The 144,179-nt window shown below is 35.2% G+C and overlaps 3 protein-coding genes across 4 annotated transcripts; 1 reads left to right on the top strand and 2 right to left on the bottom strand.

Moving 5' to 3' along the window:
* Positions 1 to 31,072: 31,072 nt before the first annotated feature.
* Positions 31,073 to 83,147, bottom strand: LOC120782525. The gene is given in 6 exon segments (XM_040114835.1): positions 31,073 to 32,264; positions 32,266 to 32,292; positions 32,294 to 32,347; positions 32,349 to 32,434; positions 48,236 to 48,466; positions 82,292 to 83,147. Coding segments are annotated over 5 exon segments (996 nt in total). The 5' UTR covers positions 48,402 to 48,466; positions 82,292 to 83,147; the 3' UTR covers positions 31,073 to 31,601.
* A 23,202-nt stretch (positions 83,148 to 106,349) lies between these two features.
* Positions 106,350 to 113,683, top strand: LOC120773508. The gene is made up of 8 exons (XM_040102463.1): positions 106,350 to 106,531; positions 106,776 to 107,658; positions 108,176 to 110,440; positions 111,209 to 111,749; positions 111,846 to 112,934; positions 113,008 to 113,150; positions 113,232 to 113,322; positions 113,391 to 113,683. Coding segments are annotated over exons 1-8 (5,079 nt in total). The 5' UTR covers positions 106,350 to 106,529; the 3' UTR covers positions 113,456 to 113,683.
* A 1,709-nt stretch (positions 113,684 to 115,392) lies between these two features.
* Positions 115,393 to 118,415, bottom strand: LOC120781542 (nicalin-1). Of its 2 annotated transcripts, XM_040113776.1 has the most exons (8): positions 117,965 to 118,415; positions 117,529 to 117,607; positions 117,364 to 117,472; positions 116,920 to 117,291; positions 116,676 to 116,855; positions 116,525 to 116,590; positions 115,897 to 116,319; positions 115,393 to 115,835 (listed from the first exon to the last, which is right to left on the bottom strand). In XM_040113776.1, exons 1-8 carry the CDS (start codon positions 118,128 to 118,130, stop codon positions 115,479 to 115,481), a joined length of 1,752 nt encoding a protein of 583 aa, XP_039969710.1. In that variant the 5' UTR covers positions 118,131 to 118,415; the 3' UTR covers positions 115,393 to 115,478. The 2 variants fall into 2 exon arrangements, with proteins under 2 accessions (XP_039969710.1, XP_039969715.1); XM_040113781.1 differs by lacking the exon at positions 116,525 to 116,590 and having other exon boundaries at positions 117,965 to 118,413.
* Between the last annotated feature and the right edge of the window lie 25,764 nt (positions 118,416 to 144,179).

Here is a 144,179-nt window from a genome sequence, read left to right on the forward strand (position 1 = left end):
TGTAGGTTATTTCAAAGACCTTTCAAAGATGTATAGTATTACCAGATACGAGCTCTGTAGCGTTTTATACATAGCCACGAAATTCAAAAGACAAAAAGGCGGAAGGGAGATATTTGACAACCTAATATTAACAATGTTAATTTATAGAAATAATATTTCTAATAGTATGTAGGAAATAACCCCGTAAGCCATGATCAGGGAGGATGCGCCCACGCCCCCCTGGAAGAGAAGAACAATGTGATCAAAAATGCCTTCTATGAGCACTTGAAGCGCAGCTATAAAAGCTGCCTGGCCATGATATCAAAATCGTGCTTGGCAAATTTAACGCCAGGTTGAGAAAAGAAGATTTCTTTGACACCACAGTCGATAAATTCCTCCATGGTGAAACCTCCCCAAATGGGGGAAGGCTGATTGCATTCACCGGCGCCCGAAATATGCTTATCTATAGTAAGTACTATATTCAAGCTTAAGAAAATTCATCAAGCTACCTGCCTGTCTCCGGATCGAAAAGCCACCAACCAGATAGATCATGTTGTGATAGACGGAAGACACGTCTCCAATATATTAGGCGTGCGAACGCTCCGAGGTCCTAGCATTAACTTATAAAGGAAGACCTCCACTCTGTTCGAAAGACCAGGTGGAGAAGGATTCGGCTGCACTTGGAATCTACAATTGGCCCCAAACAGCGAAAAGAAACAACAACAGGCGCGTTGTTATAAGCTCGGACAACTACTTTCTTTGTGTGCCTTTCTTAGTTTAGTATGTCTTTCACTTGAAACGCCGAAAATAATATTTTTTCATACAATTATGTCGAATTTTATGACTGAAAAAGTATTTCTGAGGCCTGTTCGTCTCCATTACTTTACGCGAAAGTTTGAAGCTAAGAAACAGAAAGCATTACGCGAAGAAAATTGTTGCCAAACACAAGAAAAGTGCGCAGAAACTTTGGGAGCCACACCGGCAGACAGTTTAAAACGTTTAAAAGCAGCCGCATACATTCGAAAGTAAGGAAATTGGAACCATATGAATTTAGAGCCTAAGACCCGCTATAAAAAGAAGTTGTTTTTGCATCGGATTGTGATTGGTGATGAAAAATGGTGTCTTGCCGACAATCCTAAGTTCAAACAGCATATGTGAAACTTGTACAACCAGACAAATCAACGACAAAGCCGAATATCCACGACACCAAGATAATACTCTGTATTGGTGGGATCATTATGTTACGAGCTTCTAAAACCGCTGAAACCATTACTGGGGTACGCTATATAGAACAACTCATCAAATTAAAGCGAGCGATTGCCAAAAAACGACCGGACTTAGAAACTTTACACGAGGAAATAATTTACCATCATGACAACGGTTTGTCTCATGTTGCAAGATCGGTTAAATACTATTTGGTAAAAAGCGATTGAGAAGCTTTGCATCCCCTACTTCATAGTCGAGACCTTTTACCTACCATTTGTTCTGGTCGATGCAACATGCGCTCGCTGGAATACGGTTCAAATCAGTACAGGGTATCAAAAATTTGCTTAATTCAGAATGATCGGAAAGTGTTACAGCTTCAGTTGAGTAAAGCTTTGAATATATAATTATTTGCTTTTGCAACACGCTGTATAATTGGAATGCATTTGACGTCATTGTTTACAGTAAATGCAATTAAATTGAGGATACATCAGTAAACAAATGTGTGCAGGCGTGCTAATGGTGCGCACGCGCGTCACACTTCAAATGTTTGTAATTCTAATGAGAATTGCCGAGCATAAAAGACCTTCACTGCTGCAAATATACATACAAATTGACAGAAGTAGAACTACAAAGTGCTACAATGTATTGAGTATATAGAAATTTTTTTTTTCGAAAACGGAATCTATTTATACTTTCATTCAATATTCTGGCGTACTTCACAGCGATCGCTTAGAAGGTAGGCTAGGTTGACATAGTTTGAATTATTGGTGCTTCACGAAATATGAATTTAATTTTAAAAAGTTTTCTTACCTTTAATTAATTTTTAAAAGTTGCATAATAAAACAAAAATCTGTTGGCACCAATTTTTTCACAAATAAATATAAAATAAACAAATATATAGTTTTCTCCAAGTGTTTGGTACCTGTTGAATCTTTAGAACACTACCATGACATAGTATGTATTACTAGATTATATGACAAAATTATTAGAAAATCTTTATCAAAATTAAAAAGTATTATTTTCACCACTAACTTAGTATTAAAGTATAAACAGTATTAATAAACTATCTAAGCAAAGGTCTAACAAAATAGAATATAAAATATTCACTACGTGGTGGAATACTAAGAAAATGTCTATACATATAATCAAAAATATTATTCACCATATGGTGAGTATTAATGTATCAAAAATTAAAAAGTATTATTATCACCACCAGATGAGTATTAAGATATTAACAAGATTATTACAAATCTTCATGAAAATTAAAGAGTAATATTCTCACCACTAGCTGAGTATTGAAATGTAAGCACTACTGTTATAAAAAGTAATGGTAACATATTTATAAAATATTTAAGAAAAAGTCTAAAAAATTAAAATATATCATATTCACCACGTGGTGAAATACCAAGAAAATATCGATAATAAAGAATGTTATTCACCTCGTGGTGAGTATTAAGATACCAATAAACTAAAAGGTATTTTTCTCACCACTAGCTGAGTATTAAGATAAAAAAAAATGTTGTAAAGCAATAATACTCACATTTATAAACTCCTTAAACATACAGTTATCAAATGAAAATATATATAATATATAAATATATATTTTTTGCCCCTGTGAAATACTAAGAAAATATCTATTAAACAAAAAATCTTATTCACCACATGGTGAGTATTAAGTTATTAACAGAAAACTGCTACAAAGTTAAAAGTTATCATTTTATCAAGTGGTCCAACAAAAAAATACTCCATACAAGGACTTCAGTTTGAGTCTTGTAGCTAGCTTAATATATACAGTTTATATCCATATAATAGCTAATTTCTATTGGCACTCGATAGAAGAGACTGTGGTAACATGATGGGAATACTAACTGGTCACTACCTGGTGGCGACACACGCCCGCATGATGGGGCTGACCGAACAAGAAGATTGCACGAAATGTCTAGATCAGGGCACTAGAGAAACAATAAGCATCCTTGTGCAATGGCAAGACTACACTGTAAGCATCTCGGGTCTCCTGCCAGCAGAGTCTGTTAAGGTTCGTGTCAAGCTCAGATATCCTAAACGATGAATACTCCTCTCGGACTTAGGGACTCTACTCCATCTGGTAACGCAAAGGACCAAACTGGTCTATGTGTGGCTTATGTGCCTACAAGAATTACCTAACTTAACCGATATAATAGCTATATGTGCGCAAAATTTAGTAAGACTGAAAAGTCCAATTTTAGGTTTAGTGTTTACTATACCCTTGTCTTTCTGAAGTACATGAAGTGCATTCAGCGATTTTTACGATGAGTTAAATTTTCCCAGAAAATTTCCATAAAATTTTGTGTGTTGAATCAAATTTTCTGCTGCCGAAACGTTCAGAATGTTGGAAAAAGCCTTCGATGATAATTGTTTGTTTGACAAAGAGGGTTGAGAACGTCTTGACGACGGACCACCTCCAGAGCGGCTATCAACAACAACTGATAATCAACACGTCAATAAAATAAAGTGCTTGAGCTTCGACGATTAACAGTCAGATATCGTACTGATGCCAATATGATGCCGAACGTTGGAATATCAGATGGTTCAGTGAAATCTATTTTGAAAGATCATTTTGGCCTAAGAAAAAAAAAGCATTCCAAAATCACTCAATTTTTTCGAAAAACAACATCACCAATATATCAAGAAACATATTACCTACTTATTACTAGCGATGAGTTTTGGATCTAAGCTTACGACCCGGAAACAGACGATCACTGGTCCGAATAGTGTGGCAGAGGTGAGCCATAGCCGAAAAAACTACGTAAAGCCGGTCAAAAATCATGGTTATATTGATAGTTTTCGTCGATTATCGGTGTGTGGTGCACTGCGAAATCTTTCCGACGGACCAAACTGTCAACAAAGAATACTATTTGAGTATTACGCGTACAGGTATTCGTAAAAAGAGGCCGGTATTATGGACCGAAAACTCTAGGTTTTCGCACCACGATAATATCCCGGAAATTGTCTTTAAGAACTGTTTCGAGGATTCGAAAAAACGTTGGTGCAAGTGCATTAGAACAAAGGGGGATTAATTTGAGAAGGACGGCATATATTTTGTAGAATAAATTATGAATTTCAAAATTAAGAACAAAGTCTTACTAATTTTTGCTCATAGTAATAATAGGGTATCTAGGGTAATAATAGGGTATCTGGGTATTGAGGGTGTACAATTTATAACAATAAATTATAGCGGTATATATAGTGCAAATACCTATGCTTGAAAAATAATAGCTTTCAACATTCTAAATGTGTCAATTAAGATTTAAATTCAATATCCACATGTACGGCAGCACTGCTATATTAGATTTATGCACTTGTTTGGAATATTAATGCCGTTAAATTGGTTTGTTGGATCGATTTTCGAATTTTTTTATTTTCACTGACACATTTTACAAAGGCAAAACCAATCGTTATAGACAATGTAAACATTTGCACATATGCACATATGTACATACATATATATTAGGGTGGATAAAAAAAACTTACTTTTTTTCGTTTGGTACGCTGAAAAATAGGTTCCTAGACACCTCTAAGAAAGCCTCTCCAAAAACCTATGAGTTTCATCATTCATAATAATTTCTTTCATTTAGTTATAAAATTCATGAGAAATAAAAAATTTTCCCAAAAAATAATCAAACTTCAATCGTTAATATCTTTTAAACGTTCGGGCTTACGAAAAAATCAAAATAGACCTATTTTATAGAGCATTCAATTTCCTACAAAATCTAAGGAACAAGATATTTTTTCAAGTAGTTGGAAGCGAGATATAAATTTTTCTATCTGATAATAAGAAAAAAATAGAAAACTGTAAGAAGGAGGACCTTCCCGTTACAATTAAGAACTCATGCTCGGAGAGGCTTTCTTAGCGGTGTCTAGAAACCTATTTTTCAGAGTACCAAACAAAAAATTTTTTTTTTGTTTTGATCCACCCTAATATACATATGTGTATATGTGTATATATATATCAACAGATACATAAGTTTGTGTATTATTTTTTTTTTTTGTATTGAAGTTCTAATTTCTTTCGATTTTATTTCTAGTTCACTTTCCCGCGCATAAACCTCAGCAGAGCGCCAGAACACTTTCATTTAATTAGCATTCTAGGCACATTATACAGGGTGCGGCAGTCAATCCCGCATTTTTGAAGTAGGTGTAAAAAAAACACGGACATAGATATCAAAATTATATTCATAAAATATTTTTCTACATTAAAAAGCATTTAAGAAACATTGAAAATAATCACTGCATTCGCGCAGGCGATTTGCGAAGCTGTTCATAACATCACGAAGCATAGGCTGAGGAATTCTCTCAATTTCTAGCCGGATTCTTGCCTTCAGTTCACCAACAGTATGAGGTCTTTCTTCGTACACTTTACTTTTAGATAACCCCACAAGAAGAAAAATCACACGCAGTGAGGTCTGGTGAACAGGGCGGCCACTGGGAATCGGGCCATTGCGGGAAATCACTCGGTTTGGAAAAACTCCGTTAACTCCGATCTCGCACTGCACACTCTCTTTTTCTTGTCGTTTCACCAATATTTTCAAAGTTTTCGACCCACAACTTTATTGCGTTTACCGAAGGCACTGGTCTATTGCGATTAATTTGAAAATGCGTTCCGGAAACGACGCCGAGCGGCTACATAGCTACCACTTTGATAAAAAGCTTTCACGGCAAACGAACGTTGTTGCTTAGTCCACGGCTCCATGTCTACTGAAATGCTATGAATAGGACAACACAATGGTGACCTTGGCTGCTCGCCCCCCACCACTCCTACGCTCCTGCGCGCTATTTATAATTGCAGTATTGACTGCCGCACCCTGTAGCTATTTCAACAAAAAAACGTTGGTGATTTGATTCGCTCTTCACTTAGAGTGCATGAATTCACATTTGCTATCTTCATATGCCATATACAACAACAATAAATACTTCTATTAGTAGTGAGGTGCTAAAAGTATTTATGACAACAATTTTATCTATGAATTGCTGCCGCCAATGTGAACTCCATTATTGTGTGTATTTAAAAATTATTTTATTTTAATTAAATTAACACTTAATAAAACTATTTTCTGATATCCATTATCTGGTGTTTTTATTGCCTTGTTATTATAATTTAATAGGCATAAACTCTAAATTCCAATATATTTGGTTTTGCATTTTTTTGTTTATAAATATTAACTATACATATACATTATAATAAACGTTTTATACTCTTGCAACTTGCAGGATTCAAAACCAGTGAAATACGTTAAGGAGGATCGGAATTCAAGCAATTTTATATATACATACATATTTTATATATGTATAACTCATAAACTGGCCGACATATTCGGCACAAGGTTTGTTAGAAGAACGATAGTCATTATGTGTAGTATATGGGAGTTGGGTTAGTACCATCATCGTGTCATATACTAAATAAATGTTCCCTGGGTTCTATTGAAGTACCTCACACACCAACACAAATCCTATGGAGTAAAGTTAGCAGGATGTTCGAAAATCATGATATTAGTTCTATTGGGACTAGATCAAGTTTTCTCGCTATTTTAACAACTTTCGGCACAAATATACACTGTTATGAATAAAGCACGTTCTCTCATTTTCATTGCCATAACCAAAAAAAAATGCCCGATATATACAGCATAACGTAACCCGGAAGTTCGAAAATATTTACAGCTGTTGCCAGCTAATTAGAAACGACACATATTTTGAAGTAAATGATGTTACTTTCCAATAAATCACGTATATTTATTGTATTTTCACTTATTTTATTGAAACCAATGTTAAACTTAAACTCTAATAGTAAAAATTTTGTTTAAAATTCGTTATTGTTTTGAAGATTTTAACAACAACATGTGGAACCAACGATTTGAGTGCGACAGCTAATTAGAAACGAAAATATTTTATCAACAAAATATAATGATATTACAAAAAGTTGTTTACTTTCAGTTACTATTTTGTTGGTTATCTCTTTTACAAGGTATGACAATTAAGTAATGAGACTGATTCCATAAAAACCGTATATTTGAAAATTATACTACAACTCTGCCATTCCCTTCAAAGTAGTCCCCTTGGGCAGCTATACAGCGATTCCAGCGCGTTTTCCATGCTTCGTAACATTTGTGGAACGTTTCGACTGGGATGTGAGCGAGTACCCTCGTCACGGCCGCCTGGCTGTCCGTAATCGACTCAAAATGGGTTCCTTTGACCACCGATTTTGTTTTAGGAAATAAAAGCAGTCACAGGCTGACATGTCGGGCGAATAAGGCGGCTGTTGCAACACGGCGATCCCTTTAGAGGCCAAATACTGGGACACGCTGAGGGCGGTGTGTTACGACGCGTTGTCGTGATGAAGGATCCAGTTACGAGCGACGTCTGGGCGCACCCTGTTGGCTCGTTTTCGCAATCTTTTGAGTACTTGGCAATGGAAGACTTGATTCACAGTTTTCCCCGCTGGAACGAATTCTTTGTGGACGATTCCACGGCTATCAAAAAAGACAATAATCATCGTTTTCACCTTCGACTTGCTCATGCGAGCTTTTTTCGGGCGGGGGTCGCTCGGAGAAAACCATTGTGAGCCTGGGCACGACCAAGAGCACTATCACCATACACTCTTACAATTTTAGCGTACGTTTCCGAAGCTGTTTCGCCCAATCTGGCGCAAAATTTTATCGCGACGCGTTGCTCTTGATTTCGTTTTTCCATTTTCGTGACGAACACTACAAACACACGTCTACTCAATTTGACGCAGCAGGCGAACTAAACAAGCTAGAGCGATGGTACATATATCAATGGAGAGGGGAGGGATGCGGGAAAAAGAGAAAGAGAATTTCAAGGTCACGGTTTGCCACAAGCGCGGCAATAAAGTCAGTCTCATTACTTAATTGTCAAACCTCGTACTTCAATATTGCTTCACATGGATTCCGAATTTACGTTATAAGACTCTGACAGCGCACCAATGATGTAGCTTGCGATGCCGTTCTAATTTCATCACAAAGAACAACCATATTTGGGATATTTTTGGTACATACGGCTCTTTTAACATCATCCAGAGATGTTCTATAGGGTTTAAGTCTGAGCTGGACGATTTCCACTCCACAACTTTGATTCGTTAAAAAACGTTTGTGTTAACTTAGACGTATGTTTTGAGTTGTTATCTTCCCTATAACATGCAAATTTTCCTCAGCTCATGACAACATGACATTTTTTAGGAATGTTGACGTATTTCTCTTTGTTTAAAATTCCATCAATCTTATGGAGTGGACAAACACCATTCCAGATAAAACATCCCCACACCATGATTGATCCTCCACCATACTCAACTACGCGTGGAACATAGCGAGGATCAAATTCTCGAACCATTGGACGGCGAGCATACTCTCGACCATCAGGTTCTAAGCAATTAATTTTTGTTACATCGTTCCAAACGACATACCTCCGTTGCTTTGTTGTCTTAGACCAATAAGAGTTGGCAAAGTCTGCGCGCCATTTCTACGAATTTTAGTCAGAAGTGGATTCCTGCGTGCTTCTCTGCCGTGAAGTCCAGATACGACCAAACGCCGGGCAATTGTTCTCTTGGATATTTGGACTTTGTATTCACCTTGAATTTCATGTAGAATGTCAGTAGAACTCTTTTTTTAGGTCTCTTCGCGAGATATTATTAATTCTGCGGTAGATTACTGTTGCAGTTTTTCGTGTTTTTTCTTTGCGTGCAATATTGAAAATAGTTTTAAAATACTGTATATGCTTAAGAACATTCAAATATTTTTTTTTTTTTTGAGAGTTTGACCTTTATCGAAATTTCTTGGCACATCTTTCCAGACCAACAAAGGTCACAAATGTAGCTGCGAAGGCTAGGTGTACAGCTGCAGCGTTTCCTCATTAAAAAACTTGAATAATACATTTTAATTTATTTTAAACCACCACTTTGAAACACACCCTTACCAGAAATCACAAATATTATTAATAAAAATTAACACCTCGAGGAATTTTAATTCTTTATAAAACTGTTTCCAATTAGCTGTCGCACTTAATTCACCTTCTACATCGTAACGCATTTACTATTTGGGAAAAAATTAAAAGAACTTTCACCTTACAACTACAAAACAGAGTGAATTTAGTAATGAATAGGGTAACACAAACAATGCAAGACTTTTAAGAATATAAATAACGGTATATCAAAAATTTGTATCATTATACTCATCAGCCACCTACAAAAAAGGAGCGTTTCTAATTAGCTGTCAACAGCTGTATATTAGGGCAGAGTTGATGCGATTCAACCCATTTTTCATACACAGGTAAACTATTATCAGTTATAGATTCTCTCTGAATTTGAATAGTAGTATATCCGTACATTGGCTGATATTTTCGGGCAAAAGTCAACTATAGACGCTGGGGTTCATATATACGGTACCTAGCGACTTGAATAGTTGTGGTTGGACTTGGGAAATTTTTGGTCATAAGTTGGTATACTTTAAAGCCAATATTCGTACAAATTTGTATCCCGTTATATTAATTACTGCTTGATTTGTGTACAGGAAAATTAAAAAATCAAGTAGAATTGAAAATTCTGCTAAATGTGAAATAGACGTGGTTATTGGCCGATTTCGCTCATTTTCGCACTGTGACATGAGAATATGAGAACAATGTTACGTATCGAGATGTGTGATTTAACCTAGAAATGTGCGGTGCCACACCCATCGTCCAATTTTTGCCCGACTTTCATAAAGCCCTTTTTTATCATTTCGGATGCAAAATTGTATGTCTCTGTCGTAGGATGATGAAAATAATTGATCGAATAAAGAAAGTTACGATACTCGCATGGCAACGAAGATGGAAGAATAAGAGTCGACCTCTACACAACACAGCTGCTATCCAGTCACAGATATTTCAGAAACTACCTCCATAAAATGGCAAGAACCGAAGAGCCGTTTTGTCTATACAAACACGCGATAGAAAACGATGAGGAATACACAATTTTTAAATGTGTGCGCCGCCGTAGAAGACCTGGTTGGCTCAATAAACGTGAACAATTTAATTAGCGTTTTGCTGGAGAGCGAAAAAATTGGGGATTATCCAGAAATACACAGCAGTTTTGCTACGCTGAAAAATGGCCTGGACGTAGGTGCACAGATGTTAATCTCTCAGTCAGAAAAATGGAACGCTACCTCGAAGTTTCAAAAAATCCCATTTTTTTATTGTCTTATTAAATTCTAGAGGTGTTAGAATAGTAACCAATTAAGTTGATCCAAGTAATAGTTTCGGAGATACAGCTTAGAGAACTTGCGGATAACTAGGCTAAGTGTGCCGTCTTTAAACGCGTTTTCTCGCAACTGCGTTTTTGAAGTCGGTTGGCAAAATTTCTCGAGAGCTACTCAACCGATCTTGATGAAATTTTACACAGGTTTTTGTGATACAATTCGTAAAGACTTGGACGAAAGATTTTTTTCACGTATTTTTTTCACTTTTGATCCTGTAAGGAGTGATCCTTCCAACGTGGGCGAGTCTTTCTTCCGAGGGGTTATCGAAAATGTGTCGCAATGGCAGAGTTTTCCTCAGAGACTTCTATCATTTTTCTCAGCAAAAACTGCTCATTTGCGCGAACCGACGATATCGGAAAATCATAGCAAGCAAACTTACTGATAAAAACCTAATTTTTGATTTGAAGGGTATGATTCGATGCAGCCGAAGTTAACGTTTCTTACAATATTTTTTACAATTTGTTATATTTTGTTCGATTTTTTTAAATCAAGGATATTAATACACAAAACTTTTTGATTCTACATTTTTTTCGCAAAATTTTTATCATTAATTTCGAGCATTTTTTTGTATGTTTTATATATGTTGTATTATATATATATTGTTTTTAATTTCACTATTTTAAAATTATTGTAAAATATTTTATAAAAATTTATTTTTGTTTTTTAAGAAATTTTTATAAAAGTAACTTAATTTTTTTTTTTTAATTTCAACGACATAAAACTAAATCAATATTTATTTTCATTGCCTTTTTAAAGTTTTTTTATTTATTTAATTTTTATATAAATTATTTTTACCGTATTATTTATTTATTATTTTATTTTATTATTTAGTTATTTATACTTAATGTTTTTGAAAATAGAATATTTTTAAGCCGTTTTTATATCTATTTTCAAATCACTTTTCTTTAGTTAAACTCTGCATAAAAATCACTTTTAGTTCTTATTTTATATTGCTATAAATAATTCACATTTTTGTAAGTAAATTTTAGCCCCGCAATTAATAAAATTTTCATTTTAGCCATGAATTTATCCTTTTGAAAAATCTTACACTTACTTTTTATAATTTTTTTCTTTTTTTGTTGGTATTTCTCACTTGTATGCTTTTTTATTAATATATTCTTACTAATAAACAGCACATGCACTCATTCAAACTGTTTTATCAACACCAAAATTTTCCACAGATTTTCAAATACAGTTAATCTTTGTCGCATTCGCGTTTCGTTGTTAGTTGTTAGTGGCAAATCAGTTCGCTGCACAGCGCAAGCGCAAACGTTACACCTTCGACCGTTCGATTGCTATTGATCGCTGTGGTCAGCGGCATCTGCACTCGTCAGCTCGGTTGCGCCAAAGCGGTCAGTAGCTGGCGGCAGCGCGGCGAACGTAATCATCATCATTTAAATTATACATTTAACTGTCAGTGTATGTGTGTGTGTGTGTGTAACCAAGTGGAGTAATGTTGGCAACCTTTCCTAATTCGGTGTATATCACCTAAGTGTGTTGTTATTGTTGCTGCTCTTTGCAAATTATGACAGTGCATGATTTTCAAGTTCAAATCCCAGCATTATTGCACACAATCATTCGATTTCGTTGCCGGGCACAATGTGCGCCAGCGCACGCAGCACACCTTCGCACTCGAAAGAGCTTTTGTGCTGTTGAACTAAATGCGCTAAATTAAATATAATAGCACTCTACAAACACATGTACATATATGTACTTATATAGAAATGTTTAATAATGTAATAATGAGTTTGCTAATTCTATAATAATTTTTTTCACTAATCGTATTTTGTACAATACTACTTAAATTTAATTTTAAAAAATAATAAAACCTGGTTCTTAATTTTAAAATTCCTAATTTATTCTTAAAAATCTGTGTCGTCCTCCTCAAATCAATCCCCCTTGGCTACAATAGACTTGTGTCAAAGTTTTTTCCAATCCTCGAAACATCAATTTCCGGAACAGTCTTCCGTGCTCGTAGCGACTCAAGTTTAATGTCTGCAATTGAATCAAAACAGTTTCCCTGAAGCAGTCGTTTGAGGTTGCTGAAGAGCCAGAAGTCGCAAGGAGCTAAATCAGGTGAATAGGGTGGTTGCGGCACGATATCGGTTGAAAATATGGCGAAAACCGCACAAAGAATCAACAGCATGCGCCGGTGCATTATGGTGGTACAAAAAGCCAGAGTTGTCGGCTCATAATTCCGCATAACACTCAAATAGCATTTTTTGTTGACAGTTTTGGCGATCGGACGGAATTCGTGTACTGCGAACACACTTCAATAATCGAAGAAAACTGTCAATATAATAATAATTTTTGACCTGGCTTAGCGTAGTTTTTCGACTTCGGCTAACCTTTGCCGACATATGCGGCCGATTGATCGTCTGTTTCTAGGTCGTAAGTATAGATTCAAGATTCATCGCCTGTAATAATACGTTTCATGACATCCTGGTAATCGGGAAGCATTTTTTCACAGACATTAACGCGACGTTGTTTATCGAAAAAATTTAGTGATTTTTTTTCTTTAAATTTTCATAGGCTAAATAATCTTTCAAAATGGTTTTCACTACTCCTTCCGATAATCCAACCATGCCAGCAAGATCTCTGACGGTTAACTGTCGATTCTCAAGCAACAGTCCCTTTATGGTTCGTCGTCAACTCGTTCTTGACCCTTTTTGACAAACAAACAATTATCACTTAAGACCTTTTCCAATATTCTGAATGTTTCGGCAAAAATCCAAAGCATCAAAATCTGGCTCGACATAAGCACAAGGAGTCCATGAAAACTCTCTGCTGATCAAGCAAAAAGTAAAAAGAGCTTTCAGACGAAACATATTCATAATATTACACACATACATAATAGACATCTAAGCTGGACATAAGATCAAACCTGGACTAATATGGAGCTGTATAGGATAGGGGAAAACTTGATTGAGTTTAAAGGACCACTCCTTCTTCTCTTTTATTGGCGTAAACACCACCTTCACCTGCTCTTTCCAACGGAGTGGAGCTCTTCCTTTCCTCTGCTTCCCCCGGCGGTTACTGCGTCGAATACTTTCACAGCTGGAGTGTTTTCTTCCATTCATACGACTTGACCTAGCCAGAGTAGCCGCTGTCTCTTAATTCGAGGAACTACTATATGTCTCGGTAACTCGGAACGTCGACCCATCAGATGTTGGCAGCGTCCATGCCTTTACACCACGTAGTAGGACGGAATTGATGAGTGACTTGTAGATCTTGGTCTTTGTTCGTCAAGAGAGGGCTTTACTTCTCATTTGCCTACTCAGTCTGAAGTAACACCTGTTAGCCAGAGAGATCTGCGTTGGATCACAGGAGATATTTCGTCTTACCCTAGTTACCTACCAGACCCATTTGCTTCACTTCCTTATCCAGTCTGGAAGAGGATGGAGCCGTTTTCCTCACATGGGTCACCAAAAACATCCGTCATGTCGAGAGATATTTTGCAATAAAATTTTTTAATTAATTTTTTTTTTTTTCATTTCATTTCGTTGCTGTTGTTGTTGTGACGCATAGGCAAAACATAAGTGAGTGCTACTATTAACACTTTGTAAAAGGCAAAACCCAAAAATTAGACAAAAAATTAGAAAAAAATAATCAAAAGTAAAAAAGATAAATTTTAAATGCGAAACAATAACAAAGCAACCGGTGACAAAGACACAATCGAGCTGCGCGCCAACTCTTTAATGATCAGTGACTTTGCATAAATATTTTAGTTCGAAAGCTTGTTTTCTTTTCGTGATTTTCGTCGATTATTTGGCAAAAGCGGAGATCAATTTTACAAGACGCTCAACTTTTTTTACTATTTTTCATACCACAATAAAGACTTCATGGTCAATTGTTGGGTTGATTATGAAAGCGCCGAGCGCCAAGCTGCTCTGGCCCACTTTTCGCCAAAAAACACACGCACACTTGGTTTAAGGCGCAGCGTGGGCAGCGCAAAATGCAACAAAACTATAAAACAAAAAATACATAATTACAAATTTATGTTAATCTTTTAGTCGCCGCTTCTGCTGCTGCTGCCGTTGGGAATCGGTAGGGCGCCAAGAGCTGTTTGGGCGAGCACGTCATTCGGCGCCGCTTATTGTGACCATTAAGATGATTAACTTTCTTCATTTCGAACACACGTTTGTTTGTATATGCCATGTTTTAGTATGCGACCTTGCCGTTAGCGCCAACGAGCTAACAACAAATGATGAGAGTACAACAATTACAAAAACGCTTAAGCCGCCAGCAAAGCCACGGCTATTAACCATGACCGTGAAATTTACGCTTGCACTGCATGCGTGTATGAGTGTTGCTCAGTCTGCGCTTAAATCTCAATTTGATTAGCCGGAAGTGAGTACTCAAACGTGGCTCTGCTACTTGTTACCCAAAATAAACACAAAAGACCACAAATAATATAATAAATAATATGACTAAATGGAGCCACTTAGTGGGATTTTCTCGTCTAGGCGCTAATCAAATTCAACCAATAACGTTTATTGACACCACCGAGCGTATTCGTTGGCAAATAACAACTAACAAAACTCATTCATAACAAATCTAGACTCCACATAAAAGGTATATTTACCTAAAGTTCGGTATTTTAGATCACTTAGTGTGTGACTACCACTCGACGTCTTGTGCGTTCGAAACCCAGAAGGCTTAAATACTCAAAGTTATATGAAAAAGTGTTTGAAGGAACGCTGAGATTGCAACCAGTATTGGTATCCTCATATTCGTTCACTCTAGAAGCCTTTAATTGACCGAAGTCGCCTTGAAGCCCACTGGATCACTAGCAAAAGTTCGGCCCAGAGTCTATCATAGTGTCTTTATTATAATTTTCTTGGCAGACAATGTGTGGAAGCAAACAATGTAATCCAGCAGCGACTGAGAATTGAAATATAATTTTTGTAATCTTCTTTAAAAGCACCTACTTTAAATAGCGAAGAAGAATATAATTACCCAATAAGACTTTCATATCCGCAACAGTTAAGTTTGCCAAGAAGTTCGTAACACTCCGAAGAAAACAACGGAAACTCTATAAAGTAAAGGGTGTTCCATTTCGAGGTTTCCTGCTATTTTTAAGAAAAACACAGAAATTTCAAATGTAGTGGGGAATGTTTCTTATCATTTGAAAGAACATTCTTTGGCATTTATTTTTTGAAAGTTATCTTTTTCAAATGTTGGCCTTCGTCTCAGTTGGTCCATCCGTTGTGTCCAATTTTCGATGACTTGTTCGAGCATTTCGACTGGTAATTGGCGAATGACAAGCGTGATTTTTTGCTTCAAGACCTGAATCGAAGCGGGATTGTTTGCATAGACTTTATACTTTACACATCTCCACGAGAAAAGGTCTAACGGTGTGATAGCACACGATCTTGGTGGTCATTCGACCGACCCAAAACGTAAAATTATCTGCTCTTCGAAATATTCTTCAAATAAATCCATCTATTGATGCGATGTGTTAGAAGTGGCACTGCCTTGTTGAGACTAAATGTCGTTGAGAACGCGAACTTCAATTGCAGGCATCAAATAGACGGTTATGATAACGGTCGCCATTGAGAACAACACCGGCTTTATTTTTAAAGAAATATGGACTGATAATTCCACCGCCCCACAGACCACACCGAACCGTTTTTTTCTCTAAAACTCTTCAGGTTGCTCTTCGTCCCAAATGTGACCATTTTCTTTATAGAACGTTAACGTAATAAAGTTGAACGATTTAAAAACATTGTTCAGGCATAAGTCTTTCCATGATGAAACGCCAAACAATACTAAACAAAAACAACATGACACCTTGCCTCGACTCACGTGTGATCTGTCAGAAAAAGGCTATTGAAAAAAGTACCTCTACTTGGATCACCCTTTATATATGTATGTAACGTGCTGAGTCGTTTTAGCTGTTACATCTGTCTGTCCGCCAATATAGATGCAAACTAGTCCTTTAGTTTGGTTACGGGTTTTCAAGAGAAAAGTTCTGCGGAAGTGGTCCCTTGCGTATTGACAACGGCGCATACCGTAGTCGATGGAACGATGAGCTGGACGAGATATACGACGACATTGACATAGTTCAGCGAATTAAGAGACAGCGGCTACGCTGGCTAGGTAATGCTGTCCGAATGGATGAAAACACTGCAGCTCTGAGAATGGTTGGCGCAGTACCCGCCGGGGGAAGCAGAGGAAAAGGAAGACGTACACTGCCTTGGAAAGACTAGTTGGAGAAGAATTGGGCTACATTTGAAATCACCAATTGGAGCCAAACAGCGAAAAGATCGGAACCACCGATATCGCGTTATCAGAGTACAATGGTATGCGATATAATTTTCATACAAGCTGGTTAATGAAATTCAAGATTAAGATCTTCTTAAACACACTGGAACACTGAAGAGAGTGTAGATAAAATCCGAATGTTATAATGTACCAAATATTTTTGTATATCGGACTAACAAAAAAAATTACATCTTCAACTACTTTAATACAAAACTTTAGTAAATTCAATTTTCAATGAGAGTCCATTAGAAGACAAAATTTTCTCGCCGCAAACAAAAAACTGCCGTTATTCTAACTGGATGTCTAAAAGTATGAGTCCGAGCTGATTTTGGCCTTGATCTAGCATAACCGAGACATTTGAGGATGAAATGTTGAGATGATTATTCTTCTAAACAGATGTTAGTTCAATCTCCCGATCGGACAGTGTCCCCATAGACTCCGATAACAACGAAGAGCTCTTTAGACCTCTTACGGTTTACCACGGGCTAGAACGACGTTGCGACTTTACAGCAGCTGATAGTTGACCAACGCTTGCTGTGCTGGTCTGTGGACCAACAGTTCAGTAGTGAACCACAAGAAGCCAACAATACCGCAACCCTTCTCATTCCACAGATATTGAGACTGAAGTATCTGGCCTAGTGAGCTCATCAGGCTTACGGTTTCCCACAATACCGCTGTTGTCAGGCTTCCAAGCCAATCTACTCACAAAATAACTCGATGCTAGAGATAAAGAGTCTAGTCAACCCTCATAAGTGTTGAGCGCATTGTCAGCGAACTCTAGCCTAATAACACTGCCATACTATCGGAGTGCATAGTAACCACACTGAAGGTGGCTGCGCTCCGGTGCATTAGATCTACTGCTATATTTATGGTAGCCACCTCCACTTGGACAACGCTGCAATGGTCATCCTCCCTCGAAAGTATGTGAGCAGAGAAAATATAACTATTATAGATAGTTATATTGGAATGAAATTAAAGTGTGCGAGGACTTCAGAAAACGCAGGCTCGCAGTCATCAAAGTAGCCATATTATATCAGTCCAACTGCAGTTTTAGCGGCTATAGACATTACGGCTATATTCGCCGCCGCATTCACCGCCATAGTTGTAGTTAACCACATGTTCGGCGTGGAAATAAACCATTTTCCTGACTCATATCGTGTAAGCCTGGCCTGTCTAGGTTGAATTTGGTATTTGTATGTTGCCTTTCCGAAATTTTGCTTCAATATGTAATGTGAGTTAACTTCATGGAAGAGTCCAAAGGAAAATAATTACTTATTACAGAAAATTATTATTCTGTATGAGAAAGAAAGGAGTATTTCATCAGTGACTGCGTCACAAGCTAATCAAAACGTTGACAAAATTGCATGAACTCAGCTTCAAATATTCAGATCTGATCCCTGGTTAAATTACCTTAGTCTCTGGTTTAAAGTGAACGTTCGTTAAAAAAACTTTAGCGAGGATGAAAAGGTATGGGCCGAGATATATGCCTATTTTAATGTAAAAGATAAGTGCTGGTACAAAAATTGTGAATGAATGTTGAGGGAAATAATTATTGTCTCACCCTCGGTGGCAATCGAATTTTACCAAAAAATTTGTTTTATTTGAGCAAATGCAACTCTTCACACTTCGTTCACCATCGCTTTCTCTATGGTCGATTATGTCAAAAAGCAAAAGTATAATACAAGTATATTTATTCAGGCCGGGATTCTCAACTATTTGATGAATGTTTAGTGCAACTACAACAAAAATAAGAATTATAAAAATGGTTTACAGACAAACCACATTTCAGTTTAAGTATTCAGCGATATTCAAAGAAATATTATAAAAATGATGTTGTATTTCAGGTCCTTTTTAATTATTACGCTGTATATCCACAGAAGGTCAATATTATGTGTTATGAGAGTTGAATTTTTATTGCTCCATTGCTTATCGCCTAATTTTGTAGCCATTTGTTGTTGTTTTTTCTATGTAAAAGCGTATTCCATATTTCTCATAGCCAAACAAATAATTTGCAGTAATTTTTTGCTTATTAAACCATTAAATCACTTAAGTTCCACCGGTTTATGGACTCAATGATTTCATTCACAAACGCAGCAACTATCACGAACATGAATTAACAACAACATGTGTAATTATGTACATATTTAAACGACATTCCACGCAGGTACTTTTAAATTAGAGGCACCAACATGCCACCGACAACAAAAACACGCAACTGACATACGGTGAATTATGCGCAATTTGTACGCTGATGGTCAATGCCAGGTGGGTGGTCGATTTGTTTGTTTCTGCGCCAAAGAGTCAGACATTGTAAGCCATTTTAATGCGTTTTGTTGTTGTAATTTGCAGCAAATATTTACTTGTGTATAAATAAATGTAAATATGCTTTTCTGTTTTGTTTATGAATCGTCTCGTGTTAATGTTGTTGTCATGAGTTTGAACATTTTACTGTTACCTGCGTAAATTCCAAGCGATTGCGTAGCAAATACGCGAATTGGAGCAAAACAAATCGCATTAATTGTTTTTCTCTTCTTTTTTTTAATTTAATATATTCAGAAAAATGCTATGTCGTATGTATTTGTACATACTTAATAAGCGTTAAGTGAATGTACGTTAATATTTGAAAACTATAGATAGAGTATGTATACACAAATTTTGATAAATAAATTCCTTAAAGGAATACTTTTGTTTTAACGGCTTGTAAATAAGTGCTAAGGAGAAGAGTCTGTGTTTTGATTAAATGATTTACAGGCTTGTAAATTGAACCAATTCATTCGCTAAAAGTTACCGCACCGAAGTTATAATGTCCTTCACAAAAACAAAAAAACAAGAACGCTGATCGTTCAGTTTGTATGGCAGCTATATGACATAAGATCCGATCCGATCCGATCTGCACAATTTCTTCGGAGACTGCGCCATTGCTTTAGAAAATTATCCCTGCTAGATTTCGTGAATATAAAATAGCACTTGATTCCGATCGTTCAGTTTGTATGCCAACTGTATGCTATAGGGGTCTGATATTGGCGCTTCCAACAAATGAGCAGCTTCTTGGAGAGAAAAAAGCGTTTAAAAAATTTCAGATCGATACCTCAACAACTTTATACTATATAGGCTTTTCTTCTGGGTGTTGCAAACTTCGTGGAAAACTTAATATGCTCTGTACAAAGTGGAAAAAATTTGCTCAATTATTTACTGATGGACTGAAATTTAAAGAAAATTCTTCAAAGCAAGAATTTCGTCCTTATTTCATTTGTTACAATGATTTTTGGAGGATACTTTTTTCTATATAATTTTATTATATTGAAATAATTTACTTTTATTTCAGATTGAGTATTAACCCAATCACAGAAAAATTTAAAAAATTTAATTTAATAGATAATACAATCTTCGATACATAATTTCCATATAATAATAAATGTTTTGAAAGTGAGAAAAGCTCTATAAATTGATTACCTCTTATAATACGGCTAGATGAAATATTCGAATTAGTTATACATAAAGTCCTGATTTCAAAGGGTTCTCTATTGTTTGTACTTAAATGCCCCAAGAATTTTACAGCCCGTTTGGGTGCTATTATACAAGGTCTGCCGCAAAAGAAACAGAACTTTTTAAATATAACTGTTTTTGGTGGCGCCACCTATTGGTGGGTATACGATATAAAAAGTTTGATCTCTTGTTGACATTTCGTAAAAATTTTAAGACAATTGGGTAACTACAATCGATGTTATCGAACAAAAAGTGACAGGAGCTTTTGGTCATCGGTCGTAAAATACATTTTGAACAAAGAGCAAATATTAAATTTTGTTTTAAACTTGGGAAAACATTTACTGAAACATTTCAAACGATTAAAAAAGTTTAGGGTGATTAGTGCCTATCCCGTAGTAATGTTCATGAGTGGTTTAAGCGATTCCAAGAAGGTCGTGAGGACCTCTGTGACGATCAGAAGTCGGTCGTCTTCAGAAGTCAAAAATAAAGAAAATGCTGATTTGTTTTTACGATTCCGAGGGTATTGTACACCGAGAGTTCGTCCCACCTGGCCAAACGATTAATGCTGTGTCTTACCTTGGCGTTATGAAGCATCTTTTATCACGCATTCGTCGTGTTCGACCACAATACCGTGAGGCAGGGTCCTGGCGCCTGTTGCACGATAATGCGCCGTGTCATCGGTCGACGCTTGTCACTGATTTTTTGACAAAAAACTCCATATTAACCATTAATCACTCACCCTACTCACCTGATCTGGCATCTAGTTATTTTTACCGTTTTGGAAAACTTCATTTGCCCATGAAAGAACACTGGTTTCAGGACATTTCAGCTATCCAAAAGGCAACGACCGATATTCTCAAAAGCATTCCGAAAAATGACCTTAAACACTCATTTGAAATGCTGATTGACCGGGCTAAACGCTGTATCGAAGCACAAGGAAACTACTTTGAATAGAAAAATATAACTTTTGAAAAATATTAATTTTTTGTTGTTTTTTTTAACTGCCCTGTTTCTTTTGCGACAGACCTTTTATATATGAATAAGTATAAGCAAATTTCGATCTTCTCTCCCACTTAATATACTCTCAAAAACCCGCATTATTATCATCACTGGGGCTCTTCGACCCACACTTTATTGGTGCGCCCACTTTTAAAGCATTTGCAAGTATCTAAGTCTAAATATGCTAAGTTGTTATCAAGATAGAATTTAACATTAACATCACATATGACAATATTTTTTATTGTGAACTTTTTGTAGTTCTATTGTTCCAAAAAAACCTTTAATACGAGAACAGTGTTATTAATTTTCATAATCGCAAACCGTTCAGACTGGGGTATTAAGAATGATTCAAGGATTCTAGTGAAAAAAAATGTAGAACTATGTTCCCAAATGCCAAAGTGACTCAAAAAAGATTCAAAAATTATAAAATTGTTATGAGAATTATTATATGATAGTCCGACATTGAGTAAATGTAAAAATCAATATTTATAGAAATTCAGCTTAACGACGTTAAGTTAGAGTTTATAATCATCCTTACATCCAATAGCCATGTTCGGTATACCATACTCGTACAACTTATACGGCTGGTTCGTAGATAGGTAGGTAAGAGAGCAGCCCATTCGTGCTCAATGTACCATTTTGATACATTATTCGTAAGACCTTGCTGTCACATTTCATTATTGGGTTGAAACCATTTGATGCGCTCAGAAAAAACTATTTATCTCCATTGTGCTTTTTGAAAATAGTAATTCAAGTTTTGGTATTTGAAGGATTTCAAGAGATTTGCGTCGGAATTGTGATAAGAGTTGGGCACTCCTTACTCTCTTCGAGTTTGCATTTGTTTGACGTTTTATGGGGCATCCCAATTTTTAATGCATATTCTTCAAATGTCCAATGCCCCATTATGATAGTTGTAGGTCTATATTTACTTGTCCTGGATTTATTTAATTAGCCCCTAATGCTTGCCTTGTATTATTTTGTCCATATCTGTTTCGTCATCTTGCATTTGGTTTTAGATTTTCATGTAGCAAGTACGGTTTTGTCTCCGTCTCAGAATCGTGTAGAGAGGCTCCTGACTTGGCAACCTGCACTCCTTATTCGTTACCGAAAATGTTTCTGTAATCGGGAGCTCATATTATGTACAGGTGGAATTGACCTTCCAGTGAGCTTAAAGTTTCCAACATTTTTCATCGCGATTTTAAATTGAAAGCGTACAAAATATAACTTTTTCCAGAACTGAAGACGTTTGACCTTCCCAAGCTACATCGCTTCGCTGTAAAAAGTTCCAAGAAGATCCTATGTTATCGAGCCAAATTTTGTTTCAACGATAAGGCCCATTTCTGGCTTAATGGGTATGTAAACAAGCGAAATTGCCGTATTTGGGACGAAGATCAATCTGAAGACATTTCAGGGCTGCCATTTCATCCAAAAAAATAACGGGCCGGTGGAATCATCAGCCCATATTACTTCAAAAATGATGCTAATGAGAACGTCACCGTCAATGGCGAACGTTTTCGCATTATGATAGCCGACTATTAGATGCCTGAAATTGAAGCTAGTGATCTAAGCGACATTTGGTTTTAACAAGACGGTGCTACTTCCCAGACAATTTCACGTTTTGGACCAATCGATTGGCTACCAAGATCCTGTGATATCACACCGTTAGACCTTTTCCTGTGAAGATATGTAATGTCTAAATTCTATTGATAATCCCGCTTCGATTCAGGCCTTGGAGCAAAACATCGCGTAGGCGGATTCAATGCATGATGAGATAAGCTTAAAAAAATAAATACCAAAGACTGCTCTTTCGAATGATAATAAACATTCCCCATTAAATCTGAAGTTTTCACGTTCAATCGAAATGGGTCACCCATTAATATCTACCTTCCATAATACTAATTTTCGAATTATAGAGCATGTTTTTTTAATATACAGAATATCCTTAAGGATAACTGTCAATAAGCATCTGGGATATTTACAAGCATATTAATTAAACAGCAAGGTGTTCATAGAAATAATAAGAGCCAAAGCTGTCTTCGATTCACCAAGCATTACTCTCCAGCGAATCGAACAAACTGTACCAGATTTTCAAACAAAGGGGCAGCACTTGTGATGCATTGAAGATAACGGTTAGTTATAGTATCTTCTGATGATCTGCCTTAATCTCAAAAAAAATTGGAATGAAAACTCTACAGAAGACCTCCTTAGTTGATACCCCAACTTTTAAGTTATGAAAGCCTTTCTAAATTGTTTATTTTTTTCAAATATTTATTTATATTTCGAAACTTATTTCGTACAACTCCTACAATACGATATATATCTGTATAAGTATATAATATGTATATAGTAATTCAGAATATATTAACTTAATTAATTGGTATTTTATTCTTAGCGTTTTATTGTGAAATTGCTTTTCGTAAAAGTTGAAATGTATGGCGCAGATGTTTTAGCACACATACATACATATGTTTGTATGTATGCATTCGTATATTTTACATATGAACAAGTGTATATGTATTTCTCATATTTTTTTGTTAATAAAAAGTTCTGGCAAAGCATTTTCGGCGCACTCATTTCAAACATCGCTTGCTTGCCAACACTTGCAGCTATAAAAAAGACAATTACAAATACATTTTATTATAAGAAATATTTTATAAAAATTAGTTTATATTATACGATTATAAATAGTACATATATATGTATATATAAATATATATGAATATAGTTAATGTACATATGTTATTTTATCAAAAGATGTATACAAGAAAAACGAATTTAAAATATTACGTACAAATAGTTAATAGTTATGCCAATTACAATATAATTTATATATCTATGTAACTTTTTTGTTTTGCAATAACAAAATTAAACGACTGTTTTGCATGTTAACATACTTGTTTCAAAAATGTTACTGATAGCAGACGCCTAGCTTCGATCGAAGCATACATATGTATGTATATATTTTTGAAAAATACATGTTCTTTGGTCTTGTAAAACTTCATCTTGAGGAATTGCTTAATAATTTAGTTTATTTATCCTTTATTAAGAAATAAAAAAAACATTTAATTAAGAAAAGTAATAATTATAAGAAAAATTAAAAAAATTTATTAATAAAATTAAATTTAAAAAATTAATTAAAAACAATTAAATTAGAAAAAACTAAAAAACAAAAATATTATAAAAATATTTTTAAAAAATTAAATAATTTTTCTTTTAATTAAAATTAATTGAAAAAAATTTAATTAAACAAGTTAAATCAAAAGAAAATCTTCTTGCGAAATTTAATAATTTAGTTTATTACTTATTAAATAAAAAAATTAATCGAAAACCACTTAATTAAAAAAATACAATTATAACAAAATTTAAAAGAAAATTATTAATAAAATAAAAATAGGATTATAAAAAAAATTTAAAAAATGTGCCAATAAAATTAAATTAAACATTTAATTAAAAACAATTAAATTAGCGAAAACGAGTAAAAAAAATTATTATACAAAAAAAAATAATTTCTCTTTTGAATAAAATTAATTTGAAAAATGTAATTAAAAAATGTAATTAAAAAAGGAAATCTTCTTGAGAAATTTAATAATTTAGCTTAATTATCACTTATTAAATAAGAAAAATTAATTGAAAACCACTTAATTAAGAAAAGAAAGTATAAAAAAAATTAAAAAAAATCCACCAAAAAAATTCAATTAAAAACATTTAATTAAAAAAAACCGAATAAAAGCAATAATTATTATAAAAAATTAAATTTTAAAAATTAATTATGTATTAAGCAAATTTTCTTTTAAATAAATTATTTAAAAAATGTAATTAAAAAAAGTTAAATTAAAAGAAAAAGTAATAATTACTTAAAATTTATATGTGCTTAATTACTTATTAAGTTTATTTATTTCAAAATATTCCAAGCAAGAACTTGAATTTGATTGGTCAGGTTGTATGCTGGCTTTAGCCGAACTGAACAATTTGTTCGGAGGCAATATCGTTAATCGGCCAGTTTGTATAACAACTTTATCCTACAGAGGTCTAGTCTGAAAAATTTGTTCGGAGATTGTAGCTTTGCCTTGGATAATAATCCATACCAAATTCTGAGGAATTATCTTGCCAAAATAAAAAGTTGTCCATACAAGAATTTAATTTCGATCGTTAAGATTGTATGACAGTCATATACTGTGGTATCCGATCTGAGCAAGTGCTTTTAGGATTACATCGTTGCCTAAGGCAATAACTCATGCCAAATTGCGTGATGATTTCTCTTTAAAAGAAACGGTTTTTCTTACAAGTACTTGAATCCAACATCCAACTACAGTGATCCGATTTCGGCGATTAGTGGGAAGAAAAGGACATTTGGAAAACTTCAGACTGATATTCCAAAAACTGAGGGACCCAGTTAACGTACATACAGACAGACGGATAGACAGGCAGACATGGCTACATCGGCTCAGCTCGTCAAGCTGCTCTTCAACGTTTTATTCTGGATACTACAAAGTCGGTGGCAAAATTAGAATATTATTATAAAATAAAATCTAAAAAATTAGAAATAGTTTTTTTTTAGCGAATTGAAATTTTAAATTAAGCAAAATATTTTTTTTTAATTAAAAAAGATATAAAAAAATTAAATATTAAAATTTAAATTAATAAAATTAAATTAAAAAAACCAAATTAAAAACAATTGTATTGGAAAAACTAATTTAAAAAAACTAATAATAAACATTGTATTAAAAAATTTTAATAAAAAGTTAAATAAAGCAAAAATCATTTTGAAAAATAAAATAATTAAATTAAAAAAAGATTTATTATAAAAAAATCAATTTAAAACGAAGAGATATAAATATAATTAAAAAACATTAAACCCCAAAGAAAAAAATAATTACAAAGAAATAAAAAAATGCTTAATAAAATTCAATCAAAAGTAAATATGATAGAAAACACTTAATAAAAACCAAGAATTTTTTTAAAAAATTAAATAACAAAAATATTCAATTAAAACTGTTTTTTTAATAAATTGAGTAAAAAAGTATATGTTATGGTAAAGTAAATAAAAACAATTATTAAAAAACTTAAAAAAAAAGGATTATAAAAAAATTCTATTTAAAAAAACAAAAAAATTTTAGATAACAATGTAATAAAAACACGAAATTGAAAATTACTTATTTAAGAAATAAAATTAAAAAAATTTAATTAATAAAATAAGATTTAAAAATTTAAATTAAAAACAGTTAAATTAGAAAAATCTAATTAAAAAAATTATTTTAGAAAAAGTAAAACTTTAAGGAACAAAATTTATTAAAATAAATTTAAGGAAATTTATTTAAAAAAATTATAAATATATAAATTATAAAAAAAAGAATTAAAAAAATTAAATTGAAAAAATTTAAATTAGAAAAAATTCAATTTAAAAAAATTACCCAAAGTGCATGCTCGTCTTCAAAACATATTATTAATTGATTAAAATATATTAATAATTGAAAATTACTTAATTAAGAAATAAAATTTAAAAAAATTTAATTAATAAAATTAGATTTAAAAGTTTAAATTAAAACAATTAAATTTAAAAAAATTAATTATAAAAATTATTTAAAAAAAGAAAATAAAAAAATTAAGGAACAAAAATTTTATTAAAATAAATTTAAAGAAATTTACTTAAAAAAAATTATAAAAATATTTGTTATTAAAAAATTAAATAAAAATATATATTATAAAAAAACATAATTAAAAAATTAAATTAAAAAAGTTTAAATTAGAAAAATTCAATTTAAAAACGTTACCCAAAGAGCGTGCTAATTGCTCTTCAAAAAATTACATTAAATGCCAAGATAGTTTTATTTTTTCAAAATACAATTTTATTAAACAAAAGTAAATAATTTTCAAGCCTAAAAGTAATACTTAAAACAAATATTTCAGAACAAGAAAAAGTAATAATTTCTAAGAATTTATGTGTACTTAATTACTTATTAAACTTAGTGTTTATATAAGCTCAGTGAGGTTAATATTACAATAATTAATCAATTTCTTAATTTCCTCGAAAAACAGAACAAAAATATTTTTCTTTATATTTTATACTTATATTTAAGAAATTTTTTTTGAAACCATTCCATTTTAAAGAAAAATTAACTAAGACATGATTATTTTAAAAGTTTTACAAAAACTTCTTTTGTGGTTTGAAAAATCATGTCATAGCAAATTATTGTAGTGAATCATTTTCAATTTTAATTCGAAAAGTTGAATTTTAAATAAGTGTGCAACTCAGTTCTGAGTTATAATTATTTCTTAAATTTTGACAAACATTTTTTTGTTGTTTTTTTTTTTGGCTTTTTTTAATAAACTTATAATTACACGATGTAAATTATATGTAATTACTATAATGAGGTGTTTTATAAGTCGAAATCATTATTTTGTACAGTGCTTAGTTTTTTCTTCTAGCTTTAGCCTTAATACACAATCAATCTTAAATTTCTCATACAGTTTTTTTCAGAAAAATTAATTTATTTAAATGAATAAAACTTAGCACATACGTAAACATACATATGTATGTATATGTACTTAACTAAATAAGTCCAAAAAGCTGTGTATTTATTATGTAATATTTTTTTAAATATTTCTTTTCTTAATGAAATTAAATATATACTATTTATATTATTTTAATACGTTTATAATATTTAAAAAAATTGATTTTGTGTGTGTGTGTTTTTAACATATAAGTTTAACTTAAAATATTTTAAATACTCACATTTTGCACTAAACGGGTAATCAAAAAACTTATAAATAAATTTTAATATATTTTCAATTTTATTTTGTTTAAAAGTTAACTTATTCATTAAAAAATATAATAATGACGGTTTTTTTTTAATTTGAAGCATATTTTGTAGTTTTTAAATATTATTTTTATGAATGTAATTATTTTCTTTGAAATATTAATCATTTTAATTAATTAAATTAATCGAATAGTAAAATTCTATTGTCAAATTTATTTAATATTAAATGTTTAATCAAAATTTTAGTTCTATTTTCTTAATCTTTCATTTTCAAAAAAATTTAAAATAATTTAATATCAAAAAAATTAATTTAATTTGAATATTTAATTTAAATTTGAATTTTATTTCATTAATTTTTAGTTTTCAAAAAATTTTGAATGGAACAAAAAAAATAATTTATTATTAATTATTTAATTTTAATTTGAAATTTAATTTCGCTAATTTTCAAACAAATACAAATTTTGAATGACAAAAGAAAATAATAAAAATTTAAGAATAAATATTTGAAATTTACTTTATTACTATAACTTTTAATGTTAAGACAAATAAAAATTGCTAATTTAATTAAAATTTAAAGTTGAATATTACTTTATTAAATTTTAATTTTCTGGCAAATAAAAATTGCTAATTGCAAAAACGCTTTATAAGAATTTCAAAAATTAAATTATTTTTTTTCGTTTGCAAAAAAGTTAAATTTAGTCCGCTCAAAACAAAAACTAAGTTTATAACAATTTACAATATGATTAGTGATTTTATTATCTGCAAAATTGTAACTAAAAAAATTGTTTATTTTTAACTTCAAATTAAATGCCAACAATTTAATTCAATTCTTTATATAAATAATTTGAAGAAAACTAAAAAAAAAATTATATAAAATTATTAATAATTCCAAGAATATTGAAAAAAATTAGTAAAAATTATTAAAATATGTTCAAGAAAATTTAAATAATTAGTAAAAAATTATTAAATAATTCCAAGAAAACTAAAAAAAATATCTAAAATTACAAAACTAAAAAAAGATTATATAAAATTCTTAATAATTCCAAGAAAATTTAAATAATTAGTAAAAAATTATTAAATAATTCCAAGAAAATTGAAAAAAAATATCTAAAATTACAAAAAACTTCAAGAAAACTAAAATACTAATAGAGTAATGGTAAAAAATTATTAAATAATTTCCGAAAATTTAAATAAATTATATAAAATTACAAAAAAATTCAAGAAAATAAAATTATCAGTAAAAAATTATTTGCAGCAAATAACTAAAAATTAATATAAATTATTAAAATTTAATTTAGTGTTAATTAATTTTCGACAAAAATATATATTTTTAATAAATTATTAAAATTTATTTTATAATTATTTTTAATTAATTTTTTCCACAAAAATTTTATTAATGCTCAAATTATTAACTAATTATTTGTAATTTCAATGACAATTTGTTATCAAAAATAAAGTTTTTTATAACTTAAAAAAAAAATTTTAATTTTAATTAACAAATTTGTAGCATTAAATTTATATGCTAACAAATTGTAACAAAACAAATTTTTCTGATTTTTTAAAACAAAAACTAGTATTAATTTTTTATTAACTATTGGCGGCGAAAATATTAGAATTACTAAAATAATTATTTCTTTTATGTCCAGAAATCTAAAACTTTCCATATATTAATTTTGGCATAAGACATTTCAAGAACCACATTTTCTCATACATTTGGCTGATTTAGTAAATTTTTTTAGTTTCTCATACAAATAAAATTTAATTTATATTGTTTGATAGATACATATGTATATGTATATTTTATAAAATTTGCTGATATTAAATTTTTATTTTTATTTTGAAAAAATTTTCGATTTTTTGTTCTAATTTTTATACTTTTAGACAATATTAAAATAATATTTTTATTTTATTTTGATTTATTTATTTATTTTTTTTGAAAAATATTTTTAATTTTAGCTTTGAGCGTCGCCATAAATTTAATATAACAAATATAAAAATTTCAAAATAAATATTATTTATAAGATATTTTTATTGTTAAATTGTATTTTTTTCGCCGATCTGGTAAACATTACTTTTCTTACTTGCTGAGGCTATTATTTAGCATTTCCTATATTAAGTTCTCAACGTCTCACTATCATTTACGAACTATGCTCACATTTTATTCACTACGCTCAATAAAATGTTAAACTTTTAGTTATCAATCAGTACATTTTCTATATAGAAATTATAAATACGAATTTATTACGCGCTACATACATATACAATAACCAGTTAAAATACTATAGTTGTTCAGTGCTACAAAAGCCTGTTTGCATGAAAAGCAACAATAACAAAAAAAACGCAATTGATTTGGAACAAAGCTAGAAGCCAAGCTAGACGCTACGTTACTAAGCTTACGAATATTTGGCATATTTTTAGGAGCAGCAAAGGTTTCTCGTACAAAAAGCATTAATATTAAGGCGAAAATGCATTAAAATATACATACATATGTATGTTTATATAATGATGTAAGCAGAAAATGTGCTCTTTGTGTGAGCAGTGTTTGTTTTCAAAATTCACTAATATTTTTTAGATTTTTTAAATATTTAAAAACTTTGATATTTTTATTATTCAAAGTTTAATTTCAATGCGTAACGGGAGTAATGTGGCCAACTAATGTGTTATAGCGCTTTGACTGATTGTTAGAGAAACTTTTAATTTTTTTTTTGTGAGTTTTTTCAGTTTTTCATTTTTGCTTTAAAGGCGGAGAAAAACTTTCGTCTGAGATCACTACAATGCTAACAGTTTTGCTAAATATGTTTGTATGCTGAGTGTGCTGCCAACAATATTTGGTCGCCTGCAGCTCTACCGCAGCCTTTCGCGCACCCCTCCCTCTTCTTGTATGCTATGTATGTATGTTGTGACTAGTTACATACTTTAATGCTAGAAAATGAGTAGTTTTACTGTGTTTAAATATTTGTTGTAATATTTTTTTTGCTGTTGTTGTTGTTGGTTTTTCTTTAACTTTGCTTTGTTAATATTCCATCATATATACTTATGTATGTGTGTATACTATATAGCTGTAGCATATTTATAACTATTTTATATACATTAATTACTTTTTATATTATATATTAACATATTATGTATGTCTATGTGTATGTCTATGCGTGTATATGATTTGATTTCTTTATATAGAATTTATAAAATGCGGCTGCGCTGCGGTGTGCTTGCATTGTTTTTGCTGATTTATCACATTTTGAAATAGAATTGAGGTACGCCTGCAAGTATGCATTGCAAGCAGCTTGATTGGCTGCCAACAAAAGAAAACCCAAAAACAAAAACACGCCGCGCAAAAGCAAAGCACTCAAATGATGTACTTGTATACATATATGCGTATGTGTGTGTGCATACCTATGCATAAGTATATGTGTAAATGTTGGTTGAATTGTGCTTCGCAACATTTTAGTATGTGTGCAACATGTGGCCAAGCGTCAGCAACATGCTGCTCGCTACAATAAAACTACGCTTAGGCTATCTCCAGTCCAAGCAACATTTTAGTGTGTGTGCAACATGTGGCCAAGCGTCAGCAACATGCTGCTCGCTACAATAAAACTACGCTTAGGCTATCTCCAGTGCAGACAACATTTTAGGCCTCCGCCGCGTTTTGACTCTGCTGCATTGTTGTTGTTGTTGTTGTTGTTGGCGATTGTAACGGTGTTAGCGATGATTCGGTTGACGGCGAAGGCATTGAAGGTGATGACGGTGTTGACGATATTGTTGTTGCCGGCGAATTCATATTACTGCGAATGTGTCGGTTCTCCGGATTTGCCATTACCGATTGTATGAACTCCGATGTCTCGACCTGCAGCTGCGCCAGACGTCGTTGCAACAATTGATTTCGTTTCACCAATTTGATCGTCTTCAACGCTATCGATAGCAGACCTTCGGTTTTCTTGATCTCACACATGCTGGAATATGTGTCGGAGTCGGTGTCCTCTTCATCGCTGCCGTAAAGACGCTTGTGACTGTTGTTGTTGCAGTTGTTGGCGCTCAAATTCGTTGTGTGTGTTGCCAGCAATTGTTTGTCGCTCAGCGCTGGTGCTGGAAATACTGTTTTAACGGTGCAATGCAACATTTGTCGTGCTTGGCTGCCATGATTGTTGTTATTGCTGTTGCTGGTGGTGGCGGCAATGTCATTGTGATAGCGCGCCCCACTTGTTATGGAATGTACTTCGCAGTCTTCTTCATCGAGTGTGTCATTGTCCAGCTCCATATGTTCGTCGATTATTGCGCGCACCAATTCCGGTCCCCATCGTGGATGAAGAGACAAAGTTCTCCGGATAATTCGTGTTCATCCTCTTCGTCCTCCATAATATGCAACCGTTCACCGCGTAACGAGTTCTGTGTAGGATTTGTCGGCTGCACTGTCGTCGCTTGGGCCACGTATGCGCAGTGTGGATGAGGTGCGTCCGCCTGCCACTGGAAGTACAAGATAGTAAAGGGAGCTTATTAGTTGAAGAAGATGTAATGAGTTCTGAAAGCAGTTAATTGTTATAAAATTTTTATGATAATATTATCCACGAAAACATCAAAAAAGTCCACAAAATAATTTCGGATGACAACATAGAAAAGTTGTTCGAGATAGCAGGCACTCTAAAGATATCAACTGAACGTGTACATCATAACAATCACGACATTTGGGTATGAGAAAGCTCTGTGCAAAGTGTTTGCCGCACGAGCTCACTTTTGACCAAAAACAACGAGGAGTTGAAGATTCAGAGCAGTGTTTGTAGATGATCAAGCGAAATACACCCGAGTTTTTACGTCGATATGTAACAACGAATGGAACATGGCTCCATCATTTCGCGCCGAAGTCCAATCGACAGTCATCTGAGGGAACCGCTCCAAAGCGTGGAACAACGCAACAGTCTACTGGCAAGGTTATCGTGTCTGTATTTTGGAATGCGCATGGAATAATATGTATTGGCCTTGTAAAAGGAAGGACCATCAACAGCGACTATCACATAGCCATTATTGGACCGTTTGAAGTACGAAATCGGCCACTTTTGAAAAAATAATGAAAATGCCCAAACAATGCATCGTGTCATAAGTCAATGAAAATCATGGCAAAAATCCATGAATTGGACTTTGAAATTCTTTCGCATCCAACGTATTCTCCAGATGTGGCCCTCACCGACTATTTCCTGTTCTCAGATCACAAAAGAAAGCTCGCCTTATTTTCAAGCAAATAACAAATCCTGCTACAGAGAGGATACAAAAAGTTAGAGGATCGCTATAATAAGAACTATGTTGAATAAAAAACGAAAAAGAAAATGTGTTTTGCTATGGCAGGCCGGGTACTGTTCAAACGATCTGTTCCGTAGAACCTGTTTTCCGAGTCAGGCGCTATAACGAGACTGAATCTCTTTAAACCTAGTAATACAACGACGGATTCGACCGAACAGCAGACAAATAATACTGGTAGACACATAATTTGTGACATGAAAATTCTTAGTACTGTAATTTACCATCAGTGAACAACTTCCTATTCCAAAAGCACCAGAATCTTGAAGTCTCGATGAAGAATTAGAATCGACTAGCCCTTCCACGGATTTTACAGAAACCGCAAGGGAAGTGACAACCGACCCTTCATTAGATTTACCAGGATGTTCAACGGTGTCGTTTTAATTTCACACACAAATCGCAGTCCGAACTTTTATCATCCAGACTAAAAGGTAGGAACCTTCTCCAAAATGCTGTAAATATTACTTTTTGCAGAAAAATGCAGAAAGACCTCACAAATTGCTTTCGTCCAGAAGGGGATCTAGTATACTGTTCAGAAGTTAACCTTTTCTTTAACTCAATTGGACAGAAACATGATCCACGTGATTGGCGTCTATTCATTGATTCCTCTAAACTTAGTTTAAAGGTGGTATTGGTTCATAACGGTAATAAATAACCATCTGTGCCCTTAGCTCGTGCGGTTCATATGAAGGAAACATATAAGAATTCAGCAGACTTCTTTTAGAGTATGGTTGGGCAATATGTGGAGGCCTAAAAGTAATAGCCCTTCTTCTTGAAAGCAGTGGCCAGTACGTCAGGCATTCACTCCTCAACAAAAACGTCATCAGCGAACCTCTAGATGATCCCAAAAAGATATTACCTATTACCTTTGCATATTAAATTGGGTTTAATGAAGAATTTTGTTAAGGCAATCGACAGAAATGCAAGAGGGTTCTTGTAAATATTTGAAAAAAAAAAAAAATATTCCAAGAGTCAGTGAAGCAAAAATTAAGGAGGGCATATTTGTGAGTCCGCAAAGAAGAGAACTAACGAAAGATAAAACATTTGAGGAAATGCTCAATGAAACTGTAATACGAACCTGGAGTGCCTTTAAAAGCATTGTTAAACATTTTCTTGGAAATGAGAAAGCTGACCATTACAAAGATCTTGTGACTGAACTACCTACTTCCTTTAAAAAAAAATGGATTGCAAAATGTGCCTTAAAATTCGCTTTTTGGACTCCCATCTGGATTTTTTCCCCGAAAATTTAGGGGTTTACCAAGTCATTTCTGCTATGGAGAAACGATACCAAGGCAAGTGGAGTGCCAGTTTGCTTGCCGATTACTGCTGGACATTGTTAAGGGATACTCCAAAACAAATTATCGCTGAAAACATCGACAGTAACATTTTAAGGTACTCTTTGGTTAATAAAATAATATAACAATAATATATCTCGCTATTTTTTTTTTTTTAACAAAAATCCTGATAGCAAAAAAAATATAGGTAATAGAAGAAATCTGTAGCTATTTTTTGCATTTGTAGCAATCTATGTACATATATAAATAAAAATGAATCGCCAAAATGTATGTACGCTCATAACTCAATAACGCCTGGACCAATTTAGCCAATTCTTTTTCTTAAATGTTGTTGAAGTTCAAAGATGGTTTTAACGGGGAGAAAAATTCCAATAATTTCCGGAAAACCCTAAAAACAGCCTTTTTCTTTTTCTCATACAAACGTTACATACATACATACACAATGAATGTTTGTTTGTTAGTAACACTAAGAGAACGGTTGATGAAATTTTTAAAGGTTGTTTGTTGTGGATCGGGAAACGTTTAGAAACAAATACCTTATACTTTTCATGAGGAGAAGTCGGAAAATTGGACAATTCCGAAAACTAACATTTTCATACACATTTTTTTCAATATTTGTTTGTTTTGTTTTTCAATAAATGTAAATAATGTAAAATATTTGAATCGTTCAACTGCGGTCGCTTGCTTTTTTATTCCGGCTATCCAAAGGAAAAATTATTGAAAATTATTCAGTGAAAACTTTATGTGTGTTTCAGACGAAGTGATCAATTACTGATTGAAATTTGTCGCGCTAATATTTGTCGGCGTTCTTTTTGCCATCAACGTATGGCAGCCCAAAGAAAGGCAAGAAGTACTCCCAAAATGCGATGACATACGTGCGGAATTAGGGATCGCGGTCAATCAGCTAGCGATCGTAACGGTATCACAGCACGACTTTTTAAACAATAGCTGCGATGTTTGGCGGTCTTTATCTTGAAGCAACCTATGGTATATATGGTGCTGTTAGATGCTGAATGTATTCTGTTGCGTGTTGCCGCACGCACACATTCTTCTTTGGATGCAGATGGTGATTACACCAGATCAAATTGATGAAATCATTTCAGCGGAAATTCCTGATTCAGAGATATATCCAGAATTATACGAAGTGGTGAAAACCAATATGGTTCATGGACTTTGGGAACCTTACAATCCCACTTTGGTTTGTATGTCTGACAATAAATGCACGAAACACTACTCATGTGCTTTTCTTTCGGAAACGGAAATGGAAAATGATGGATATTCACTGTATCGGCGTCGCTCACCAGACGACAATGGCAGAACATTTAGCATTTAGAGGCGTGAATATCGACGTTAACAACACATCGAAGTTGAAAACATATGGATCGTACCACATTCGCCACTTTTGTCTAATTCACATTCAAAACTCATGTCAATGTTGAATATTGTAGATTGGTGAAATCGATCAAATACGTTTGCAATTACGTCACCAAAGAAAGCAACATAGCGGCTATTGGCCTTGAACAATATGAGATCAGCAGTATCAAATGGGTTTGCAATTCATGAAAGTTTTCCGACTGTTGTGCGTCTCGCGGTTCAACTTCATTTAAGTCATTGCGTATTGTGAATGGTACAGTGTGTGCAACTTTTTGAGAAGCATGCCAGCAGTTGCGTTTGCTGGAACATGCTAATCACTGGAAACAGACGAAGGACAATGCAATAGTTACTTCGCATGCCACTGACGTTCGCATAGTTTTCGCGAAGATCATTTCGACATGTCAGCCTTCAAATTCGCGTTAATTATGGGATACGAAAAAATGACATTGCCGATGACATTTTACATTGTATTCGCTAAGAATTGGAAATGTGCAAATTTCGGTTGATACTTCCAGTGGTTTGATATCAATTTCACATCCCTTTTGTCAATTCACTTCAACGGAAGATGAACTCATCACGAATGTTTATCCGCACATTGGCAAAATTATCGTAACTGCAATTGCTTGAGTGCACGCGCAATTTTAGTTGCCAAAAATACCGACGCTAATGACTTAAACTGGAAGATTCAAAGTCAAATTTCGGGAGGTTTGCGCTCATATAAATCGATCGATCGTCTTGACAAGAAAGACGAACTCGTAAATTATCCAGTGGAATTTCCAAATTCTTTGGAGAGCCTTGGTATGCCCCTAGCATCATTTGCGTCTCAAAGTTGGATCTGTCATTATTATGTTTCAAAATCTTCATGCGCCGACTGATTCTGACGCAGTTATCGAATACAAGGGACAACCATTTCATTTCACACGTATTCAATTTCCAGCGAAAATTGGCCAGATATATGTCGCGTGTTGACGAGTTGAAACCCATCTTCTTTGTATATTTACGCACCAGAACAGAAATCAAAAAAATTATGTTTATTAAACTGCACTGCGGCTGCGGGGTCAGCTAGTTTTTATATAATCAACACTTTGTTCTGTTCATGTCACAAAAAACAAGTGGATTTTTGTTTATTAGTAGTGATGAGTTCAGTTTTGCCATAGTAGGTAAGTATGTATATTCGACCGCTTATCACAAAGAAATTTGTTAGATAAATTGAATCATATCAAAATAAATATAAAAATCACAATATGTACATAAGTATGTACATAAAAGCCTAATAGAAAAATTACCATAAAATCACTAAACAAATAACTTCAATAATAAATTGAATTACGCAAATTTTAATCAAAACGCTCATAAAATTAATGGAAATTTTATTGCTAAAAAAAACCGAATTGTAATAAAAGCAATGGTAATTGGCATTGTGGATCACGTGTTGTCAACCAACGCCCAGCATTTCACGCAGCCACAATTAAAACACACAAACGCCTGTTGTATATACACATACATATGTATATGTTTATCTATATATAGTATACGTACATGCGCCACGGCACACGAGTTAATTCCGGAAAATGGGTCACAGCACAGCGTTAAATCTTACAGTTACGTGCGATGCTACGCAGCGTTGCATTTAATTAGCAATATTGCTGTTGATAATCGGAAGCAGACGGTGGCGCACTTCGGTATGCGCAACAACTTCAACGACAACAACAGCTCAGAATCTACACACACCCGTTCGCAAATAAGAAAAGCATCGTCAGTGTGAGTAAATAAGCAATAAAAATGTGTCAGTCTCATGCGCTTACCGGCTGAAGGCAGTAGTATACGCGTCGAAAACGTGACCACACCAGAAGCCACGGCAATGAATGCAGTACGGTCAGTTGAACAGCGTTAAATGCAATGAGGAAGCGCGCAGTGTGGCTTATGGGTTGGCCAGCCAGCAGTTGTATAAGTAAATATGTAGCATGTGTTTATATATAGCGCGTGAGTAGCGGTAAAAAGCGGTTGACCCACTCAAATGATTCATTGTTCTCGTTGCTGTCAAGTTTATACTCGTAGCGCAAATATAGATCTGGGTGCAGAGTTTATGTGCAGTCGCTGTGTTTGCATGTCAGTTAACGAGTTCGCCTTTGTGACTGGTGAATGAGGTCACTTAAACATGCGTCCGTTGAATTATAAACACGTTGACCGGACTGAAGTGGCCAGCAATTTGTGTTAAGTGAACGTCACTGGGTGAGCGACTAACTACCTTATGATCGTTTGAGACAAAACTTGATAGCTCTGAGTGAATTTTCCAAAACGCGGTCGAAGTTTTACAGAAACAGTACTGGATTTAAATGAATCTCATACCTACATAAATATGTATGATAGATAGTCGCAAAAACTGCGACCGATTAAGAATAAAACGCGAGTACAAAGAACTTGCAGGACCTACAGTCCAGCTGAGGAACAGAAATAGTTAACTGTGTTTCTTGAATGTACCAACGTCCTAAAATTAGCTCCAGATTACTTATAGCTGCTTGTGAGAGGAAAACAAAGGAAAAGGAGACAAGAACAGGAAAGATGACTGAAGGAAAGGAAATGGGAAAGGAAAAGAAAAGGAAAAGGAAAGGAAAAGGAAAGAAAAGAAAGAAAAAAAAGAAAAGAAAAGAAAAGAAAGAAAGAAAGAAAAGAAAAGAAAAGAAAAGAAAAGAAAGGAAGAAAAGAAAGAAAAGAAAAAGAAAAGAAAGAAAGGAAAGAAAAGAAAAAGAGAAGAAAAAAGAAAAATGAAAGGAAAGGAAAGGAAGGAAAGGAAAGGAAAGGAAAGGAAAAGGAAAGGAAAGGAAAGGAAAGGAAAGGAAAGGAAAGGAAAGGAAAGGAAAGGAAAGGAAAGGAAAGAAAATGAAATGTAAGGAAAGTAAAGGAAAGGAAATGGAACGAAAGGAAATGAAAGGAAAGGAAAGGAAACGAAAGGAAAGGAAAGGAAAGGAAAGGAAAGGAAAGGAAAGGAAAGGAAAGGAAAGGAAAGGAAAGGAAAGGAAAGGAAAGGAAAGGATAGGAAAGGAAAGGAAAGGAAAGGAAAGAAAAGAAGAGTAAAGGAAAAGAAAGTAAAGGAAAGGAACGAAAAATGTCCATCAAAATATGCAAGAAATACTCTCGAAAAGAGATAGCAAATTATAAGTGGGTTCAGCTGAGTAGCGAAAAAGTCTTAGACATCATAGTTTGAGCATTTTTTTTTGCTACTTTCCCGACTTTACGATAGATGAAAGCCACCAAAGTCAGTAACTTTATATAGACAAGATCTCGTGCTTTTCAAATTTTTTTGGTGGTGATTAATTTGTGAAAATTCTTGACATAATTCAGTACCTTAGTCGGTGATAATGATTCAAATCGGTTTGTGTGACTAAAGGAGACTTCGGAATGAGAATTCCTTATGTCACGAAGACCGAACTTTGAGGAAAACATTGACCAGACAGAACTCCTTTCGATACAGTTCTAGTAGTTCTTTGAGTTCATCAAACGTCGTATTTCACACTACTGAAACGACTCGAATATATAGTTAACTACTCAAAAAATGTCAAAAATCAAAACAAATAACCGTTTTGGGGCGAATAAATTCAAAGATAAGAAAGCTTGAGCCAAGATTTAACTTCAATTGGAACCATGAGTGAGAGAGATTTGGAATTAGACAACTCAGATTGACAGCAATATGAGCTATTCAGTTGTTTTTAGATTGTATTAGCTGAAGTCTATCAATCGGTTGATTGAGGAAAGTATATCAGCTCTGGCCAGCTGTTGGATTCCGTGTTACTGAGTGATCTACCTGTATAAGTTAAAGTATAACCTAACGTATGTATAACTTTAAGTATAAATAACTTAAAGTATAACCTAAGGTATAAATAACTTAAAGTATGTATAACTGAACGTTTTCCGAAAAATGTTCCTGTTTTTTTTTCTTGCTTTTCTGATATTTATTTTATTTTTCAAGTAGACAGCTGACCCAAATCGACGCAACAAATTGAGAGCGCAAACATTTCCATGCATTTACTTTTAAGCCAACACCACACAAGGTTTTGTAATTTATAAATATTTATATATGCATCATATATCTTATCTCATGTGTATGTAACTAACTGTGCACACTTATTTTCAGTTACATTTGCTGTTGCGGCATTTTCGTTTGCACATTGCCAAGCCGCACGACAGGTCAGCTCAAGTCAAGTGGCCTCGTTATGAAAGCCTACAATGAACTATATACAGACAGGGCAGGTGATTATCAGTAGACCTATGTTCGAGGCATGTGCAAGTGGTTTTTGCGCTTCCAGTTAGTGCTAGTTAGAATTACAAAAAAAAAAAAGTTAAAAGTAAGTGACGCATAGACTCTCTGACTAATTAATCGGTTAACGGAAATCTCTAAAATATTAAAAAGGGAACTAACTTTTAAGTTTGAAACTTTTTCTGATTTTTTTTCTTCCTAAGCCCTTCCTATTAAGCAGCTTGGGACCATGATACCGAAAAAATTAAAAGTTTGTGAATTTAATTTTAAGTCGAGAGTTTTTTTATTTAAAATTAGGTACAGAACCTTGTCTAACCTATCTTTTACATGCATACATTTATATATTAACGGAATTTCCAATTTAGACTCTTTTTGCACACTGTGCAATATCTGCTGACTGCTGTACAATGCTTGTCGCAGTTGCAGCGTCAGCTTTGTTGTTTTTGTTTTGGAATTATACTTGTTGATGTTGGCATGGAGCACAGCTGACCTTATGCAATTCCCCGTTGCAATGCACGAAGTTGAACACAGTTGATTTCATTGTTGCTTATTGACTTTGTGGCTTTTCCCTTTCTATCTAAATATACATATGTATACATACATACACATTTACCCTCGCTCATTTCAGAGACTTTGCTTTCCACGTTACTGCACATGTGTAAGTTACTTTTACAGCAATCTGTGTGTGTATGTATGTGCGGTGTTTATAATTGTTTTGCTTACTTTGCTGCTGCTCACGCAACAGACGGGAAAGCATGTATGTACATGTGCATATATGCATGTATGCATGTGTAAAAGTGTGCAAGCTTACGTTTTTTCAAAACATCATTTGTCATTCCTAATTATTGAAAATTAAGCTAAAATCGCTTTTATGCGGAGTAATTTGTGCGATTAATGCTAATGTTAATATTTTTGAAGTTATGATTTATGTTAGAGAAGAAGTTATTAAAATCAGTCTTATTTCAAAAAAAAAATATTTCGAAACAATTAAAAAAGATAAGAAAAAACTTAAAATTTAAAATAATGTATACTTAAAATTTACATATTTATTGCACGAATAAACTATTTTGGTAAAATTAATGAAATAAAATATTTTAAATAAAACATAGAAACTTAAGTATTGGAACACAAAATAAAAATAAATAATTAAAAAAAAAAGATTAAAAGCATATTACAAAAAAAAAACTAAATAAAATAAATTTTAAACAAATCTGAGTTTTAAAAACAATAACTTTAAATTTTTTTCTAATAAAAATAAACATTGAAGATTCAGTATTTGTACAAAATTTAAAAAAAAAATACTAAAAAGTTTCAAAATACATTAAAAAATGATGAATACAAGAATTTTTAATAATTAAGGATTCCGAAATCATTAAAAAATTATTTTTGCTAAAAAATGTTAAAAGTAAAAATAAAATTAATTCTAAACAAATTTGATTTTTAAAAACAATAATTTCAAGATTTTTTTATTATAAAATTAAGCAATGAAGATTCAGTATTTGCACATAAATTAAAAAAAAAATATTTTTTACTAAAAAGAGCTAAAATATACTAAAAAATTATTAAAAAAAAATTTGTTATTTTACTACAAAAAAAATATTTTTTTAACAAAATTTATAAAAAATGGAAGTGGCCATGGATTATATCAAAAAATATTTAAAAAATAATAATAAATAATGAATTCATAACTAAGAATAGTTATATATAATATTTTACATGAATTTAAATTATAATTAATTTTTTTGATAAAATTTTTAACACATTCTAATAGTCAATTTAGATAAACAGATAGCGGTCACGTCAGGAGCAGCACAAGGATCCATCCTCGGACCAGACTTATGGAACATTAGCTATGACGCTATATTAAAACTAGAAATGCCAGATGAATCGTATTTAAGATGGGACACCGAAAGTCGCGGCAGATGGACGGCCAGGCTTATAAAAGATCTAGACTCATGGACAGGCCGAAAATTCGGAGAGGTAGATTTCTACACAACCCAGCTGTTATCCGGTCACGGGTGCTTCAAAAAGTACCTCCACAGAATGGGAAAAGTCGAAGAGCCGTCATGCCTATATAACGACGCGACAGAAGACGACGCTGAACATACATTCTTCGAATGTGCGCGCTGGCAAGGAGAAGGCACCGCTGTAGAGGACCTGGTTGGCCCAATAAACGCGGACAATTTAGTCAGCGTTATGTTGGAAAGTGAAGAAAACTGGGGCATCATCAAGAAATTCGCTGCACTCTTGCTACGCAGCAAAATGCGGGACCTGGACGCAGGTGCGCAGATGTAAATCTCTCAATGAGAAAAATGGAACGCCACCCTGAAGTAATGCAAACGCGGTCGCGGTGGGCGACGGTTCCTTAGAGGGGGGTTTTTAGTGACCTGCAAGTGGCACATACCGCTGCTGTGACGATAGCACCGACGATGCGGAAGGCATTTTCCACCCCTTCGCCCGCAAAAAAAAAAAAAAAAAACAAAAAAAAAAATCAATTTAGATTTGTAATATTAATACACTTTTAATATTTTTTAAATTTAATTTTATAAAAATGGAAAATTTAAGTGACTATGTCTTACATAAAAAATTTAAAAAAAAGTTAAATAATGAATTGTTGATTATTATTTTTTTTTTTGTTAAAATGTATAACAACTTTAAAAAATATTATACATTTTTTTCCAAATTTTACCAAAAAAAAAAATTATTTAAAAAAATTTTTTGATTTGAATTAGATAAAATACAGTGTAAATTAAGAAATAATATGTTTGATATAAAATATAAATATTTAAAATTTTATTTGTAAGAGTTAATGACAAATTGAAATAATTAGTTCAGACTTAGTGAGATAATATATTATAAGAAAATTTTATTTTTTCATGATAAATTTAACATATAATAATTTTTAAATAAAAAAAAGTATATAAAAATTTGTAATAAAATTTAAAAAAATAAAAAATTTGTAAAAAAATATTAAAAATCATATAAATTTAAAAAAAAATATATGATAAGATAAAAAATTCACACATTTTTAAAATTTTTCATATCAAATTGAAAATTTAAAAAAATTTCAATCACATTAAAAATAAAAAAATTAATTTTTTTAAATATTTCTAAATTAACTCCTAACAAAAATTAAATAATGTATTAATAACAAAAAAAAAATATTTTTTTAAGAATAATTAATTTCTAAACTTTTGAAATTGTTATAAAATTATTTAATATACTACTTATGAAGTATTAAGATATGTTAATTAATAATCGTTTAAAATTTTAAAAATATAATAACGTAAAATTTTCATTAAATATAATCATATATGAATATTTTTAAAATTCAAAAATTTAATAAATTTTTAAAATGAAAATTTAAAAAAAAATTTAATATTTTTAAGACATTTTTGCAGGATTGCTAAAAATTAAATAACGTATTAATTAAAAATTGAATAGAAATAAAAATTAAAAGCAAAAATTTATTAAAAAATAAATAATCTATTAATTAAAATTTAAAAAATTAAAACTTATAGAGAGAAAAATTTAATTAAGTTAAAAAATCCAAATTTCAAACAAAATAAATAATTTTCGCTTAAAATTCTAAACTTATAATAACGTAACATTTTCATTAAATAATATTATATAATTACATATATTTGCACAAATCATTAGCAAATCACGCATTTTCGCGCATTTTCACTCACTTGAATTCACTTATTCAGCAAATGTGAGCACAGCTCACAATCACCTAACTGATTGACTAACTGACTCATCACACTCACTTAGCAATGTATGTATGTTTGTATTGCACGCAATCAACCAATAATACAGGCATTCAGCTTATTTCCATTTCTAACTCGTATAAACCGCACACTACCTGCCCTCGTGCACTGCCCCGTCCTGCCCTTCAAGCTGCCAATAAAGCGGCCTATTGATTGCGCCGCTCGTGTAGCTAAATGTGCCATGAGCAAACTCGTGTTGGCATAAATTAATCGTACAAAAGCTTTATGGCTTGATATTTATAAATTGCTCTTATTTGCTAACAGGTGAGCAATGTTTGCGAAACAAACGCACACACACACGCACACATAACGAGTATGTGATTTTGACAAACAGAAAAGCAGACTTGAGGGAAAACGCGTTAATTATGCTCGCTGTGGCTTAGAATAATTAATGGAACATGTGAATATATAAAGTGTTCATTTATGTAGCTAATGATGTGGCTGTGAGACGTTTAAATAGTGAGTAACGTGGAATTATGCATGTAGTAATGCATGTACATATGTATACCATATATGATGGAGCTGCCATATTGCAGTTTGCGGATGAGTTATTTTTAAATACAAATTATTACAATCAATTTCTGTAATACTTTGAAGAAAAATCTCGAAAAGTGCAGATATTAAAAAAATGCTGTTATAACGGTAAAAAGTTAATTTTTTTTTTTTAATATAAAATTCAAGTGGAATTTCAAAAAATATGTGAAAAAAGCATATTCGAGTTGTCGTATTTTGATTAATAACTCTCCTTTAATATAAAAAAATTTTATTGTTATTGTTGTTATGAAATGATGTTGCCATATTATAAAAAATGCACAATAAAACTTGAGTAAGTATCACAAGGTGTTATTTAAATCAGTATTTTTAAAACATTAAAAAAAATGTAGCAAGAGTTGCCATATCGTTAAGAATTATATTTATTTTTAAGAAATTTTTAAATTTTATAATGATATTTTTGTTGTAAATTGCGACATCATTCAAAGCTATATATTATTTTGTTATATTGCGTAAAAAATAGTAAATAGTAAATATTATATGGCATCACAAGGTGTTGCCATATCGTAAAAATGCACAATGTAACTTGAGTAATTGCAATATTGAAATCAGTATTTTTAAAACATAAAAAACGTTGTTGCAAGAGTTGCCATATCGTTGAAAATTATATTTATTTTTAAAGATTTTTAAATTTTAATATAATTCTAATGTTTATCTTCTTTTGTTATATTACATAAAAAAATTTAAATATTATATTCTTTCATAATATTTAAACAATAAAATAGCAAAAAAATCGATTTAACTTTCAAACGGTTTTTATAACAAAACTTTGTTTTTTAAATATACAACTTTTTCTCTCGATAAGTTTCGATATTTCTATTTATCACAAATTATTTTGGAATTCAGAAATAAAGCTAAATCGAAATTGCTTCACATTTTTACAAAAAAAATAAAAATGATTTAAAAAAAATTATAATATTTCTCAATTATTTAACCTTTATTCTCAGAACTCAACTGTTGTTTTGCAATCATTGCAGCTCTATCAGAATCGTTACAACATTTAATCAAGAATTAGAAAAAAACAAAAAAAAATTAAACATCACAATAATAAAACTTTACACAGTCTGGCAAGCTGACGTGAAGCCATCTGCGGCGCACAACTCTTGAATGCCGAACTAGGCAGGCACGTGGGATTAGTTAAGCTGTATTTGTCGCAGTCGGCGCACACTTCGCTGCCAACTAACGGTTAAGGCCAGCTGACAAAGGTTTAGTTAGTTGATTTTTCGTTTTTTTGGGAATTTTTATGACTGCAGGAAGCTTTAAAACGTTTACTCGACTAAATCCTACACAGCTTGGATGCCTGTGACTACAAATGCATGCGCGGTAATTATTGTGCAAACTTTCCTTTTCTTGGGTATTAAAAACAACAGTGGGATGTCATTCACTTTGAAAGGTGTGGCTTAAAATAGTTATTTCTGTTGATTAACTAGAAGATTTACATATTTGTTGTTTTGAGAAGAAAACACTGTTTATGTACAATAATATAAATGTTGCTTTAAGCGTTGAGGATTAGCAAAGCGGTGAATCGAATGAGTAATTGGTAAAGAAATATTTTGAATGACAACTACGGGAAAGTTAAGTGTTTAGCTTTAAAAATGTTTCCGCAGCATTAAGCGAATCATAAAAGAAGTTGGTATAAATGCGATATACAGGCTTAATGAAGAAGAGATAGGAAATTATTAGTTATGGCATTTCAATGAGGCATAGAGTTACGCTCTTTTCTCGCATTAAAAAATTGCTGTCTGTATACACGAGAACTAAAGCCTTAGTTTATGAGGTATACATCTGAAATTTTGCAAACCTTCTTTACTCCCCTAGAAGCTACTCATTTGTTGGAGCTGTCGATATCGGACTACTATAGCATATAGCTGCCATACAAACTAAACGTTCGAAAACAAGTACTTGTATGGAAAACTTTTTCATTTGACGAGATTTCTTCACGAAATTTAACATGGTTTATTTTGAAAAGCAGTAATGCAATTTCCGAAGAAATTGTTCAGATCTGACTACTATAGCATATAGCTGCCATACAAACTAAACGTTCGAAAACAAGTACTTGTATGGAAAACTTTTTCATTTGACGAGATTTCTTCACGAAATTTAACATGGTTTATTTTGAAAAGCAGTAATGCAATTTCCGACTAAATTGTTCAGATCTGACTACTATAGCATACAGCTGCCATACACGCTGAACGTTCGAAAACAAGTACTTGTATGGAAAACTTTTTCATTTGACGAGTTATTTTCGCGAAATTTGACAATGTTTATTTTGAAAAGCAGTAATGCAATTTCCGAAGAAATTGTTCTGATCGGACTACTATAGCATATAGCTGCCATACAAACTAAACGTTCGAAAACAAGTACTTGTATGGAAAACTTTTTCATTTGACGAGAGTTCTTCACGAAATTCGACACGGTTTATTTTGAAAATCAGTAATGCAATTTCTGAAAAAATTGTTCAGATCGGACAACTACAACATATAGCTGCCGTACAAACTGAACAATCGAAATTAAGTGTAGGTATGTATGAAAGCTTTTTGTTTGTGAAGATGCAAAGATTTTTTCTCGTTATAAAAACAAATTTAAAAATCTTGTTTACCGTTCATTAATCAAATATATTTATTTATTTCTATTATATGCACTTTTTTTATTTCCAATAGTTTTGTAACAATCCATATGCCACAACTCACATCAGGTTTGCTTGCATAACACGAAATTGAAAAAGGAATGCATAACCAAATGACAGTAATTGCATTTACGTAATGAAAATTTTACATTGAGTTTTATACATTAGTGCTTAACAACAAAAACAAGAACCGCATCGTTGTACTAAATGTTAGGAATGACAGCGAATATGAACGAACAAAGAAAACTACGCGCCGATGACTTGCAGTCGCGTATGACAAATGGAATTTCTCTGCAGTTTGCTGTCATTTTCTATTTTATTGCACTTTCCCAAATGTGGGCGCACAGCAAATCATGAGTCAGGCAATTTTCAGAAACGGTATGTAGGAAAAAAATTTTTAAATTCTCTTCTTTAAGCAAAGAGCGGCAAAACGACTGTTGCTTCTTGCTACTTTCTCCGAAGGCAGCCAGCAGCGAGTTAATAAAACCAAACACAAAATTTGTATGTATATATACATATATACATATATGTATGTATATATATATATATACAATAGAAATGCAAAAATGTTAAATACACAGCGTGACCATAATAAATAATATAACTATACAACTATATAAAATACAACAACACTAACAACAATCGCCCGATAACGGCGATTCAAATATGCAAAAGTTGAGAATTAATGCAAACAAAAATGGGGAATCAGTAAACGAGAAACGTGAAAGCGAACTACAAACGAGGGGTACAACGGACGGCCACGTGTAGCGTAACAAGCGCAGCTAAATTAACATTACGCAAATGAAATTTACATTTCAAGCCAACGACAATCGCGGCGTACAACAAATGCATTTCACCACACAACAGCGCGGAATTGTAAGCACGCCAAGCCTAGCTGGCGGCTAGCTCTCGATATTATGTAGATGAGCTTGATGAGCGCGCTTATGTAAAATCAGTTTCACACGCTCGTATGCCGCTGGCATATGGTGTCGTACGCGTGCTAGTTACGTATACGCCGTGGCATGCCGCGTGCGGCCACCCCTAACTAATTAGTTGCTTGGTTGTTGTAACACAAAAACACACGTACATCAACGTGCAACTTACCGTAATTTATAATGCTAGATGTGCCACTGCCATTTGTCGCAGCGTTGCCGGGCGTCGTTAGCGTTGACAATAATGCGTTGGCTGTGGTATTTGGCTGGCGGCGTATTTCCTTGAGATTTGCGCGTATTTGGCGCGGCTTTTTCTCAGAACAGATTGTGGGCGCCATGGTAGCTAAGCTTCAGCTGTGTAATTTAATAATTAAAATCTGTTGTTGTTGTAACTGCAGTATGTCTGCAAAGAGAGTTGAAAGTAGAAAATATTCATTGATGAGTTGCGTTTAGAAGTTGTTAAAGATATTCAATTGAATTGATATTGTTTGTATATAAATTTTTTTATTTATTATAAATACAATTAAAAATAGATTTGTTTAAATTTTTTGCAAAATAGTTTAAAAAAATATAGATAAAAATATAAAGTACTTAATTTTGAAAATAAATGTATTTTTAATTAATTAATTTAATGGATTAATTTAATTTAATTTAGTTAGCTTAATTTAAGTTAATTTAATTTAGTTTAATTAAATTTAATTTAATTTAATTTAATTTAATTTATTTTATTTTATTTTATTTTATTTTATTTTATTTTATTTTATTTATTTATTTTATTTTATTTTATTTTATTTTATTTTATTTTATTTTATTTTATTTTATTTTATTTTATTTTATTTTATTTTATTTTATTTTATTTTTTATTTTATTTTATTTTATTTTATTTTATTTTATATCATTTTATTTTACTTTATTTTAATTTATTTTAATTTAACTTAATTTAATTTAATTTTATTTAATTGGATTTTTTTTTTTATAAATTGTATAAAATATTATTTTTCTATATTTTATTTTAATTTTATTTTTTTTATTTTATTTTATTTTAATTTATTATATTTTATTCTACTTTATATTTTACTTTATTTTAATTTCATTTAATTTAATAAACTTTAATTAATTTTTTTGCGGTTGAGGAGATGAAAAGCCTTCCGCATCATCATTGCTGTCGTCACAGCAACGGTATGTGCCACTTGCATGTCACTAAACATCCCCTCTTAGTAACTGTCACCTACCCTGGAACCACATTTGCATTAGTTTAATTACATCTAATTTAATTTAATGTAAATTAGTTTATTTTAAATATTAATACTACACATTGTATAAAATTTTATGTTAATTTTTTCTATTTTTTTAATTTTATTTTTAAATTTAATTTATTGTATTTTTATTTTATTTTAATTATTTCACTTGTTTTTTTATTTCCAGTTAAAAATCAAGCTTTAGTCAAGTTCCAAACCACTTTTGACACAGCCACGCCGTCAACCCACACATAAAACCTCAAATATTTTTACACCGTGACAGTATGCCACACGTGCCTGCACAAAATTATAATACCCCATCCATGTAAAGTGAAATTAAAAATTAATACTTGTAAACACGCTCAAGAGAATGCTCAAAATGTCAGTGAGCAGCAAGCAAGGGGAAAAGCAAACTTGCAACACACACTTAAGTTTTGAATGAAATATTAAGTAGCGGTATTTTACAGTAGCTGTATATTTTCTCAGAGCATTTGTTGAAGATGTCGCTCGTTGTTGTTCTTTATATACACAAGTATTTTCTCGTAGGTGGAATTGCTTGATTTACTTTCTGGCAGTAAAATAAAAGTAGGACAATAATTTGTTTGCTGTTAAGACGTCGCCAATTTAATCGAATGGTAAAAGTGTTGACAGTATATAAGTATAAATATATATATACATATATGTATATATATATACATATATATATATATATATATATATGTATAAAGTTATTTTTTCTGTTACATGCCAATGATCTGCAGGTTATGCCGGTCAACCAACTAGCAAAAGTTGGTCATTAAATTTCAACAGCAGTACCGGAAGCAGCTGAAAACTTGTGATATCCAAATGCACGCGCAGCAAAAATGCCTGGTAAACCTGGATCAAACAATCAACTAAGATATAAGCGTGGAATTTTTATTATTTGTATTTCCTTTTCTAACTGCTTCTTAACGAGAAATTAGATTATTCACACTCGTGTGCACTTAAATCGTCGACTTTTGGACACTGAACAGATAGACACACGCACACCATGCATTTATATACTTACATACATATATTAGCACTCTAGGCCAAAGCATTCTAAACATTAAAGGGCAAAGCAAACACGCACAACAATAACAATAATATAAACAACAAAGTACATGCTTGTATATAATACATATATAACTGTATACTTGTATACACATACATACTTACATATATACAAGTTGAGCAACTTGGCCCAGAAAAGAAAAACGAAAACTCTTGAAGTAAACACATGCAGACATACCCAAGTGTAAATTTGTATGACGAACGGAAAACGACGGCACGTGTAGCGTCTGCAATTACATATAATAAAATTTAAAACCAAGTAAGGAATGGCTAAGTTCGGGTGTAATCGAATATTTCATACTCTTGAAACTGGCATAAGGTTTTGTAAGTTATGTTTGGTGTATGGCAAGTTTTCACACGATATTAACCATTTTAGGCAAATAGATGCAACGTTATTGGAAAAACAAGCTCCCTCAGTTTTATAACTCACATATTGACCGTTATTTCACGCACAAAGTCAACTGGAAGTTCGAAAATCTTTCTATTAGGTACATGGGAGCAAAATTTTTGTGCCGATTCGACCAATTTTTGGCATACCAGACTACTATTATTAGAATTTTCTCCAAATTTTAATAGTATATCTCACATATTAATCGATAAGATGTATGGAATTGGAACTCTAATATTCCCTATATGCGAACTTGAAAAGTTTTAGTCCGGTTTAAACAATTTTTATTTGACCTCTTCTAAGCGCACTATTCGGACAAAGTTATATCCCGAAATATTGACTGTTACTTGATTTGCATACAGGAAATTGAAAGAATCATTTGGAGTTTAAAATTGGGTTATATGGGAAGTAGGCGTGGTTGTAGTCCGATTTCGTTTGTTTTCGCATTGGAATATAGGAACGAACGATTAATTAATTAAAAGTTGAGGCGGCAGGGCCGTTTCGTTCCTAGTTTTGAAGGTTTTCGATGCGTTATTATATATATGACTATAAATCGGAGATCGGTATACTAAAAATACCTTGGTTTGTATTGTACGGACTTATTATGTCGTATACTACAGTAATCTCGTATCGCATATCGACCACAAGTGTCTTGGGAAGTAGGGGCGGCAGCGGAAAGTGTTGCCAGAAGTAAGCAACTTCCCTTCTACTTCAGGCCACAAAGGCATCGAGAGCAATGAAATAGTGGACGACATTTTCCAAGAATGTGGTACGGCTATCATCCGAAAACGTGAAAAATATTGGGAAACCCATAAATTGTCTATACGACGATCTTGACAGAAGCATGGTAAAGTAAATCAAAACCCGCTGGAACGAGCTACCTGGGCGCAAAACTTCAGAAGTAATGCGCAAAAAGGGAGATTGGAAGTACACAAAATTCTTATTGGCACTCGATAGAAGAGACTGGAACACGATCGGAATACTAACTGGTCACTGTCTGGTGGCGACACACGCCCGCAGGATGGGCCTGATAGATCGAAAGGACTGCAAGAAATGCCTAGAACAGGTCACCAAAGAAACAATGGAGCATCTCTTGTGCACTTGTCCCGCATTGGCAAGACTACGCTGTAAGCATCTGGGGACCCCACAGATAGTAAGGCGCATAGTCTATGAAAGATGACTTTTAATGTAATCTATAGTACCACTGGAGTTAAGAAACATCTCTAAACCAAAGCTAACCGAGGCTCCATTGTCGTGTTTTTATTGTCGCTGTGCTTAAGGTTATCACGTATGCTTCATGGCTTTGCAAACACTCGTTCCTCGAACATTGCAACATGGCATGTGGCAATGGTTGTTGTGTTATGATAACGAGATATACTAAGCTTTGCCTGGCATGTTATGATAAGACATACACGCCTCTACGTACACGTACATAAGTATATACTTACATACATACATATGTCTGTACAATGAGGGACGTACATGATGTAAGGTTAAAGATATGCGCCTATTAGCTTTAATTAGTTACGGTGTGCAAACTTGCCGATTTATTGCTTTTCATAACTGTGGTTGCTGTGGTTTTTGTCCTTTTGCCACCTACCTATCCCCTCCTACCCAGTAATGCGCCTTTCATGTGCTTCGAAATAGTTGTTAGTCGCCCTTTCACTTGCTTGGAACGCATGTGTCTTCAAGCAGTAATTCCAAATCGAAGGCAGCACATAAAATTAGGCGTAAAACCCCAGAAGTCATTGTGGCATGAAATTGAACATAGACGAAGACGTAGCGACATACATACATACATACATATATTTTGCAAAACGAGCTAGTAAATGGCACGAAACTGCTATAAGCATTTCTAGTAGCTGAACCAACAAAGCGACAAGTATTTGCGCACGTGTGTGCGCTCATTACACGCGCTATCAAACAGCAAGCCTGCCAGCCAGCCAGCCAACCAGCCAACCAGCCTACCCGTTGTAAGCGGCGTGTGCAGACCCGTTTAGCGGGCCATATGCTTATTGTTATGCCCAAAACGCGCACTGGTTATATTTTTTATTATCTATATGTATATATATATTTACATATATATGTATATATAAATATTGTATATGTGTGTCTGTGTTTGATTGTTTGTACACAAACCCACTTGAAGTTTTATTGATCTTTTTCAATGCGCTTCGTGAATGACGACAACAATTTTTGTTGTTGTTGTTGTTATTATTATTATAATGTGTGATTCTTCTTTCATTTTTCTTGTTTATCGCGTTATTTGGCAATCGCAGGCAATGCTAGCTGGCATTGTCGGCTTTAATGCATGCCTGTATGAGCAAATGTGTCTTTGTGCGTGTGTGAAGGCAAATAATATTATTTTATGCGCGCGCGTGTTTATTTACGAGTTTCTTCTTTATTTTCATACGCTTGCAACATATTGTTACAGAGTATAATAGTTTTGTACGCCTGACGGTTGTTTGTATGATGAGCAGGGTGTCGAGGCGAGTTGAAATCCGGGTGAATGTCTAACCGTCGGTCGGTCGGTCCGTCCGTCCATTTGTCTGTCGTAAAAGTGAATGAGTGTCTGTCATTTGTGAGTAAAAGTTGAGATAATTTTTTCCTTGGACGTTGCATCTTTGTGGTTAAAGAGTCGGATGAAAACACCTAAAATGGTATGGTTAGTGAGATACCTTAAGGGGTTATATAAGTTTACGGATTTCAAAAAATCGACTTTTTCATCTTATCTTCTAAAATTCTATACCTAACACATAAAGAATTTTGTCCTTAATTTTTAAGTTGATCCGAGTAATAGTTTCGGAGATACAGCCTGGAGAACTTGTGCGCTAGCTAGGCTAAGTGCGCCGTCTTTAAACGCGTTTTTCTCGAAACTGTGTGTTTTGAATTCGGTAGGCAAGATTTCTCGAGAACTACTCAACCGATCTTCATGAAATTTTATACAGGTCTTTGACATAGAATTCTTAAATACTTGGACACAGGATTTTTTTAGATCAAAAATATTTGAAAAAAAAATGTCGCGAAATTTTCACTGAAATTGTCATTTTTTGTAAAAATGTCTGCTAAAAATCCAATTTTCAGTTTTTTCCTTTCGTCCATGTTTGAAGTTAAGATTTTTACTAAACACGTATTTTTTCACTTTAGATGATCCTGTAAGGAGTTGTCCTGCCAACGCGTTCACAGGAAATGGTGCCGCCATGGCCGAGTTTAAAATATTTTTTTCCAAAAATTTCTGAATTTCTTTGTCATTAGTGTATATTTTTTATAATAAAAAATTCTAATAATATTCTATGTAATAATAATTAATTTATTATTGAGAAAAGAATTCTTGAAAAAATGCTGTTTCTTACTCGAGAAAACCCATGTTACCCCTTGAAATACAGTGAAAAGATATCATGCTATGTGTAAAAATTTTTTAATCATTAAATGTCAAAGTTTTCTCAAAAAAAAATATGGAAAATTCGTTTTTTTCGGTCTTCTAACTGTATATAACCCCTTTAGTTGGCTTTGAGCCTTGTAAGTTCCAAGAGCATGAAATATTCGGTTACACCCCAACTTAGGCCTGCCTTACTTGTGATTAATTTTTTTCCGTCAATTTTTCAACCTTTTGTTTTTGGTATTTTTTGTTTTCGTTGCAATAGAGGTAACGAGGTTATGCGCGTGTGGCTTTGCCGCTGTATGACTGCGTGACTGAAGGCTCAAGGTATTTTGTTTAATTTGTTCGCACACGACCGCTTAAATTTGGCCAACAGCTTGTCAAAATCGGCTGTTTGCATAGTCATTCTCGAGAGGCGGCTACTGCGTGGTGCTAATTAGAAGGTAGAAACAGATACATACAAGCATAAGTGTGTGCAGGGATATATACAAACTTAAGTATATACTATACAACATATAAGTATAAGTATCTGCATGTTGCGGATTAGATCTTCTTTGTTGTCAGCTGTCGAATGCTAAGCAAAATAAATGCATTATACACAAGTACTTATGTATGTATATCGTCGCTTAAATTGCAAAACAACGTAACATCCAAAAATCGAAATTGAGGTTTTCATTGCTTATGATGCACTACATCACATTACATATATGTACATAAATATGTAGCATAACATTTTCAATATTTAACCAATATGTAACCAATGTGTAACCAATATATAACCAATACATAACCAATATGTAACCAATGTGTAACCAATATATAACCAATACATAACCAATATTTAACCATTCTATAACCAATATATAACCAATTTATAACCAAAACTCAAATTTTGTTCTATTATATCGTTTTTCCTTTGCCTGTCAACTTATGAAAAGTGATGTTTCGTTATTTTGCATTTTAGGTGACGATATGTACATATGTATGTACATTTTAAAATTTGCTAGAACATCTTCGTTAAACAGTTGCCATTTTTAAACGTTATTATATCATTACTCTCGAACTAACGGAAACCTATCTGATCTGAAAATGCTGATTACTTGTACAAAACACAATACACGCGCGAGCCCTAAATTAGCATGAGTTACGATGACAAGCGTGCAAAATGCGCCACTGAGCGAACTTCATTCAAGATCGTCGTCGGCTGCTGCTCGGCTCCAATATTGGTTTATTACAACAGCAAATGCATGCAAACACAAATACACGATTTTTGTTTGCTTGTTTGTTTGTTTGGTGGCAATTAAGTTTGGCACAATAATTTATTGACGGAAATTTCGAGCCTAGCGGCGCATGGCGAGGCGGCGCTCGGAAACGCTGTTGCCAGGCGCACCTTCGGCAACAGTGCGCACACATGCAGTTCGCGCAGCAATTAGAAATGCTAATGAATGCACAAAAAGAAAAGCAACGGCGCATGTCTTCGATAAGAAAGACAAATTTTGAAGCAGCGAAGTAATAAAGCAATGGAAGAACACAAAAACACATACATATGTAACACATATGTACATATAAAACAAATAAGGAGGGGTTAAATTCGGGTGTGGCCGAACATTTTATAGTCTCGCAACGGACAAGCACAAAAGCGGGCATTTTTTTCCAATGTTAATAATATATCTGACAGTTCGCTATTACAACTTGGAACCACATATACGGTATTTGGGGACTTGAGTAATTCTGTTTCGACTTGGACAATTTTTGGTCATAAGGTGGCACATCTCAAAAACACTGTTCGTGCAAAGCTTCAGCTTGATTTGTACCATGTAATGTACATATGTATGTATATAAGTACAATAATCAGTTAGTATTATAAATTTTGTTACCTGCGAAGTCAAGATATTTTGTCTGATTTTGCACTGTAATGTAGAAATGTCAAGATAATCTTACATACCAATTTCGTTGAAATCGGTCGAACATGTGCCGAGATATGCGGTTTTACCTAAAAGTGGGCGGTGGCACGCCCATCGTCCCATTTGACAGCAGCTAAATCGTTTTCATATCAGCTCGGGTGTAAAATTGGATGTCACTGGTGCTTTTAGTTCTAGATTTATAGGACTTTTAGTAGTTTTTAACAAAACCGTTATGTGGAGAGCGGGCGTGGATATTTTCCCACTAACCTAAGAAAGGTTAAGGAAAGTTTAGTCCGTACAAATTTGAGTGAGATAGCTTTATTGGTATGGAAGATATGCGCATTAAACTTGCTAGGGGGCGTGGACGCGCCCACTTTTTAAAGATTTTCGAACCACCAGCCAGCTGTGACGGCTCGGACGGACGGACCGACAATCACACAGATTTCGACGCATCTTATCATCCCGGTCTTACATATATGTATACAAACAACCGTTAGTTGAACAAAACAGTTATACTCTGTAGCAACATGTTGCAGGCGCATAAAACAAACAAGACAAACAAACAAGATGGACGGGAAGTCTGTCAGGGCAATGAGAACAAACACAGAAACAATCGCAGGAAATGGCAAATTAGAAAATTGAAATTCACATAATTAAAGCGCTGAAAAGGTGTGCGCGTGTACGTCGTTTGGCGTCTTTGTGGGTATATATGTATGTATGTCTTAGCGTGTGCTTTTGAAGACGCTGTGATCAGACACCCACAACTTTGCAGCGAATACTTAACATACAGCACGGCAACAATAATGATGGCACAACAACAGTAATGATGGCACTAAAACAACAAAAAACAACAACGATTGTACGGTTGTGCAACCGCTCAAAGAGCGAGCGTTGACAAAGCGTTTCCTGTGAACTTAGCCGACCCAAGCGCGAAGTCGCCGGCACTCAGTTGGTCAATGGCGTAGCACTGTATGTATATGTATGTATGTGTAAGTATGCATGCACTCGTATGTGTGCGGTCAGTCTGCGTGTGTGTGTAACGCGCGTGTGCGCAATAATTTCAAGCAAAACAAACAATAATACTTATACATAATTCACTGGAAACGCTGCCCACCGGTGAAGTGGAGTGTAGTGTGGAGTGGACACACGGCAGCGGCGCATACGTATATTTATTTGCGCTCACATTTTTTCGAAGAAAAAAGTGCTAATTTCATTATCTAAGCACATGCGCATGTTAAAGCCACAATTGAGGCACACGAGCCTACACTCATGCATAGACCTGAAAGGGTACTTCAATTTCTGAAACTTTACGGCGCCTACCTATTGGCTGTTTTCACTCGACGTCTCTATAATCCGCTGCTATTGTTGTTTTATGCATGGAAAGTTTCGCGAAACATTTATGTTCGCTCGTTCAAATGATAACATTTTATTGCGGAAATACGCAACCGTTACGACAAGTATGAAGACCAAAGTTTGCTTTTCTAATAGAAAGTAATCGGTCACTGAGGCAAAACACCTGGCTGATTAGTCAGGAACAACAAGCAATACATAAAATTCGAAATATTAACAACGAAATGGTGTTTTCGAGAACCCACATCTGGCATATAGCGCCTCATACTACTCTTACTCAGAAGTACTACGATCGCATCGATCGGCGGCAACGCATTTGATCAAGGAATTTGCTACAGTACCGCGAGCTCGACTTCCGTCGGGTTGGAAAAATCACGAAAGCTTGTTGGATGGGCGGAGTAAATCCACTTTGCATCCAAATAAGAATACCAACTAACGAAAATTCCTCCTAAAATAAAGTGTGAATCAAAAGAATCCACGACGGTTATTCGAACTCCAGCTTCCGCTGAACGCTGTAATACACAGAAGCGCAATGTTGTGCATTTCGCTAGAAACATTTATTAGAAGTCCCACATTTTATCCACATATAGACGTCAGATTTACAAAAGAAAACTTGAACTAAGAAGACGCCACCGTAACGAGTATTCCAGCTTTCGTCAAAGACTTGAAACAGCACGGACTCAGAAGGGCTCAGCGAATGACCTATTTGACCGTGCGCAGATCTTAGTTACATTTATTAGGAGATCCACATTTTATCCACCTAAAAATTTTTACCGATGGGGTGATGCTTGATTAAATAAGAACACAGTAAAGTAATTGTCGTTTCGGTCATTTCGCTCAATTACTTCTTCCTACTTAAGCGGATTCATAGGAATTTTGTAAACGCTCTAATAGATCTCATTTGATAGAAAACGTACAACTCATCGGCTTAAGAATTTCTAGTAGTAGAAGTTTCTCCAAAGGACAGGTAAGTAAGAATTCGAACTACTCACATGAGCTCAATAAATGGCCAATTTGATCTCTGTTTGAGCTCGTAAATTTTCATTAGAAGACCTACATTTCGTTGATTTAATAGACTCTATCGAAGAAATGTGTTGTCTAAAAGACGTTTTAAAGTACTCATTGAAGCAAGAGGCCTAACTGGGAGAAACGGTTCCAAAAGTGCCAAAAGTTCTAGATGTGTTAGTAACGAAAAGTCGGACCAATAGCAACGAAGTTGAGGAAACTCCTACCAATTGCAAGGGAGATTTAATACAGTAAGACGTCAGAGATGCGTCGTTAACTTGTTGAACTTTGATACAGGAAGGAAGCACCATCTCTCACAGTAATTTCATTCCAACCTAACAATGTTGCGATCCCACTAAGAACCCAATATTTACAGATTAATAGGGCGACAGCGTCTTAAACAACCGTTGCAGCTTCTTATAGCTCGAAGTGTTGTAGTTGTAAGCCATTCAACGAGATTTTCTTTCACCGGAAAAGATTAAGTAAATCGAGCCTTGATTTAGGCCAGCGGAAGAAAATGTTTTGCAGTTCAGCAATATCGCAATGCATTAAACATATCCAAAATTTCAATTGGAAGTCTCTTTGGCTTACAGTTTCCAAACAAAACTATTTTTTTCTAAACGATTATTTTGTCGAGCTCTTCACTTATGAGCTATAAGTCATTTGCTCGATTAACAATTTTCATTTCAATATGCAATTTGAGAGATCACAATGAATGTGGAAAATGGCGATAGCTATCGAGCTCTTATCCACGGAAACTTACGTAGAGCAAACCAACGATTTTCAAAGCACTCAGTTCATAATTCCCCAGAGGAAAAAACGGTCTAACTACTACCGGCTGAAGTTTGTTTCTTAGAAATTATTTAAATGAAATGTACGCCAGTTCAATTTGTGAGTTGTCTTAATAAAAGGTAGAAATTACCAACCGTCTTATGCATTGGAACTACTGAGCGGAAAACTATCCATAAATATTTTTTTGGCAAACCAGCTCTCAGCATTATTTTATTGCCGCAACAAATAGGAGAAGGTGAACTGCCAACGTTTCAGCTTGATTTCTTTAGAATTACGCTGAAGTGTGCCCTCCTAGTAGTGTAAAGTCATACAACAGACCCTTGGTTCAGAGAAGTTCATTTCCACGGCAAGGATTTGCATTACTTTGTGGACTACTTCACTGACTGTCAACAGCTTGCGCAAAGACGACGCGCTCATGCACTCATTATGGCTTCGATCAACTGCCTAGAACAAAGTAGCAACTGCAAAGTGTAACAAATGCTCTGACAGCTGTCAGTCACTGAGATTATTTTGATGATTGTTATTTAAATTACACGTATTTATTTAAAGTGATTTGCATAAGTTTGTGCTGATGCTTTTAATTCACACCACTGACGACTGGCGGCAAACACACCCATACATACATACATATATACATTTGCATGCGTGTGTGTACGCATGTACAATGTCGAAAGCGGATGGCAACTAGGTCATTCTGAAGACACGTGTGTGCCATTAATGGCTCACACAATATTGCTTGCCTTCGACTTATTGTGTAATGCTACACAACTACATGCATGCATGTTTGTATATGTATGCGTGTGTTTGAACAATGGTGGACCTGCTGTTTACGTCTCTACTTACTAGTTGTTTCCCTTTCTCGTTAGCGTTTTGCTGTTGTTGTTGCAACCAAAGTCACAATATGCCATTGCTATTGTTATAATTGCTGCTGCTGTTATCGTTGTTGTTGTTTCCACATTTTCACACATACCGTAATAGGTAGCCGACAAATATGCGTCTCAGCAAGGTATTACATTCAGCTAATGAACCACATGTCGACACTTTGTACGCTGTAAATAGCACATACACCCACATAAACATACATAAAGACACACACACATTAACATACATGCAGACAGACACACATACACATAGAGTTGACTGATGTATGTGCAAATCAATTACAGTCGTTTAGGTTAGGTTCGGTTAAAGGTTATTGTCCCACAGAGATAAACGGTTACGGCTAAGTTTAGATACAAAACTGCCAGCGGAAGCAAGCAGGCAATAACTAAGTGTAAAAGTATAACCGCATAAGTTTACGATAATGAAATTGAATGCGTTAAGCAATCATGTTTGCAACACGCCATTCAGAAGGCACGCGTCAGTTTTCGTTTAACATTTAGTAGCATACATTTAGGCGTGTAAGGTAGGTGAAACGCAGAATCCATCGACCATTTTTTGATTTTTGACAAATTCAGCCATTTTTGTTTCGTTCATGCAACAACAACTAAATTTTCAGCTTAACAAATGCGAAAGTGCTTAGAATCGAGTATCAAGGAGTATTTAATATAAGAGAACTGTAATGTTTTCATGCCTAGTGACATGCCTGTAATTATTTTCGAAAAGTACTGAATTTTATTAAAAAAAGAAACAGCTTCCACTGGGCAAGCTTTACTATGCCTTTTTACATAATTTTCTCTTATCTAAAATCTTGCTAATAAATTCTAGAGCACGGCGGCGGTGACTTTGAACTATAAAACGCTGCGCAGCCAACTCAAAACTACGATGAAGCGCTGCTAGATGACTGACAAGGGTCTTATATTTTTATTAGATGCCTAAGTTAACACTGTTTGTCAATAGTTGGCGCCAGCTGTTAGACGTGATCTGATCTATCTATACTAGGAATAATGCATTTGTAACCATTTCCTTACAATAAAATCGCATATTCATTAAAAAAAAAAACAGCGAGAACTTAGTTGCGCACTTAATATTTAACAGTTATTATCTACAATTTTTCTTGGAAATTTCATTCGTTGCCATAAAAACCTATTTACATATACGTATAATAGACCGGAAACAGAAAAAGCCGAACAAGCGTTAAAACACGGTAATATTACCCAAAACTATTTCCAGCAAATTTTAACAACTCAGAGCTAACTAGCTCCGTCTTTACCGTTACGCATTTTATACTGAGAAAAATATTTGAGTATGCGTATTTTTCTTTCAAGCCTCCACGCGCAACACTTGCTCAGTCGCTCAGCAAACTGTTCACGATCTACGGACTCTGGGGAGCAAGTATATGTCTCCGGTCTAAAGTTAATGTTGACAAAACGTTGTGGGGTCTATTTAATATTCCTTTTGCTGATTATCGTATTTTTGTACAAACATACGTGTATATGTTAGTATGCATAATGGAAGACATGTGCATATTTGCCGTATCATTCGGTACACGCTTTTTCCCCTCCATTATTATTATGGTTAAGTAGTTACGTGCCGGCGATTATTATCGACGACAATAACGTTCAACGTAATTTAATTAAATTAATTACAGGCAAAATGCAAAATAGACACGATGATAACGCGCACACGTATGGGCAGAATTGTTGGAGTTAAATTGCATTAGTGGTGGTTCACACGCGCCACTAGAGTTAAGTATAAATATATATAAATATGTATGTATGTATATAGTTTTAGTTGTGTGTTGAAAAACAGTAGTTTTCCATACACAAGAACGTTTATCGCTTGTTGCTTGAATCTCCAACTTTATTCCATGAAAATATTTTAATATTTTCGAAAAGGTTTTGGGTTAAATTTTCAAATAGAAGTTTTCGTATTCTATCTAGATATATAATTTGCTCTTTAAAGCATAAGTGAAGGTTCCAAAATCACTAAATTTTTTCGAAAAACAGCGTCGCGTTAAAGGCTGTGTAACAATGCTTTCCAACTACCAGGATGAAACGTATTATTACTGGTGATGAGTCTTGGACCAAATATAGTGTCAAAGGTGAGCCGAAGCCAAAAAAAACATTGAAAGCAGATCAAAAATCAAGGTTATGTTCGATTATCGAAGTCTGAAGCACTCCGAATTCCTACCGACGGCCCAAACTGTCAACAAGGAATACTATTTGAGTGTTCTGTGTCGTTTGCACGAAGCTGTTAGTAAAAAGAGGCCGAAATTATGGCCCGACAACTCTTGGTTTTGGCACCACGATAATACACCGTCCTTTACTGCATTGATTCTTCGTGAGTTTTTCGCCAAATTTTTAATCAATATCGTGCCGTAACCACCGTATTCGCCTGAGTTAGTTCCGTGTGACTTCTGGCTCTTTAGCAAGCTCAAACGACCGCAGCGGGGAAAACGTATTAGGTCAATTGAAGACATTAAACTTGAGTCGCTACGTGCAGAGATTGACATGAACAACTGTTTCGAGGATTGGAAAAAACGTTGGCATAAGTGTATTGAGATCAAGGGATTTCACTTTGAAATAAATTAAGAATTTTAAAATTGTATCAAAGTCTTTCTCTTTTTTGCTCATGGTAGTAATTTTTAGAAGAAATATTAGTTTCGATAGCGTTGCCACCTATTATAAATTAACTCAGCAATGTGCTAGCAACTATTGAAAGTTAAATATTTGCTTAAAGCGCGACCAAAGCGTATTTCTAAAATCTTGAAAACTACATAGAGTTGCCACATATTGAAACAGTTTGTGGAATATAAGGAATTCTCTCTGGTTTTTATAGAAATTTTAGAAAGTGTCACGAAAGCCAGCAATAGCAAGCATATTTGATAATAGACTAACCGCCTGTAGGTTAAGTAATATACTTATTTTTGGGCTTAAGCATATGATTTAAAAAATGAGATAAAATGTGATTCGAGCATGAGGTTGAAGACTTTGCTAACAAAAATGGTCTCAACTAAAGCTGACAGAAAAAGGAATGTGTCCTGGATGCATTTCTTCAATTTGAGTTATAGAAAGAACAAAAATTAAACAAATAATATATGCACTTGTATGAAAGTAGTAAATATTTATGTATAAAATTAATAAAAAAAAAATATTTAAATAAAAAATAATAATTTGATTTCTTATAAATATTTGTCACTCATTATGACAAAACTATTCTCGCAATTTTCTAAACACAAATTTGAGCGACAGTATAGAATTCAAGTGTTGTTATTATGCCATTTTTACGCACACAACTGCGATTAGATTGTACACATAAGCAATTAACTATTTATTTCACACATCTCATTTAGATTGCCACATGTGTTGATAGTAAATATTGAAAAAGCACGTCGAAGCATTCCGTAATTCTACAAACAATTTTAAATTGGTACACAAGCGTGGCTGTGAGATTACCTGAAATCGCAAACAGCAGTCAGCGGTGGAGAACTCACCACACATGCATACAAATATGTACATTTAAGTATGTATATTTCGAACTTATGTACGTGAGTATGTAAGGTCATTTCGGCACTAATAATAAACAAATGTTCATTGACATATAAACATACACATTTTTCATTTGCACGTGTCGTCGTTTCCGTTCAGCTCTAATTTTCCAAATTAATTGCTTGTTGTTTTAGTTGTTGTTATTATTTTTGTTGTTTCTGCCTTGTACGCATTTTATTGTATGTCTTCGTTGGTGTCATTCAAATTCCACGCGCGTATTTATTTTACGCTTTCCTACGTAACATTTACATACTAAAATATTAACAAAAACAGCAACAAAAACCACAACAGCATTGTATTTATTGTTGCCGTTGAATGTTGTCATTGATATCAAATGGTTGCGCGTGTGGCTTCGCGTTCACGATTATGCCCAAAGACTCTGTCACAGATATGCGCATGTACATTTGTATTTGTGTTTCTACATATGCATGTTTATACTCTCCTGTGTTAGTACGTTTGTATATGAGTGTGCGTGTGTGAGAGAAACATGCGCGCGTGTAACTACTCGCTTTTAAACATTCATACATAACGACGCTGTTTATTATTTTTTATTGCTTCGACTTTTGCTTTTGTTTTAGTGGCTGTTGCTGTTGTTGTCGCTCGTGTTGTATTGTTTATGTTGTACGTGTGTCGGTGTGTTGTTATTTTGCATTTTTGTTTGGCTGCAGTTGTTATCTTTGTTCATTCGGCATGGCATTTTCATAGAATTTTAAAAACATATGGACAAATGTAATGATTATTGGGTTGTTTTTCTGAATACGCTCATAGGCATTATTTAAATTTTTTTTACTTTAAATTTGTTTTTATTATTATATATGTACATACTTATGTATATGTATATACATTATATGTACATATGTATGTATGTACATATATATTTTATTTAATTTTTAATTCTTTTCTTTAACATTTTTTTATACTTTTTAAACGATTTAATAAAAAACTACCTTATTTTTTAAATTTTATTTTTTTATCTAAAAAATAGATAAAAACAATTTATTTATTTTTAATACATTTTATTCAACTTTTTTATTTAAACAATTGTTTTATTTTTAATTTTTATATTCCAGTTTTATATTTTTCAAATTGGTTATACTATTTAAATCTTTATTTTTAAAACTTTTTATTATTATTTTTTATTTAAACAATTTATTCATTTTAAAAATTATTATTTTTAATTTTTTAATTTTAATTTTTTTTTTTATTTAAAAATATAGTTTTTAAAATTTTTCATTTTTTAAATTTACTGTTAGTTTCTTTTATTTTTATTTTCCTTTCTCGTTTTGGCTGATTTTTGCATTTTTTGTTGTTGGTTTTTTCAATTTTTATCCTTTTCTCCATTTATTTTTTAAATTAATCGTCAATTTTTTATTTTTTAAACTATTTTTTTTTTAATATTTCAATTTTCTACTTTTACTTTTATTTATTTTCTATTCTTATATTTTTCAAATTTATTTATTTATAAATTTTACTTATTTTTAATAAGTACTATTTTTGTCAATCGTAATATTTTTATTTTTTAAATTTTTTTATTTTCAATTTTATATTTTCAAATTTTTATTATATTCAATATTTATTTATTTTTAATTACTATTTATTTTCTCTAATTTTTCTGTTGTTTTATTTTAATTATCGTTATTTTGGTATTCTTAAAATTCTAAATTTTTTTTTAATTTCATTTATTTCATATTTGTTATCTATTTTCAATTTCTATTTATTTTTAGTAACCGTGTATTCTTATTTTTTTCTCATTTATCGATTTTTTTTTTAATTTATCGAAAACTCTTTCCTTTTTTTCATCTTTATTTTTTTCGGATTTTTTATTTTTTCCATTTTTTATTTTTTAAATTTATCGTCATTGTTTCTGTTTTAAAATGTTTTCTATCAAAAGAATTTAATTTTTAAAATAAAAAATTTTAAAATATACAGTTTTCGATAAATTAAGGAAATAAAAGACTAAAAAATTTAATTTATTGACAATTTCTTATTTTTTTCGTCTTCCTTTCTTTTAGCTGGATTTTTTGCAATGTTCTTGTGTTTTGTTTTGATTATAATTTTTGACAGTTGCTATTGTAACAGTTGTTTTGCATGTTTTGTACTCGCCGAAAATATTACGGTTGCCAATCTCACACTCACACAAGCAATTATTTTTTAAAACAAAAACAATTTAAATTTGACAGCTAATAATTTCTGGCTAATGGCATTTTGTTGTTGTATTTGTAGCAAGTTCAGTTCACAAAATATATGTACATAAATTTTTAAATTTTTATCACAGCTAATTTATTAAATATGTATTTTAACTGTGGTGAATAATAAACTTATTGCTATTTTTTGTTTTTTTTTTTGTTTAGCATTGCTAACGAACGAACTTTTAATATTTTTTTGGAATTTATGCATTTTTGTATTTTGTTGAAAAACATATTTTTAATCAATTTTGCACTAGTTGGCTCTTAAAAACGATTTTTAAATATTATATTATTAAAATATTGCTTGAATTACTAAACAAAATATTCAAATATGATTTATTATAATTTTTGTTGTCGAGAATTTTTAATATTTTTTGTATTATGTTTTTTTTTCTTTCTCAGAATAATTAATATCTAAATGTTTTGCGGTTAAGAAGAAGAAGAAATGTTTTTGCGGAAATTTTTAATTCTTTGTTTTTGTTTTTGCGATTTTCAATAATTTTGTTTCGAAAATTGATATTTTCACGGAAAAATATTTTTGCGATAATTATTATACTTTCATTTTCGCATCTTAAATAAAAAATAAATAAAATTAATACTTCGCATCCAAATTTATATTTTCGTACATTTCACATGTTTTTCTCTTCTTCATAGTTTCATAGAAAACTTAAAAAAAATTTTTCTTAAAGTAAGAATTTTCATTCATTCACTATTTTTTCAATTAAATACAAGGGAATATATTTTTTTAATACATATATGTATATGCATAAGTACATATGTTATTAACACCAAAGCTTCCTTCACCATACAAAGCACACTACATGCTTTCTTGGCTGCTAAGTTGAGGATTCTAGCAAATTAATTATAGCATTTAAGTTCAAATTCAAAATTAGCTATTTATAAATCTCTACTGGATGTCAATCACACGCTTGCCTGCGCAGTAATATTGAGTCATAAAACTGGAATAATGCCAGGGCTAAGCACATATCACAAGACCGAGTGAAGCAACAGGAGCAGAAGCACAACAAAAGAATACAAACCCTCCATACTACTTCAATCTGAAAAGCAATGTGATATTTTATTTACTCTTCAATCATCATTGCGGCTCACTGTGTACGACTTTATGCAATACTATCAAGCAACAGTTAAAAAATATTTCAAATGAAAATCATTCGCTGCAAATCATCGGACAGGCAAATCAAACTGCACGGGGCCAATAAGGCAAGTATGACGTAAATCGGATTAACGCACGTTCGAGTGAAATGGAATTATTAGCGTAGAGCCGTCATTCTAAGTCGTGATGTTTAGCGGTCGAAATTAATTGTGAGTGGCTTTATATGCAATTATATTGACATGCTTATTCAGATGTGTATTTTAATGACCCACCTATTAGTCGGCATGTGGTAAGGAACCGCATGTCCTTTAGCTTAAAATAGCTGCGTATTGTGAAGGCTTCTGGTTGCAAACCTCCGTGAGCGCTTTTAGGTGACGCATGTGGCGCACAAAACGCTTCAAGGCGCCGCTACAAAATATTAGCACAGCGGGGTTTAGTCATTTAGCACAATTTATATAGTAACACATTGCTCTTTTGTAAATAAGTTAAGGATTAAGAATACAATTTTCAGTGATGATACAAGTTCTCGTGACCCAAGAGTTTTTCTATCACGACATCAACTGTAAACGTAGTTAAATAGACTAAATAAAGTTTTTCACCACTGGTGTGGTAACGCTTTAATTATTTACAACGAATGTTATTTATAGCCACAAAAATAAACTTTAATTTATCTTTTTATTACTATAAGCTTAGTTAATACCAAGCATTAATACCAAGCGTCGTATGTAGTCATACAGAGAATATTTACTTTTTTTTACAAAAAATATGCATATTTTTTAATTTTAAATTCACCAAAGGTGTGGTGAAAATTTTTAAAACAATTTTCATATTTCAAATTTGTTTACAACACAGTTGTGGTGAGTTTTTAAACTGTCTATATGTTTAAAATTTCACCACAGGTGTGGTGAATTTTTTATTTTAATTTTTATATCCCAATTTTATTTTCCATGAAACTGTGTTGATTTTTTTTCAAACAAACCACAGGCTATCAATTCCACCACAGCTATGGTGAAAGTTTTAAAAGCCATTTTTACGTTTCAAATTATTTCAAAATATCTGTGGGAAACTTTTTTGTGCATTCTTGTTTAATATCGAATATTTGACTTTGAATTCTTACTTAAATGTTAAGTTTCCGCGTTAAAATATTTAGGGGCGATTTGGGGGGAATGCATTTATTGAAATCTACACAAATAAATTAGTTGAAGTTCCTTGATTTAAGATACAAAATATATGGTTTATTATAAGGGTATTAGTTGTTGTCAGTCCCAAGCCTATAAATGTGGAAACCCCAAAGGCAACAAAAACAAATTGCTAGAAGCAAATAAAGAAGCTTTGATGTTAAATATTTAATTAAATTTGCTTACACGTGTTGCCGCTTTTGGCCTTAATCGTACGAATACAACCACAGCGGATAACTATTAAAACGCGCACGCATTGGACATAGTCATCGATGACGCGCTACACACATGCTCACACTATTTACATATGTATGTTTGTCTGTATGATTACGCGTATACATACATATGTACATATGTATGTAGCGTTATGTTATTACACACTCAGTGACGCACAGCGCGGGGGTCTTTACTTTCGCCCGGCGCTCCAAACTGGCACGTGTGTGATTCATACAGCCATTAACCAGATACATATCCGCCGCTGCTAGCATTATTATATCTTTTATACCAACATGCCTGTGCGTCTTAATATTATTGCTTATTTGGTTGTTAGCAGTTGTTGTTCTTGTATTTGTTTCAACAGTTTTCGCTTCTGCGAAAGAGTAAAAACGAAAGAAATAAATAGAGAAAAGTAAACAAAAACTGCTTAGCGCGTTCACCTCGATGGTTTTTGTTTAATGAAGGTGTGTGCGTATTAAGCTTCGGCATAACTACAGGCTTTTATGTGCATATGTATGTACATATGTACATATGTCTGCATGCGCATAAGTATGTATGTATGCCCATAAATTAATAAAAATTTAGCGTGTTAATGTCTCAGCAACACGCTTACAAACACAAGCTAACAAGCCACATATTCACATATGGCATAATGTACACAAACACACACACACATCTTTTATGCTTGCATGTGTGCGCGCGGTGATGGCTTTGCACGCGCTTCTCAATCATCATTGCCAGCGCTGTCGTATCGTCGCTGTGTTGCCGTTTGTCAAAGTAGGGCGTAGCTTTCTGAGAAAAATGTATGTAGTCATCAGTGTTAAGCGCATACCGGCGATAACACAACGCAACATTCGAACATACGTACCTACATATACATATGTGTATGTATGTTTATACAAACCAAAAAAAAATTTAATTTCAGTTGCACCAAAAAATACCCTTCACAACTGACAAACTTTGCATAATAGAACTTGATTTTGTTCGTTAAGTTTGTATGGCAGGGATATACTATAGTAATCCGATCTGTACAATTTCTTCAGAGGAGATTGCGTTATTGTTTTGGACAAGAACCTATAACAAATTTGGTGAAGATATCTCATCAAACACAAAATTTTTTCATACAAAGACTGCATTTTGGTCGTTCACTTTATATGGCAACTATAGGCTATAGTAATCCGATCTGAGCAATTTCTTCGGAGAATGCATTGCTGCTTTGCACAGCAAGTTATGCCAAATTTCGCGAAGATATTTTATCAAAAACAAAAGTTTTGCATACAAGAATATAATTTTGATCGATCAGTTTTCATGGGAACTATATACTATAGAATCCGATCTGCACCATATCTTCGGAGATTACATTATTACTTTGGACAATTAGAAATGCCAAATTTTGCGAAGATATCTCGTCAAATACAGAAGTTTTCCATACAAGGACTCTATTTTGATCGATCAGTTCATATGGCAACTACATATATGCTATAATGGTCCATGATGTGTAAAAAATTTCAGATCGATATCTCTGAGACTTATAAACGATTTTGGCTAAATAGGCTCGGCTCGTTATGCTGATTATTTATATACTATTTATGTACATATGTATGTATATATACATATATTTCTTTTATAGGGTTTACAATTTTTCCTTTTGAATGACTTTGTATCTATTATATCATGTTTAGGGTATAAATATGACTACATTTATCTAATAGATAACTACATGCATAAATGTTGGCACGTTTCGATACAAATCAGTGAAATAAATTTCTGAATTGTTGAGCCGTAACAAACAATGCACTTAGTTTGTATGTATATAAATGGGTGAATGTGTCTATCTACCATGTGATATACAGCTATGTACATACTTACATATTTGTTTACTTTTGCCACTATCATGCTTCCAGAAGCATACAGAAAGCTTACTCAATAACTCATAGTTACAGGTTTTTTGGGTAAAGTTTAGAGGAGCTCGCGCGGCGGTATCCAAAAACTTCCATCAAAGTCGAGATAGTACAGGAAGTGTATCAAACAGTTATTAAAATGTATTATTTAATATACCGTTGCCATAAAATTTTGTAAGATTTTTTTTTCTTAGTAAAACCATCGAGCTGGCGCCGCGAATTTAATAATGACGCACACTAAAGCTCTTCAGAGATCTTCGATTCGAAATTAGGCTTCTAAAAACATCGAAAAATATTTTTGTATTTTCTACTTGCTACTGGAGGCAATAATATTCTTTCCGTTAACTTTTTGGGCAAAAAATAGCTTTTCCTAAAATTCTTGAGACATTGGAATGCGGCTTTCAGCTTGAAAACAAAAGCAAATAGCCCTGCAATGCTCGGAATAAAATCGTGGCATACTCCACAAAAAATATTCTTCCACTTTACCGATATGTCGCACACAATGGCAACCTTATAAGTATATTTTTCCTTTCAGAAAACTCTCCAGAAATCCGTCAATCGTATGGATTTGGTTTTAAGCTCATAGGACGCAGCAATTGTCGAACTAAAAAATAGGTACTCACAAGATTTGGCTTGAGTAGAATTGAATACTTTTACATATACATATGTATATACATGATCAAATAAATACCGATTATATTTATATATACATAATCAAAATAAACGCTTGAAAGCAGCACTCAGTAAGTCAAGTTCAGTTGAGTTGCCATCCAACACGAAATGAGAACTGTTGTGGAGATTTTTATTTAATCACCGAACTGATAGAGTATCAGTGAAACCGTTATCACAACTTATGACGTCTGCGTAATCGCAACTTGTATTCTCACTGCGATATTCACCTCGTCAGCATTGCTCAAAAATATTTGGAAAATATTTATAATGACAAAACAAGAAGACCACAGTAAAAGTTGTATAATTTGTGACTCATTAAAAACAAAGAAAATTAAATTGATTTTTTTATTGCTAACGTTTCACTATATCATATTACATATATGTACATATATTACATAAAATTTTCAACTTACGCTGGCAGATATAACCAATATATAACAAATATATAACCATTTTAAAACCAATATATAGCAAACATATAACCATTTTATAACCAAAACTCAAATTTTGTTTCGATATGAGTGGTTTCTATTATATCGTTTTTTCTTCGCCCGTAAACTTATGAAAAGTGATGTTATAAGGTCTTTATCTATTTTTAATTAAAATATTAACAGTCTGGTGTCCACACAAGACAAGGATACTGCAAAATAGTTAAAGAATTCGATAAAATCCCACGCAGAAGCAGGCAGTAAAAGAAATGTTTAACAAAGAATGAAGAAAATTGTAAAAGTATTATTCTGAATTGAACAAAATTTGAGTTCTTGAATTAAAATTTTCCGCAAAAAAAGCAGAGCGAAAACAGCTGTTTCTTAAACTACTTCACCACCTGGTAAGGTGAGTATACGGAAATTATATTAAAATAGCCACCTGATAAGGTGAGTATATGAAAAGAACCTTCACACAAACTATAATTTTCCAAATATATGCGCAATTGGCTTTTAGTTGAATGTGAATACACTTATCATTTAACGCAATATTTTTGTTGGTAATATGCCGTGAAATAAAAAGTGCTTACATATAATATATACATACATACGTTTTTACATTTGAGTGCCACAAATGATAAGCTAGCTCGCCAAATTAGTTTATTCCAGTTTTTGTTAGTTTGATGGAATTTATTTGAATGAATTTTTGTTTTAATTACTGCGGTGGCTGGTGAAAGGCGTTGAATTGTCGGGTTTTTTATGTTTTTTTTTAATAATGAATGATAGGAAAATTACCAACGATTAAATGTGCGTAAAATATTATGAATTAATCAGTGCGAACTTTACTTATACTTAGTGGCGTTAGACATTATGGTGCGCTGTGGAAGTATACATATTATGTACCATATCTGTATGTACAGGCAATTTGATTAGATAAAATAAAACATGTGCTTTACGAATGATGAATTAGACCTAGATACATTTTTTTTCATTTAAGGAGATATTTTAACAAATTTTTACGTGCACGTGATCTTCTACAGTTTATGGAAAAAAATTTGCATAATTGAGCAAATAAACGTCATAATACTTAAAAATTCGAATTTGTCTGCTTAAACTATCCAGCAGTCACTAAATGAATGCAAAAGATTATAACAAGTGTTTTAACCGGCTCTAACCTGGTTCAAAAGTAAATATTGAAACTAAAATTAGTTAAATATGTCCAAGTAAGATATTTGCCCACGGGCAAAAAAAAAAATAATTTGTTTAATCACTTGTTTCAAATTTATACATATGTATATCTTTTTTTTTTTTGTAGAGAGCGCTTTTAAGGAGTGGAAATTATGTGAAGGCCTTCTGCTTTAGTAGCGTTGTTTTGAAGATAAAAAGGGAAATAAGCATATTCTCAGAAAATACTAACTTAATTGAATCAATAAGGCAACATTTGTTCGGAGTATTTGTTGTGTGCATTGCAAAATCGTTTTCAAATGAAGAAATAAAACTCAACATATACGCGATGTTATATTGTAAATACATACATATGTATGTATATGTAACATATGTATAAGTTGAGTTAAATAATAATCAATCTTCTCTGTTTCAATGCACTCGCCTACATACCGAGACGCACACGCGCCGAGCACTTTTAGCGTCACGCTGAGCGCATTGCGCCATCGCCATTAACTGTGTGTGCCCCTGGTGCATATTTTATGTCTGTATGTACATATTTTGCAATATATACATATGTACAAATATAATATTTTATGTTTAGCAAACGAAGAGTCAATCCATGAGCAGAACCACCCATTGGCTAATGGCTATGAACGCAGAGATGACAATTGACTGTATTTATCTGAATTGTATGCGAGTGTGAAAAATGGTGGAAATTAAATAAATTATGTTTAATGTCGTCGTTTGTGTATGTATAAGTTAATTATTTTTAAGTTGGTGTATTTATGAGTTAGAGTTTTATTTTTTGCGTCAACAGTTAAAAAAAGTCCGCTAGTTGGTTCTTTTAGGTGGTTATTCCGACATAAATACAGTAGGCACTAGGAAATTGGAACTCTCTACACATACTTTCATATTTATTAAGTTTAAAAATTAAGATTACAATATTTTAATCAATTAAACTTCAAAAACTTTAATTCGAATAATTAAATATATTTTATATAACATTTTTCATGAACCAAAATAAAATGGTTAAATAGATTTAAAAAAGTAATATGAGTAATTTTCAAATAATATAGTTTAAATTTTTTTTTAAATAATTAAAAATAAAATTAAATAAAATATTTTTTGATAGTGCAAAAATATTTTTTAAATAAAAAAAATAAAAATAAATAATAAATATTTTTTTATTAAAATTAGAAAAAAAAATTAATTAATTAAAATAAAAAATATTTTTTCAATTATTAAAACAGAACTAAAAAATTTTTTATTTAAATATATGCATATGTTTAAATATTTTTTTAATTAATTAAATTTCTTAATTTTAAATTAAAATAATATTTTTATTTTTTTTTTTTATTTTTTTTTTATGAATAAAAATAAAATTATTTTTTAATAAATGAAAAATATTTTTAGTGAAAAATAAAAATAAAAATAAATATTTTTTTTGAAATGAAAATTAAGGAAAAAAATTATATTAATTAAAATGCAAAAAAATTTATACATATACACATACATATGTATGTATGTATGTACATATGTACATATATTTCCATTATTAAAAAATAACTAAGAAAAAATATAAAAGAAAAGAAAAAAATAAATAAATATTTAACATATAAATAAAATTTACAATATAAATATTTTTTTGATTAAAAAAATATTTTTTTTTGAAAATAAAATTAAATAAAACTAAATACATTAAATTAATTAAAATAAAATATATATATATGTACATACATATGTATGTATATTTTTCAATTATTAAAAAAATTAAAATTTTTAAATATTTTGGTTCTTAGTTATTTTTAATAATTGAAAATAATATTTTTTAATTAATTAATTTTTTTTTTAATTTTAATTTCAAAAAATATTTTTTATTAAAAAATTATTTATTTTTAAATATTTTTTTCTTTTTTTCTCACTTTTATATTTTTTTATTTTCTTATTTACAAACAGCTTACGCAATCAAGGGTTAATTGAAAACTTAAACATAAACGCACATTCTTATTTCTTATAAGCGATTACTCAGCAATCATCAAGCAAAAATTTCAAAGAAATGTATTTACTTCAAAGACCAACTAAAGGATTAATATGAAAAAAAATGTCTTTAATGAAAAAATGTATAAGTTTTTTCTCAAAATATTTCAAAGGTATTAAGGAAACAACAAATAAATTAAAAGAAATACCCCACGGCACCACTAAAGGGTTAACATGAAAGTATTGCTCTTCTAAAGAGTGGAATTATATTGTTGCTGCTCAAAAGTTAAGGAAATAAAAGTAAAGAAAATATCACAGGCAAACCCAAGCCAAAATTAGACAAGTTTTAAAGGCTAATTAATTTGTTAATACTTTGTTGACTGTTTATTTGGAATGTGCAAATATTTATGTATAATAAACTCAACCTTATTTACTATTCATTTGCTTGCTAAGCACATTTCAAAGAGTAAATACACACATATAAATTCACTTAAATCAATAAAACAATACAATGTAAAGGCATATAAATATTTACACTAAACAAATATAAATATGAATAAAACACTTGAAAGTATGCAGGCTTAGTAAGTTAGCACTTGAGCAATTCTACAAATTCAACATTTCAGATAATTTTCAGAATTTCGCACGGGCAGTGGATTCCCGGAAATAAACTTAAGTTTTTAAGCGGAGTTAAAGCGATTTGAAAAATTAAAAAGGAAATGGAAAAAAACTAAAAATAAAATTACAAAAAACCGGAAATGCAGAATGTTACAAACGGATATTAAAATGCCGTTATTAATAAGCATGTGCAAAATAAACATCCGGTTTGAGATCAATTGAGTAATAATCACGCTAAAATTGCGGCTGTTACTGGACTACATTGTTATTTTTAGGTTATGTCAGAAGTGAAGTCAAGTTTTTTTTAATTTTTGCTGACATGTTATACTACAAAGGGCTGTTTTATATATGTACATATGTATTATATATAAAAGATGCATATATATTTAATGCATAACTCCAACATTCAATGCCAGCAAGTTGTTGATAAGAACTTTTGTACAAGTATACTGAACGTATGTATATATGTGATTGATGACGCATAAGTTCAGGGATTACTCGAACACAAAGGTGTCGTTTGCGAACGCCTTTTGTGAAGCATGTTTTGCCCCTAATATACAGCCTAAAGCTGCCTGAAGAGTTCTTTTGTTCGTTCAGGTATCTTCAGGTCTACAGTAAGTACAGCATAATAAGACTAGTAAGAACCTAATTAAACAATAAAAAAAAATTAAAACTTGTTTTATGTGTTTATAAATCAATGAAAATAACTATTTGAATAACATAAATTTACAGCAAATTTTAATTTCTTTTAATAAAAATTAAATATTCATACTAACCCCACCTTCAGTTATACTCAGCCATAACTTCATTTTAAATCTTAACTTTCTGGTTACCGCAATCTTTGAACGATTATTTTTTTATTTTCCACAATTTTTTCATTAAAAATAATTACAATATGTCCTAGAAAATCACATATACCATAACTGTAAATATTATTTCTCAATTTATCTGATTTTTAATAAACTTTCAAACCTTTTTCTAACAATTTTGTTACTTAGCCAAGACATAAACCTATTAAGGTATGATATAATATCTCTTAGGTGCCTTCTATATTATTTTTAGAACTTTTTCTGCTTTCATTTATACACTAAATCAAAAAGTGAGTCATTGCATTAACAGTAAAAGTTAGAGCTAAATATGTGACAATTATGGCAATAGAAGGCAAGGTGCCTCCATTAAACGGCAATTTGGGCGTACAATTGTGTATATAGAGCAAAAAGTTAAAAAGGGTGTGATTGCAATCTTTTATAATGTATACATTGGAGCGGGTTAAATTTTTTTCTATAAAATCTCGCAAGCGAGAAATGTTCCACGGTTCATTTTAAACAAATTTTTCTAAGAAAGTAAGGATCTAAAACCAGTTTCGAGCCAGCGATTCCCGATTTTTGACGTCCGGTAAATTGACCCACTCTAATATACATATATAAATATATAGTAATATTTTCGTATGAACTCATCTTGTACTGTGCGCCTACTTCCCCTTTGACTACTCACTTCTTATAGCCCTCAAACGTAGCATAATCTTTTAGCTTCATCTAAAAATATAAAATTACAACATATGTCTCAACAAAAATTAACTGTAAATCCCGCTTTGCCACTTTTCTACCAACTTCTTTCCTCTAACTTACCTTACTGTTGCAGTTTCTTATGAAATTTCAAAATTACGGCACATGCCTCAAATAAAAAAAAAAATTAACTGTAAATCCAGCATTCAAATTTTACGCTCATTTCCTATTTTGCATGCGAAAGTTATGCAGCGCCAGATGGAACCCTAAACACAGACACACTTTACCTTTTACATTTGCCAACCGAAATTCCAGCACCAACCCACACACCGTGCCGCCGTTAAAATATTTTCTTTAACTTTTGCGTACTTACATTGCCTATAGGTATCATTAAACCTTCACACCCACCCACGCCTTAACTCGGATGAAATGCTTACCGATGCCACTGTAAAATGTCGCGCAGACACGCTTACGCTGCCGGGATGGCAGACAAGAAATACGCAAAACGAAACTAGAAAAAGAAAAAAATAACAAGAAGGATATACCCTAGAGGTCGACCGGTCAAAGGCGCGTGTGCCTCTCGGCATATTTGCGTGTGTAAAAATTTTACAATACTCTTTATTAACATTCTGCGTAAAATTGTTTCACGTGCCAGTGCTGTGCAAGGCATTCAGTTGAACAGTGGTTAAGTAGTGGTGAAATCAGACCACGAAATCAATGCTTGAAAGAAATTGCTTTGAAATGGAAATGCAGCGTTTAGATTTAGGGGCAAGAAAAAGCATATTTACGTTATTAGAAGTAAGTATGTAGGAATTTATTTTCAAGTCACCTTTTAATGTGACAAATCGAACAAGCAACTGGCTTAAGTACAATGGGCTGACTGACTTAAACAATTGAAAAGAGAATAGCAATGTGTTATAGCACTTCATGGTGGTAAACACGGTACATACCGTCCTTCTAAGCTTAATTCAACTGGTAAATTTCGGAATTGCTTTGAAATGCAAATTATTTTAACGAGAGAGAGAGCGTCCACTCTGCAGACACCGTAAGTCAATCGACGTTGCTCACGAAGTCGATTTGAGTTTCTTCCCAATTGGACTAAACTGGATTACAGCGTGATGTCTTCGATAATTATGACTAATAAACTACATATTTTGTAGTCCATGTTTAAGAGACAAGTTTTCACATGATTGTCCGTGAAAGAATTTAGTAAAGTCACCGAAACTTGTATTGGTAAGGAACCAGCTGCGTGCCGCGGTGACAAAACAAGTCGGACTCGCCACTTCGAAGGCAAATACCACAAAAAGTTTTACAATTTTTAATCAATTTTGAGGTTATGCCAAATGAAAATTTTATACTTCTGATTCTACAAAACAGAATATATAATTAAAATTATTACTTATTTATAAATATTTTACAAATTTTATATATTATATCGTTGATAGCTCTTATAATTGTTTCAAAGTTCAGAGACCGATTAGAAAGCGCGTGTAAGTAAGTAGCTGGCAATTTAGATTAAATAATTATTATTTTTTACTTTCCCACGCAGCCGTGCTATCGCAAAAATATTTATAAAAAGATAATCATTTATGATGACTCTAATGATTATTGCTTTTAGACTGCGTAAAAAGCTTTTAATTTAAAATATTTAGTATTAAAATAATATTTTTATTACATTTAAATTATTATTTTTTAATCATTAATGCCACCCTTTAGTCCTAAAATGTGACATAAAAAATTAGAAACACAAACCGGTTGCTAATTATTGAATCTATTACTGGCGTAAACAACAATAAATACATTTTTTCGTCTCAGATATGTCGAACGATGTGCCTGAAAGAGTGGTTTTGTGCATTTTTTTCATCATTACTTTAATAAGAAGAAAACCTCAGACGAAAGTTATCAATATATGATAAATATATGCTCTGGATATGCGTATGAAAATTGACCTACCGGTAGCCAGTGGAAAGGGTTCAGAGGCCCGCTACGCTGTGCATAACAAGAGCTTTAAGTACAACTCCAGCGGCGGCTGTTGAATTGGTACTAAACCTGCCACCTTCGCTGAAAACTGCGCAGCAAAATCGGCGGGACTACTGCAGGCTGCAGGAAAATTTACATTTATAGAACCTTCGGGCATAGCTCGGTGGGTAATTGCGGTTGCGCAAACACCGGCTATATGATCACACTTTTCAACTAGGAAAGAAGGTTCAAAGTAAACATAATGCCTAGCATAATGGTACATTAGCTATGGAGTTGGTGCTGTCCAGAGTTAGGCATAAGGCAACACTTTAAATTGTCAGACCACTGCTGTATATTTCAAGCTAAGGTCTTTGCTATTGCGAAAGCCGCGGAGCTGGCCTCTAATGCACCTGCAGGCAATTCCAGAGTCAACATCTACGTAGAAAGCATATAAAAAAAAATGTTTTTCATTTCACGAGATATCTTTTGAAAATTTGACATTTCAGAATAATTTTACAGACCAAGGAGAAACGATATAATAGAAACCATTTAAATTGAAACAAAATTTGGGTTTTGGTTATAAAAGGGTTATATGGTGATTATCACACACTCATATCGAAAAGAAATTAAGTTTTGGTTATAAAATGGTTATATATTGGTTATTATATCTGACAGCGATTTTGATTTTTTTTTTTTTGATGAAACACTGTTTTGAATTTCAAGTGACCACATATACATAAGAATTTATTAAGTACCGTTAAGCGCTGTTAACTTATTTTTAACGATATCTCAATTTCGTTTCCATTTTCAGTAGGGATATCAACTTTTTTGCTACCGAAAATAGCTGTGACACAATTTTCTATTTTTACCTCCGGTTAAGGACACTGTGTGACTGTGCTACGCACATACACATACATATATATATATTCAATACATAATAAATGTAGGTATCTGAAAGGGCAGATGCTAAGGAACACAATTTGCCGCGCCAATTGGTGTTTGTATTCAAAATCAATGCCAGCAGCCGACAGCAGGATATCCTTGTCTCTACACCTATATATATATATGTATATATATATATGTATATAGATATATATTATATGATATGTTTTATATATATGCAGGTGGGTATGTGTACGCTTATTTTGCGCAATGAACAATGCGTATTCACACGTCTGTCCTATTCGACCTAAATTCGTCCTTGGCAGTGTAAAGTCGACTGCGGCTACTGCTTCCAACAATAAAGCTGGAGTATACCCATTATATGTATATAGGTATATGTGTATATAAATAGGGAAGAGAAGCGAAAATGAATGAGAAAATGAAATGTATAATCAGAAGAAAATGGCTGCTGCAATAACGATAGCGTGGCTGTATTTTTAGGTGTATGCGTGTTGCAGACAACGCAAACAGGCGATGACAAGAAACAACATTCAGCAATCAATGTGATTGTGTGGACAATGGTTTGCGAAAATACACGATTTGGCAATAGTTATTGTTGTTGCTTGCATTCGTGTCGTGGCAAGTGCAACATTGCCCTTACTGCTACATGAATCTCACACGCAAACATGTACAAAATTATCTGTATAACAAGAAAAAAATTGAACTTCGGTTACAGCGAAGCTATAATACCCTTCACAAACACAAAAGATTCCTTACAAGAACTTCAATCGGTGAGCTTGTATGGCAGCTATAGTGTATAGTGACTTGTTTTGAACAATATCTTTGGATATTGTAGCATTGCCTTTGCCCATAATCCATGCCAAAATTTTGTGAAGATACCTTGTCAAATGATAAAGCTTTCTATATAAGCACTTTATGCCGATCATTCAGCTATAGGAGATAATGGTCCAAAATAATAATAATAAATAGGCGGTTTCCCTTCTTGGGGAGAAAAGTATATGTACAAAACTTCACATCGGTATTTCAAAAACTGAGAGACTAGTTCATGTATATACAGACAAACGGACGGACAGACAGACGGATATGGCGAAATCGACTCAGCTAGTTACGCTGATCATTTAACAGGTCAATAGAAAAATCCCCGGCTTGCAATAGTAAAACATATTTTTTTCAATAGTAAAACATATTCGTTTTCTTAATCCACATAGTTCCCTTCAAGGGTGATATACTGATTATAGCGACCCTCTAACTTTTCGAAGCCAGTTTTGTGCTACGATTTGTGCTTTGCTTTAAAATAGGTCTCCGTTTCAGCGATCACCTCTTCATTCTACGAAAATGCCATCCTAGACAGCATTATTTCGAGATATGAGAACAATAAATAGTCGCTGGGCGCCAGATTTAGAGAATTCATTGAAAATTCATCGAGTTTTGCCAACGTTTTCACTGACACGGTGCATGGTGTTGATGAAACAGTTCTTCCCTTTTTATGGTGCTCAAAAAAATTATTCCATGCGCACCCCAAAATACAGACACCATAACCATACCAGCCAACTGTTGCGTTTTTCCACGCTTTTTAGCGGGTTCATTGTGTGCTGTCCACTCGGATGACTGTCGATTGGACTTCGGAGTGAAATAATGGAGTCATGTTTCATCCATTGTCACATATTGATGCAAAAACTCGGGCTTTTTACGCTTGAACATCTCCAAACACTGCTACGAATCATCAACTCGTCTTTGTTTTTGGCCCAAAGTAAGCTCGCGCGGCACCCACTTTGCGCAGAGCTTTATTATACCCAAATATTAGTGAATGATGTGATTTAAACGTTCAGTTGGCAACTTTAGACTGTCTGCTATCTCGAACCACTTCACTTTACGATCAACCAAAATTATTTTGTGGACCTTTCTGATGTTTTCATCGATAACAACATCTTTTGGGCGTTCACTGCGTACACAGTCTTCGATGTTCACTTCACCATATCTAAACTTAGCATACCAATTTTTGATGGTTGATTTTGATCGAGCAGTGTCCGGAAACTCGTCTTCTATCAAGTTTTTGCTTCAACTTTATTTTTTCCCTTCAAAAAAGCAACATTTTATCATATTCCTCTTTATACATTTTTCCACAATAAAAAAAAAGTTGCTTCACTCAAAATGTTATAATTCACAAACTAAATATCCGACAACTGTCAAGCCCGTCAGGCCGGGGACTTTTCAATTGAGCTTTGTACATACTATACATATGTATATAGTTTATGGGGTCTCTGACGTTCAATTTTGTCTGTTGCAAATATCGTCACGAACTTAACATAGCCTGCAAAGGCATAATATATACATACATATATTATGTATATATACATATGTATGTGAACTTATATACAGAAATATATATGTATATTGTACTTTGTATACGTTTTTCATTCGCCTTTGCTTGCGCTTCGCAACTTGAATGCATCGCTGAAAGCGAATTGACAAAAGCCTACGTCAAAACAGAAATGAAAACTACAACAACAGCAGCAAGAGAAGTGAGTACAATGTTTGCCACAAAGCTGCGCGTCGTCGCTGCCGCTTTGTTGTGCTTTGTTTGCTGCCGCACGCACACACACACGCGAATAAGAATTAACTGCACACTTTGGAGATTTACAAATGTATATTTTTTGCGTTTGTATTTGTAAAATGGCCCTGACGGCAGCGGCACGTGTCGTCCGTTTCCACCCCGCCAGCCGCCGTTTGTCTACCGCCAGACATTTATTACTTTTTCAACACTATTTATGGGATTCACAACTGTGTGTGTGTGTGTTGTTGCTGTTGCTTAAAGGTTAAAATACTTACAGCGTTATTTGAACGACGTTTGCTGCATGCAACGCTCTGCCGCAAAATTTATTTTCGCTTTTATTGCTGTATTTTTTGCACTTCCTGAATTTTTTTTATTTTTATTTTCTTTCTTCAAAACTTTGTATGCTTTTCCTTTGTGTTGCTTCTGTTGTGTTTGGCCGTAGCACGCTGACACACCAAGCGATTTATTGCTGAATGACTATTTTTAAACACGGAATTACACCACAATTTTGGCTTACACTTTTCGGCCTCACGATCCGTTTGCAACAAAAGCAAATTCTTTCCGTTTTGCACTTTTTCGCCAAAACTTGTTTAACGCCACTGTATGTATGTATGTATGTAGCAACGTGTGCGTCGACTGTGGTAAATTTTGCAAAATTTCGCAAAAGCAGACACACCAGACGCTAAGCGACTTTTTTTGAAACACTACTTTCGCTATAACCGCACCAAAGCTCCTCGATTTACATATACGCATGCATACACATGCAATTTACATATATGTATGTATGTATGTATTTTTGTGAAACTTCAATATAGCCCTTTGTTTGGCTCTGCTAAATTTTTATCCATGCACCTTTTCATAAATTAGTACAGCTGCTCGAATTAAACGCGCCCGCTGCCAAAATACCCGTAATTTGTTTTATTTCTATCTGTGTTTATGTTTGGTTGCACGCCCGTGCCCTCCGTTTACACTCTGCTTCTTGCTTGGCCTTTTGTTTATGGTCGCAAAAATGGCTAGGTTTTGTTGGTAGACTTTTCGTGTTCTTAGAATTTGCATCGGCGATACCGTTTTCATGCAATGGAAACCCGTCTAAAACGTTGTGTGATGTACGAACAAGCTAACGCGAGTGTGGTGTAGCCGCGAGCAGCGTACGCTTTTGTATTGGCCGTGTTGATGTCAATGGGCTGCAAAGTGGTGAAATCGGTGTTGCCTACCACACATTTTAGCGCCGAGTGCATGTGGGGCCGTTTTTTCAATGTTTGATTAGTAGTCATCTGTCAGTTAAGATCTGTTTAATTGAATTACGTCTACATTCTGAATGTCTGGTTAGCGGCCAGCTGTCAGTTAAGTTCTGGTTAACTTAATTAAGACATTTTCTTTTGGTAAAGAACCCTTTTTAACCAGCACTTAACCAACAGATCGCTGGTAAATAGACATTGAAAAAACGGTCTTTAGAGTTTTTCACGCAAAAAATATGAGCTTTCGATTTGGAACCAGCGCCGTGGGTCTTGAAAGTTATGCTAACCCTGGTTTTATTGAACACCGAAAGCCAGAAAAAATAAAAAAAAATACAAAAAGTTTATCCTCGCCATAAAAGAGATCGACAAGCGCGTTTATAAAAATTATAAAAATCTATTCAAGCGCTTTTTATCTGTCCGAAACACAGATTTTTTTTATAAAAAAAAAAAAATTAAAACGTCAGCTTCGGTTGCAGCGCAGTTATACTGGTAATACCCTACACAAATAAAAATTTTTCCATACAAGGACTTTAGTGAGATCGGTCAATTTGTATGACTGCTCGCCTTAGGACTCTATCTCCATACACTAGTCGCTTAAAACTTATAAATCTACCTACACTTTCGAGTTGCAGAGAAATACTTTGAGTTATGTTCTTAGTAAAAATCCTGAATGAAACAGTTAGCAATTCTTTTCTCCCGTCGGAAGTTAAATTTGATATCCCCGTTCTCTTTTTGAGGCAGTTTAGACCCCTGCTGTTAAAATCTTGTAGATCTAACGTTGATCTTAACTAACCATTCCGTTGCGTATATCATGATTTTTATTCTAATTCCTGCACTTATCTGATTCACTTTTTGAAGTTAAAAAGACCATTTTGCTTTCTCTTTGTATTTTAAATCTTAGCTGTTGAAATTTTTGTCTCTGAAGCTGAGCAGTTTTAGTTCTAAACGCTTAAAAACTCTCTTGCCTTGCATGACTCGGCTGATTCCGTACGTTTGAGGGTATGCCGGTCGCGTTGGTTGAGCGGGAGAAGGGCAATCTTTTCGATACCATTTTTGTAGCGTGATTTGACCGAAATAAAACGGGAGTAAAATAAAATGTCCCTCAAAACAAATTTCTGCCTGACAAGCGCCACTCAAAACCAGCAACGGCAACACTGACATGTTGTATATACGAAACTCACCACGGCAATTCGTGAACATGGAGAGACAAACACAAGTATTTCCGCTACAATTCTCGCACAAAGCATACAGTGCGCACACATACATACAAACAAAATATACATATTTATGTAGTATGAAAGACAAGACCCCCCAACCTACCGCGGGACCATAGTGTGGCACTCTCTTGGTGCACCGTTTCCGAAACAAACCACCCCGAGTGCGATGTATGGTGTTAATGTGCCGAGCGGAATGCAAGTATGTGCGTAGACATGTTAGCTTTTGTGTGTGTATGTATGTAGGGTTGTGTGTATATTGGTATAATACGCTTTTAATTTCATTCCGTTTTATGCTGGTGGCTTTGTGAGCCCACTTTTCGCAATTCTGACGCGCTCACACATACCTATAAACTTACATAGGTAGATACTCCCCCAACACCAGCAAACACCGTCACACTCCCAAACACACACACATACAGTTAACGAATTTGGCAGAAGTGTAATGTCCGTTTTGCCGCACGTGTAAACCATTTCACCAACCGCACCTATACCTTGACCTTAAAGCGTCTTTACACATACATACATATACGCTTGTATGAATGAAGGTAGTATTTATGTGCGTGTGTGTGTGTACAAATTTTATTCTGAAACGCGAAATATTTATGCATGTTGGTGCACACGAGCGCCTCTAAAAAGCACAAAAACAAAAGCAAATATAGGTAAACACACACTCACAAGCGGTCTACAGTGTGTTTTGTGAATGAATTAAATTGTTGGGGAATATAACTTTTTATTGCCGTTATTTGTATGTGCGAGCAATTAAGTTAAAGCTTAACGTAATTATACGATTGTAAGGGGAAATTAAAAGTGAAATAAAAATAAAAACAGAAGCAATAATAAAAACAACAACAATTGTAAAAGCGCGCTATATTAACGCCAGTTATTTGCTCGCTTGATTTCATTATTATGTAACTTTGCGCGGAGTCGAAGTGATTTGGTGTGTTGAAGCAAGTATCTTTATTTAATATATGATTAATTCAATGTAATAAAACAAGCAAAAATGTTAACGCGTTCCTCCGTATAGCGTAAAGTGTTATAAAAAGGTCTTTATAATTATTTCAATCGGCCAGTTTGTATGGCAGCTGTAACCTATACTGGTGCGATATCAGCGATTCCAAATAAGTAACTTTTTGTACTATAGCATATTGTCCGATCTAAAAAATGGCTGCGGAGATTGTAGTACTTCCTTGGACAATAGTCTATGCCACATTTTGTGAAAATTATTTGTCAAGTAAAATAGTTGTCCATACAAGCACTTGATTCCTATAGTACAGTTTATATGACAGCTATATGCTATAGTAGTCCGATCTTAAAAATTGGTTCGCAGATTGTAGCACTTCTTTGGATAATAGTCTACGCCAAATTTTGTAAAGCCACCTTGCTAAATAAAAATGTTTTTCATATAAGGAATTGAGTTTGATCAGCCAGTTTGTATGGCAGCTATATGCTATAGTTGTCTGATTTAAAAAAAATATTCGGAGATTATGGCACTTCTTTGGACAAAAGTCTATGCCGAATTTCGTGGAAATTATTTGTCAAATAAAATAGTTGTCCATACAAGCACTTGATTCCTATAGTACAGTTTATATGACAGCTATATGCTATAGTAGTCCGATCTTAAAAATTGCTGCGGAGATTGTAGTACTTCCTTGGACAATAGTCTATGCCAAATTTTTTGAAGCTACCTTACCAAATAAAAATGTTTTTCATACAAGGAATTGAGTTTGATCAGTCGGTTTGTATGCAGCTATATGCTATAGCGGTTCGATCTCAACAATTTCTTCAAAATTTGTTGCGATACCTTGGAAAGAAATCCGTTCCAATTTTTGTGCAGTTACCTTGTCAAATAAAAAAGTTTTTCGTACAAGGACTAGAGGTGGATCGTTCAGTTTCAGCAGCTACATATATCCTATACTGGTAGGATATCAGAGATTCCAACATATTAGCAACTTGTTGTGAAGAAAAAGACGAATTCAAAATTTCAGACCCATATCTCAAAAACTGAGGTATTATTTCGCGTATACAGAGAGAGAGAGAGAGACAGGCATGATTTAATCGTTTCAGCTCGTATATACTTATAGATTCTCCGACATTTCCGATCTCTTTGAAACATAAGCATAACTTTTGATAGTCATAGTTTCAAAGTTGTATATTATGGCGCCCGACTACGTAAGCCTAGAAATTCAACTAGAGATCACTTCAGCCTTTGACGAATAGTGACACTTTGTAGCGAAAGCTTAAATGAGATCTAACGTATATATTATATGTATATTAAAACCTTTAGAGGGAACAGCTCTTGTATTAGGCGCGCTAAACACGGATAATATCGCAGAAGAGCAAACAATGAACTTCAAAAACCATGAATTCGCACAGGTGAATCATCTACCAAACATCTCTCCTTATATAATTTTTTTTAGAACAACTTTTAGGGGTTCCAGAGCAGAACGCTACTCGATTTTATACTTCTTTTGTAACAGTGAAATTATACAATTGTTCGAACTCAGAGATCGTCATTGACGTTATCAAACTGAAGATCAAACCAACAATGCTTGATTATAGCAAACGCTATTAAGTGACACTTGATAGGATGAACCAAGCTCAGCACTGCCAGCGCTTTATGAAAGCCTGTCTCAAAACTGGTCTCTCTACTCTAAATAAGCCAACGAAGTTAGAACCATACCTACGTGATGGCCGCAGATACGGAGTTATAACTTAAATACTGGAAATCTACTTACAGGATTGATATTGTTGCCGAAAGCGATGATCTTTCGAAAAAACACCTTCAATAGATATAAATTTGTGCCTCGAAAGTTTCATAAAATAGAATTCAACGATTGATTGTCTGCCACTTGTCAAAAAGTAACCAAACCCATTTGTTTTCCAGACTATTTTCAGCAGAGTTGAAGAAATTTCGACACAATGCTTTTGAGCACCACTAAATGTGTCTAACAATTCTTGACTCTATTGTTTTATGATTAATATTTTTATATTTAAAAAAAAAACCCAAAAGAGCCTACTGTTGTTCAATGAGACATTGCCGACAAAAGTCGAATAAACCTTTTTATTTAGCTTATTGGCCCATTTGTGGTCATACATATGTACACAAGCATACTTATAAAAAAATACACATACATGCGTATATGTGTACGCAAGTTCGTGGACATACATATATACTGACCATGCAACGCATTAATTTCTTTGCAGCCAAACACAGCAACCCCACTTTAAATGCATTCCGAGTGCAGGCGAGTGAGGTGACCATGATGTTAAAGGCTAAATGACGAAGATCCAAAGCCGACGGATCTAAATATAGTGCGCAAAAGCCTGTGTGCGTATGTGTGAGGCAATGAAGCATGCAACTTGCAACAGCAAATGGTGGCTCCAACACAATGCACAACGTGTGGTCGTCGTGGTAGTGCAAACTAACACATAACTAAATTAATTTTACGAAACGAACTTCTCTCGAATTTCAGCTTAGTAAATGATAACACGCATAACGGTGCCCGCAGATTGAAAACTCAAAGCAAAGCTGATCGTAAATTCTCGTGTTAAGTAAATGGGAAAATGCGCTCGGCTCGACTTTAATCGTCCACTCTGCCAGTCTCCTAACATATGAAGAGTGGATTGAAGTAATTTTTATGTAACACAATAAGATTCATAAGCTTTGATATTTTAATGTACTTCCTATATAATAATTATTCCGGAATATTGCGACTCGCCTTGGAAAGATAACTCTGAGTTATAACGTCGTTTCTACAGTACATTCATTCCTTTCCCGCCTTCTCAAATTAATCGAGAATATAAAGCTAAAATCCGTTCGCATAAAAGCTCGGAGAGTGGCCTTTTAGGTTATATACTCATATAGCAATGATTGTAATAAATTTCTAAAGAAAATAGATCACCTCAAATATAGAACTTCGGGTACATGTCTAACTTAACTGTTCTCAAACTTGACGGAATTTTAAGTTCTTGATTAATACGATCAACTGTTTGATTCATTAATAAAACTTTCCTATTGGATTCAGCTTCCTTCTCCACCACTCTCAATACAGTTCCAAATTGGGTATCGCAGGAGGATCTGGGGTTGAACCTGAAAAAAATGGATCTGATGTAGTTCACAAAAAAGCACACAATTCCTCTATGTAGGTTTCTTTCTATAAATGAGGAACAACCCTCTCTCAAGGACCGCACCAAATACCTTGGTGTAGTCTTGGACAGGAAACTGCTGTGGAAGCACAAATTGGAAAAAGAATGAGGAAAGCCAGCAATTCTTTATATGCGGGTAGGCAAATGCTCGGCAGAATCTGGAGGCTCTCTCCTTCTTTAGTGCACTGGTGGCACACAGCTATTGTAAAACCAATTCTGCTCTACAATGCAGTAGTATGGTGGTCAGGTGCATGAAAATCGACTTACCGGTAGCCAATGGAAAGGGTTCAGAAGCTCGCGGCTCTGTGAATAAGTACAACTCCAACGGCGGCTCTTGAATTGGTGCTAAACCTGCAATCTACAGACCTTTTCGCTGAACACTGCGCAGCAAAATCGGCGGGACGACTGCTGCAGGAGGATTTACATTTATAGAACCTTCAGGCATAGCTCGGCGGCTGAACAAACAGCGCCTGCATGATCCCACTTTTCAACTAGTAAAGAAGGCTCAAAGTAAACATGGAAAAAGGTATGTTAGATGCGCACAACACTCTAAACATCTACATATATGGATGGTCGAAAATGGACGATAGAGTTGGTGTGGGAGTATACTGTCCATACTTAGGCATAAGGCAATCTTTTAAGTTGCCAGACCACTGCAGTATACTTCAAACTGAGGTCTTTCCTATTGCGAAGGACGCCGAGCTAGCCTCTAGCATCTGCAGGCAATTTCAGAGTCAACATCTACGTAGACAGCCAAGCAGCAATCAAGGCAGTAACTTCGTATCGTATATCGGCCTGAATTGTCTTGGGAAGACCTTATCTATACCACAGTCTCCACAGAAGCATGGCAAAGAAATCCAAAACCCGATGGAACGAGCTACCAGGGAGCAAAAATGCAAAAGTCATGTGCAGAACGGTAGATCGGAAGTACACAAGTTCCTATTGGCACTCGATAGAAGATAATGTTTGAGCATGATGGGTATCTTAACTGGTCTCTGTCTGGTGGCAACACACGCCCGCAGGATGGGGCTGACAGAACGAGAAGTCTAGAGCAGGCACCAGGAAAACAATGGAGCATCTCGTGTCCACTTGTCTCGCATTGGCAAAACCGCCTGTAAGCATCTGGGGTCTCCACGGTATGATACACTGGAGGAGGCATCCAAACTAACCTTTACTTTCTCCTTAACTAATATTCGTAATAGTAAGCAGCGAGTCTGTTTATTACTTTTTACAAGCTGGCCCTATAAAATAGGGGTTAATTCCGGTATCGTAGAACCGGCTGCTGTAGAAATTGTAGCTGAGGTTCTTCTACTTATCGTAATTATAGCATGGGTACCAACGATCGTCCTGCTTTTGACAAAACAGGCCTCAAAACATTTAGAAAGGAGCTCTAAATTTGCCTGTCATAATCAAGCATAATTAATAGATGGATCATTAAAATTTACGAACTGAGGTATATTGGGTGCTCTTAGAACAGATATTCGCTAAAGTGTCAATGATATCCACAAAATGAAATTAATCCAGTAGAAATCAGGAGCCTATAAAATTTATTCCTCGTTTCTTCTTTTCGCTATTTGACGCCAATTCGAGATTCCAGGTGCAACCAGGTTCTTCTGGTTTTGGAACCTGATCTCTCCAACAGAGTAGAGGTCTTCCTCATCCTCTGTTTCCACCGGCGGGTACTGAAACGAGAACATTCAAAGCTGAAGTGTTCTCTTCTTTCCGTACAACATAACCTAGCCAGCGCAACCGCTGTCTTTTGATTCGCTGAACTAAGTATTTCAATGTCAAGTATACCTCGAATTGCTCATCGTTCTATCGATTGTTATGCTCGCCGTTGTCAATGCGCTAAAGACCTGGAATCTTCTGCAAATCTTCTCTCAAACACTCCTAAGACTGTCTCATCTGATCAACAATTTATTCATACGCACAAAAGTAATTAGCGTGACGAGCTAAGTCGATTTAGCCACATCCGTCTGTCTTCATAAACGCGAACTAGACGCTCATTATTTGAGATATTAAAAAGGACTTATTTTGCATAAGTCCTTTTATGACCAAGAAGCTGCTCTATCTTACCACTATAACATATAGCTTCCATACACACGGAACACAGCACTTGATTCCGATGTGCTTTTAAGGAAAACTTTATCATTTGACCAGATATTTTCACGAAATTTGGCACGGATCATTGCCTAAGGCAATGGTGTATGCTGTAAGGTCCAAAGAAAAGATCAGAGGGGATCACAATAGCATATAAATATAATATTTTCTGATGTCAGTTTGCCAGTATAGTGTACCACTTGTTCTAAATAGAGTTAACCACGGTAAAGTGCAGCTTTCTATGATGTGACGAAAACTAGTCTACAAAGAATTATTGATGACATTGTTGTCACCCACAGAGATTATTATAATTATCCGGCTGAGATTACCCGATTCTATAAATATTTGAATTTCTAACAACGAAAACAATAATTTAGTGGTTCATTAGGTAAAAAAAATTCGCCCACACTGAACAGTGTAGGCATTTGCGAAGCGAATTGTGTGGAAAATTTATAAATAGAAATAATACGGACTTAAGTAAAAGCAGAAAATTGACCACTGACGCGAGACAACATTTAACACATTCACCAATTTACCGCTGTGATCGCTCTAAGTTACTAAGGGGACAAAGAGAGGTGCCAGACGTGCCAGACGCCATGGCCATACGCGCTATGCATGCTGCGAACCACAAAAAAAAAGTAAAGAAACCAAAAACACGAGCAAGCGAAATAATGGCCGGCAAAAAAACCAGTCAGGAAAGGCATCTCATGTGCAAACGGAATTATGCATGGCGAAAAAAAAATCAGAATTTGCAGACTGTTTGCGCCTGTTTTTTATTATTTTCCAAACTTTTTTCTTGCTATGCTATCTTAAGTGTACGACTTAGACGATTTCGCTTCTAGGTGTGTGTGTGTGCTGGTCTTGTTTGAGTGGCGTCCAGACCAAAGTAAACAAACATACAGACAGATCGCTTTATTTTAAATGTTTTATTGCTATTGTTGTTGTTGTGCTACTATGTGCTGATTTTGTTTAAGTTTTTTGTATCTTCAAATATACACACATCCATGCACACTTTAGCTTTCCGCTTGGCACTACTTTAATATACAGGTACCTACATAAAGGGTGATCCATTTCGAGGTTCTGTATTTTTTTAAGGAAAAAAACACAGTAACTTCAAATTGAATGGGTAATGTTTATTATCATTCGAAAGAGCATTCTTTGGCATTTACTTTTTGAAGATTATCTCTTTGAAGTGTTGGCTGCGGCTACGTCTCAGATGGTCGATTTTCGATGACTCGCTCGAGCATTTTGACTGATAACTGGCGAACTAACGCGAGTTGTTTTGCTCCAAGGGCTGAATCGAACATATCCCCATAGGCAAAAGTCGAACGGCGTGATATCAAACGATCTTGGATCTTGTTGGCCAATTGTCCGGCCCAAAACGTAAAGTTATCTGCTCAGCGGAAGTGTTCTCTCAATAAATCTATTGACTGATGCGATGTGTGGGAAGTGGTGCCGTCTTATTGAAACCAAATGTCGCTGAGATCACGTACTTCATTTTCGGGCATCAAATAGTCGATTATATAAGAAATATAGACCGATGAGTCTACCGGCCCAAAAATCATATCAAACCTTTGTTTTTTCTGAATGAAATTACAGCTCCCGAATGGCTTCAGGTTGCTCCGTCCCGAATACTGCAATTTTGCTTATATTGAGCCAGAAATGGGAGGCCCGCGCTGCATAAAATATGGCTCAAAAACGTCGGATCTTCTTCGAACTTTTCAAGAGCCTATAGAGCGAAGCGATGTCGCTTGGGAAGGTCGAACGGCTTCAGTTCTGACACAAGCTGCATTTTGTACGCTTTCAATTTATGATCTCAACGTAAAATACGCTAAGTAATTACATACATCATTCCAAGTGAACATGACAGCGTGATCTGTCAAGAAAAGGCTTTTGAAGAAGTAACTCTACTTGGATCACCCATTACATATCATACATATATTTCTATATGCGTATAAGTATATCTATACGTAATATACTATATGTATATGTATGCATGTCGCAATTGGCAGCACGTGTAGCGATCACAAAGCAAGCGACAACAATCGCATCTACCTAATAACCAAACAAAAACAAAATTGCTTCAAACACCATTAAGTATTCCAAATCTAAAAAATAAAAACATTAAATACGAATAAGACGAACAAAGAAAAGCTCTAAAGACGTTGTTGTTTCTTGTCTACAAAGCTCCAACCTCAACTACAGACTTATCAACAAAGTGGTGCACATGGCATAGAGACATGCCAGCAGACGTTGATCTTGAATACAAACATATGTACATCCGAAGAGCGTGTGAAAAATGGTTGAGGTAAAATAAGTGTAATACGAAATATTTTGTCTTCTTAGATAGAAAGAAAAACCGACTTTTGCAGAAAAACTAACGCTACCCCAGTAGGAAATAAATAGGCTGAAGATAACAAATATTAATGTGAGCACAATCTCCGAGGAAACAAGAAACACGAAAGATGAATATAACCTAAAATGTAACATCCTCAGTTCCGGCAAAAGTCAGTGTTTGAAGGGAATTTCCTAAAACTTACCGATTCAAACGATGTTAAATCTCCGAAAAAAACCGCTCTTGGCCGGATGAAATCTGGGTCAATTCCGGTAACATAGAACCGGCTGTCTTGGCATTTACCAAGGAGTATAATGAACTGATCTCTAAGCAGTTTATGCTGAGGTGTTTTCGTAGAAACAATTCTTACAATCACCTGCTTGAAGCCGAACCGCCTCCTAACAGCATCAAGAGGTGCTTTCACAACTACGTCGACGACACCCCAACCATTTTTCGGACGCAACTAACTTCAGACATGCACTGCCCGCCATTCACAGTGGAGCCATAAACACATTCACCAACTCCTTCTCAGTGAATGCCGTAATTGGAGTCAAACCACCACCCATTACAATTAACGACTTTTCCGTAGCAACCTTCTGGATACTGTTTCATGTTAAACTCTACTTATCCAGAATCGATCCCGACATATCAAAGTTTTTTTACGCATGCAACGAGTACCCACATGACTCTAACCACCTGTTTCCATGTCCAGCCAACCCTACACATCTGACACCCCTCTCCCTATGGTCCGACCGCGTCGAAACAGCACGTTTGCTGGGCCTACTGTTGGATGACCTCGATGACAACTTATCTGAAACCTTACCACACTAACAGAGTAGTCGACGATAGCCTTCTACTCACATATTAACATGCAATTTGCGTTTTTGATTTTAGGTTAGCCAGTTTATTGGAATCATGGACGACATTTATCTACCTGTTTGGTTCATGGGTGCTATTAGAGCGATGAATCTCGGAATTACAATACTTTACTCATTTCACTACAAAAAATTCAGAAAAATGGTCGTCACACGGTATAACTCCCTTAAACAGCAAATGAAACCTGAACCTGACACAATTTTTCACCTTATTTGTAACAACTACTTGAGTTCGCCTTGGTGCGAGGTGAGCTCAATGCTCGTTCATGGTAAAAACTAAATCTAAATAAAACCTTCATGATACGAGGCGACTTCTGAAACAATCCTGTAACGACACGACGGCAAAAAACGAAGCAAAACGATGTCATTTCTATAAGACGATCTATGACACACGATCAAGCTATACTACTTATATATAGTATGAATCGAAACGATTAAAAAAGCTAGAAAATGCCCTTATGTCAGGGAAAATTGTACTCAACAACCGAAAGTTGATGTGAATGGATTTCAAGCAAAACCAAACTATTTTGAAATATTAGACAGAGTTTTTAATTATGTAATTATCGTGTACAGTTACAAGCTATTGTGAAAAAAACATTAAAAAAAAAGTTAACTTTGGTTGCACCGAAGCTATAATACCCTTCACAAATACAAAGATTTGCATACAAGAACTTGAGTTTGATCATTCAGTTCCAGGCCTTCAGGCCAATTAGTCTAACTTCTTTCTTACTTTAAATTATGGAAAAGATCGTGGATTATGAAATAAGGTCGAAGGCGCTGAAAATTGCACCCCTGCATGTAAAGATCAACCAATACTGATCTGTACTAGCTAACCTCGGAGATAGAGAGATCGCTGGAAGGAGGGAAAGTGATGCTTTGGGCCTTCTCAGACATCGAAGGTGCTTTTGACAACACGTTTCACAAGATCGTAGTCAAGTCACTGGAGAAAAGTAATATGGCAGCACCAGCGCACAGAAGGATAGAGGCAGTACTGCGCCACAGAATAGCTGAAACCACAGTAGGAGAAACAAAGACTCGTCGCAGTACCACAACGGGCTCCCCACACGGGGGAGTGCTATCCCAGAGGTAGCATATTGACCTGGTCTTGGTCAAGGCGACCAAAGCAATAATGGTTTGTAAATGGCTGGCTGGAAAATCCTGGGGCTGCAAGCCAAGGGTCGTTTGGTGGTTTTAAACCATGATCGTGCGGCCGATAATCACGTATGGGGCGGTGGCCTGGGCCTCAAAAGCTTCGCAGACTTCGTTAGAGTTAAAACTATCAAAAGCTTCGCAGACTTCGGTAGGGCTCCAACTATCGAAGCTGTAACGACTTGCATGTATCTGCATGTCGGGTGCAATGCGCAATTGTCCGAAGGCAGCACTTGAAGTCATGCTTGAGCTCACACCGCTTCATCTAGTGATCGGTCGTGTAGCCAAGCACACAGTTCTACAAATGACTGCAGAAAGATGTAGCAGAGAGTTAATCTCTTCCCAGCGGATGAAATAGTTATATAGTATTATGCCATTGGCCCTTTCCCCAAGGGACAGCATTACTACAAGGGTTAACTTCACCAAGAAGTTCAATGTTACCCTTGGCAGCAAGGCTGAATGAAATGATTCCACTCTCGAGCTACTGCTTAAAGATATTATGATCAAGTGGTACACTGACGGCTCGTCAATGTCGGAGGGAATCGGTTCAGTGGTTGCAGAACCACGCACCTAGCTCTCCATACCTATGGGAAATTTTTTAACCATTTTTCAGGCAGAAATCTTTGCCATAAGACGAGGCATAGGGATAAACCTCCAACGCAGCTAACACAACGAACGTATAACCATACTTAGTGATAGTCAAGCGGCACCGTTCCCACGACAGTCGGGTCTACATAACCGGAACAGGTTTAAATATGGCCACTACAAGCTGAAGAACCATTTACACAATATGAGCCTAGTTTCTTGCGTCAATTGTCGGTTCTTCGACAGGGAGCCTGAAACACCAGAACACTTGCTAATTGACTGCAGACGCAGGTTTCAGGCGCTTGGATCCACGTTTCTAAATAGGGATCACATAGCTTCGCTAGCATCCAACAAAATATTAGACTTTATCAATATGCTGGGACTAAGTGAGTCTTTGTGATTTAGGAGAGAGCACAATAGACCTACGGTCCCGGTGCATTCCTCGCTTATCAATCAATATGCTAAATTGGTCCGATATCGGCGGTTTTGATAAATGAGCAGCTTCCTGGTTCGAAAAGAACGAGCACAAGACTTCAGAACCTTTGATCTTTTATTCAAACATATATACGAGTATTTTATAAAGTATTTTATAAAGTAGTTCCGGGTATACAAATCCGCGAAGATTACAAACATATGACAAATAAATGTAATAATGAGCTCATAGCGGGGTGCAGAAGAGCTATCTTTTCTTAAATTGCAACTCCACCACGTCTAGATACGTCAGCATATGTACATATATGTGAGTCTTGCACTTGCACCAAACAACAACAAGAATCGACTTACATCCGGTGAGCATTTTCTAATCTGTGCAGTTCTATGTATGCAATTCGAAGTGCTTTTATGAGTACTCATTATATTAGAGAATGCCGCGATCGCCACGCTTGCAAATACAATGTCACATACATACATACATGTACGAATAAAAACAACTATTTGCATACATTGTATACCTGTAAGTGGGTAGGTACCATACGGCGGGATCAATAAACTCACAACTTTTATGGGTACTCACGTGTACAGGCCACAGTTTGCCGCTTATTTACACCGGTCCGACGTTGTCGTTGCAAAATATATGCGCGAAATATATTATATACATACATATGTATCTGTAAGTGTTCATTGCACATTGTCAGGAAAGTTTTAATTCAAATCAAAAGTAAGGCAAAACAATAAAAGACAGACACTCGTGATGTGCACACCAGACGTTAGAGATTATATACATACATACAAACAAACAAACATGCATACATATGTATGTATGTGTATGTAAAAAATAACAAATAAATAAATCAGATAGTGATACCGGCCGCCGAAATGCAGTGGAGGTTGCTGAATGTATGTATATTGGGAGTCACAAGTCTCGACCACGTGACAGCTGGAATTTCGCAACCAGCCAGCCCAAATCAATTGCAACGCTTCATGCGCGGAAGCAAAAGCCAATGGCAAATTTTCACCACATAACCACTTCAAAGTACTGCTCATTATATGCGCATGTGTACATACATATGTATGTATGTACGTATGTAAGCATGTTCATTTGAGTATAAGGCATACATACATATGTACGTATGTTAGAACTAGAAAAGAAAGCCAACTAATGGCAATTAAAATGCGAGAAAATCTAAGAGTTTACCAAGATAATGAAAGCGCATAACATAAAAAGTAAGATAGCGCCGGTCTCGAGCGGAATGACACCATAGAGCGGTTGCTCCGCGAACCGAAATTAGAATACCTTCTTACTCTTCTTCTTTACGTCTACAAGATTATACCCGAGTTAACTTCTTTCTTTTCGCTTTTTAGTGCCATTTTGAGATATCAAGTGCAGTCAGCATATTCTCCCCCAGACAACTCCAGCGGATTGGGGATTTAACTCTTCCTCTGCTTTCATAGCTGGTGTGTTCTCACCCGTCTTAACATAAGTACTCATAGAGACATTTGATTCAGCTTCGGGATATAAAATAAGAGTAGTTGATGAGCAAAGAAAGCGTCAGAGACTTCTGATAAAGTGTTTCAGTCTTAAAGGGACTACGGGTTTTATAGTCGAATAGAGGTCTGCGATTTGATAAACTTGCAGAGCTTGCTTTCTCTTTTCTGGTTTTCGCTAAAAGTACCACGGAAACCCACATGCTCTTGAACTAGTATAAACCCGCAGTCTATCAAGCAGTTCAACTGGTAGAGGATAAACCACAAGTAATCCGCTCAATCCTTTAACAAAGAGAAACTCGGGAGTACCTTTTCAATCGAACAGACTTTGCACGGTTAGATATCAAACCAAAAAACTGAAAGCTTTAAAATTATTAGCTTTTGGAGTTTGCGTGGTCCCTATTGTTACAGTTATGACTAGAAGACTTATCGATCTAGTTGGTGGTTTTTCGATTATTTTATGCTTGAATTTAGTACAACAGATAACCATATTTTGTGCACCAGTGTAGTCGATCAGCCTCAATCCATTTGGGGATGTTTCATCATGGATGCTGAATTTTCCGACCGTTGTTTCCAAGTTATCTTCTTTGTCCAACCTGGCGTTAAAGTTGCCAAGCAAGATTTTGACATCGTGGTGAGGGCAACTCTAGGTGCGCTAAAAGCGCTCATAGAAAGCAATTTAAGCAACTTCGCTTTGATGCGGATTGGTGAGTAGTGAATGCTAGGTCCCGGCGACGGAGTCTCTCTCCCATCTCGAATCACACACCGAAAATGTGCTCCTTTATGTGGCCACTGTAGTAAATGCCACAAGGAGTCAGTCCTGGTCTCGTCCATCGTACTTCTTGGACGGCAGTGATGTCAACCTTTACTCTGACAAAGACATCAACCAGTTGGACAGCGGCACCTTCCCAATCAAGGGACCGGACATTCTAGGTGCATGCCCTCAAATCATAATCCTTAACACGTTTGCAGGGGTTGTCATCAATTGTCCCTAATCCGAGGCTGTGGTTTCCTTTTAGTTGATAGGGTTTTTTTACGTGGCAGGTCCCAAACCCAAGGCTCAACCCTGTGGAGAGAATATTTCGCTTTCTCACTTTAGCTCGCCTTCAAACATTTTGGAATACTTAGTCTAAAACCGCTGAACTAATTGAGCCATATGAAAAAGAATCATTTCTGGTCACCCTCAAGTTAATGGCGCTCAGAGAACTTTCCACACCTGCGTGAACTTGGCTCTATCCTCCTTATAATATCTGATTCTTAGTCAAATTCCAGATATACTTGGAATTCTTGAAGGTGTGGATATGGTGGAACAGATGCACGGTTGAATATTTTAGTAGTTATTGATCACCCCTATTTGCAATTTTAAACTGTTAGGAGTATTTCTAGAAAAAGTGTTCAGACTTATAGCTAACCAATGAAAGCTTAGTCCCCGTCGTTAGTGACGAATAATGTTATAGCAGTGTGGTATCCAACCCTTAATTACCAATTCAGATCACTATGGAAACTGTATTGGTATACGTTGTAGTTCCGTCTATAAGAACTGTCTGGAGATTAAGTCTGGTGACATGGAGAGCAAGATATCTTGAAGTTTGCTCAAATATGCTAATGCGGTTTGGCTCTAAAGAGAGTATCGTAGTTCTTAGTGGTTTTTCTGAACACTTTTTAGACACTTTTGAACGATCTGTCGGAAGAAATGATCGCTTATATCTCCAGTCTATTCCATCCTTGTAAAACATATTATACAAAAATGAGTGATATATACCGACGCATTTACCCATACAATGTGGGAAGCAAATGAAATTGCCAACCGATGGGTTTAACGGTCAAATTTATGCACCAAAACAGCGCGCACATAAACAGCGATCGACATTAAATATGCACATCGACGTTTCGCAATCGATTCTCCGCCGACAGTGACTAACTGCAGACCCGCATGGATCGCAGTGCACAGGAAGCATCCGCTGATTAAACGTGACACCAACAGCAAAAACAACAAGCAAAGTCAAAAGAGTGCAGGGCAACGTGAGCGAATGCGAGAGATTCGAAACCTTGAGCTTGAGTCGCTCTGCAATTGAAATGCAGTTCAAATAAACAACGAAATTTCCCAACGTTCCCTGTCATGCAAAACAGGCAAATACATGACAGACATATGTACATACATATGTACATAGTATGTACATGGATATGTAGTTCATATTCTTGTATATATGGTACATGAGCAATGTGTATATTGATCGGTGTGATAAGATAAACAGCCAGACAATAAGTTTTACGCATGGCGGAAATTGAAAATGCGAACTTTTCCTACGGACCGATAAGGTAAAGCGAATGACTTCTAACTTGAAAGTTACTTGCGTAGACGACTTATGAATGAATAAATGAGATAAGACAAACCCTTACTAGACTACTTCACTCAGGACAACACGGATCCTGATCGGAGCATGAGCGTACCTCTAATTTGTTACATATGTACATATGTATATGTACAATTAATTAATGTCAGACGATTCGATTTTCGCTCTACTCCTACAATTGTGCTATTGATGGCATATGAAAAGTAGAGAATTTGTTAAAACTTTAGCTTCCTAAGTTCAGCTGTTGGATTTAAGAAACCTCACAGCGGAAATATGCACGGAATATCGACATTATCTGCTGAAATTTGACTAAACCTCTACGATTTTGATAAGAAACATAGATAAAACCCAAGTTTTGTGTGGACACCTTTAATCATCAATTTCTACAGGCACCTCTTTTTGTTCTGTATTACGTATAAAAAATGCACGGTCTGTAAAGAATATATAGCAGCCGGAACTGAGAGTGTACGCGAAGTCCGTGGAGAGTCCTCTTTGCGCCGTTCGCAGCAACTCGGACTGACGTATGGAACGACTTGGCGCATTTTACGTCGAGATTTTAAATTGAAAGCGTGCAAAATACACCTTGTGCAAGAACTGAAGCCGCTCGACCTTCTCAAGCCATATCGTATCGCTGTATGGCCTCTTGAAAGGTTCCAAGAAGATCCGACGATTTCGACCAAAATTTTTTTCAACGATGAGGCCCATTTCTGGCTCAATGGGTATGTAAACAAACAGAAGTGCCGCATTTGGGACGAAGAGCAACCCATAGAGATTTAAGAGCCACCATTTCATCTAGAAAAAACGAGAGTTTGGGGTGGTTTGTGGGCCGGTGGATTCATCGGTCCATATTTCTTCAAAAATGATGCCAGTGATAACGTAACCGTTAATTGCGACCGTCATCACGCCGTAAAAACCGACTATTTGATACCTAAAATTGAAGCTCGTGGTCTCGGCGACATTTGGTTTCCACAAGACGGCGCCACTACCTACACATCGCATCAAGTAATGGATGTATTGAGAGAATTCGCATCGATCACTGGATTTTTTCTTCGGTGAGCAGATAATATCACGTTTTGGAAATTTGTATGGTCTAAAGACTATGCGGAAAATCCCGGTTTGTTATAGGCCTTGAAGCAAAGCACCACGCGTGGCATTCACCATTTACCAGTTGAAACTCTCGATTGAGTCATCGAAAATAGGACACAACGGATGGACCATCTGAGGCGTAGCTGCGGCAAACATTTAAAAGAAATAATCTTCAATAAATAAATGCCAAGAATATTCTTTCGAATGATAATTAAAATTCCCCATTAAATTTGAAGCTTTTGTTTTTTTCTTTAAAAAAGTAGGGAATCTCGAAACGGATGACATTTTATAAGAGATCGATAATCCAATGATTCAAATTGATTATTAATTCGAGCTCTGAGCGGCTGGTACAGTGGAAATAAAACCGCTTATCTGCTTCTGAAAGCCGTAGTGAACGTGGCTAGCTATATTGGACCCCATCAACTAGACGGCTTTGGTTGCAGCGCCAGCAAGAAGATAATAAGAGTCTACATAGCTTTGGCAGTTTGCATATTCAAGAGAGAGATTGGAGAATTAAATTGGTGAATCAATAGTCCAGTACGAGAACAATGCCAGCACAAACTTATAATCAAACTGCTTGAGACGTTCGAGTATAATTATGAAGAACCGATCTCTAAAATCATATACTTAATGCTTAAGTTCTTATTTATTTCCTACATGTTTATGACTGCAAAACTGTAGTCTTTCATTGTTAGCAAATTCTATAGTTTTTCCTCTTATTTGATTAAAAATATAGCGATACGTTCTTTTTTTTTACTTTCTGCTCACGTTTTATATTTGAATGTCTGCCACGTGAGTCTACAGTATTCTATTTTTATTGTTTCATTGTTTATTTGATACGGATACAACCCAGAAAACAGTTACAAATATTTATTCGATTTTTTTCTATTGACATGGCTTTGTTGACAGTGTAGACGTGCTTCTATTTCTCTCGAAAGGTTTGGTTTTTGTTGGCGTCTTTATATAGTCAGCTTTCGCAAAGTCTCGTATTTAATAAACTTTGGGAAAAATATGGCAAGATCGCTGCCTCCGAAGCTTTACTTCGTCAGCAGAGACTAGAGTAAGGGTTGATTCTCGAACCTTAAGAGACTACTACCTCAATAATTGCAAGCATTATCTACTTAAATTGAACAGCATCTAATAATAGCAAGGGCTCGCGACGGGTTTTTTCGAGTCACTCTCTGAGTAACTGGACTTTGCCTATAGGTAGATGCAGTGATATCCCTGGATAGTTGGCTGTTCAGCTCGAGTTAAACTCACTGCGAAATGTTTACTGGGCGTTGAGAGGCTTGTTAACAATGACAATCGAAATAACTGTGACTGTTATCATTTTGAGCGATCAGACGGCAGCAGCACCTGCTAGCTTATCAACACTTGGAACTAGAACGAAATGATTGTTTGTTGTTTCTACATTTTATATGGTGCATATCGTCACCAAAAATACAAAACAATGTATCATTAAAAAAATTGAAATTAAGTTTTTTATTGCTAACGATTCACTGCAGAATGTTACATATATAGTACATATGTGACATAATATTTTCTGATTCAGCTAAGAGATACATATAATCAATATATAACCAATATAACCAATATGTAACCAATATATAAGCAATATGTAACCAAAATATAACCAATATGTAACCAATATATACGCAATATGTAACCAAAATATAACTAATATGTAACCAATATATAACCATTTTTATAACCAAAATCCTTTTTTCTTTGAATATGAGTGGTTTTTATTAAATCGCTTTTCCTTCGCCTGCGAGATTATGAAAAGTGATGTTCTGCTTTTTTGCATTTTAGGTGACGATATGTACATATGTATGTCCCGCTTTACAAAAATAACTGACACATAAAAACTTTATTACTAATTACTTATATGAAAAACTATAAAATACTAAGTAACAGCAGTTAACGGAGTACTGATAAGATAAATTGCAATATTTTACAAAGTTGAGCAGCTGATAACTGCATTTGTAAGTTATCTACTTGAAGTTGTTAGTCTGGTCTTGACACTAAGAGTTTCTGAACTAGATACATACATTCGTAACGGGTATTCCAATATGGGTGAAATTGTAAAAAAAAATCCAAAGTTTCTTGTTTAATGTGAAGAACAATCGATACAATTAAGTTCTGAATATAACATCATTGAAATGGTCTCCACGACTTCCTTTGCAGTAACAAAAATCGATGAATCCAATATTCGAGTACTTTTTCCACTAAATTAAGTCGTATGTCATAAATAGCACGTTCAAAATCGGCTGGTTTGATGATAACGACCAATAACTTCAAGCTACCTCACAAAAAACAGTCTAATGGTGTTAAACCACAACTTCTTGGAGGCCATACAATGTCACAATTTCTTAAAATATTCGAATCTCCAAACTTTTCTTGCAATAATTCGGTTGTTGCCCGGGTTGTGCGCTGTTTTGTTGGAACCAGATGTTTTCAAGATCAACTACTTCCAATTGCGGAGAAAAGCAGCTGTTTTAGCTATTGAACGCGACACCTTACGCCATGCCGGTCCCTGTGATCCCCGAATAAGAGATCTCAATTTGGAGATTGAGCAAGTGGTAAACCAACACAAGCGGACAAAATGGATAGAGCACCTGAAGTCCTGTAACCTCTCCCCCGGTGTGAGTAAGCTTTGGACTACTGTCAAGGCTTTGCCTAATCCGAATAGGCGTGATGACCGAGTTGAAATTTAATTCCATGGCCATGCCTCTTCGGACGCAAAGAAGTGCGCGAGCTATTTTAGCCGGGAATTTACACTGAACCCTTTGGTAGACAAAGCCAAACAATGTGGTACTCGACGGCAGCGCAAAATGCCAAAAGACTGCGCACCACTTACCTTCACCGATTAGGTGATTCACCTGATGTGAGGAAAATTGGAAGTGTAATCTCACTACTGAAACCTGGGAAACCCGCCAACAAAGGGAAATCCTATCGTCCGATAACTCTCCTCTTCCAAGTGGTGAAGACACCTCAGGTCTTGCTACTCCCGACCTTCGTACACCCCCTGAAAACCACCAGCATGGCTTCCGAAAAGTACACAATACCACTAAAACACTAAGCGTCATAAACGCCCAGGTAGTGGCCTCAACCAAAAACCACCCTGGGAGAGGACGACCCTCGTAGCGTTGGACTTGTCCAAAAGCCTTTGACAGAATCAGTCTATAACGCTACTTGTGGACATCAGAAAATCTATTTGAACTATGAACTACCAAAGCGTTCGTCAATCATCCGTACTATTTCAAGTTAAAAAGTCAAAACTGAGAAGAATTAACAGAGGGGTTCCGCAGGGCGGTGTCCTCTCCCCGTTATTGTTTAATCTCGAAACTTTCGCAACCACCAGAGGGAATTTTTATGACCTCGTACGCTGATGTTTGCATGATAATGATGTCGGGCAATGGGATCTATGGCATATGCTCAAACGTAAACGGTTATCTCTTCGACCTTTCTCGCTTCCTCGCTGCATGGTACCCTAACACTCTCCCCCACTAAATCCACAGCGACCATACGACAGAACGAAGAAGTGCAAACTTGACCACAATATTGCAGTCAATGGCGTTCGGATTCCAACTGTCAGTAACCCTAAAGTTTAAGGTGTTATTATTGACAGCCTTTGCTCTAGCTGCTGGTGCTGGCGCTGCTGCCGGAAGAAGCCAAAAAGAAGGAGTCGGAATTCGAGTCCGAGGAAGACGACGACATAGGTTTCGGTCTTTTCGACTAAACAACTCAACACTCAAGTCGCTAGCCGGCACAAGGGAGAGAACAAAGAAACGTTGTTGGCAACATACAAGGCAATCGGTTGGCCGGTACTTAACTACGTCGCAGTAATATCATTGACTGGATGCAGTGAAATATAAACGAAGAATCTGCAAACTTGGACAACGACAAGATGTCTATTAATGTCTCCCATCGAGCACCTGCATAGTCAGCATACGGAGCATACGGGCCCAGTTAAGGAGCATAATGAAATCCCCTCCAAGCAATTCCTACTGGGGTGCTTTCGTCATCCCTGCAGTCACCTGCTTGAAGCGGAACCACCTCCTAGGAGCATCAAAAGGTCATTCCTCAAATACGTCGACGACATCAAATAATACGCCTACCAGACTTCGGACGCAACTAACTTCTGACAAGCACTGATAGCCATTCACAGTGGGGCCATTAGTACTTGGAGCCCAAGCAAAATCGATTGCAAACGAAGACCTCGGGTTGCCGCGAGAAATGAGAGTAGTTTCGTTCTTGTAGCAGGTTAAACTCGTGTGCAATGAGTCCTCACGTGACACCAACGACCGCTTTGATTGCCCTGCTAATCCTTTACATCTGACACTCTTCTCCCAGTGGTCCGACCCCGTCGAAACAGCACGTTTCCTGGGACTACCGTTGGAAGACGTCGATGACAACTTATCTAATTCTTACCATCCTTACGGGGATTAAGTACCCGTTACAACAACAACGATATATTCTTCCACCAAAACTTACAAAGTATTCAAGCTACAATTTTGTATTTACAAAGAATTGGAGTTATCTGGTGCGTAACTGATGTAATCCCTATTTATCCATTCCTTAGAAGTGGATCCGTTGAAATATAAACTTCGTGGAGCAAGAACATCGGAATGCCTCAACAAATTATTTATTGTTATTCAAGCTGGAACAACAGTTTGGGAACTCAAAGGAGATGATTATTAAGCCTTGAGGCCGCAATCGCTGAACTGTTTTCAAGTATTTTTCTCCACCATAAAAAGTTTTAAACTATTTTTATTGAGGGGAAAAATTCTACTCTATTTTAAAATTTAATTGTAAATATTAAAAATTTAGTAACTACGCAAACGCGCAAATATATTAATAAGGAAAACTTTTTTTTTTAATTTTTAATTATATTCTTGGGATTAAATTTATTTTCCATTGTGGTATTTTTCTTAAATCGCCCAGTTGAGCAAATCATTATCGATTGTTAGAAAATATTAAATGTCGTAGAAATAAATAATATTATATATGTATGTATGTAATATTATTTTATTTTGAATTATTTGTCATAAGATTAAAATTTATAAATCTACATACACGTTCAATTTTTCTTTACCACCAAGGTTTCTCAAGCGGGTTAAACTGTGTTTCATGCACACTACAAGCGGAATACATTCAAGCGTTGCCAATAATTTATATATTTGCTATTGAGCAGCTGCACACTAAAAAATTGTTCGTAGAAGTATATATATTATAAAAGGTTATTAATTAAATATACAGTTTTGAAAAATAGTTAAATATAATTAATTGAAAAGTAAATATTAAAGGTACAGAGAAAATATTATTGTAACTACGTTGAATTTCATTGCGCGAACAGATAGTGGCAACGTGAAGACTTTTCAAAAAAAATGGCGCAGTAACGGCTCTGTGGAGGCCAAACACAAGCTTCAGAGAATTGAAGATAATTTTTTATATCAACAAAAATTGGTTCTAGATCAAGAAATTATAAATTAATATTGTGATATGTAAGTGCTGTGTTAAATATATATATTGAGCATAATAAGAATTATTAATATATTTTCAAAAGTTATGTGCGTGCAAAGGAATTGACAAATTGTTTTGTAGTTGTGATTGCTTCGTGTTTATCTCCCATAATTATGTGGTTTTTGTGTCGCTTGGCTTATAATCGTATTTTTTAATTTTCTCTCATTATATACACAAATTTAATTTTTAATATGAATATATACTAACCAAGTTGTATCCCTGTAGGACATCCGATTGCTTTAATTTAAGCGAATTCTCGGAATATCTTGACGATACCGATGGTCATCGCTTGGCACAGTTCTTGCAGAAAAAAAGTGGTACCGTGCGTAATGGTGTGAAACGGATTTTCGATGCCGAACCACAGAGATTTAGTTTAAACGTACGTCTGAAGCGCGTAAGTTCACCACCAGTGCAAACAGCTGAGGTTGAAAATGAAAATGAATGTGTCATACCAGAAACGCAGGATGCGGATAAAGAGAACGATGTTCAAAATAAAGAACACACGGAGGTTGAATTGTCTCCTGAACAAGAAGTGTTGCAGCAAGAGTCTTCACAAGTAATTGAAGCACAATCACTTGTAACTGTAGATGAATCATTAAATAATACAGAGCAGAATGGAAGGCCTTGTAAAACTGTTGTACCAGTTATGTTACCAATAGCTAACAATAAAACTTGTCCTGAAACTAAAAGTATGGTAATATCACCTGTTAAATCACCAACGGAGCAATGTACAATTGGACCCAAAGTAAGAAGTCCATCGAAAATATCAGAAGCTTTGCAGCTCTCAATTCTAGCAGAAGAAAATGAACCAAATAAACAAATGGAAGAACCACCATTGCCAATGATCCCAGTTTCTCCACAGCAATTGGAAGCACTCAACCTACGGGAAAAGCAAGCAGTTAGCGCTAGGTCAGGCACATTTCTACAATCAAAAATACCATGCCCTATTATACCAAAAACACCACGATCAAAGTTGTCGCGCAGTGGTGGTCTTCGAAGTGGCGACCGACTACGTCGTCAAGTGTTAAAACGTATTTCAAATCTAGAAAACAACGGTCGCCGAACTTTACTTTCGGAATTCGAAAGTACACTTTGTTCATCGAACTTTGTAAGTATTAGGGGTTAGGTGTAGTAAAATTAAATAATTCTTTAAAATTATAAAATCATAGCATCAAGAAATAAGTTTTCGGCTGAACTTTAAGTACTTAAAAATAATAATAATTTTAAAAGTAATACATGTTTGTCTTGATTAAGTTCCAACCGACACTTTTTGTGGTGACTATTACTTAATCTTTGTGAATTCATCAAAATCGAAAACAAACAAAATAGTTTTAAAAATATTTTCGGGAAAAGGATAACAGTTAATTGTTCTAGTATTAGCCAGTTCAAAAAACATAATTTTTGAGAAAACGGCATTTGAAGCTTTACACGGACGTTCCAGATCGATCGAAAGCTCTTATATGTATATTTCGAATAACTTGAAAAGTATCTGTCGGAAATACTTTAAATTTTCAGATAATATTTATAGGATGAATACATTGAATTTGAAAATTCTAACAGCCCCTAACCCCATAGCAGAAAATTTTTAAACTGAACTGATCTTTAATAAAATATATCGTTTTTAGTCGCCAGCAATATGCAGTACACCAATGCATCATACACCACCTGCAAATTTATTGAAAACACCACCACGGATAAATAATTCACTAAGTAGTGCGAAAACACCACCACGCTTAAATAATTCATTAAATAGGCCGAAAACGCCGGAAATAAATGCTTGCATTCCAAATGAAGAGTCATTGCAACACACACAAAATAATGCTGTAAAACAACCACAACAAAAACAGGAGCCGTTAATAAAAAATATGGTTGAAGCACTAGAGGAGACAATAAAAAAACTCAAAAGTTTCGAAAATCCTCCACACACACGCGCCGTTACACCCGAGTCTAGTATAAATACCACAGATTTGCAGCAACCACTAGAACAATTACAACAAGAAGTTGTTCCGGCATCAACTGATAACGAAGTTGCTAAAAGTAATATGACTGCTACCGAGGCTTTGCTCCAGGAAGTGCAAAAGACACTGACTGATTTAAGGCACTCAAATTTACAAGCACCAAAAATAGTTATACCCGTAAATCAGACTTTTAACAATGCGCCACCAACAGTAGCAGCAGACAAACAAATTGGTGGAAAAGAAAGTAATCCTGAATGTGAGGGCGATAAAGTAACGCAGTCCGAGGCGCAGGCCGATCAAACAATCGGTGCAATATCACGCAAAAATATACACGGCGTCACATTCTCGCATTCGCATTGCACACAGAAGCATACAATAACAGCGGCAAATTTAAATGGTGCCAGCAATTTCAATAGTCCTAATCATCCCATAAATCATCCTACTTTTACGTGTAACAACACAACAACAAAAACTAATCTACCGACAGACTCAGTACAATATAAGAATGTAACAAGACTGTCCGGTAATCAAAAGGCTGCTACCGACAACAACAAACCAAACACAACAGCAGTCCATTCGATATCGTTAAACGAAAGCAATAAGCGTCGATCTACGCGCTCAGCTCATACAACGTTAAAAAATAAAAATTTGGAAGTAAATTTTGCGAAACCACAAAGTTTCGTCAATCATGATACCTCCAAATGCGCAACATTAAATAACAGAGCAAAAGTTCCCACTGAAGCTGCTGCACAAGCTAGCATTAAGCATTCACTTACAGAGAAAACAATTTCACAGCTTTTAACTGATGATGAAGATGAGGAGGAAGATATGCATTACACGGTGAATAAAAGGCAAATCTTACGTAAAAGTGGCCCACTTAATCTGGCCACTGAAAAACCACAGACGACGAAGCGTAATCGGCGGACAATTAAACGCACAATGCGAACACGTATTCACCATCCATCCACCAAAGCGTTCGCGTCATCACCATTTCTCACAAGTGATACGGAAACCGAATCAGGACCACCACCAGCGCATCCACTTAATTTGCAACACGTCAAACCTGTCGAACATACAAAAGTACAACAATTAAGGCGACGACGACCCTTAAATAAAGCACCAAGTACACCGAAAAACGGTGAACTCTTTGCCGATGAGTTGAAAGCGCATTTGGCACGTCTAACAAATCATGAAATTCTTGATTTGCGCAAACGCAATTCGATGGGCTTAATGAATGGTAAATATTTGCGAAAATCGTCAGGTGCCAACAAACAGGCCCTGGAGCAGAAATTGAAAATTGAAGAAGAAATTCAATTGGAAATTTTGCGTCGTGAATTATTGGGCAATACTGAGGGTTTACGGGGGGAGGTGCAGCAGCAAACGGATTACGATGAGATAAATCAAAAGAACATTAGTGCGGTCGAAGCGCCATTGGCGACTGAAGTAGTTGAGGTAATTAAAGAAATCATCTTAGATGAACTGCCACAAGCACCTGCAGCATTCAAGGATAATACTACTATTGCTACAGACGGTGCTTTGTTGGACAATGCAACTGTAACATCGGCACTATTAAAGGATAATACTGCCGATGGTGTGGCTAAACTAACTGAGGATAATTGTGAAGCTGCTGTTGCAGTTTTGGAAACTGAGAATAATGTGGTAGATGCTACTGTTACGCCTGATGTTCCTGAGCCGTTTAAAGATAATTCTTGTGTTGATATTGCTGCACCTAATGTAGTTAATACTAACGACAATGGAAACGCACTGTACCAAACACTCCTACAATTGACACAGCGCATATGTTATAACAGCTCATTAGTTGATGACAGGAGTAGTGAACGTATAACTTTTGTTTCAACCACAGTTAATAATGTTCAAAATACGACAAAGGCGAGAAAAACGCGTCAACGAAGCAAACATTCAGAAGCGTTGGTAAGTGAAATCCCAATTTAGCAGTAATGTGTAAGCTTTTTTTGAAGTGCTATATCTTAGTGTTCAAGTGTTAGAAATTATAGATCTCTTAAGGTGTACGTGTGTGTCAATCTCTTAAAAACGACTTTTTGCCAAGTGCGATATTGTTATCCAATGTTTATGAGAACACACAATTGGAGCGCAAAGTTTTTTTCAGTGTTTTAATATAACCAGTGAATAATTTTATTTTGAAAATATGATGCAAGAGTACTCTACCTTATATATTTATACCCTGAACCGGGTATATTAAGTTTGAAACGCAGTTGTCCCTAATCGTATTCTATCTTTAGTGCAGTCGAAGTTACCGTTTTTCTTGTTTACCGTAAATATGTGGCAAAAGTACTTAACCTCAAACCAGTTACAAGTTGTTGTAATTGTGCTGCCCGTTTAAAATACATTTTTGTGGTGTTCATTTTTTTTATATATAAAAATGAAACGCTATTTTGTTATGTGTTCTCAGAGCACCCGTACCACAACACGGAAAGACATGAAAATTCGCACAATTCTTCGTTTATCCATGTAAAAGGTCCTTACGGAGGCCTTTATTGCATATTCGATGAAATAAATTTCAATTCAAAAAATCTCTTTGTAAAATAAATTTCAAACTCGAAAAAATATTTCGTCATATAAATATGACTGTTTGACGAAGAATTTCAAATTAAATTTAGTATATCACAATAATATATTTGTATTTGTATTCACTTATAAAAATATTTTGCATAATTTTAGCCTGAAGTAACAAGAAAATATTTTCAATTAGAAGAAAGTATTAAAACACGCCGCCAGTATAACAGGTCCAAGCGTTCGCTGTACAGTAAAGGTGATTCGTTGGACGAAGATAGCGAGGCTTCAGATAGTGAAAAAGATAAGTTTCAAAAAAATTCGACACTAACGGAGCCAATTCCACCGCCACCAGTTATTTCACCGGTAAGCAATATACAAATACCATCTCCGCCGCCGCCACTGGGCTATTCGACCGTTTCCACATTTGTACTGCCGAGCTTGCCAACGGAAGAATTTGTTTTGCCGCCAACGGCATTTTCCGACAAACCAATGGATAGTAGTGCGAATGGTGCAAAGTCTTGTGAAACATTATCCGCGTCACATAATAATACCGCTGCCAAAGAGGTTGTATGCCAAAATGATGATGAACTCTTCAAAAAACCCACAAAGCTTGCGCCACGTGTTTCACGCAAACGAAGGCCACAAAACTCAAAAACTTACATCTCCAGCAATTTGAATCAAACTGAGCGCACAGATGACACCGAAGGTAAGTGGCACCCTTATTTTTATACACTCGAAATAATTTTGTAGCAACTATTTGATATCATTTACATAAAATTAAATTCTGGGTTTCACTACACAGGCTTACGTCGATCGAAGCGCGCACCGAGTAATCCCTCCTCCAATTGGAATGGACACTCACTTTTGAAATCATTGTTTAATTCAAGTTCATTAAATAAGACTAAAAAGAAGCCAATAAAACGAGCCAGCTCCAGCAGCAGTAACGGGAGTAGAGGTGGTGATTTGAGCACGCCAGTCGCTTCTAGCACAGTAAATGATGCAAATGTCAAGAAGCGGACTCGTAAACCTAAAAAAAAAGGAATCCCGCAAGCGCCAGCATTTAGTTACCTTGGCGATACGAATATAACATCGAACACCGTGCACTCACAACGAAATACTGAAAGTTATGCGATGAGTGCACAGCTGGAAGCAATTCCAGAAACACCCATAGAAACTGATGACCATGAAGCAGCAGTGGCAAGTTCAATAGCAGTCGCACCAGCGCCAAATGACAACACATTACCATGCACTTCCACCTCCATCACCAACAAAAACATGAAAACCACAACTAAAACCAGCGAAACCACAACAAATAGGAACAAAAAGACTGGAGCAACAGAAGAGCAAACTGCGAAACCGAAAAAAAGAGGCAGACCCAGGAGAACAGTTACAGGTGCTAAAAAAAATCAGCAGCAGCAGCAACAACAGCAGCGGGAAGAAGTTGACGCAGTGGAAGCAGCAGAGCAAATCACGGACGATGACACCGCAAATGGCACAGGACTATTGGAGTGTAGTCGCGTTTATTTGCCACCACCGCCATCTTTGGAGAAGCTCAATGAAATGTTTGACGAATTGAAAAATGCAGCCAACAATTTGAGCGACGGGGAGACCATGCCGAAGGGTGCAGAATCGAGCACTTCGCCTTCGACGACAGATAGTAACGTTCGCTTACGACCTGTGCGTGTACGTTTGCGTCGTTTAAGAGCACGTGACATATCCGCCGCAACCTCAACCTCGGCCGCTACAAGTTCGGCGTCGACCAGTACATCAAACAGTGAGTTTAAGCAAACGGCAGAAAGCAATCGTAAAGAGTTGCTGGAGTGGCTGAAGAATGTATCACATTTGCAATCGGCCACAAATGAGCGACAAGTTTTTATGGATATGCGACCTTGTGAGTGTCATACAACATAACACGGCTGATTGATTCACACTTAATTGTTTTTGTGCTTCGTTTTTCTTTCTAGCCACCGCCGGTAAATTATTTTTTACCGATTTGGAGGGTATAGACTATGCCTTTTACGATACGGATGATAAGTGTAGTCTCGGCTATTTGCGCTTCAAGCCACTGCAGTGCAAGCCTTCGAAGCGTGCGAAGAAATATCATTTGGTAATATTTTTTATCAATATACATATATCTATATAATACAATTATTTTTTCCATTTAATAAGTGCAACATTTCTTTTGCAGCACTTTGTTGTACTTACGGGTTCATTTGAAATTAGCACGGAACGTGAAAGCGCCAATTTCGGTGTTGGTGATATGGTAGCCATTAATATAGGTAAGGCGCGCATGCACAAATGCGTTTAGCATACAACATTAATTAATGTACGTTTACTTACCCCGCAGGTTGTCGCTATAAAATAACAAATTTGGAAAATGATATCGGCGTTCTTATGGTGATAAAGAAGTAACAGCGATGCGCATGCGCATTCCAGTTATGTTAATACTTCTGAATAAGTAAATATTCACATACATCTCCGTATATATTTAAGTATTTTCATACTCATAATACATATTTCCATATTTAGTATTAATTTTAGTTTTGTAAAAATCGAAAAAAAAATCTTTGTTGAACGTTTTCTTGCGCAGGGAGTGCGTTAATTCTAAACAATATTGAAATACGTAATAAAAAAAATTTGTTATCATATACATATGTACGTTTTAAAATAATATGTAATTGAATTCAATAAATAAAAAAAAATATGTATATATCACGAGATACAATTTCGTATTGAAGTTATTAACTAACGCAGTGAAATCTCCCATCAGCGGACACTGGCGGGAATTATAATGAATTTTATTCTTTTTTAATTGTAAGCATTTGTTTTTAATTTTTAATATTTTATTTTATTTTATTGTTTTTTTTTAATTTTATTGTTTTTTTTTAATTTAATTTTTTATTTTTTTTAAATTATTTTTTTTATAATTTAATTATTATTTTTTTTATAATTTAATTATTATTTTTTTTTATAATTTAATTATTATTTTTTTTTATAATTTAATTATTATTTTTTTATAATTTATTATTTTTGTAATTCTAATTACACTGTGGAATATTTTTCCAAGTCAGGGTGATGGTACTAGGTCAGTATAGTAAAACCCCCAAAGGGTTTGGCGTTCGTATGTGTCAGTTTTTTTATGACCTTTTAAATTTTTTCCTTATCTTGATGTTTTTTCGCTTAGTTGTAACATTTTGGCAAAAACGTAGATTTTTTTATTTGTTTTTTATTTATTTTTTATTTCAATTCAAATGTCTTGCTGATTATCAGGCTTGGATAGAGAATAAGGAGCATCATAATTTTATTACTCACCTTGCACTAAATTCTAAAACAATGCATATTCACATGTTTGTATGTAATAAATGAACAGCACACGCGGAGTAAGTCGCTTTTTTATTTTAAGTGTTATTTATTTGTCTTTATATTTTTTGTTTTACTTTTTGTTTAAAGTAATACTTGGGAAATCATGAACATTTTAAACGTTTGCCATACTACTTGGAACTTACAATTTGATGCTAATCAAAACAATATATCCATTATATTTTAATTATATACTAAAATAATATGGAAAAAACATTTGACTACTACATTATGCTTTAATTATTGTTATAATTGCATAATTGCATAATTTCATGATTTAATGTATTATTTATAAGTATTGCTTACAGTTACTGCTGCTGCGCCCGCTGTCTGTGCGGGTGAGTGTGTAAATGCATATGTGGACTGTGTGGAAATGTGTGCCTAATGCTTTCCCAGGAATATTTGTTTACTCACAATGATAGCGCTTTAAATTTCTTTTATTATTTAGCAGTGTATGTAGGTGGAAAAAATTATAGTTAAGCAGCAGTAATGGCACAATCTCTTATGTCGAGTTAATTATTGTTCGTACAACATGGATAACGGAACATACTTGTAGGTGGTCGTGAAATTAATGACGTTTACAATACCGCTTAACAGTTTTAATATATTTTTATTTTCATTTTTTTAATTTAATTTTATTTATTTTTCATTATTTTTATTTTTTAATATTTTTATCAAGTTTATTTTTATTTTACTTATTTTTTTTCTTAATTTTTAATTTATTTACTTTTTTTTTATTTTTAATTTATTTATTTTTACTAACAACCTTTCACCTTTCTTGCACAAATTAAGTACATTTATAACTAATAAATGAATTACTGATTTTATTACTTATCTTATTTGAATTGCGAGTCTCTCTTTTATAAAATTCACCATGTTGTGTATCATACAAAATTTCGCCTTTTAAACAGATTATGTATATAACTCACTATTTGGTTGCAAATTTTAATTGTTCTAATATAGTCAGTAAATGTTCAAGAAAATGTCTCTTTACATTTGTACATCTGTACATTAAAGTTTTCGTCTTCAATAATATTACTATTTTTTGTTTTATTTTTATTCTTTTTGCACTTTTCTAATTAACTTTAGATTTTGTATTATTGGAATTGGCTTGCGTCAGTGCTTGCGCTTTGGTCATTTTGCAAACGGTGTCGTATAACGCTGGAAAGAATTGTATGACAAAGTACACTGAGGCGAGGTATGCGCATATGAGTATGGTAAGGAAGAGATCGAAAATGGCAGGTTTCACATGATATACATTTAGGCGCGCCTCTTGACCATCGTAGAACATAAAGTCCGGATCACGTGTGTCGGGTTTATCATACATGATCTTCACATTCTTTAGGTACTTTTCGAAAGCGTTCTTCAGGTCGTTATTATGTAGCGCAGATTTGACTTGCAGATAGGCTTTAATGAGCTTCTTATTGATACTCTGCAAGTAAAAACATGTCATAAATAGCTTATATAATTAACTATTAAATTATTGCACTCACCATTGGCCCAGCAAAGATTTCATATGGCTCTTGTAAACCATACACGTAATGTGCTAGCGTTTCAGCTAAAATTTTAGCGTGCTGTTGCGTTTGCGCAATAATTTGCTCTTCTTCGTCTTTGAATATAGTGGCGCGTGCTGGCTCTTTCGGTGATTTCAATGCAGATATCGTGAAAGCTGGCAAACGGCGCATGCTGAAACGTTCATGCTCCCAGGCGAGTTGCTGATCAGCCAAATTGATTTTCTTGTGTACACCATCGACTGTAACATTGCCATATTGTGCCGCTACGTTTTTAAGTAACTTGAAGAAATCATTCATTGCGGTGCCCTCTTTGGGTGGTTTCGAGACGTGCATGTAAAGGTTGCCAGTTTCTGCGTTCAACGATTGGGTAATCGTGTCTAAACAGAGTACAAAATCAACGTTCTGAAGTAGAAAGTAAGTTGGTATTAAAAATCAATGAGAAATATAAAGATAAATGTTTCACATATAAAGCATTTTTCCTAGCGAATAAATTATTACATATTATATATTCTAAAATTAAAGTATATGGAGATTTCAAGCAATATACTAATTTGTTTGTTAATTTAGCAATATTTTTAAAGCCTTTAACTTGTAGACGCTCTCAAACCTCGTCTATTATATTAGTTGGATTCTTGGCCGCAATTAAAGAACCGGTAATAGACACGATGTCTTCCTTTGTTCCATAGCGCAGCGTTTTACATATTTATTTTCAATGAACATAATATTTTCTTCTTAAATAAGAAACACAACAACTGTACCTGCAGTTGCACATTCTCATCGAGCCATTTTTTGACTCCTTGAAAATTCAACAGTGTTCCGGATTCTGTGAGTAAGAATAATAAGCGATATTTGGGCACTGCGTTAGGTGTGCTGTGCAATTTGCTAAATACATCCGCGAGTGTTAGAAATACAGCGGCATCGGCGTTTAAAGGATATTCCTACACAGGGAAAAAACCAATGTTTCATTAATAATATTCCCAAGAATACAATTGGTTTCCTTACATTGTACAATCCGAATGTGTTGAGATGTGAGGTTATGACTATTAATGGCAATTTGCTGTTGGACTCACCGCCACTTTCCATTTGCTTCAAAATTTTCGTAGTGGCCGCCAATTCACCTTGTATAATTGGTATTCTACTATTTTTGCTAGCTAAATGACTGGCACCAGAGACAATAACCTGATAGCCATTGGCCGATATCGATGACAGCAGCTCTGTAGCTGCTGATGTGCGTTGAGCTTTGCCCTCAATATTTTTGCTGGTTGTTCTTGTGATATCCGTTATGATGCGCTCAAGCTCGGAATTATACGGTGAGAAATATATGGGAATTGAATTTGGTTGTGCCAGCATAGCTTGTTCAAGCAAATTGAGGTGCTAAAGGTACATAGAAATAAGGTTCCATTAGTTTAAAAAACTATTCATAATAAATGCGGGCATTCGCAGTACTTCTTTTTCCTCAAATGTCATATCACTGACATGCTGCGGTAGCAGTATAACCAAACCTCCAGCTTTTTGCCGAATTTCACGGAACTGGTCGATAGTTAAATCTTGTAATCTAGCAATAAAGATATTAATTTAGCAATACACATTTTTCGTAAAAATAATATTTACTTTGCAACTACACAGTGCCTGCCAGTACTCCAAGTATAGAGAGATTTCGCCTCTAGCGATAATGCAGATGCACGACATCCTGAAATAATAAATGAAATCGTGTATAATATCTTGGATATATGTTATATAATTATAGAAGAAATGTATTTTACAAATGCTAATTAATTTTTCTGTATATTTACATATTATTATCAATATACATTCTAACCTCAAAAGTAGCGCATTTTTGTTTGGTATAGCACACAATTAATAAATGAATACACTGCAAATGCACATGCAGTAACCGACTATAAAGATAAGTTAACACACAAAAATTAAAACCTTGATAGCGCTAACATAACCTAATTGCAACAACCAAAACAGGAGTTAATGACCAACTTGCACATAGTGACACATCACTTTAATATCAATGACAATGTCGGGCACGACCACTCACCATAAGCCACACCATTCACATCGAACTGTGACATCCGTTGCACGGAGAATTCACTGGATGCCAATACAGGATTGGCTGAGCAAATGAGTAAAACTGGTAATGCAATCAGTAGATAGGGCAGTCCACCGCGGAAAATATCCGCAAAATTCTCAGCATCCTCAAACATTGTGACACTTTTATGTGAGTATTGCGCGGAGCTGGTTATAGACACTGTATTATCCTACGATACAACTTCTATGTCAAAGACAGGTGTTAATTAAATTATAATAATTAAATTTAATTTGTTCTAATTAGGCAAACTTGCGCCCGGCTGATTTTTCTCATAACTAATTTTCATTTGGTAGGGTTGATTTTTAAAGTATCACTAAAAATGCAGGTGGCCCTTCTAATTTAATGTTAGATCACTATCTTTTACATGACACGCTATAAGTAAATTCGCATGATATTACTGATATTTCTTAAACTTTAAAACATTATATTTCGAATAAACTCGAAATATATTTAGATAAAAAAACCAGTACAAAAATCAGAAAAGACGTTTCATTGTCATGTCAGTTATTTTTGACATAATCAACCCTGTTTTCTTGGTTTTTGTTGACCTGTCAACTTGTGTTTAATGATGATTCCACTTGCAATACAATTCAAACAGTTATCGATACATATGTATTATTATTTGTTAGTTAGAGTAAACAAATTTATAACTGTAAATTTTTAGAATTTTATTAAAAAGTGTGTAAGTTCCTTACTGATATGGAGTAAGTCTATTAAAATATCCTTATTTAGTAATTTATGTGGTATTAATTACAACAGGTATAATTTTCAAAACGAATTCAAAAACTTAATTAATTAATTATATTTTTCAGCACTTGTGCCACCCTGTGTGTAAACATCAGCTTTTCCCGGCTACCGTTAGCTGTCATCAAATTGCAGTAGTTTCCGCTTCGCCATTCCAAAAGTTTTTATTTTATTATGTTGCAGTGGAATATTGTGAATTTTGTTAATAAAAATCGGTTAATTAGTGAAATGTATACATAAAACCATTAAGTGAATAATGCATTCAAGTAGCGTAGTGTTATTTGTGGGCTTGGCTTGTCTACTAGCGCAAACCAAGAGAAATGATATGTATGCGGGTGTGTGTTGTCGTTCGCAAAATATAATGTGTTTAAGCGATTAATTATTTAAAATTATAATTCATAATGTAATTTTATTGTACATTTCAGATCTACGCCAAAAACAGCAAATTTTGTCTAATGAGAGAAGAAAGTCAAGTGAGTTTTTTCATTAATATTATATAGTAAATAATATGAAAAATATATAACATTTTTAACGATTGCTAAATCAGTCCTATAGGGGAATAGTTAATTAAGTTACAATTCCGAACCTTAATTAACAGACGATTTATGCATGCAAAGTATGAATATGACAGTGGTACAAAAACTCCGTCTAATAACGCTATTTTATACTGGTACCACTGGAAGTCAAAGGACTTTTTTGAAAGATTTCAAGGACGTCAAAGAATTTAATACTATTCGTTTTTTGACTGAGGGCTTTCATTTTATTTATTTTTGATTTTATGAGGTACATATACAAGCTACGCAAACTGCGCACCTGAAGTTGCTTCGAATGAATGTTTATTATTATAATTGTAAAGAACACACTTTGGCATTTATTTTTTTAAGATTATCTCTTGCAAATGCTGGCTGCGGCTACGTCTCAGATGGTCAATCCGTTGAGTTCAATTTTTGATGACTCGTTCAAGAATTCCGACTGGTAACTGGTGAATGACACTCGTGCTGTTTGCTCTAAGGCTTGAATCCAAGTGGCAGTGTCCGCATAGATTTAAGATCTTATATATCCCTACAGGAAAAAGTCTAATGGTGTGATATCATGCGATCTTGGCGGCCAATCGACCGGCCAAAAACGTGAAAATATCTGCTCACCGAAGTTTTCTCTCAATAAATCCATTGATTGATGCGATATGTGGGAAGTGACGCCGTCTTGTCGATGATTCTACCGGTCAACAAACCACACTTAACTGTTCTTTTCTGGATAAAATATCATCATTTGATTCTCTTCAGCTTGCTCTTCGTCCCAAATGCGGTAATTTTGCTTATTTACATACGCACTGAGACAGAAATGGGCATCATCGCTGAACAAAATTTGGACGTTGGATCTTCTTAGAACGTTTCAAGAGCCCATAGAGCGAAGCAATGTTGCTTGGGAAGGACAAGCGGCTTCAGTTATGGTACAAACTGTATTTTGTGCGCTTCTTCTCTACCTGATCTCTCCAGCGGAGTGAAGGTCTATGCTTCCCTCGCGGATACTGCGTCGAATACTTTCAGAGCTGGAGTGTGTTCATCCATACGGACGACAAGACAACTCGTACAGCTCCTCTTTCCATCGTCAACGTTATTCGCTGACATTGTTATTGCTGTTAATACTAGTTCCGGCGCGATTGTTGAAGCCAATGATATCAATATCATCGCCAGCAGTTATACACTTCTGTAGAAGATTGTACCTTCTCTATTCAGCTCTGCAGCTCGAATTATTTTCTCCATTAGCAGATTGAAAAAGTCTCACGATAGGGAGTCGCCCTGTTTGGTATTGAACGACTCGGTCGCCAGTTTACACAGTTTACACAGCCGTAGTAGCTTTGCTGAGATACAAAATTCACACATAGTGACATTGAGGTAGAGGTGGTGAGTGTCGATTCTCTTTTCATGGGACTTTTCCAAGATTTGGGGCATGGTGAATATATAGTCAGTTGTTGAATTGCCAAGCTTAGAGCCACACTGATAAGGTCTAATCAGTTTATTGACGGTGGGCTATAATCTTTCACACAATACGCTCGATAGATTCTTATACACAGACACAGATTGTGGGGTCTCACTTTTTGTGGATTGGGCAGAGCACACTTAACTTCCTATTGTCGGGCATGCTTTTGTCCGACTATATTCTACAAAGAAGCTGATGCAAGCTACTTATCAGTTATTCGGCGTCATGTTTGATTAGTTCGGCCGGCAATCCATCGGCCCCCACCGCTTTGTTGTTCTTCAAACGGAAAATTGCTATTCGAGCTTCTTCATGGTCGGGCAATGGAACGTCTGCTCCATCGTCATCGATTGGGGAATCGGGTTCGCCTTCTTCTGAAGCTATACTTTCACTGCCATTCAGCAGTCTGGAGAAGTGTTCCCTTCATAATTTTAGTATGCTCTGGGCACCGGTTACTAGATCACCGCTGAGGGTTCTACAAGTGTATGCTCCGGTCTTGATACCTTCTGATAGTCGCCGCATTTTTTCGTAGATTTTTCGAGTGTTACCACTGTCGGTCAGCTTGTCAAGCTACTAAACAGTAATGATTATTTTGATGTGTCATTTGGCACAAACGGTACTAACAGACATACATAGAAACAAAATTTTGAAAAATGGGTTTTCGCGCGAAATTTAAATTAAAAAGTCTTACTATTTTTGCCCACAATTGTATGTAATAAACAAGAGAAAACTTTCACTCTGGCTGCATAGAAGCTATAATACCATTCACAGGGGCATTTCTTATAGCAACTATACGCATTACTAAATCTCAAAACGCAGCCGGCCAATGGTTTATATTCAACAAAAAAAAAAAAACGTTTTTAGACCTCGCTTTAAAAGCCAGTACCCTTTAACTAACAAATCATATTTACTTCAGAGGTTGACAGGATTCCAATGAAAATCGTGAATAATATAAACCTCACTACAAACGTGCTAAAGCGTATAATGGTTATCTTCTATAAAGAACGACAAAAATTTTCCTTTTTGCGTAGCAAGCTTAAGGAAATTAAATATACATATACATAGGTAAACAAACAAACAAATCCATACGTAAAATAAATCATAAAATAAATGCGTGAAAATCGAATTTCCCTTATTGCCCATGGAATTGCGTTATCGCATTTACAAATTTGGGGTATTTACAACTGAATAACAGTTACAAAGCAGGTGTAAGAAGGAAGGGAGACGTAGCGAAAGAGAACGGTGGAAGGAAGGCATGGCTGACAGAGGAGAAATCGGCAGGGAGTAATCTTGCGGGTATGAAAGAGTATAACCAGCCATAAAAATGAATTATTTTCGAAAAGCAAGTGTATGCTTTACTAATCGTTTGGCGGCAGTTTCGGTAAGATGGCAGTATGGAAAGTAAGATAGTAAAAGTATTTTAAGGCTAATTAAAAGATAGCGAATATTCTAGAAGATCGAAGCCAAGATTTTTAGTGTATGTGAATTTGCTAAGCTTGTTACTTCTCAAAGTAAAAAGCCTTTTTGAAGCCACTGTCGTAGGTTAAAACACCGAATCAATTATATTTACTATCTTAGGCATAACTGACTAATTTTTAAGGTGCAATGGCTTGCACTATCTCAAAATTGTTTGTAGCTAAACTTGTCCTTTACTTCAAAATAGGTTTCAGTTGCGGCGATCGTATCTTCTTTCGCCGAAAAGTTCTTCTCAGCGAGCATTCTTTTGAGATCTGAGAACAAAAAATAGTCACTGGTGAACAGGTCTGGAGAACACGGTGGATGCAGAAGTAATTTGAAGACCAATGAATGGATTTTTGCCAACGTTTTCACTGATACAGCACTTTCTTTTTCTTCAAATTCGGCCGTTTTTCGGCAATTTCGTTCTTCAAATGGTCTTCATTGGTTCTTCATTTCTCAAGACAAACAATAAAAAGTATTCCATGCGTATTCCAAAATACAGACACCAGATTCTTGCGAACCGATTGTTTTTTCCCACTTTGGCGCTCTGTCCGGAAACTCGACACCAAAGCAACTGTACATTTTTTTCCTTTCAGAAGCAATTTTTTGTCAAGACGCGAAGTTCCCTTTTATCCATTTTTTCACAATAATAAAAGTTGCTAAAGTGATATAATTTACAAATGAACGATCCGACAGCTGTCAAGTTTATACACGCGCCTTTTGAAGGTTCGGGCTAGTAAAAGTCATATGCGTGATATATGTATATGAGTCAGGCCGGACACTTTTCAATTGACCTGTTATTAACGGGGTTTTCAATAGAGACGCTACAAAATTAGACCGATAGGCGATAGGGACAGCAAACCACGCCATATTTTTTCTCGCTCTTTTGACATTTTTATTAAGTAAAGTTTGTCATTTCATCATGGAAAGATATACAATTCAACAACGAGTCGAATATATTAAAATTTACTACGGAATTTCGGAGTAAGTGGCCTCAACTTTAAGAGCGCCACGTCATATTTATGGTCTTTATAATCGTCCTGTAAGATCAACAATTGAGCGTCCAGTGGAAAAATTTGCATCCGTAGGCACAGTACAAAGTGTTCCCATCCCAGTGAGACATAAAAGTACCTGTAGTGTAGAGAATATTACTGCCATTAGCGCATCAATTGAGGAAGATCCAAATCAGTCTCTCACACGTCTCTGTGACATGGCGTTGTGGCGAATTTCGCGAAAAGATCTTGGCCTACAATCCTTATAAGATCAAATTGACATACATACGAACTGAAGCCGCTTGACCACCAGAATCGTCGTATATTCATGTATAACGTTGAGGAACAACTTGAATATATTTTCATCGAAAAATCATCTTTAGCGATGAGGCTCAATGGCTTTGTCAATAAGCGAAATTTGCGTTCTTGGTCAGGCAGCAATCCATACGTACTCCATGAGTCACCATTGCATCCCGAAAAAATTACGGTTTGGTGCGGTTTATGGGTCGGCGTCGTCCTTAGACTGTACTTCTTCCGTGATGATCAAGACCGGCACGTTGATGTGAATGGGAATCGATAACCAATGGATGTGTTATTATAAGCTCAGGGAAGGAGCCTTCCTTTTTTACATAAGTATAGAAACGTGAAGTTTTCCAAGGCCTTAAAGCATCCTGATCAAAGGAATATAATTTTCGACTACGGTTTCAACCAGCGTTCTACTATTCTATTTGTCATTCTAAGAGTGTTCGATGGTTCGGCAAGCAGATTCCATAAAATTCCTTAAAAAAAGATATTTACCAAAAAATGTGTTTATTCTGACTTGCATATGATATAACCCGTAAATAAGCATACAGCGAATAACGGCATATCAAAATCACACCTTAAAGCCGACAGTTATTACGCCAAATCACCCAGATTCACAATAATTCAAAGATCGTCGCTTCGCACCATATTATTTCTGCTGTGCTGTGTGTGGTGGTCCAATACACCAATATAAATACCACACATACTCTTAAATACATGCTCTCGCACACACATATGTATGTATGTACTCATTTATCCGTCCATAAATATGAATATATGCCCACATGCTTCTCGGCCATTTGTTGCTGTTGTATTTGCATATTATTTCAGCATAAATTATCATCATATTCACAGCGTGCATTCATATGGAACGTGCTTGTACCGAAGGTCGGTCGCATAAATTTTCGAAAACCCTACAACGCACCAAAATGTGCACTCCTCCCACACACACACACACACACACATTGCTTATCACTAGGTGTGAAAGACCTATCAGAGTCCCTTGTAGTTTCGATTTACCGAACAAGTTGTAGCGGCGTTATACTTTTGTTGTTGTAATATGGAGCACTTCCTGCAGATAAATATGATTTCGATTTACATATGGACATTAGTCTACATACCGACATACAAGTAGTATGCTTATGCTTTTTAGGCTCCATGTCATCTATAATTTGCTGCGCATTGTATATAAATTGAAATTGGTAAATATTTTAGTATGTGTAACGGTACATACATTTTGCAAGCATAATTTATGACAATCTGCATGAATGACTGTCGATAGCAAAGCAAACCCGCCGCTTTACTAATATGCTACTGTTTTTTTTTAGGTTATGTGCCCCAGTTTTCCACCGAAATTGACATGGATGCTGACAGCTTCTTCGGGATATTGTTTGTCTTATTAGGATAATATGTTATAGTAAACATTTAATGTGTCTAGCTAAATTGGCTGAATACGAAATCGAGTATGATTTAATATTGGCTTAGGTTTTTGTTTTTTTTTAAAACGAAAAGATGGTTTTAGCCCAATTTTGGTGCTTTTTAAGCTTTGCATGGTTTTCATGTTAGACCCACGATACTTTACTGAGTGACTATGGAAATATATGCATATGTGTGCAGCCAAATATGATAAAATGCATTACCATTTGCTGTATCAAAGATTTGGACCGAACTAAAGGCTAGGCTAGCTGGGCGGAAAGAATCGGCTTAGCTGTCAATCCAAATAAAACTGAACTGGTTTTATTTAGCAGAAGGTATCAAATCCAATATGTTCCCCTTCATGGCTTCACCCTGTCGAAAAAGTGAAGCACTTGAGTCTCACTTTTGATAAAAAGCTATCATGGAAGCCCAATATTGAGTGGCAGATGAGGAACGTTTTGATTGCCTGATATTGTTGTAAAAGAGCTGTAGTTAAACCAATACTGTTCCATAAGTGTATAGGGCGCTTTGTAAAGATACGCTCGTTACACAGCTGGTACATGTTCAACGAGCAGCTCTCATTGGCATCAGCAGTGCACTAGCGCAACACCAACCATGGCATTTAATGCTTAAGTCTACTTTTAGCACCCATCGACATTGCCGGCAAATTCATTGCTGCGAAGATTGCTATCGGACTCCGGGAAGCCAAATACACTTCGAATTTCGATTGCGTGTCTGATAATTTGGACCACTGCGCCGAGGAGCCCACTACTAAAAGCATCTTCTCCGCGCACATACCTCCGAGGAATACTCGTATGTACATAACCTACATAATAGTTCCCCTGCCATCGTGCACTCGGGCGCTGGATTTATGGGCCTGCTTTCTACGAACCCGTCGAATTCACTGGAATATATATCAGCCATCTTATTAAATTTGCGGCTGGCTCTAAACCAAGCGTCTCTAGCAGTCCAGGTGGGATTATTTGTAATCTAATGAATATCAGCCAATTTACCTAACTAACCTTAAGGATCATGTAAGTGATTGTTAGAATCGTTTGATTGAAACATCATTACAATCAAGTCCAAAAACTCGACTCAGTATCCAAACTGATCTGCAGTCAACAGACCCCTTCCCCACATAAATTGTTAAGACTTAATAAAGCTTCGGGGCGTAATATGTCCTTAAGAATACAAATGCTGGACTCTAGTCTTGATTTCTTTCTGGCAAATTTGAACGTAGTGTGGGACGAATAAGCTTAGAGGTTCCATCAGGACATTTCCTTAGTGAAATTACAATTTTTCAATCAGTGTTATTTGTCTCGATGTACATTCTTTTCCGAAAAGTAAACTTCTAAAAACTCAGTTCAACAAACAGTCATACGTTTTATGGTTCTGTTGCTCAAAAACATTCGATTAGGTCGTAATCTTCACCGTTTAGTGTGCCGTCTAAACCTTTGGACCGATTTTGATTCAATCCACAGTAAGGTGAAGTTGATTTAGTAGTTTGGAAATACCATTTCTTTCGATCCGTATACAAATAGGCCAAGTATTGTCCAACTGAAGTTATAACATTTTCCAATCTCAATATAATATTTTCCAAGTCAATATTTGAAGACCTGTTCTGATTTGAACCGTATTCCACTGGGGAAGTTCTACATCGACCACAACAAATGGTAGTCAGAAGGTCTAAGCAATAAGGCAGGTTGAGCAAAAATTCTGCGGGTTTTTCTCTTTTAGTTTTAACCGGTCTGCTACGTGTCTCAGGTAGTTGTAAAATCCGAGCGATTTTTGGCAATCGCTTGCTTCAATTTGATGAGTTGTTGTTGAACGCGTTCCCTGGTAATGGTTTCCACCGGATTTAGAAGCTCATAAACAGCACCCCCTTTGATCTCACCAAATACAGAAGTATTTTGTGTCATAGATATTCGTTCAATGCCGTGGATTTGGCTTGTCTGCAAGGTTTCACAAATGACTTTTTCCGTTTGGGGTTGTGGGAATGAATCCATTTTTTTAACACCAGTCACAAATTGATGAAAAAACGACAGTAATTCTGAAATGCAGGCATTTTTAACATTTATCGTTTATCGTTGCCATAATATTTGGCGGAATGATCATCTGTTTCCGGGTCGTAAGCATAGATCCAAGATTTATCGCTAGTTATAATGCATTTCATGACATCCCGGTAGTCGGAAAGCATTGTTTCACAGACGTTAACGCGACGATGTTTTTCGAAAAAATGAGTAATTTGAAAGCAATCGTGCTCTCACTTTTCTTAGAACCAAATGATATTTCAAAATGGTTTTCACTGACCCTTCTGATGCCAGTAAGATCGCTGACTATTGATCGTCGATTCTCAAGCACCGATTCCTTGATTTTAACGTTGTAATGATCATCAGTTGATGTTGATGGCCGTTCTGGATGTGGTTCATCGTCAACGAATTCTCGTATAATTTTTACCCATCAAAAATACTTGCTCGCGACAAACAATCAATCATCACAGAAGGCACTTTTCAACATTATGAACGTTTCAGCACCAGAAATTTGATTCCGCACATAGAATTCAATGGAACTGCTTTGTTGAATAATTTGTATGGAACTGTGTAAATAAGGAATGAAAAAGTCTTCTTTGTGCTATCGCGACTTTCAGATGTGCGTTTTCTTACACCCGTCAATTTAGAAACAATCTCTTATAATCTCTGTTGTAAACTCTGACAGCGGGGGGCTATTTCGCTTCAAATGTCTAGTCAAACATCCGACAAGCTCCAGTATTACAAAATAGCTACACATTATGCTGACCTTTCCTCTCACTTAACTTTATTGTTCCCTCTTATTAGTAATTCTTTTAAATTTTTAATCAAAATGCTTTAATCCCTTGTCATTAATTATCAAAAGCATCAAGACCACTTAAGTATTTTTTAATCGTTAACCATTTATTTATCTCAATCTTCAGCGATTTTCTTCAATGCTAATTGCTCACCTCATTGACTTAAGCCGAGCATTCCAAGTTCTGCTTGTGTGTATATATATGTATGTACATTTTAACGGTACTTATATTAGATAATTGCTTTGCTACGGTTCTGTAATCGCTCATTTTGTTGAATGTTGTGGCCAGTGACCATATTTCCAAGTGCTCCATGCTTTTATTGTGTTCGCTTCCGGCGCTTGTTGAGCTATCCTTGACCTTGTTGCCATTCGTATTTCAACGAGTATGGTGTGTACTGTTAGGAATATCAAATTACGCGGATAAAAGTTTATCGCTCGCAATTTACTGCTTTTACACCTGCGACTGAATGTGGGCCGAATATATGTATATAGTACCTCAGCTGTGAGGAGTGTGGGATGGTGGTGAGGTCACCAAAACGAATTTTCTACGCTACGTTTAGTTATTTACGTGTTTTGCTCGGTGGTGTTAGACAATCGGCGGCAATTTAATAGTATTATCAGATTTCGGTAATTTGGTGTGATTTCTTGGTTTTTTGGGGCTCTATTAAATTTGCTTGCCGAATTGCCTGTTGAACTTTTATATAATTTTTTACTTACTTACAAGGCTTGCCAAAGTTATATTGGGTGTCTGTGTTATGAATGAAGGTTTAAAAAGAAAAACTTCGTAAGGAACACTTTTTATTGGGCCTGTCAAAATCTATGGTAGTCCAATCCAAGCATGTAACCAGGTCTAGATACTATAACAGATTTCCAAAACTCACTTTCTGTACGACAAACTTTCAGGAAACCAACATTAGTGTGAGAGGTTGAAACCTTTATAAAACCGGCATCATGGTTTTTAAAAGACTTGGTTTATTTTCCCCCTCTAGATGCCACCTTACGTTACCGCCGCTCATATACGTTCTGCGAAGATCTTTAAAGCCACCTGGACAGCTCTCTGTCATTTGTGGATTTTGCTTTGCTCTTCTAAGCTTTCTTTGTTTTGGGTTATACATATTACCGGTTCTAATTTCGATCAGATAGACTTGCTAGGGTATGGGTTTGCGGTTTTCCTCACTTCACCATATTGATCACGGAGAGTTTACAGGTGGTGTCTTGATACCATAAGTGGAGAAACATTGTCATCTCTTTTCTGCTCAAAGAAGAATGATCGCCATGACGCAGTAAGGCTACCATTACATCCCAGTATTAGGTAGACTCTGCGAAGAATAACAGGCTAGGTTGGTAGATGTTTTCGGATTAGAAAAAACTAAATTGCGATATTCCTCTCTCTCTCTCTCTCTTTTAAAGAGAACTAAGGATCTTCTATTCCAAAGCTCCATGATACAGTAAGGCTAACACTACTTCTCAGTATTGGGTAGACTCTGTGTAGCTACAGTTAGAAAGTGGTAGCCCTTGGTCGTAGTTCGCGAGCGGATCTTAGTATCCTCTCGCAAAGTGTTCATTCAGATTGGAAGAAACCAAATTGCGATACTCTCTTGGATCTCTTTTTAAAGAGAACTAAGGATCTTGCGCTAAAAAACTACATGATGCAGTAAGGCTACCACTGCGACACAGAATAACAGCTTAGTTCAGAAGGTGGCAGCCGTTGGTCGTCGTTCGAAAGTGGTTCCTACCATCCTCTTGAAGAGTGTTTACATAGATTGGGAGAAGCCGTATTGCTATATAGCCTACTGGCCATCCATGGCTTCTCGTTCTTAAGCAAGGTTTCTAGCATCATCTTGCAGAGTCTCTACTCCGATTGGAGAAAGAGGACAAGGTATCGGCCTCAGGAGACAGTTATTCGGTCCTAGCATTAGTAGAAATATGCTCCATCGAGTTTTTATCACCTTATTATGATCCCCTACAGCAATGAGCGCAATTAATTTCACTTGTAAAACACCTTGACCATCAATCACTCGGAAATGTCCAGCTCACGTAGCGGCATGCATCATCGAACTGCGCATCACTTATGCAGCGCCTAATTAGAAAGCGTATTTGGATTTGCAAGTGGCGCCCACTGCATGTAATTATTAGCTGTTTTGTTTTTGTTGGTGTCCTAATAAAATTTTCCCTTCACACACATTTGCTGCCCACATGACACTTTGCTCTATAAAAACACATACATATGTACACAGAGGTGTCTATTTCACAATGAGTACATGAAGACACACATATGTGTTTGTATGTTTGTATTTTATTCATACCACTTAACCACAAAACCATTTACCACTGACCATTTCATCCGAATGACATCTTTAGCAAATAAATACACAATTATTTTTATTGGTCTCTTCTTGGCAATCGTAGCTGCCAGTGTATATGCAAGAGAACAGCTCGATAAATGCTTAGCCTGATAGCAAAAAAATTGAAGAAGCAAATATAAAATATTATTTTCAAGAACTTGATTTCGATCGGTCAGTTTTTATGGCAGCTATATGCTATAGTGGTCCGGTAGCGGCCGATATGAAAATCTGAAGGACTAGTTTGCTTATATACAGACAGACAGGCGGACAGACATATGTACGGGGCTAAATCGTCTCAGCTCGTCACGCTGATCAATTATGTATATACTTTATAGGGTCTCCACGTTGCCTTCTGACGTTACAAAGTTCCTGGCAAGCTAAAAAACGGGTTTTTCAATAAGAGCCCTACAAAAGTACATTCAATGCCATTATGTATGGAACTCAATTTCTTTTGCATGGCCATCACGGGCACGCTTGCAGAAGTCCAGACGCTGAACCCAATTTTCGACGGTTTTCAAACATAAATCGGCCGATACTGCTGCAATTTCACGTTCGATATTCGTACGAAGTTCATCAATCGTCGCTGGCTTGTTGGCATATACCATAGACTTGACGTAGCCCCACAGGAAATAGTCTAACGGCGTCAGAACACATGACCGTGGCGGCCAAATCGACTGGGCCATTTCGTGAGATAACACGTGCACCAAACTTGATTTTCATCGATTGTGACATTCGGTGTGTTGCTTGGGGCGCCGTCCTGTTGGAACCACAAGTGTGTTCAAGTTCATATCATCCAATTCGGATCAAAAATATTCGACTATTATTGAGCGGTAGCGATCTCCATTCACAGTAACGGTAGAAGTACCACCCAATGATGCTGGCGGCTCATAAACCGCACCAAACTGTAATTTATCGGGATGCAATGGTGATTCATGGTGTACCTGTGGATTGCTGCCTGACCAATAACGCATATTTTGCTTATTGACGAAGTCATTCAGCCAGAAATGAGCTTCATCTTTGAAGATGATTTGTTGATGAAAATCCGGACCATTTTCAAATTGTTTTTGCTCAGCCCAATTCACGAATTTACGACGATTTTGGTGTTCAAACGGCATCAGTTGTTGCGTCAATGTGATCTTGTAAGGATGTAGGTCAAGACGTCACAGAGATGCTCAACGCTTGAAAACGTCGTGTGAGAGACTGATTTGAGTTCTCCTCAATTGATGCGCTAGCGGCAGCAATATTCTCGATACTACGGGCACTTCTTTGTCTCACTGGCATGGGAACATGTTGTACTGTGCCTGTGGATTAAAGTTTTCCCACTAGATTCTCAATTGTTGATCTGATAGGATGATTATGACGACCATAAATTGGACGTTGCGCTCTTAAAGTTGAGGCCACTGACTCCGAATTTTGGTAGTAAATTTTAATAATTTCGACTCGTTGTTGGATCGTATATCTTTCTCTGATGAAACGACAAACCTTATTGAAGAGATATGTCAAAAGAGCGAAAAAATATGGCGTCGGTTGCTGTCCCTATCGATTATATCCCGCTCAGGGCATCCCAAGAGTAATATTTGTCGATGAATCGAACGACTTCGTTTTTGAAAAGTCTAGTGAAATTAAAAGGTGCTAGAATGCCATATGCGGTGACTTTCTTTTCCTCCGAGGACGACCGTTAAAAATATACTATATTTAAGCAGTTTCTGTATGAAATTTAGGACATTCGAAAGTTGTCGGCACGATAAGCGTTGCGTTCGTTCGTTCCGAACAGCAGGTGCAACCTTAGCAGTTTGAATACAATATGAAGGAGTTTTGGCGTCGTTTTGCGAACGTCGACGAAAAATGGATGGTACACACCAGAGACCAAGAAGATGTCGAGACAGTATACTGTGCGAACCTGCTTCGAAGAAGAACACTACTGTCCTGATGGCTACCGTTTTCTGAGCTTTACAAAATGTAAATAAAACTAAAGAAGCATAAATCGGCCTAAATGTAGTAATAGCTGTCCTTTTTGGCATAGAAAAAAGTGTTTTCTGCGCCGACTTACCAACTTTCAGAAGTGTTTTAGAAATAAAAGCTTCACCAGGCCAAGTGTATTGAGTAAGAAGCGTTCATTGTCGAGAAATACAAATCACTTTTTTCTCAAAATTTTCTTTTTTTTGTAGGCTAAGTACTTGTCAGCCCACCCTCATATGTGCGCATGTGTGCTGCAGCGTGTAGGTTGATTAAGCTGTTGCATGTAATGCTCACAAACTTTTTGTTGCTTTTGCAAATTGTTGTTGTTGTTCATTAGTAGAATATGCACACACACACACAACCATATACATGTGCATGTGTCACCCACATGTCTCTTCCAATGCAGCGCTATTAAAATGCTAATTTTGTTGCTGTACAACTCACTTCCTAATATATACATATCCGGTATGTATCGGATAGTGTGTGCAACGCAGCGTGACACTCGGTGATTATGAATAATTCATGTGTGCGGGCTTCTTTGTCGTACAGGCGTACAAGTCTACTGATTGCACACAACAATCAACTAATGTGCGCTGGTGTGCGTGCCGCAGCAACTTTGACAGATAAGCTCCGCATAGAAAGGCGTATAGTTTAACAGGTAATGATATCGAGATAAATATGTATTATTTGCACTTTGGCAAATTCTAATTTGATGATGATGACCCACGTGTAGTTCTACAGTAGCTAAGAGTAGAGTATAAGGTTCAATGTTCCAGAATTTCACCTGCCTGGTAATCTCAGAAATAACTTGTAATGTCATGTAAAAGCTACTTATCTACTTCCTTTCTTTTGCTTTAAGTACTTAATTTTCTCGAAAGGAGAACAAGTCTTTATCTTCTTCTACTATTTAAGTGAATACCATATAAACATCTTCAGTGCTGGACTAATTTAGACCATTCCATAAAGAAAATATCATAAATTCTTTTTCATCTTTCATCTTTGTAACGACTTCGCTATCAAGTGGCATGGAGAACTCTCTGCAAGGTGAAAAAAAGTTGTTGAATAGCTCAGCAGCCATCCCTTTTTGCTTACGTTTTGGTTAGATATACATATATCATAGGTAAAACCGACCGAGCGTTCCCATCGGCCTCATTTTTGTAGAAATATGGACCGATGATTCTACCGTCCCGCGAACTACACTACACCATTTTTTTCTGGATGAATTGGTAGCTCTTAAATCTCTTCTAGCTGAGCAAACTTTCGATCGAAAACGTCGGATCTTCTTGGAGCTTTTTATGTGCCCATAGAGCGAAGCGATGTCGTTTAGAAAGTGAGAGCGACTTCAGTTCTTGCAGAAGCTGAATTTTTTACGCTTTCAATTTAAGATCTCGACGTAAAATGCGTCGTTCCATAGGTCAATCCGAGTTGCTGTGAACGGCGCCGAAACTCTTCACGGTCTTCGTGTACATTCTCAGCGACGGCTGCAGCATTTTCTTCAATGCGTGCTGTACTTGGTCTATTCGGTCGAATATTACTCAATAATGAATGCTAGGTGCTGGTATTGCGAAAGAATTCATGGCATCTTGCCACGATTGTGACCGAATTAAAAGCTAAAAACACAATAAATAAAATCCATCAGCCATTGTATTCACCAGATTTGGCTCCGTGTGAATTTTTCTTGTGCCCCAAACTAAAATGCCGCTGTGTGGAACCCGTTTTCTGTCGACCGAAGAGATAAAACATAATACGCAGAAGCAGCTGAAGGCCATACCAAAAAGTGATTATGAAAAGTGTTTCGAGAACTGGAAATATCGTTGGCATATGTGTATGGCAGCTAGTGGATTGAAGGCAATTTTGTGTTTTATTTACAATTTTAGTACATTTTTGTCACAATGCATGCTTCACGAATGGCTTATATGTTTTGCGATCACTAAGAACAGGACGCATACGAATCAATTAATCAGAGACACTTTGAAATTCTTGTCAAAAAAGAGGTGGTCTCATCTGAGTGGAACTTTTTACTGTTCATGCTTTTTATAATGCGGCTTATTTTGTCCAGCGCTACAATTCTTAGTGCAGTGGTTCGAATAATTAATCACTCAACTTGCTCTTCAAAGGTGTCCAATAGCTAAGTGTTGTTGCGTCGTACATACCAGTTTCCAAGCAGCATTTATCTTTCTGTTTCTCAGTACAAACCCTGCAGTCACAGTACTTTGCTTAACCGAGCCTGAGTAGATTTTCGAATGACTAAAATACATCAAGTGCTAGCAGCGCACTAGAAGTCTCAGCTTAATTCTTCGGCTTCCTACAATTCTGGTATTTAGTTTCCCAAGTTCTCTGAATTTCCCAACATGAGCTCCATCAGTAAACTTAAAAAAAAATATTACTTGTAAAATAAACAACTCAACAAATGGATGAAAATCCCAAATTTCTAGAAATTGCAATTTCCATATTATACGAATATAAGTCCCCTCCCACGGTTTGTACCTCAAATATTTGTTGCTGAGCTTCTAAAGCGAACACCTACCTACAGAGCTTTGTATAAAAACTGTAGCACACTCTGGCTTAAGGTCACAGTTGTGAGCATTAAATTTCTCTGAAAAATAAAATCTTGCATCCTTATGTAAAACAAAAACAAAAAAGATAATACATTCTATAATTTCTGGGCACAAGAGAAAGGGAAGTCATATATTTGTATTTACGCAATTGCGCTCAAAGCGAATCGAAACAATGGCAAAGAGGTCATGCTGTGCGCTTTTTATAAGGCCAAAGAAAGCCTACTATATACTATAATACCTGTGTGTGTGTATGTGCTTGTTGACATTTCATTTTTATTTTCTGTTATTTACCGATTTTTTTGTCGTTATAGAAAGGTAGAAAAGGATAATCGAAAGTAAATTGCCTTAGTGAAGTGCTGATCAAAGGATTATGCTGTTGGGCAGGTCATAAACACTAAAATTTATGTGCATATAAAATATATATGTATTTAGTATTATCCATATAATAAAGTGATAATTTAGAGCGAGTTTCTCCATGGTTCAAAAAATAGTGCCTACAATAGCTGAAGTGAATATTATTTACTAGCGATATCGAGTAATTGAAATTGAGCTTCCAATATAATGAAGTCTTAGGTATAAGTCTGTCACTTGATGCATTTTCTTTTGTATTCTACCTGCAAATCGGCATCGAATCAGTGCAAAAACTCGACATAGTAGAGCCCTGCTGCCGATTTGTCCATCTGCAATGTAGATTACGCCTTCCATCGTCCAGACAACGGTGGCCATCATTCCTTCAGTCGTTAAGACAGTCTACGCATTCTTTCGGATTGCGTTTAGCTTGTGCCAAAGACTGCCGTAAATTGATTTAACAGTTGCGTTAGTTTGCAGAAGCTGCCATCGTTTTACACGCCATGCCAAAAGCTTTTTTATGTCCATAATTGATATGACGGAAGAGTCACCATAGAGCATCTAAAAGCTTTTTGATTTCATTGCAAAATTTTCATTCCAAAAATGTAGATAATCCTCGATTGATATTGCTCTTTTTCCATTTTACTAAAATCGCCCGATATAGTATAGTGCAAGCCTATGAGAATATAGTAAAATCCTCTTGCGATATCGAGCGGTAAGACTAAATATTTATCAAACTACCGTTGTAGTATTTTAAAGTCAGTAGGTGTTCCAAAAGTTTATGTTATATAAAATATAATGCAGATTTCTATACAGCTAATAACAGCTAATAAAGGGTAATCCATTTCGAGATTTCCTACTTTTTTCAGAGAAAAAAAACAGAAACTTCAAATTTAATGGGAATGGTTTATTACCGTTACAAAGAACATTCTTTGGCATTTATTTTTTGAAGATTATCTCTCTTAAATGTTGGCCGCAGCCTACGTTTCAGATAATCCATCCATTGAGTCCAACTTTCGATGACTCTTTCGAGCATTTTGACTGGTAACTGGCGAATGACACGCGTGATATTTTGCTCCAAGGTCTGAATCGAAACGAGATTGTGCGCATCAGACCTTACATATCCCCACATAAAAAAGTCTAACGCTGTGATGTCACACGATCTTGGTGGCAAATCGACTTGCCCAAAACGCGAAATTATCTGCTCACTGAAGTGTTCTCTCAATAAATCCATTGATGATGTGATGTGAGTGAAGTGGCGCCGTCTTGTTGAAACCAAATGTCGCCGACATCAATTTCAAGCTTCAATTTCAAGCATTAAAGTATCTCTGTCGTCTACTATGGATCCTGGTCGTTAACGACCTGCTTAAAAAACTTGAAGATCTTGGCTGCAGGATGATTGCCTATGCAGACGATGTAGCGCTTATGGTCAAAGGAAATTTCCTGAGTACCGTTTACGAATTGACGAAGGGGTATCTCAGCGTCGTAACAAATTGGACAGTTGTAAACGGTCTCTCCATCAACCCCAATAAAACCAAGTTTTTTTTTCACTAGAAGATATAAGATTTCTCCGGCCCCGCTGCCTGCGGACATAGTGACATATCCAGGGCTCATAGGAAGCTTTCTGGGGGCCGAATATCGAAGAGAGAACAAAAAAGGAATCGATTGCCTTGCTGCTGTAAAAGAGCCATTGGCAAAAGGTGTGATCTCTCATCGAAAGTGGTATCTATTATGTTGTATGGAGTCTTTATGGGGTAGAGGGCTCTAAATAAGATCACACTTGCAAAGAAACTCAAGAGCGTTCAACGGTCGGCGCTCATGAGCATGTTAGGTGAACTAAGGTCCAAACAGAAGTCTGGAGGTTCCTTCTGTACCCATATACCGGCGAGGGAGTTGTAGATGGGAATAAGCTGTTGGAGGAGAAGGGCAGTGAGCTTCTTCACGGATGGTTTAAAGCTTGGGGAACTATTGGATTATTGCCGGGCTTTCCAGGTCGAAGTTGCAGCCATTAAGATAGAAGTAGATTTACTGCTCCGCAGTGCAGCCCCCTTCAGAGAAGTGACCATTCACTTAAATAGCAGAGCGGTTATACTAGCCATGAACTCATAAACAGTTCGATTAAGGCTAGTCAAATAGCGCCTAACCATGCTATCATAAGAATTGATAAGACTAGTGTGGGTGTCAGGCCACAGCGGAATCATAGGAAACTGTAAAGCTGATAAGCTAGCAAGAAAAAGCATCCTAGAACCGCTATCGGTAGAATGAGGGCGTATCGGTGTTTCCGTATCTCTTTGTGTTCTAGTATGTACTAAATATCTGAGATTCGGGGAAGCTTGAAAGATCTAGTGATCTTTTTACCCTCGGTAAGGCTAGCCTATCCCTAGTTTTGGGACTTTTACCGGGCCATTGTCTTATTGGCGTCCACGGAGTAAGGCTGGGCATCCTACCAGACGCCATCTGCAAAAGCTGTATGGAAGAAGATGAGGTGAAAACAACTCAACACTTCTTTCTTGACTATGCGGCGTTTTGGAGGTCAAGATTTAAACACTTGGGAGCGCATACCTTCAGGAATCCCATAGAACTGAAAGAAATTGAACGCTTGTGCAAATTTGTATTGGCCACTGAACGTTTTGCTAATTTATAAGTTCGCACACTGGAGTTCTTCGTTTCTACGGCCTCACAAAGGAATGTACGATATTTGATGAGACATCTAACCTAACCTAACCTACAAACACATTAGTATTGCGGTAGAATCTCGGTCCATCAACTGTCAGAATTTATCGCATTACACTCACTTACACATATTCGTCCATGTATTCACAACACTAACTAAAGGAAACTGTCTTGACGGTTCTACTACGTGGGAAATAAATTGAATATAAACAAGTAAGGAAGGGCTAAGTTCGGGTGTCACCGAACATTTTATACTCTCGCATGATAAAGTGATAATCGAGATATCATTATCAGTCATTTACATATTTTTCAAATACCGTTTTTGTGTAAAGTTTTATTCCGCTATCATCATTGGTTCCTAATGTGTATATTATACAGAGAAGGCATCAGATGGAATTCAAAATAGCGTCATATTGGAAAAAGGCGTGGTTGTGAACCGATTTCACCCATATTTCGTACATGTCATCAGGGTGTTAAGAAAATATTATATGCCGAATTTCATTGAAATCGGTAGAGTAGTTCCCGAGATATGGTTTTTGGTCCATAAGTCGCCACGCCCATTTTCAATTTATAAAAACAGTTTGGATGCAACTTCCTTCTGCCATTTCTCCCGTAAAATTAAGTGTTTCTGACGTTTTTTGTTTGTCGGTTAACGCACTTTTAGTGATTTTCAACATAACCTTTGTATGGGAGGTGGGCGTGGTTATTATCCGATTTCTTCCATTTTTGAACTGTATATGGAAATGCCTGAAGAAAACGACTCTGTAAAGTTTGATTGACATAGCTATAGTAGTTTCTGAGATAGGTACAAAAAACTTAGTAGCGGGCGGGGCCACGCCCACTTTCCAAAAAAATTGCGTACAAATATGCCCCTCCCTAATGCGATCCTTTGTGCCAAATTTCACTTTAATATCTTTATTTATGGCTTAGTTATGACACTTTATAGGTTTTCGGTTTCCGCCATTTTGTGGGCGTGGCGGTTGGCCGATTTTGCCCATCTTCGATTAACCTTCTTATGGAACTAAGGAATATGTGTACCAAGTTTCGTCATGATATCTCAATTTTTACTAAAGTTACAGCTTGCATGGACGGACGGACGGACAGACGGACTTCTCAGACAGACATCCGGATTTCAACTCTACTCGTCACCCTGATCACTTTGGTATATATAACCCTATATCTGACTCTTTTAGTTTTAGGACTTACAAACAACCGTTATGTGAACAAAATAATACTCTCGTTAGCAACATTGTTGCGAGAGTATAAAAATGAGTTTAACCCTCAATTAATGCCGACGCTTGGTACTCCAGCTCGATACACTTGTAATACGCGGCGCGCAGCGCTATAATGATTACAACGTGTGCGAGGCTACACCGTTAAATTGCATTTATGCTTCATGCCCCGCTAACAGCGCACGCAGCCACAATATAGGCCACAGCAAGCGAACGAATAACACTGGTCTTTATCAACACTATTAACAACAGCGCAATTTAAATGAATTTCCATTAATTGAAAGTTTTAAAAAGCAATTATTACCATTCCATCCATTACGAAGTTATTGAGGCGAATTGAATTGCAGGTAATGGGGCAAAGGCTAGTTGCAAACACCGAGAGATGCAACGACATGAAGCTATGGTGAGCCGGTGCAGGAAATTTCCACAGCTCCGGTCACTTCTTTTGAAATACAAACACACATATTTGTGTGTGTGCATATGCATGTGTTTGTATTGATACAGTTCCCCACTTGAACTACCGGTAGTCACAGCTACATACAAACTGACACACACACAAAGAGCTGTGCTGCATATTTTAACCTTGTTTATATTTAATTTTATTTTATATTTTCCCCTCAGTTCAATCTTTATAACGGTTTTTGTTTTGCTACCATATCCTGCTTTCGTTTCTGCGTCAGCGCTCAGGCGGCAGCCGTCGTTGATGTTATTGTTATTGCTACGATTCCTTTGCTGTTGGAAAATATGTAGTTTACAGAAAATGAAGGCTTCGCTGTTGACGCGCATATTATGCACGTACAATGCAAAAACAACAAACATTTCAATCATCTTTGGCATGGTAGTCGGTTCTTTGGATGGACAGCCAAGCATAGCGCTCCTGACGCTTCTTCTTCTTCTTCTTCTTTTGCTTTCTGCTACCGTACGCTTAGTTAAGAGGACATTTTACGTAGTTTCCCGTTTTACTAACAGTTATTTATTGTGGTTGCAAACTCTGTTTTATGTCAAAGACAAATATTTAAAGAAATAATTTGCTCTAAATTTAATTAAAAACGAGATTGAAAGCGATCGCAGTAATATTTTTAAAAGAGGAAGTCCATACAGTTATGCATTTTCAAAATTTTTGATAATTAGATAAAAAAGTGTATTCCATACTCGGTAAATATGAAAGCTTAATGACTCTTAGGGCCGTTTTCTCAATGTCTGGTTGGCAGCCATCTGCCAGTTAAGTTTTGGCTAAAGAAAGGTTCTTTACTTAAAGAAGACGTCTTATAGCCTTGACAGACGGCAGCGTTAATCCGGATTAACTGCGCACTTAATCAGATCCAAATTTGTAGGTGACAGACGGCAGCTATGCGAGTTTGAAACTCTCATAAACAGCTCATTGTCCTTTTTATAATATTTTCAATGAAAATTGATAGAAGATAAACATTACGGTTGTTAGCCGACCAATTTTTACCAAACCATTTTTTATTACAAAAACATATCAACACATTATTTTTAAAACTGCATCATAACATAGAAGTTTTATTGATATTATATTGAGAATTTGATAGACAGCTGTCAGGGTTGCTTGTATTTCATTCACAATAGATGAAAATTGGCCATTTTTAACATTGTTGCCAACGAAAATCTCACAAACTCCCTAAAATTTTGAGAGTTATTTTTGGATTCAGCAACGGAGTTAGCTGTGGTAACTCCTGAATTAATCCCGAAAAATGCAATTAATCTGGTTTAACGCTGCCGTCTGTCAATGCTATTACCTAAGTTAACCAGAACCTAACTGGCAGATGGCTGCCAACCAGTCATTGAAAAAACGGAGCTTAGAATACCTGAAATCTCAATTTTCGTATGAAAGCTTACGAAGGCTTAGAAGATCTCTTGGTGAAATACATAGGAATAACACTGCGTTAGGGTCGATGAATTGCTGGCCAATATGCTGCCGTACACCGATGATATTAATATCATAGGGCTCAACAACCGCGCTGTTAATTCTGCTTTCTCCAGACTGAATAAAGAGGTCAAGCAAATGTTTATGATAGTGAACGAGGGCAAGACGAAATATCTTATGACAAACAGTCGTCGCATCCGCAACTTGGCTCCCACGTCACTGTTGACAGTCATAACTTCAAAGTTGTAGATAACTTCGGCTGTTTTGGAGCCAGCATCAACATCAACAACAGTATCAATCCAAATTCTACAAATCACTCAGCATCGCCGTCCTGCTATATGGTGCAGAAGTATAGACGATAACAAGTCTGCTGATGAGTCTGCGTTACGAGTTTTCGAGAGTAAGGTTCTGTTTAAGATTTATAGCCTTTGTGCATTGGCAACGGTGAATACCGCAGTCCATGGAACGATAAGCTTTACGACTTATACGATGACATAGACACAGTTCAGCGAATTTAGAGACATCGGCTACGGTGGCTAGGTTATGTCGTCCGAATGGATGTAAACACTACAGCTCTGAGAGTATTTGACGCAGTACATGCCGGGGGAAGCAGAGGAATAGGAAGACCTCCACTCCGTTGGAAAGACCAGGTGGAGAAGAACCTGGCTAAACTTAGAAGTTCCAAATGGTGCCATAAGGCGAAATATATTTTTTGTAGAACGAGTTTTGTTTCGACAGAAAATTTTCATTTTCATTCTTTCGATGTTTCAAATGTCTTCTCTCACCTGCCAGTACTACCTAGATTAGTTTGCTATACCTCGAACAATCTTACGATACTAAATGGTGGTAAAATGTTTCTAATCAATGTTGGACAAACTTAGTACTCTGTAGTTTTAGTGAAGAATTAAGGAAGTTGGTCTCCCGGTACCTAGTGGGAGAGTTCATGATTTAGTTGTGAAATTCTTGCATTGATCTTTTATAATAGTAGAGGATCTAATTTTTTTTTTCGAATAAAATATCAGTAATATATTCCTAAAGATAGTTCTGCTGAATAAAAATATATGATATATCTAAATCAAGTTGTTGTACGCAAAACTTTATTGTTTGTGCAGTGTATTCTTCCTTCAGTGCAACCGAAGCTGACTTTTTTATAACACATACATACATATACAAATTTAGATTCCATCTCCACTCCAATCAATAATTTTTCCGAAATAAACTGTAGTAATGAAATTTGATACGGCCAATAAAGCACAATTTCACGGCTTTTAATCATATTAAAAATCTATATCTGCAGCAATCAATCTTCTGCGGTTTTAATAATGACTTTCCATTAATTTAGTTACAAAGTTTTTTTGTTAATCCTACTTGTGATGAATATGAAAAAAACTGAGAGAATGCCTTGAATTACTTTCAATTTGCCGGCAACTAATTAAGACATTTTAGATGACAACAAGACGGCACTTGTCGCTGTTTGTGTCGCCGGAAATGCGAAGTATGACAGCGTCGTTAACATTGGATTAATGAGGGAAAGGAAGCTGTATTAGAATGTGGAGGTAATGGAGAGGCATGTAAAGAAGAAACTGCATAGCTCAGTTAGCGAAACGAGGGGTGTTGGGTTGTTGTTTAATGTACATTTTGGAAGAAATAAAATGTGAAGACTCTCCACCGTACAAATACAGAGTTGTATTTGCTTGACAACTAACAATTTGTTATCGAAGCGAAGTATTAATAAGGTATGTCAGAATGACAGACGTGCTCTCACTGATATTCACTATTTCTCGTTTTGTTATTTTCATTTTAACAGATTCTCTAAAATAAACTTACGAACATATTTCAATAACATATTTTTCGATTAGATACGATAATAGCGACTCGTTCTGAAAAATTTCTTCGGAGATTCCACATTGTCTTAGGCAGCAGCCATGAAAAGTTTCGTGAAAAAACGAAATTTCCCATTAAACAGTTTTCCATAACATCGTTCAGCTTGTTGGTCAGCTATTACTATGGATATCGGCTGTTCAGATAATTGAGCCGCTTCTAAGGCTTCATAGCTAAGGGATTAGTTCGCGTAGTATATGCGAAGTGGTCAAAAAATAGTAAGACTTTTTAATTAAAATTTCGTGCGGAAACCCATTCGCCGAAATATTTTTTTTAGATTTGTATGACTGTCAGTGGCATTTGTGCCAGGTGTCACATGAATATAATCATTAGTGTTTGTGATGGTCTTTCTGTAGTATATAAAGCGCATTCGGCGACTTTTACGATATGTGAAAATATTCAATGCCCAGAGCGTACTGTGTGAAAGATTAAAGCCAACCAAGAAACTGATTGGACCTTATCAGTGTGGCTTCAGTCCTGGAAAATCAACAACTGACCAGATATTCACCATGCGCTAAATCTTGCAAAAGACCCATGAAAAGAGAATCGACACTCACCACCTTTTCGTCGATTCAAAGGTGCTTTTGACAGCACGAAAAGGAGCTGCCTTTATGCCGCGATATCTGAATTTGGTATCGCCGCAAAACTAATATGGCTGTGTAAACTGTCGTTGAGCAATGCCAAAAGCTCCGTTAGGATCGGAAAAGAGCCGTTCGATACCAAACAAGGTTTCAGACAAGGCGACTCCCTAACGTGCGAGAACGACTTCTTCAATCTGCTTTTGCAGAAAATAATTAGAGCTGCAGAACTTAATCGAGAAGGTACAATCTTCAACAAGAATTTACAACTGCTGGCGTACGGCGAAGGTGTTGATATCATTGGCCTCAACATCCGTGCCGTTTTCTTTCTTCAGACTGGATAATGAAGCGAAGCGAATGAACGAGGGCAAGGCGAAATATCTCCTGTCATCACACAAACAGTCGTCGCACTCCCGACTAAGCTCCCACGACGCTGTTGACAGTCAAAATTTTGAAGTTGGAGATAATTTCATCTATCTTGAAAGCACCAACAGCAGCGTTAACCTTGAAATCCAATTCTGGATAACTCTTGTCAGTAGGTAATTGAGAAGTAAAGCCCTCTCTCGACGTATAAAACCAAACTCTATAAGTCACTCAATACTCCCGTCTTGCTATATGGTGCAGAGGCATGAGCGACGTTACAATTTTTCGAGCGAAAAGTTCGAAAGATATATGGTCCTTTTCGCATTGGCCAAGGCGAATACCGCATTCGATGGAACGACGAGCTGTTCGAGATATATGATGACATTATTCAGCGATTTAAGAGACAGCGACTACGCTGTCTAAGTCATGTCGTCCGAATAGATGAAAATACTTCAGCTGTGAGAGTGTTTGGCGCAGTATCCGCCGGAGGAAATAGAGGAAGACCTCCACTCTCCATTCCTCGAACAGCGAAAAGGAAGAACGACGGGGGCGTTTTTGTAAACTCGGCTATAACCGGTGTCTAAGCGGTGTCTCCGCCAATAAAGAAGAAGAATAAATTATTTAAA

Source organism: Bactrocera tryoni, chromosome 1, assembly GCF_016617805.1.
Source record: "Bactrocera tryoni isolate S06 chromosome 1, CSIRO_BtryS06_freeze2, whole genome shotgun sequence".
Lineage (NCBI taxonomy): Eukaryota > Metazoa > Arthropoda > Insecta > Diptera > Tephritidae > Bactrocera > Bactrocera tryoni.

Bases quoted from the DNA above. Each gene is read 5' to 3' on its own strand.
- LOC120781542 (XM_040113776.1), bottom strand. From the start codon at position 118,130: ATGTTTGAGGATGCTGAGAATTTTGCGGATATTTTCCGCGGTGGACTG. The intron at 117,473-117,528 runs GTAAATATTATT...CTTTATTGCTAG, and splicing joins AGGCACTGTGTAGTTGCAAA to ATTACAAGATTTAACTATCG. The intron at 117,292-117,363 runs GTACTGCGAATG...ATGTACCTTTAG, and splicing joins TGACATTTGAGGAAAAAGAA to CACCTCAATTTGCTTGAACA.
- LOC120773508 (XM_040102463.1), top strand. The intron at 107,659-108,175 runs GTAAGTATTAGG...TATCGTTTTTAG, and splicing joins CACTTTGTTCATCGAACTTT to TCGCCAGCAATATGCAGTAC. The intron at 111,750-111,845 runs GTAAGTGGCACC...TTCACTACACAG, and splicing joins GCGCACAGATGACACCGAAG to GCTTACGTCGATCGAAGCGC.